Raw genomic sequence first — 106,562 nt, forward strand, 5'->3', positions numbered from 1 at the left:
AAACCAAGGGCTGCAGTACTTACCCTCTTGCAGTTTTTAACTATCAAGATCCAGCCACATTTGTTATACTGTACTCATTCAAACATTTTAAAAACAAAACCTTTAAACAAACCAGCATTTTGTTATAGCAATCTGCCACTAAGCAAGTTTCGTTACACCATCATTGTGACGGCGTATAGGAATTTCCAAATCATTTTTCCAAGTCGTTCACAGGCTTGGCACAAGCTTTCATCCTCATCTAAACAAAAAGATATCCATACAAGACCATGTATGTGCACTGCAAGCTCATGAACAACATGATACTGTTATCATGTAGACACCCAAGGTCCTTAGTAAAGCTATTCGATTGCTCGAACTGTGCAAATCAGTTACGGGTACACGTATTGAAATTAATCAGTGGAACACTTTTATTTCTGGCCACTAGAGAGCACAACAAACTCACTCAATTGGGAATACAATAGATTGCAAATGGTTATGCCTTTGGATTGAAATGCAGTACAATTACCGGTTTCTGTTATACTCAGTCAGGACAGGAACGTTGCTTTCATTTACATTTAGGAAGTAGTACAGCTGGTGCTAAAATAAACCTCAGTATATTCGTCAAAACAAATTACTTTCTACCCTCTTTTGGGAACCTCTGTAATATAATTTAAGACATTAAGAATGGGACCAAGCTAGTTTTGTAGATACTGCATCTTGTACCTGAATTCTCCAGAAGGCCCTTGTGGTTTTTCTCCATCCATTCTAACTTGGCTGTAGTCACTACTGCGCCTTTAGATACTCAAGCATCCCCTCTGCTCAATGCATTGCTTATGTTTCCTAATTCCTTCTGTAATTTGAACCATTGCAGATTTAACATACACCCTTGGGACAGCCCTATGGTTTTGCTTGTGGCATCTCCAAAATGACTAGATCTCTTCAAACTACTGGAAGCAATTACCCTTGATTTGAAATGAGTACTGGTTCAATTTGAAGAGAAGATCAGATTACACAATGCCTTCTTCAAATTGAATAGATTTTCTTTACATTTGTTTTGCTTCATGCTTTTGATTTTATAAAGTGTGTTCAAAACAATGATTTATTGCAGAACATTACCTGTGTGATAGATATTCCATTAGGAGATTTGGTGTCTGATTTCACATCTACTTTATTGAAAGCTCTATACTTCTGCCCTGGTAGTTCATACAATCGATGTGGATTATCAGTCTCAGTATTTATCTCCTGGGCATGCAGTATTATTACTGACACCAAGGGAATGGATACAAAACATCAACATTTGATACTTTATATTACAAACATGGTATTTTTTTTATTTTTTAGTGTTTTATATATTGAAACCAGCTAGTAATGTGTAACTGATTCGTACAGAGGTCCCGGAGGAATGTATAATGGGTTTTGCTTTCAGTTATTTACTACAATGCATGATACATTAAATCCTATTTTAAGTAGTAATTACACATGTTGACGCAGGCTCTACCATTGGCACTCAATGCCTAACTGGTAGGTAGTTTGTTTTTTTTTTTCTTGTAATGGCTGATGGATGCAATGCAAATTCAGACCTAAGGTTATCCTTAACAGTGTTGCTTGTATAGAATGAGGCATTGTGTGTCTTGGTTATTTACTGATTTATCTTCCTATATTTAGAATTGATTAGTTTTAAAATCTATGTACATATCCTTTGACAGCTTGAGTATTATTTCCACAGCTTCCCTTTCACATTCTCCGAACCTTTACCTTTCTTTGTTAAATCTAGAGTCCATAGCTAAAACTCCGGCATTCATATTCACATTTCATTTCTTACCTGTTTAATATGTGTGTTCTCTATGATTCTCTGGTGTTGCTTCTGCTGCCTTTTGATAATTTAAAACCATCATCAGACCAGTACACTGGGCTGGCTGTGGAGGTTTACCTCTTGGGTGTCTTGCTGAAAGGTTGCCAGTTGTTTTTAGAATTGATTTTAACACAGTGCTTTCTCTGGCTTTGGATCTTCCTCCATCCCTGCCCTGCTCCCTGCCTATTCCCTGCTCATATTGTGAGATCTCAGGATGCAGGTCTCCATGAAGTCCCTGTAGATTGTGGCTGGAGCCAAAGCATTTAGTTCTAATTCTTGGAACTCATTTCCTTGGAGTAACAGATTTCAGATTACGAGATTTGTTTTTAAATCTTGGCTTATTTCTTTTGTGACCTGGTTATAAAGATTTTGACCATATATATATATTATATATATATATATATATATATATATATATATATATCTTACTATATATTATATATATACCAAACACTCTGTGAAGCCTACATGACAGGAACTATGAAAATGTCAGATTGTATTGATGTAATAAAACACGTGTATACATGAACATGTATGATGGCACAATATTCAGGGATACCACTGTCATTTCTGTAATTCCTTTCTAAAATGACATTGGAGCCTGCTATTCTAAAGATCTTAGCCGGGTCAGATCTTAACGCACTCTAAAATAAGTTAACCTGCAAACCTCTTTCCATTGTGTTTGTTATTGTATTGGATGAGTTCAATAAATCACCCAGCATCATTAACACAGAGCTAAAAAGCAGAGTTTAGATGTGCCACTGTCAACAGAACTATCAGTCTTTCCAATGGGCTGTTTTCGTAAATCTCCATTACTGATCGTGCAGTATGTCTGGCCGGCATCGATATCTGGGTTTAGTTAAGCAACTTAAAATCTGCATTTACTGTTATTGAATAAATATGGTTTCCGAGATAACCTTGCCTCAAGGCTTCCATAAAATAGCCCATTTATCAGTGAGTTTTATTAGGTACAGGGTTCCAAATTCTAGTTAATGTTTTCTGATCCCCAGCGTCTGAGGGAAGCACCAAAAAACATTCTCTGGAGATGAACTTTGATGTGCGAGATTAGAAATTCATTTAAAACATGCTTACCAAATTACTAGTAAACTGTAAACTACAATGAAATATATGGACTAGATTATCTGAGTAACAACACAAGCCATTGATAATAAATAGTAAGGGGGCAGAAAAACTAAAAGTAACTTAAAGTTTAGTAGATTAAATTAGATATTTAGAACTGCATGATATTTGAACCCACAGTTAAGCAAAAACAGGCGTTACCAGCCAGTAAAGTCTCAAGCGAATTAATAACAGCCGAGGCTAACTCCACCCTGGTAGATAACTTGGTTGAGGCCAGTGAGACAGCACTGTATGTCAGTGCTAATGCAAGGCAAGTTGTGACAGATCAAATCTACAACAGAACTCTTTTAAGCATTATTTAATATTTTGTTTTTTTTTTCTTCTTCATATAATAAACTCTTTACAGTTATGGTCTGTAGTAGTTTTAGTTTAAAGAAAACCACCACATTCTATTTTTTGCTGCGGGCCGGTAAGGCTGTGCATAATGCATGTTAATTTAATTGAAGTGATTTATATAATCTTTAATAAATAAACACCCCTTGTTCTTTATTGAAGCTGTCATTTAATTTAGTCAAGAAGTTATGCACTGGGCCAGTGTAAATAATTTGAAATTGAAAGGCTGTGATTGGCTGAAGATGTCAAACTGGGAGTTTCCTGGGTTTTTATCACCGAAAATGGCCTGAGTTAGTTATAGAATGGACACTAAGAAATGTGTGGAATATTCAGTTCAAATCTTTCATTCCTGTTGCTGCTGTGCTTGGATGGTGATGCAGTGTGTCTATTGTATACTTTGTAATTAGCCAGTTGTTTGTAGGAAATGTCAAATAAGGAAAATTGTACTCTGAAAATAAATCACCTTTGTTTGTGGGGAGTTTAATTTAGTTTTACTACTGAGTTTTTAAAATTCTTTTAATATATATTTTTGTTCTATCATAAACCAGGAATGGGGGTGGCGGGTGTCCTGGCCTGCAAGCCACCATGTCTCCCAAATATTTAGAAATCTTGACCCTGGTCAAAGAAGTTATTTAACTTTCCTTATCCTGCCTCATATCACCAGGGTTTGAGTAAACAAACAACCTAATGTCTGCTGACTAGATAGTTGCAGTATAAACAAACGTGTGTGATTTAACTTGACTACTTTTGACCATCTTTTGTTCAAACGCTTATTGTGTAATGAGTGTTTTTGTTTGTTTCTTAATTTGGAATCTGCAATTTTCTCATTTTCTCCCCAATTTGGAAAACCCATTATATATATATATATATATATATATATATATATATATATATATATATATATATATATATATATATATTTAATATTTTCAATTTTCAAAAAGTCTTTCTCACCGCTGCCACCCCCGCGTTGACTACAGAGACGAAGACAGACACACACGTCCTCTTAAACGTGTCGTCAGCCGTCCACTTTTCACTCTCCTGGCCCGCCATCTGGTTTAAAAAATAAAGTTTTAATTTACCCACTCTGTCTTTGACAAAAACATAATGATTTAACACATTGAATAAAGGTGGTTGTCTGTAATTGCCTTGCAATTTTGCTGTATTTGCATGTCTACTGTAGTAAAACTCCAGGTTAACAGTTACTTGGCCCTTCAATCAATGTTCATATGGGCAACAGTTAGAAAAAAACTTCCTGTTTATGTATAAAAGTGTATAAGTTATAATGATTTGATAAGGTTCTCACTGTAATTAAGTAGGTTTTAGGATTTCATGTTCATGTAATTAAATTATATTTTCTGCACTAATAATGAAGTTATGATTGCGCGCAGTCACATTATAGAACCTGGGAACGCACAGTAGCCCATGAAAGAATTATGCAAGTCCTGAATTTTATATTATATTTCTAAATTTCTTAGCAGAAAAAGAGAAAACAGATTGTAATTGAATTAAAAAGATGACACTTTCTTATTTAGTGAACAGGTTAATTTTCTGATATCTGATCAGGATTTATTTTTCAAAGCAGCGTCAATCAGTTTATTAAAATTGCAATACATAAAATAAAAAGGGCATAATATTATTATGTACTGTATCCACCATTAACACATGGTTTTGTTTTTCCTAAAATTATTTCTATATGTTTTGAGTTTTCAACAGTTTAGTATATCAATGTTTTTGTTAAATGAAATCCCCAAAGGAAGATGAAATGTGGCCTTTATTCAGTTACATTCAGGGAAGACAAATGTGTCGGTTTAGAAATGGGTTATTAAAGAAAAAAAGGGACTTTTGAAACAATTTCAAGAAACTTTTATTTTTTAAAGGTACAGTACTAAAGCAATACAGAGAATCTCTTTTATTAGAACCGCCTGGGCACTTTGGATAAAATAGAGCTTTGCCCATTAGAATTGATTCTGACTGGGCAACCGTTTGCACATTGATGCATTTTCACATTGCAAAACCGTGCTGTTTTATGAATGTCGCCTACTTTAGTAGTAGATTTAGTAGCAGCATCCTTTGCATTTTAAAGCTGGATGCTTTGGCACCGTTCGTCACCCGAGCCTCATTGATCTGTTGAACATCCAAGGGGTGATAACAGTGACAGCAAACATCTGGGTCAGAGACGTACTTAAACAAGCAGTGTAGGTGACAGTAATGTAAACACCGTGACAGAGGAGCAGACAGGACGAATGACAGAACCTGGAGACAGAGTGATAACTTGAAGTGTGAGTTTTCTCAGGCTGTTCTGTGTCTGTCAGAAACTGTAAAAGTAACTGTATTTACAGCCCTGAGCAATACAGTAAACCAGCGTAGTTAGCAAAGTGGACATCCCTCCGACCTTGGCTGCAGTTTTTTGTGGGTTGGCTGTTTAACCACCAGGTGAATTCCTAATTGAAATGGTTTGAACTAATTCAACTGCATATCTGCAGAAATTCAATTATATTCCCCAAAGCTGGTGATCTAATGACTTTTGAAAATCTTTTTGGACAGATCTATTGTGATATCTGTTGTTTTATTGTGTACAGCTATGCTATGTTTTACCCACTCGGTATTTCCTAGCAGTATGCTTATCTGCACAGTCATGTAATCTTTAAACCTTGTCTTTTAAACACTGCCCTGAAGAAAAGTCTGTGATAACAGAAGCTTCTTTTATATTCAATTGTCACACTGATTTTCAGATCAGTTCCGTTCATGTTTCTCAAATAGTTTGTTGTGCATAGTTGAAATGTGCTGTGCAAACTTCCAGTCTGATGTGTGACAGTTCAAACCAAAGTCCATATGAGAATTCTGGTAAAATACAAGTTGGACAAACACTAAAACATATGCTTTTGTGTAAATGAGCTGTCCCTCATATTACTAATGAATTTGTTATGCAGATGTCCTCCCTGATGTGCATTCTGTACTATGTAAAAGCTACATCTCCTTGTTTACATGTCAGTTTCAGCCACAGTGAGCACAATAGAAGATTTGTCAAAAGTAAGTGAAAACTGCAGGCTACAAAAAGATAGCCTTCATGCAAAACAGCAGATCCCTAAAACTAATCAATGTGGTGGTGGGTTTTTTTTTTTAATTGCAGTATAATGCACTGAACCTGTTTTAATACTAGGGTAGTATTTATGTGAAGTTAGTTAAAGCACAGGTATTTATGTAAATACACAGAATACCATGATTGTGGCCTATTCCCTCATCCCTTGTATATATAAAAAAAAAATAAAAAGAATAGCCAACTGTAGCTTGGAGTGGACTTTCCAAAGATACTTTGTATGGGTTTGCATGGCAAGTGACCAGGTAAAGAAGGCTATCTTAATAAAAGGATGCACTCTTCTAATGTCTTTCACTGAACAAAACACTACTCATCTGGCAGGGCTTTTTTTCGACTGTTGCAAAACATAGCTTTTAAACATCAAGCTGAATGAAGTGGGTTTACAAAAAGTTAATGCAGATCCGAGATCCTGCCAATCTAGAACATTTACATCTTGCATGGGCTGGCTGGTTTCTTCCCTTTGACTGGCACAAGCATTAGCAGGTTTTCTGATGACGGAGAAGGTGAATAAAATATAAATTATATATAACGTTGGCGTGTTATTTTAAAGGTGACTTTTTATGTATGTACTTTGAGCAGCTTTTGAATGAAAAATAAATCTGGAAACTCCAGTTATGCTGGACACTTTAAAACGAGAAAAAAAAAAAAGCTTTATCTCAAGATTGCTATCCTGATAAACAACATACAAAGTAATTAAAAAATAAATCTACCTACTTTTCGGAAAACCGGATAAACCTGAACAAGCAAAAGAGTTTCATTCTGGCTTGAATTACAGATTATTATATTTCCTTCTCTTGTTTTGCCGTGGATACGCTTTTATGCCAATACAAAAGTGCTCCACTAGTTCCGTTTCACTGCAACTTCAGTCACGGAATAATAATTATGAACTATGTCATGCGTGACAGGATCATAATGAACGGCAGTCAGAATGACGTACCCAGACTACAAGTCATCCGTGAAGACTCAATGCTGTTTTGTTTTGTTTTTCCAGGTAGCATTGTTGTCTGTCTGTTTTAACACAGATGAGATCACGACCCCCCTGTGTTAAAGGAAATTGTAGTGTGATAAAACAAAAAAAACCTGCTACCCAAGTTCCAATAGAATTTCATAGGAATGATACCTGGATATCTTTGTTCTATTTCTACAACTTTTAAATAATAGCCATAGATTCTTAATACATTCCAATAGACTAGCAGAGTAATGACAGCTATTCTATTTATTATTTCAGAGCTTAACCAGGATTAATACTAAAGAAGGAACTGCAATATAAAAAACATGACTTTGAAATGACTTAATTTAAATGTCATAAAATGTGTTCGGAAACTTCAATATAAGTGATTGTTTATTATTGACTGTATTTAGTTAGTTTGTTTTGAGCAAGGCTCTTGGAGTGTCTTACTCTCCTAACATATAAAAACATAATCATTCTCTTCATTCTCTTACACAGGGTTCAATGTACATCCCCATTAAGACAGACTGGCGGTATGGAATGGTGATAGCGGCTATGAGTGTAATGCCCAGCTTACGTCTTTGGTGGCAGACTACTCCTTACCCCTACCCAAATGAGTAATGACAATCCTCTTTTTTTTTTTCTTCCCTCTTCAGCTGAAATTAAAGTATTCCTGTCCTTCCTTCAGGTTGAGGGAACACAGGCTTTCTTCCAAACCGCCACCTGTCATATCCTATAGGAAGAGAAACGAGACAGGTTTAGGTTTCACATTTAAAAAAGCCTTTTTTTTAGATAATGAATGCACTTTAGGCTATTTCACAGGGGAAAACTTGGCAAGAAGTAGATAGTAATTCATTTTCAGTGTTTTCTGAGCGTGATAGAACTGAATGTGAATCATCTCCTAGAATCTAAATCTGCATCGCATTAGAGGCAGGAGGTGGGAGGGGGTAGATAAGAGGATAGGGGGGTTGTGGACTCCGTGGGATTCTTTATAAAGCCCATAAATCAATCTTCGTCTTTACACGCATATTCCAGAAAGGGGGTTGGGGGGTGGGAAGATCGAGCTTGATGAATTTGTTTCTCCTCAGCCTTTTGATCATTTAACTTTGGAAGACTTTAACAATTAAGCTGTCAGCAAGTTCAGCAGTTTTTAGCGCTTGAGCAATCATTTTGAAACTATCTGGATCTGCAGTTTTTAGCATATGCAGGAGCTCCTGTATTGGTCTCACTAAAAAAAAAAAAAACAACCGTGACTTGGTCATGCCACTAAAGGGCCTGTGTTCCAGTACATTAGATTAGACAGCAATGGGGGAACCATTTGCAGCTACTGATTCAATGTGATAGGGAGGAAACCCTGTTCAAATTGTTCTATAGGCACAAGAGACCATTCATCAATAATTTCTGCTTGTTAATTGTGGTTGAAATCTGCAAGTCTGTATTCCAGAATGGCTTCAAACACTTTTCTTTGTGCAAAATCATTAATTTGTGCCTTCTTGCAGGCAAAAGCTCCCAACAACCTGTTTTGAATATTGCATCAAAGTCAGTCCAATGTGCTGTCTAGCCTATCATGACTTAAACTGGCTTGCAACAGGGACATTAGCAAAACAATCATGTTTTCTGTTTATCATACTTAAATATATATATTTTTTAAAACAACTTTCTTTTCTGCTTAAAAGTCAGTGGTTATACCAAGATGCTAACCCACCTTACTGTTTGGATGTGAATTGCCTATTAAAAAGATAAAACTCCCCTAGGCTGGTTAGTTTTTATAACATTTAATTTGAAATCCTCAGCATTCCTGGGATAATTATTAATTTCTTTTCAGTTATAGTTCATCCTGAAAGATGTCCACAAACAGTAGTCTGCAGGATCTCACCCCAGTATGTTCATTACAGGTGCCGTATGTAACATTTTTGAATCAATATACTGAATTCATGGGAAACACATTTTAGGGGAGGAAATATTTTTTTTAATTCCACTTTTTAAAATAATATGCAACATAAAATGCTGGTATTCAAGGGAAAAAAACAAAAGCTAAAGTTCTTGTCAGTGTGAGAGTGAAAACCAATGATTTTCAGATGTTACTGCATAACTTTATATCTTCAAGCTGTTTATTACCTTTTGAGAGTTTATAGAGCTCATAAATCTAGGGTTCAATCTGTTAGATATCAATTTGAGGAAGGAAGGTAAGATCATATATTTAAACACTGTACCCATCTAAAATGGGGGTCAGAAGGTCACCGTTTAAAAAAAAAAACAAAAAAAAAACAGAAATGAACAAACCAGCACACAATGGAGGGTCATAATGTCAACAATGAGTGGTAACTTCTCTCCTAGTTTAGTCTAGTTTGAGCGTTGCCATGGTACTGTGCTCCACCTCAGTTTCTATCATTCATAATGAAACTAACCTTGCTGTACTTCACCACTACAATATTGTATATTTTCCAAATTTGCTGTACCAGGACTACGGTACAAAAGCCCACAGACAGTTTGAAAGTTCATTGACCACCATTTAATTTGGAACCAGTATTGCAAAATGGTGCTGATATGGTACCATGGTACTGCAATGCAGAGTGTATTGGATCATACCATTCGTATGTCGCATTGTTAAAATGTCATTAGTGTGCTACCATTCGACCAACGTTTCATACGTATGCAGAACCTGTACTTCCATTGCCCCTGCAGTCCAGAACCATTAACTTGCAATTGTAGTGCCACTGCATAGCCATTGAAAATCACTGGATAAAAGAGAAGTTCACCACTACAGTAGAACCCCCATTATTAAAACTGCAGGAGTGTTCTCCCAACATTGTCCACTAGTAGCAACTCTATTTTGTGAAGTCCCATTTACAAGGTATACACTGTCTTCTATGTTCCCGAGGCAATTTGGATAAAAAGCCCTACTGTAATTAGGTGTAATATTTCAGTTGAGTGAGGACGATATAATATGTCATTCCAAACTAATCTTTGTATTATAGGTAATACTATACCATTTTACATCAAAATCCTTTGACAGCTGGTACATGTCTCAAGCATTTTTCCTGCAATTATATTTGTTTGCACTAAAACGATCTTTAACAGAATTCTCCATGGACTTGTGTAACTGAATGTGTCCCAGATAAAATCTAATGAATATTGAAAATCAATCTGCATTTGTACTTCTACTAAACATAGTGCAATGACTAAAATCTAATACCAATTTCAGAATGTTCTTAAGTTGGTGACAAGATCAAATCAGCAATGCAGGTGTAATGTTCTCCTTTAGTCAGCTATGAAACATGATCATGCTTTTCTGAATTCCTTGCACAGCAGATGATTAAAATTAGAAAAGCATAACCTGTGACTCTCAAGGAAATTGCTCAACGTATTGCGTGTAAGTGAAAATGCCAACAGTCCTCGCACAACCATTGATACCCTGTATAGAAAAATGACCTTGCCATTATAGTGCCACTGCTCTACTGCATTGCCATTGAAGATACTTTGGTAATTGAGTAGTTCTTGGATCAAATGTAGAACTCTTCCAAATTTGGCTAAAATGTTGACTTTGCTGTAGGTCCCATGGTCTGATTGCAGCTAGACCATTAAAGTGAGTTGGAACTACCCCACAACACAGGAAGTGATTAGTTACCAGGAAACGGCAGCAGCTTTTCATCTATAACATTGCCTTTGAAATATCTACATATTCCAAAGTGAAGTATACAATACAAATAAAGGCACAAATGATGTTCAACATAATATAAGACCTATGATATTGTTGCTAGAGTTAGCTAACTGGGAAATTGATTTTTAAACTCTTAAATCCCAGATGTACTACACTTTACAAAAACCCTTTGGTCTCAGATCTATGGATTCAGCATGTGTGCTGGGAAGAGTAGAGAGAAGAGAAGAGAATAGCCAGCGGTTGAAAATGATTTGCAGTCCAGGTCCAAGTTGCATTTACCAGAAGGAACAAAGACTCCAAGTGGTCTGTTCTCTTCATGCTGGTTTGTTGCCTTGCATTCCTGAGTCCTATCTGCAAAGAGTCATGTGTCCTCTCAAGCACTGCAGCCAAACATTGTGAAAGTGTAATTATGTCATTAGAACCAATTTGTTTTTTGTGGGACTGCTTGTTCCCCCAAGATGTGGGCAATGAGATTCGGTTTAGGTTCCTGCTACAAGTAAGCTGGAGGAGAGCAGTTCTGGTTCAAATGTTGCTTTCTATCAGTTCACCACAGACCAGTCACCACAGATGACTGAGATCTGGGTTTCCTGTGTAAGTTTGAACTGGTTTCAGATTGTTTCCTGCAGTGGTCTGGGGTTGCAGGTTTTGTGTGTTTGCATTAAAAGGTTGCCTGTGTTAAACCACAAAGGAGAGAGCTGTGGATCTGAATTGAAAAACAACAACAACTACAACAAAAAACCAGGCAAATACTACAGTTTAAAACAAAATGTATCCTGCATGAGTAAAAAGAGTAGTTTACATCTTTGGCATATACTGTACATGGCCTGGGCAAAAACACAGTCGGTGTCTATAAGGGATCTAAACTGTACTGGAGAGATACATGACCATTTCTCAGTGGAAATCTGAAAAGCAGTCCTGTTCTCCAGAAATAGCTGTAGAGTCCTCACGTTCTCAAATGTACGTTGTGAAACATTAGTCAACCAAGCTAGGTGTCAGATCGCTGTGACTTTTGCCTGAAACGGAGTAACACAGTGAGTTGCAGAATACACTGCAGGGAACACATATGCACAACAATTGAATCACCTGTGCTACTATTTGTCTTTGCAACATGCATAGGAAAAAGTAAGCCCCATCTTGAGTCGTGTACTTGCACAATACCTAACAACTTTGCACAGATAATGTATGGCGGTGTGGCTACTTTGAAATGCTTGACTGGAATCTTTGGCTTGGGTCTCGCCTAGAAAGAACATGACACATCTGTGTATGAGTTGGTAAACAAACAAAGTGTAATGTTTGGATTCAAATCTTTACTTCTAGAGCAATACATCGATGACCACACATGCTAGCAGTTAAGTGCATTTCTGCCGTTTTCTAGTCTTTTTCTATTATAATTTGGTGCGATAAATGCAAAATATAACTTTTTAACATGCACAATCATTAACTTTTAGCATACACTAACCTTTGACTCCCTGTAGGTGTAAAATCCTTTTTTTTTTTTTTAAATCTTATTTTCATCGACATTGCAAAAAGTCACAGCCTGTAATAGAATAAAACAGAATTTTACAGGTTCAGATGCTGTATACTGTTAAAAACAACATTATGTTCAATAATGGGTCTAACATGTATAAAGAGGAACATAGAAGCTCTGCTGTAGAGGCTTCATACACTTGTGTCTGCGTGTTTTAAGGGTGCTCCTGAACCACATCCATACCAGGTTACCCTCATTGCTTTTATCACATTGTCCATGACGATTGCATTAAAAAAATGCTATTGCATCAACGATAGAATAACTCCCACTCTTCAACTAACCACTTACTGTACTTAATAAATTAAACAGCCAGGTGTCCTCCTTCCATTGGTCACATTGTTGGGTGCTTACAGTTGCCTTGTACGAATGGCCAGCCAATCGTCCTCAGTCAAGCACAAAAAATATTTGTCTAATATCAAATTATTACCAATAAAAATCAATTCTATCCATAAGTTATGGGGTGTTTTCTTGATCTCCTGCAATTATTTTACCATTGACAACTGTATTTTGGGAGGGCCACACCTATCCACCTGGAAACTAGACTGTCCAGAAATATGATACAAATGGTGAACAAATCTGCGCAGTTCCTTTTTAGAACTGAAAGGCAACTCAGTGTTATGCAATTATTTACTGTGCAATTAACATGCTGATTTCTGTAGGGCAAAAAGCCAAACACTGCTTAAATAATAATCTTATTTTTTTTTTCTCTTTAAACAGTTGCTTGCTACGATAAATATGGTTCTCTCAGCGTCCATGGGTTTACTGAATGATTAGTAACATAAACAAAAAGGCAGTCTTGAGGGGACCATTAGGAGCTCCATTATTATAAAACTACACAGTCTATAAATACAGCTCTCGCTTTTCAATGCTTAAAGCCCAAAGCAATCCAGTGCAAGAGTATAGATTCAGTATAGTGGGGCATTCGACTCTTCTTGTCAGTTGGCAACAGATTGTGTATTCAAACTTTAGTTGACTTTTAGCAACATTTTTAATTGTAATCCAGTACAGTTGCATACAAGTACTGAGGAATAGCCCATGTACAGTCCTGTACGTCAGTCTGGGAAGACAGTTTCATACACTAAAGGCAAGCAAACAGACAGGACTCATTTCTTTAACCTATTGCAGTACCAGGTTGTATTCAGTTTTTTAAATTGCATATTTGCTACCACATGTGTTACTTTCATAATAGCACTTATGAGACCTAGACAGCAAATTATTCCATTAGTTATAACCACTGTAATCCTAACTTGAGTCTTCCTGAGCCAAAGAACAGGCAGTATAACAGAGTAACGGCAAACCCAGCATGAGGCTTGTGTGAGCATGGCACCAGGTACTTAAATATCCAGTTTCTGGAGACTTGCCAACCTAGCCAGAGTTTCCTAGACCTACCTGTCTTATCTGACCAATCATTCCAGCTGCAGTGAGCAGACTGGTTCCAGGCCCCACTATAGGCGGTGTTGCTGATATTACCTGGTCCTATACAAACAATACAAGGAGATTTTGAGCAGCAGTTTTTCAGGAAATATCACTCTACTTTCTCCTCTAAAGGGAAAAAAAGTTACATGTGGTTTTTGAACATCTGTGATTTCAGAAAAAAGGAACTCTTTTCCGCTTGCATGATGCTTTGCCTGCAAGAATGGCAACACACATGAGACATTGCTGGTTCCACAGACCCCAATTAGCACTAAAGTAGGACTATCTAATGTTTCAGGTACAGTAAACCCTTGTTTGTGATTTTCACTGATCTGAATCTGAAATATACTAAAAACAACTAGTGTTTGTTTTATGAGCCTTTAAGTGCTTTACAGTTAGACTAATGATATTGAGACTTGTTCTCAGCATACATTTCATTATGATTGTATGGTTGGTATTGTAGGTCAGTTCAGATTAGCGACAGTCAACTGTACAGTACCCTTATTCGAGCAGTTGGCTTCAGAACGTGACAACGGTACACTGCCTACCATCTTGGATGTCTCTTACCTTTTTCTGATTGGCTGATGACAGGCTCCTGTAGAGCTTCCGTCCCTGTTTCCCAGTATTCCAAATCGTGATGGAAGCCCAGTGGCTCGGGGCCCTCTCTTCAAGGAAGGTGACTCTGTGGTATCAGATGGTGTACTCCTAGAGAGCGGACAGCAGTCAGGTTCCAGGCTAATAACATTATCAGCACAGGAAATCCTGCTGTCAGAAGCAGGACGGGAGCAGGCAGGGAGGCTGGAGTGTTGACTGGCAACACTTCTGCCTGCAGCCGACACACTTTCTCCACGGCGGACTAGACCTATAGTCTTCTCACTTTCATCACATCGAACAGCACTGCAAACACAGCCAGGCCCCGTGCTTTGAGAAGGAATTTCAGTGGAAGCTTGAACATGAACTCATCCATAACTTCACTCAACACTCGGATCATAAATCCAAAAAACACCCCCGGATCAGCAGATAAACGATTCAGATGAGCCAAGTGTGTTCTGATAATAGCTTCATGCTGTATTCCGTGGTTGTGAAAGCATAGTCCATGCATATTAAAGCAGATACAGTACAATCACAGGTAAAGCATGGTAACAAACAAGGTTAACCAATATGACAAAATGACAAAAGCACAGTACATGCACGGTTAACAATAAAGGGTAAAGAACCAATCTGCCACAAAGTTTGTATTGAGTAGTCCTTTTCAGTTTCATTCTAGCATGATAACCCTTCCCTTTTTACAGTATTTTAGTATACTAGAGCCTTGTTACCCGAGTCGAGTGTAATTTCTATATTATGTTTCGGGCTTTAGTCGGGTTAGGGTTACCAGTGAGTGGATTATTCTGTTTTTAATTTTAAGTGATATTTGTTTCCCCTCTGCAAGTGCTTCCTAAAACTAACTTCCTGCATCACGATTTTTGAAAAACCACTCGCCATGCACCATGGGTTCTTTGAGAAATTACCTCTCTAATATCATCTCACAAACCCACTTATTCGTTTTGTGCAGACTGTCAAATGCTGTGTTGCCAGGCTTTACTAAGTAGCCACAGGACATAATTAATTTCCAACGCAACTAACAACCAATAATCATCTCGGCTGATAAACTGACATTTTGTGCAGCCTGTCAAATGCTGCGTGGGCGGTCTTAACGAGTCACTGTTCAGTTGCAAAACACCAACATCACGAAATTAATAATCAGTCTTGTACAAATGAACACAAAAAAACTAAAAAAAAAACCACCAAGTGCAACGCCTAATTGACAGCGCTTATCAGTCGACAACTCATGCCTTTTTTTAGAAACTGTTTTGTTCCACTTTAAAAGTCACAGTTGTGGTGTAATATTTGTTGTTGAACGTTAATTTAGCGGTTTGATGTGATATCATATCCCCAAATAGGTTTCAGTGTAGCCCAGAAAAAATGCCTCCATTAGTTCACCCATTTCTAACTGGATTGTTCAGATAGAAGCTGCGTACTTTTCCCGTGTAACAAGAACACAGAACCGTGATTATGCAACCAGTTAATCAACCAGCACAAGCAATCCTGCAGCAATCCAAATACCCCCACCTTAAACCCAGAGGTCAAGCTCATTAAGAGCTGGCTAGGATCCTAACTTTTACATTTCCTTGTAATTTTGAACAGACAGGAGAAGCTCCGGGGTAACCCCAATTTCATAAAATGTAATCAGGGACTTGTAAATGTGGTTGTATGAAATTGGCACAAATTAGGCTGTTAAACCTTTGGGTATAAATACATGCAAAATTGAATGTTTTGTTACTGTACTTCAAATATTTTTAGGACCAATGTATTTTTCTAAGCCTCTTGAGTGTCCAAACAACATATCATTCCAATGTATTTATTTAGAGGTTAGAGTTTGCTTTCCAATATATTAAAGCTAAACTTTACTCCACATCATCCCCTTTTGAGATCTCTATTATTATTATTATTATTATTATTATTATTATTATTATTGAGCAGTAGTTGGTAAAAACCCTTTTGCATGTGTCTATATTGTGCATTATGTTGTCTATAAACTGTGCTTTTTCTTTCAGCTGGATGTGATCTGTAGATCAGAAGTTCTCATTACCCCGCACTCTCAATTCCTTTAAACGCAGCATGAAGCAAAATAAGCATAACAAGTCTTAAATACTGTACTAGGAAAACAGGATCTGACCTAGCAAGTGGTTTTGAACATCTGGGTTTCAGTTAGGTTTCTGTTCTGTCATGGTCAAAGTGAGGGCTGAATGTTATTGACAATGACAGAACAACTGGACACCTCAATTTTGCTGTATATTTCACCTGTAACTATGAACAGACTTAATAAAGTGTAGGCAAGGTGCCGAAATGTGTGTCTGCATGAACTGACAAGTTTCTTTAATATGCTTAATGAAAACACCACTCAAAAGACTTTTGTCTACATTACAAACACATCCACTGTACATAAATGATGCATCACTTACAGTTTTAAATACAGGAGCATACAAAAAGCATTCTTTCTTTTAGCACCTACAGCAGCTTTTCAGTCACAAAAACACACATTGCAGTGGAAGCTCATATATTATCCATTTACTACCAATGCAGATTGATTGAGGGCTACATTTGCTCTTCTTTTTAATTGGGTTTCTGCAAAGGCAAATGGCAAAACAAGTACCGCATTGATAAAACATCGAAAAACAATGGACAACTCTTTTTTTTCATAGGAGAAAAAAAAGTTAAGGCTACCTCTAACAAATCCAAACTACTATTATTAAAACTGCTGGTCACATAAATAGCAAATGCTGTTTCCCAAGTCAGAAGAGGAGAAATGGTTGACTGCATGATTATAATTCAAAACAGAACATGAATGTGGAAAGCCCCAAATGAGCTGATTTGAAGAAAGAATGATTTCCTTCCACGTTCTCTCTGCGCGAAGTGGCCTACAGCCCTCAGCCCACTCCCTGTCCTCTGCCAGCTGCAGAGTGAAAAGGTCAACTGCTTTTATAATACAGCAAACTGTTTAATACATGACTAGAAAAAGAAACTTTATTGACAAGGGTAGCACAAAAATTACCTCTGAGATATCCCTGTAGTTGAAGAACTCTTGACACTTAGATGGGGATCAGTAAATGGACGCACTGCATTCACACAGCCACAGGAGAAAAATATAATATATAAAAATACAATATAATATACAAGGCAAATAAAACCAAAAGTATCAGTCCAAAAAATATCAACCATGAATCCTGTCAAGCTGTAAAATGAAAGATACAACTCGGTAAAGAGTGTCCCTTTTCTTTCTAGCCTGGCCAGTGAGACTGAGCTGCAACAATGTAAGATATGATAATAACTCAATCACTCAATCATAAACTCGAGAAAAACTAAAGAACTATTCAGAGTGCTTACTACGACCGCACAATGCGTTGTTTTTATACTAGTTTCTGTGCATAGTCTAAATTACTATTATAAATCAAGTATACTAAAACAACCGATCAGTAACGGATTTGTCAAACTACCAGTACATCTCATCCAGTGTGCAGATATTCTACGCAGAATATGCTGTATTCAACAAAAAAACAATTAGGGTTAGGGTTAGTGGGTTCAAAATTGGTGCCCTCTTCCTTTTCAACAGTTAATTAACATTACAGAAATGTCTGAACTGAGGAAACAAAGTACATGATTCAGTCTGAAAGCCTTGTTGCTATGCATGCAAGTAGCAAACCCTGATTGGTCAATAAGACAGATCATACTTGACATAAACAGAATCCTTTTGGAAGGTCTCAACCAATGGAATTGCAGTGCTCGATACGGACAGTCCTTCATAAATAAGTTGACGTACATAAGACGATGCAACCAAGATGTCTTATACAACCGGATCCTAGTGTGCGGTTAGCTTTAGTGTCTATGATCTCCTAAGGTTCCCAAATAATCAAACTAAAAACCAACTCCTTCTGAAGCAGGCAATTGTTTTAAATCCAGTTGCTTATTTTTTTGTTTTCTTATGACACACAGAGCCTCATTATCTCTGACAATTGTGGAAAATGTTGTTTTGTTCAGCAGTTACACCAGGAAATAATAAATCCTTTCACTGTTTAAAGCATTACAAGGTATTTCTTCACAACAACATTACTTTCCATAAAAGTAAGTGTACTCCAGATGTAACAAATTCTGCAGTGGGACTTCAAATACTGTAAGTGGCATTCCTTTGCTAAGGGCCTCTGTGAAAACAAAGCACACATTGATAAAAACAAACACACGAGAGAAGTCTGTACTATAGTTTTGAAGACAGTAAAGTTTTCTTCAAGGTACAATTCGCATGTGTTTAATGTGGTGTGACATCTCTCGCTCTCTCCACTCATTCAACTGTATCCTTCTCATTACAAATGAGACAACTTAAATATTTCATAAAATTGAATATTTTTCCAAATATTAAAGGGATACCTTATCTGTTTTCACAACATTTAATTTCAAAGCTGTTTAACATTTTATTGTGTGTGTGTGTTCTGTATGATTCTATATTGTTATTTCTGCTTATTTGTTATGCCTACTAACTGTCCCAAAATTGCTTTTGAAAAGATAGGGCTGGGAGTGAGGAGAGGAAGAATAAGAGTTGTGCACTAGAGCCCATAGATACAGTATTGTGCACTGAAGCCTGCGCAACACTGATATGCTTCCCCAACATATTTATCCCACAATTAATCTTGAGTATTCTTTCCACAAGCATTTTTTGCTGGAATAGTTTGCATGCCAAATAAAAACATGAGAGCGTAGATGATTAATCGCCTTCGCCAATTTTACACCTACCAACTTCTGTCTAGTTGTCATTTTGAGATAAAATATTCCTTATCAGCCATCCATCCATATGAGTAATTATAGTAATTCAAAGTAATTATCTTTGCGTGTCCATAAATTGATACATGAAATGTACATGAATAACTCGAGGCAGCGGGTACTTGCAAATATGACTTCAATTTGAAATATCACAGAAGTTTAAAGAGCTTAACAAATGTACATATCTTGTTGTTTAGATCCACTTTGTATCATTTTCTGTTTTAATCAACCAGTTGATGTTTTAAAACGTACCCTTGTGGCCACAAAAGAGCTCTCCAATATCTTCTCTCCAAGTACAGCTGTTACACCCCAGGGAATTACAAAAAAAAACATATCACCGCGCATAGGCGCGTAATATTACATAGTATCAACGTTAACAGAGAGGGACAGGGAAAATATTGGATCACAATGAGGGTTGAGGGAGCATCGATCAACTTTGCCAGAAAAAGCAACAACAAATGTTCCATGTTACAAATACATAAGCAAAAGAGAGTTAAATATTTTCTTGGACAGTTATTTGAAGACACCGACATGTTTAGGTCATCGACAGATGACAGTCTTCCTACATAAATGCAATAACAAATACAGCTGATGCTGAGCATAGCAACTCGCTGTATAACCTTGTCCTGTCTGATCTGAGGCGTTCTCTTTCAGAAGACAAACTGAAAGCTGGTGTTCCTTTATTTCAATCTTGGAATTTAGAAAGACTATGTTAAAAAAATAAAATAAAATAATCCATTTGTTTCTACTTGATGCTTTTATTTTATTTTATTTTTTTTTTTAACTTACATGCTAATATTTTGATATCCAGTATGAGAGAAGAACCCAACACAACTGCACAATACTTTTGTTATTTGCACATATTTGTACAGAGATACCGCATCATTTTTCCTGTGCATAATTCCCTGGGGTGTAACTAGTGTAGCCATTAACCAGTCCCCTTGAAACAGAACCACAGTGGATGTACTGTGTACATCTGTAAGAAATGACACAAAACAAATGGCATTTCTTAAATCCACTTCTAGTGTTCCAAAGGGATAGATTATGTTACACTCTGGTGTACATGCTCTACTTAGAGAGAAGACATTTTTGAAACCACAGTGTGTGAAGTCTGAAACAGAAAGGTGTATACCATGCGATTCTAAACAAGAAGAGTACATTTAGTTAAGATTACTGTGACATTTCAGAACTGTGCCAAGTTGCTCTTTAAAGAGACTACAAGTGCCATCAAGTTTCCCTTTAGGCCACTCTGGGACTCTGATATTTAGACGAGAAAACAAACATTCTAGGAGTCTCAGCCATAACCCTTTAAATATAAAACCACTTCATAAACATTTTTTTCATATTTGACTTGGAACTCATTTAAAAGTTAATTTTAGAAAGCAGTGAAGATTCCTCCAGTCCCAATCCATCACAAACAAACATGCAAAGCTCTGCTATAAGTTATGTCTGAGTTGACAGAGCTGGCATTAGACAGTGAAACTGAAGTGGAAATCTGAAGTCATATTCTGTTTTCACTCTGGGAAAACATGAAAAAGAAACATGACCTTGGGTTTTGTTTAAATCAACCAGATCTAATGGTTTTGCATTTTCTACAATTTGAAGCATCGTAAAATAAAATCTGAGTAACAGCAAGGGAATGCTTTTAATAAAGTATTTCTAAGTCTTTTCTGCATCACATCACACTAATAAAATTCCAAAGCTGCGAGAGGGGTTATTGTGACATGCATTTTGTAGACAGTTCAGGAGTACAGCACTAGAGTGATATTATTAAGCACTGTAATTGGTTTCTGGAAGATAATATTTATAGCGGTGGTCATGAATAGAATTTGCATTTATATAGCACATTTTATAAATAAATATTAACTCGAACAAGCCATATTAATATAAACGTGTGTTTCAGCAATGTGCTATTTTTTCTACTGTTTTGCAACTGTGGTAACTTGCAAAAATATTTTTGAACTTTCTGTTAACAATATTTTGTTGCAGTTAAGTGAAGTTTTAAAAAAAACAAAAAAACAAGAGGTCTTGTAGGATTACAGTTCACATTTAGTACACTTTTTAATAACTTTGTAATTGGAACAGCGCATATCACTGTTGCAGACAGAAGCCCCAGACATACAATGGAAACTCCTGCATATATATTTAACTTAAAAAAAGGTCACTTTTATGACTACAGCCCACAAGGAGGTCTTTCTAGACTTTTTCTCAGCAATGTTATCACTGATGTATGTTGTGCAACCTAACCCCTGGAGTGCGACAGCACAGGCGTGGGATGAGTGTGGGTTCATAATTGTATCTGTACGCAATTAGTCCATGAAGGAGCTCAGTCTTTGCTGATATCACTTCATTCGTCTTGAGGATAGCTTTTCTGGACAGTTGCTTGTGACTGACTTAACGTTTGGTTGATTCCATATAAGGCAACAACCAACTTCTTCACTTCTTTATTGATAATATCGTAGCTCAGACAAGCGCAAAAATTCAAAGACAAATAAACAATGTGAATTCGCCATTCCTCCCGAGAGTTCCAGTGATGTCTAGCCAACACCACATGTCTTACAGAGTGTCAAAGGAATTTGGATTGGTGTTAGGAGGATATTTTGCCAAAAGCTTAGTTGACTGATTTAAGCCAGGAAGGGAGAGTTTTGTGAGAAGGTTTAAGTGCTAGTCTACCTTCTACAATAACTTTAAAACAAGTTACCCACATGCATGTCTTCACTTCTACCTTTCTGTAAACTATGAAAACATGCACCCCATCCAGTCATGTACACACTGTTGAAGAATAGGGTCCTTTACACCCTCACACCAAACAAAATGTACACAATTGCCAACCCACACCAGTGCCAGAGGCAAACGTTTCAACAAGTGGCTTTTTACACAACACAGGAATGAAGATAATTTGGTAGCAAACTTTAAGTATAAGTGAATACGATGCAAGTTCCTCACCAGTGTGAGAGGAAGAGTTAATCTGTTGACCAGGTTTTACTTAATGACTGAATTCTTTGTTTTTTTATATGTTAATAGACATGCTTTGGACAGGTTTATTACCTGGTTCAATATCTTTTCATAGACCCTCTTACCTTGGCACTCTACATGAACTGACTGAAACACAAAGGGAAATCGCTGTTAAAAGCCAATGCCATCTGTAATGCCATGTGAGACTTGCTATAATGTGCAAACACTCATGGTTCTGTCTGCTAAAAAGCTTGATCATCTGGTCATTGTTTAAGTCAGTCGGCATGAAACTAGATGGGCTTGCTTAGATCTTTTTTGATGTCTCTCTGTACAAAAGCTGCAGACCTGACTGCACTTGGCAATAGCCAGGCCTGCTGTTGGCTCAGTGGTGATCTCAGAATCCTTGTGACAGTGTTTCCTTCTATAGTGGAGCCAACCTGTCTCTTTGTTCCAAGGACAACACACTCCTAGCTTGGAACTTATCATTCTTGGAATTCCAAGACCCCAGTCCTGCTGTTGAGGTTATGAACCAAACTCATTTCAAAGAAATGACACAGAGATGCAACTTCTGGTCACTATAACCTAGGGTAATCTGCCTTTGTGTGTGTGTATGTATGTATGTATGTATGCATGCATGCATGTATGTGTGTATATATATATATATATATATATATATATATATATATATATATATATATATATATATATATATATATACTTCAAAACAAGTTTTAGGGATATGGAGAAACACTATCAAAATATTTTCAAAATGGAAACTGAAGGGACCATTTTTGTTTCAAAATACGTGTGATGTTTTTGGCCAGGGGAGAGGCCAGGCCTTGATTAGTAGATACAGTGATTAATGTTCACTGCTACAACTGTAGCATAGATCCCTAGAATCCAGCTATATAATAACCATGTGTGTTTAAACGTCCATTAGAACCTGACCTGAGGCTGCAAAGCAGACCCTGCTCTTTCACAATGCACATTGTCTTGTTATCAGTTCCAGGAGAATGAAATTACTATTTCATGAGAATTGTGTTTGCTGCTCCCATTTGGTAGGAAACCTTTTCCAGCAGCTGTCCTGACTCATTAGCATGCCACTGTCTTACATAAACCTTTGTTAGAAATGCTATATAACATTTGGCCTCTGTCTCTGCCATAAAAACATCTATATTAAAAATATATATCATTTGTGAAATAAAGAAAAATAAAACTTGTGCAATATTGGAATATTACTGCACGATCTGTGAAATCAACTTTTGAGTCTCTTCCAAAGACAGAACCAATTATATTTTGGGGTATACCGTATAACAGTTGTTATTAGGAGGTGTTTGCGCTTTAATAAAAGGCTTTTCAAAAACGAGATTTTGTCATGAGCTACACACTGTTCATCAGGATGGGCTTGAAAATAGGGACCCACACTTTGAACTGTGCTATCTCTCTGGAGCTTGTCAAAAAGGCAAATATTATCTCTAATCTCATAACTCAGGATATGTTATTTCCACCACAGCTGCTTAATAGCATTATTTTAAATGGATTGGAAGTTCTCATGATTATTATTATTATTAACAAAATACTACTATTATTTCTAAACTAGTGAGTCGTTGAAGAAACCTAATATCTAAATATCAGTTATTATAAAATATTACAAATTAAGGCTAACTAGAAATCATGCTTACTTAAGTCATCACATTATTTTTCTCTTTCAATATATTCTATTTCAGAAATGTGTAAAGATCAAGTCAAGGAGCTCTAAAGGAAATGGGAAACATTAATCAGTGTTTAATACATGAAACTTTACATGTAAACACTTCACATCTAGCACATGCAAATGCAGATGAGGTGAAAAGTCAGTGATGCAGGGGTCCCATCTGATTCACAGCTGCAATATCAAGTCATGCAATCACTCATAGTTCAGCCCAAGCCTTCCTATGTGTTATGACAACAGCACAAAATAACAATAAGCTTTAATTAGATCGATTACAACTCTGTTTGAATTTTTCAGCATTTGTTTGGCTTAGGGTTATTGATAGTGCCACAAATTTTTAATCCCCACTGCGGATGATGTCAATGTGGAAGAATTAAGGGATTTTAAGATGGATGGAAGGTTTCAAAAGTAAATCGGAATGTGTCACTGTTTATATAGAAGCCCCCTGCCCCCGAATACAAACCAAGCAGAACTGTTAACTTTCCTGAAGGTCAAGAACTATGGTACACATAACAATGGTCCTTGGGAAAGGAGTGGGGCAGTTTGTTTGTCCAGTTGGGATTGCTTTTTTTACCATAATATGAGGGTGTATCTACTGCAACTGTTTGCAGGTCTTGCATATTGTATTTATTCCACAGAAAGGACTTGCATATCTGTTTGTCTGATTCAGAACAGTAATTGCATTTTTAAGATTTTTATGTTAGGTCTATCAGCAAATTCAAATCACATTCTCACACTTTTCTAAGTACAGGCTAAGAGCGCTTTCTTTAAAAAGAAAATGTACTTTCAAAAAAATCAAATACAGTTTTGTCCTCCAATTAAAGCAACCTGATATACTGGTCATGTCCGTCTGTCGGCATTGTGAACATTGCCTTGAATTTGAAGTCTACACTTTCTTTCCAGCTTCTAATAAAATATATCAATATTGTTTCTTCTTTTTCATCCCTAGACCAATACGGCTAACATTTCCATTACAATATTCTCCACATTTTTATTTATTTATTTATTTTTTTAAATCACAAACTCCTACCCCTCCTCTAGATATTTCAGATTGAATTTGGGTATAATTATACAACAAACCGTTGACTTTATACACATTTCACAAATATTTACAATACGGAATTCGGAGGACCATAGTATGTCCGTGCTGCACTTAGCTAATTGGTCAGCCAAAAATAAAAAACAACCAATACCTTCCTCCTTTTGAATTTCATATGACGTCCCACCACCTCCCCATCTCCACCCTTGGGTTACTTACTCTCATAGGGAGTTCCGATAGCCTAGTCTACATGGCCAGGCAATTGTCCTCTGCTAAAGCTAGTTCCATCTAAAATGATTTGCATATTAACATAAGCAAAATTCTATCAGTAAAAATCAATTCAAGTTGTGGGGTGCTTTCCTGATTTCCTGAATGGTATACACTGGATAACCTGAGTGGTTATCCACAGAGGAGAAACTCTGTAAATTAAGACTTGTTTTTCCCCTCACTGATACAATATTTTACATTGTTTTCTATTTGGAACCAAGCCTGTAATTGTGATATACTGTGCTAGAGGTCTACATTATATTTCAGTAAGGCTATCCTGTCTGCAATAAAACCATTTTTATGCAACTTTAGGGAAGGTCAAACAGGCCCTGCCTTAAACAGTGTAGATGTTAAAATAATAAGAAAACAAGATAGAAATAGCTTCTTGGAAAAAAAAAGATGAAGAAACTTGATGTGTGATAACTAACAGGAAATGTTGTGATGTCTGTGTTTGATGTTCCTGTTATGTTAAGTTTATTTTAAACTCATGATCATGCACAAAGCACATTGTGTTTCTCTACAGGCATGCTTTGCCTCAACATTAATCAAATTGAACTCCAAAGACTGCAACTAATTGCCCTAGACAAGTCTTTAGTATCAAATCTGAGCGTACCATGCAACTTTACATTTTCCCTGAATTTGATTACAGATCACGTATTGAACTAAGCTACTTTATTAAATCAACTGCATGTTAATTAACCTGGATGTGTTTTCTTGACTGATGTGCTGATCAATGAATCAGGTTTAACAGACATCCCTATAATATAGGTGCTTTATTTTCAAATGTAATTATGGGGAAAGAAATTTTATCTTTCTGCATCTCTGCTGAGTTCAAGAAGTTTTTTGGTAACAAATGAAATATGAACCCTTTGCAGTCCATTTATTCACCGCTTGTCAGGCGCATCAGGTCCAATTTATTTTCACATGATCTGTTTATTTTACACCCACTGCTTATATATATATATATATATATATATATATATATATATATATATATATATATATATATATACACACACACAGTGCCTTGCAAAAGTATTCAGACCCCTGACCAATTCTCTCATATTACTGAATTACAAATGGTACATTGAAATTTCGTTCCGTTTGATATTTTATTTTTAAACACTGAAACTCAGAATCAATTATTGTAAGGTGACATTGGTTTTATGTTGGGAAATATTTTTAAGAAAAATAAAAAACTGAAATATCTTGCTTGCATAAGTATTCAACCCCTGTGCGGTGGAAGCTCCCAGTTTGCACTGATGAAAGAAATTGCCCTAACGAGGACACAATTACCTTACCATTGGCCTCCACCTGTGAACCATGAAAGTTGCTGTCACATTTTCTGGATAAAAACTCCACTGTTTAAGGATCATTGGTAAGGCTGTGAATCTGAAGGAAAATGAAGACCAAAGAGCATTCTACAGAAGTTAGAGATAAAGTAATACAAATGCATAGATTAGGGAAAGGGTACAAAATAATATCCAAGTGTTTGGATATCCCAGTGAGCACAGTTGGATCAATAATCAGGAAGTGGAAGCTGCATCACACCACCCAGGCACTGCCAAGAAAAGGCCGTCCCTCAAAACTCAGCGCTCAAACAAGAAGGAGACTTGTGAGAGAAGCCACAGAGAGGCCAACAATCACTTTGAAGGAGCTACAGAGTTCAGTGGCTGGGAGTTGAGTAATGGTGCACCAGTCAACCATATCAAGAGCTTTGCATAACACTGGCCTGTATGGGAGGGTGGCAAGAAAGAAGCCGTTACTTAAAAAGTACCATCTGAAAGCACGTCTGGAGTTTGCCAGAAAGCATGAGAGTGACCCAGCTGCGATGTGGGAAAAGGCTTTGTGGTCAGATGAGACCAAGATAGAGCTTTTTGGTGGCAGCATCATGCTGTGTGGATGCTTCTCATCAGCAGGGACTGGGCATCTTGTTACAATTGAAGGAAGAATGGATGGAGCAAAATACAGGAAAATACTGCAAGAGAATCTGCTTCAGTCTGCTAAAAAACTGAAGCTTGGGAGGAAATTAACCTTTCAGCAGGACAATGGTCCCAAGCAAAAGGCCAAAGCAACATTGGAGTGGCTCAAGAACAAAAAGGTGAATGTCCTACAGTGGCCCAGTCAAAGTCCTGATCTCAATCCCATTAAGAATCTGTGGCACTGCGGTCCACAAGCGTCATCCAACCAACCTGAACAACCTGGAGCAAATCTGCCAAAAAGAATGGGCCAAAATCACTCTGACACTGTGTGCAAAGCTGGTACATACTTACCCCAAAAGACTTAAAGCTGTTATTGCAGCGAAAGGTGGCTCTATCAAGTATTAATGTGTGGGGGTTGAATACTTATGCAAGCAAGATATTTCAGTTTTTTATTTTTCTTAAAAATATTTCCCAACATAAAACCAATGTCACCTTACAATAATTGATTTTGAGTTTAAGTGCTTTAAAATAAAATATCGAACAGAACGAAATTTCAATGTACCATTTGTAATTCAGTAATATGAAAGAATTGGTCAGGGGTCTGAATACTTTTGCAAGGCACTGTTATATATATATATATATATATATATATATATATATATATATATATATATATATATATATATATATATATATATATATATTATTTTTCAATAATGCGATCCAAGTCATTATTTTATTGCTATAACATCTCAGAAAGCTCTGCAAATGTCTGTGATATTCTCTGAGCGCTGGATGCAGAAGCAGCTACCTCCTTTGTTTATGTCCATGTTATCTCTGTAGTACATGGGGCTATGAGATACGCCCTTTTTTCAGCTTCATTCAGCTCCTATCGGTCTCATTCGGCCATTAAAAGGTTTTCTCGGCTTTTTCCGGAGAAAAGACGACTAGAGACCTGTGCTTTACGACATCCGACATTGGAATGGAAAGGGAAAATTGTAATGTCGGACCTGGTCCTACATAGTCTGCAAAGAGTTAAGACCCTTATAAAAGATTCCTATAGGAAAAGTGTTTTTTTAACCTCTTTTTTTCCTGGACTTTGAGCAGTGTTCAGGTGCTGCTCTTCTGTTCAAGCAACATGATCATTTAAAGTGTCTTTACAAAAGTAAGAGTTAGCGCCATCTAGAGCACAGCTGTGTACGTCCAGAAATACAAAAAGTATTTGTTCACTAGGTGGCGCTAACTTACTTTTTTCGATCTGACCTGCCGCAATACATGTGTAATTGCAAAAAGTACCATAGAATGATTCAACATTATAAAATAAAAGAAAAGGAGAGTATATAAATAAACTTTGGAAATGTAATTCGAAACTCTTTACTATTAAAGGTGTTGCCGGGTATGTTCTGGTATTTTTGTTATATGACATTGAAATTGTATTAGAAAACTCCTAGCTGAAATTTTCATTAAGTGTTTTTATAATGTATGGGACACCTTTAAAAAATTATAAACAAAAGGATAATAAGATAAATAAAGCACACAGATGCTGTGATTTAAACCCCTGTTTTTCAGCATCCCAGTCCTATTCTAACCACAAGGCTACACTCTCTCCCTGCTGACTGAAGGTTGGAAATGGCGGCTTATTTGAATTGCACCAAGTGCTGTCATAACAGACTGTCACCCCTTGCCTGGACACATTCTTTGTCGCTGTGACTGAGTGATACAGAGGAACAGGGTTATTCCATTGCTCTGACCTCACTGGAATGCCCTGCAGACTCAACTTCTAGAAATCCTTATTCAGTGGCTGCTGGGCCATATCTGTCCTCAGGGTCATAACTTATAATTAAAATATGACAAAAAATAAACAAACAAAAAATTCCATGTGTCTGAGTAGTGGCTGCCGAGACACTTTTTTTTGTCAGCAACTAATATAAATAAGTGAGGGCATGTTAACAAATTCACAGTCAGATTAATGTGTCCATATAAAGAATGCAAAGAAAACCAACACAGTTCATTCCATCAACAACAAAAAAAGAACAAAAAATGTGAGGTTTGGGTTTCAAGCCAGTTTTTTTTTTTATCAAACCAGCATTTCATGACACCATACCCAACTCAAAGAGTCTGCTTCCTATGTATCTATATAACAATGCATCAACTTAACAGAGACGAGCAGAGAGCCAGTGACTTGTAAGAAAATGGATTGGTTGCCACTCCTGTAGGTTATAAAAAAACTGAACTGAATGAATCAGCAGACCGGTGCTATACTGGATTTACAAAACTGTTTTCGGTCACCATCCTTAATTGACTACGTCATCCAGGTTTTTAATGACTCCCCTGCAAATCCATACCTTCTTTGTTACTAGGCATTTGTCAGACTTTCTTCTGTTGTCCCCAGCTGGCAGCAGGCCTCACCCATGCCCACCATTCCTATATCCGTTTACCATTCAACTAGCAGCTTACAGAAGTGGCACAGAGTGGATAAAGCCACAGGCCAAAACATAGGACTATATCTGTTGTTAATATAATCGAGTGCTGAAAACGCACAGGTTTCCTATTTGGTGCAGGCTCCTCCAGAATAGCGATGGAGCATTCGAACCGCAAAGATAAAGAAGGGTTCTTACTCGAGCACAGAGTGGGTGGCTGCCTGGGAGTGATAGCGGTACATCAACGTAGGACACTCACCCTCCCTTGCGAAGGCTCTAGTAGAAGAAGAACAGGTCTCCTGGGACACCCTGCGTGGAGAGCCATGAAATTAGATCCACCCTGTGGGGAGAACCATGAGATTAGATCCACCCTGCAGAGAGAGCCATGGTATTAGATCCACGAGGAACACTGCCTCTCGTGGGGCCCTGTGCTGCACACATCTCCCCAGATATTGAGTCACCCTTTTTATCAATATTTCAAAGGTTTTTATTCATTCAGGGACATAACATACTTCAATGTTTATTATTAAAAGAATGTGAGCTTAAATTATTAGTAAGTACACACGTTTCGATATGAAAGCTGAACATTAACATCAGAAAAGAACAACTAAGTTACACATTTTTTACGAAATAACAATTGTAGCCACTAAAGTAAAATCAGGCTTGTGTGATTGTAAAATGCCACTTTTTTGATATATTTACTACTGCTTAGTCTGTTAAAAATAAAAGATGTTGATGGGAGTAACTTGTTCACGGCCCTGTGGCAACATTACCCTCATTTTTAATTCTAAAACCCAACATTATTTCATTTTAAATACCTGTCTGATACTCTCTCTTCCTTACCTTTTTTCTTTTAATAATGGTCTTATACTCTCTCTTCTTTCAGCTATTTTTGCGAGTAATAAATAAAAAATATCTGCTTATATTTAAGTATTAATATCTTGTGCAGTTGTCTCACTGACCGCCTGCCAAGTTCACATTCACTTAACCGCGTCTTTTCTTACTGTTAGCTAACATTAGCCACGGTGCAGACCTTGGGTAAAACCAGTGTGTTCCTACATGTAGGGAGAATTTATTGTGATTGTTTATAAATGTGGCCCATCCTCTGAATACTTTTCCATTTTATATATTTTATTTTAAAGATTTTAAAGCAAACGAATGCCCAACACAACAAAGTATAAGTCATAAATAATGAATGAAAAAAGTGAGGGGGTGGGGCTAAATATATATAAAGTGTGTGTGGGGGGGGGGGGGGGGGGCATGTGTCCCTTCTGCCCCATGGGTTAGACGCCAGTTGTTCAGACTATGTAAAGGTCTAAATATTTCACAGAAAAAAAGAACTGCACTAAATATTACTCTGTAATCTCCAAAAGTATTGACAGAATATCATAGTACCTTTTCCCAAAGACTGAAAATAATTCTAGAAGTTGTATTAGTAGCAAACATGGTGTCTATGAAAAAATATTGGCCACTTGGTGGTTTTGTGGATTACCAACACACCCCAGAGCAATGAAATCTACAGGTGCAAGCACCAGATGAGAATTAAGACTCAAGGACTACAAGGGCCATCATAAGGAAGGAATCACTTGTTATGACAAACAGCTGCCATAATGAACAGTCAATGTTGAATCTGGTTGTCCATCGTCTGGGGGTTTCACCCATGAGGTAGGTGGCCAGGACTCTTTATACATGAAGACACCGAGACAACAACAGCCATTTCATTACTTTATCACTGGCATCACATCACCAAGGCAGAGGTAATTTACAACACAGAAAAAAGTTCTTACCTTGCCGCCCTCGTTAAACCTGCCAACTTAGTCAAACCAGTCCCTGGCACAGAACCAGCTAGGCATGATGACAGTGGGCCCATGGGAGGTAAAGACCTGGAGGGGAGGGAAGAGCGATACTCATTACAGCTGAGTGATCAGATCAAAGCATTATGGAGCAGTTTGAATAATAAACTCATTACTTGTGGTTACTTCCTTGTGCGGTCTGTGTCATCTTCATTGTCATTATGCTGGAGACGTATATGAACAGATACTGACTTCTCTGATGACCAAACAACCGCATTCAAGATCAATGTCATGCAATAAATAAATAGCAGCTGCATTTCTGCATTTTCTCAAAACAAGTCAATTTGATAGCATTTGACCTAAAGACAGAATTGCACTCTGTAAGAGAATACCCCTGCTTTTGACACTGCATGAGTAGCAATGCTAAAAGAAACTACTGCTAGTAAAATTCTTTGATAATGGAACAACTTCAAGAACGTTAATTGGACCCAGTCAGTGCTGTTGGACATTTTTTTTTATGATGTAATGATATAATGGAATGACTACCTCATATAAAAAGATTCATCTGGCTTTTTCCTACTTCCTTTGTTTGTTTTACATTAGCCAGATGTTCTGGTATTCCAGAAAACTGCAAAATATATATAGCACAAAAACCCTACAATATTATATTTAGGGTTTTTGATTTTCTATTTTTTTTTGCTGACTTTTCTACTCTCCTTTAAAAATTCAATTGATACCCATTAAGCCGTTTGTGTATCTCAAACGTGCTAATTGTAAAAATGATTTCATATACGGGAGTTTTCTGTGAAACAACTAAATGGGCTTTTAAATAGTAAGTCTTACTTTTTCATTTCAAAGCAGAACCCACTCCTCTTTATTAATGTAAATACAGTCAACATTGTAATAAAGTGTGTCCAGCATAAAATACTTTATTTTTCATTACAGCTTTAATAAAGATGAGTCGCTTATTAACATGTTGCAGTCTTGTTTGCATGTTCTAATTGTTAATCAAAAAATAAGGCTTGGCCAATTTAAAAGCCAATTTAGTTGTTACACAGCAAAAAAAAAAACATATTAAATCAATTTTACTATTAACGTGTTTCTTAGTTGTAATTGAGATACATGAATGGCTTAACAGGTATCAACTGAATTCTTAAAGGACAGTAGAAAAGTCGAGGTAAAACCTGTTTCAGTCAGTGAATTTTTTTAGCTAGGCTTTATTACTTATTTAGTGTCATTGGGGTTACTGGCCACTGCAAGGTAAAAATCCACCCAAACCCGTATGCTAAACAATGGCTTAGAGCAAAATGTCATTATCCTGTCACCCAGCAAGTTTTTTTCATACTCAATTACATTAACACCTGTTTAAAAGAAAAAAATGAAGGCAATCCACCATTCCAAGGACACTTTGCATTTTGGTAAAAACAACACTTGGAGAACACAATGCAACCTACATTTCAGCAAGTTGCTGAATTGTTTGCAATTTTTGAATTTTCTGGCAGCTGTGGTTGTTTTTTCAGTCCATATTGTATGTAACAATTCAACTGAAATCATCTTGAGTTACCAACAATTTGCAAGTACAGTAAGTGGCTCTTTCTTGGTACAAGACCTTTGTATCACTTGTCCTGCCATAGACTTCACATGTACATTTTGCTGTAATAAAACTACCTCATAATAGCACTACCGAAAATTGAGTGACACAACCCAGAAAGTCACAGTAAACCCAAACTCAATGGACTTCATCCTGTAAATGCAGCCTATTGTCTATTTAACTCCCATTTTGTCTGCTAAAGCCAGGTGCTTCTCTTCATATAAGCTCTGCTATAAAACACGATCTCCATCAAGACGGGACTTGTATTTGCTAGAGTCATCAAGTATCCGCCTGTCATTGGATTTACCTCCTTTTTATCGTCAGATCAAGCAGTTACAATCTAACATTTAAAGGAGAAACAAGCCCTTAATAACTTGGGAAACACATGTATATTGCATGTCAAGACACGCAGCATTTCACAGAGTTAGAAGGAGTCTGGCAGACACCTACAGTAGATGCAAGTGGTAGTGTTGTAAATTCTATTAACCCAGAACCAATTCCTTATTCGTTACCAACATACATTGTCCCATCAAATACAGTATATATTTGCTGAACATGTTTACTGTCAAAACATATAATGACTGGCAGTGCTGTGTACTTTGATAGGCCTAAATCATAAAAGTGCCTTCCTGCACACATGATTTTGTAACCTGCTATGCTAATGCAAATCTTAATTGTGTTTCTACAGTATCTCTTTATATCACTCTGAAATCCTGGAATTAGAAATTGACATGCAAAACAAGGCATAGTTTATCACTTTCTTAAAGCGTAAGTAGCTGGTTTCCGGAAAAATATAGCGTAGCACATTGCAGTCTACAGAAAAGAAAAACATATGAAATCCATGGATGGACTTTCTAATAAAGCAAATAATTCAGTCAATTCATTCTGATTCTGATTAACGAAATCTCAGACTTATTGGGTAAGTAACGCAACAAGATTCTCCAGAGCTTGAGACAGCTTGTTACAATGACATCTTTGTTTGCTTTGAGGTAATTCCATATCAAAAGGTCTCCTGCCAACTTCTTTTTTTCAGGTGAAACCTATCCAAATGTATTTGAGTCTCACAGTTCAAGGCATTGAAGCAGATTTCATCTGCTACTGAGGAGGTTCGCTGTAGCCTTGGCTAAGCTGGAGTATTTTTTTGGCAAACTTGCAATAAAAATAAAATTAAACAAATAAATCTTAAACTGAGCTTTTAGATGACTTACACCCGTTGGTCTTGTTTAACCAAGAGCAGAATGCTACTTTCAAGATTCAGCGTGGTGTACAGGCACATTCATTCTGTGACAAATGTGGGAGCACAAGGTGGGAACCATTGGATTTGGGGGCTATAAAGATATAATGTTAACTTAAACGTGTTCATCATTATTAATTGGTATTACTTACCATCATTCTTTAACTGTTTTGCAATGGAAATTTGGACCCATACTTGTTTTCAACTGGGGGTTTTGCCCTTGACTGAACGGTACATGGGAATTGGAACATTTCAGGGTTTCTTGAGGAAGCTGGCAATTAACTCTTTCAGAGCTAAATCATTTTACACAAAGATAACTGATTAGACCGTATCACTGACTCTCACTGTCTTATACTATACAAATTGGGCTTTTACATATATTTGCATGCACAAAGTTAGTTTACTGCTGTTTTGAGACAGTGACCTGCGTTAACACCCTGCAGTTTTGAATAGAGTGAACTGCAGTGTTGAAAGACTGAAAGAAACCAATGACAAAGTAAAACCCTATAGCACCGGTCTACAGAAACATCAATGTCAAAGTCATTTTTACTGTAGATAGCAGTCCAATGTTTTACCTCAAGAACCGGCCTCAGTACTGACCACTACTGGAATTTGTAAGATAGCACAAATTACATCATGTACAATACCTACATATTTACAACAATTTTAACCAGACAAAGTTTCATTTGAAAACGTAAATACAAACACAAAATAAAACTGCACAAGGAAGTAACTAAGTAATAGTTCTGGATCGCCCTCATACGATTTAGATAACATAATTTGGCTGTGTTCGAAGTAATACATCCCACGCTATGAAAACAGACTTTTTAAAATGCTTCATCTCTTGATCAACATTATTCATCATCTCTGAAGGAGGTCACACCAGCCTTTTCAAATCCAGATTTGAATTCCTTTGCGGAAACACCTGGTCTTGGTATTACAAACCACGGCCCGTCAATAAAACCATCACTGAGGGATGATGTTTTCTTTTTTCAAGTATTCTTATATCTCTCGCCCACCCCAACCTGATGGATCAGAGAGTCCTGGCCAAAATGATGTAGACCATTTTATGAGTCTGTAGCATGAGTGTCCTGTTAAAAATATGTCTGATTCTAGAATATTTATTCTTCACGAGATCATGTTTAATCTTGTTTCAAATTAGTTAGGGGCCGTTTGATGTGTCACATACTAGAAACAAAAACATAGTGATATATGGACCTGGTATCAGATTGCATGTCTTCATTTTGTACATTCTGTTGTTTCTTCAGAGAATTTGGCAAAACATTTCAAATGAGCCAAGATAAAAAAAAAATTGAAAGATTTCATTGGGTAATATGGTGCAACTTCTGGCAATAATTATTACAGTGGCCTCTGTCATCAAAGGGACTACGTATGATGATGTGTGTAGAGAGATGAACCTGATAAAGATCTACAGACTGTCTCTAAATTGAAAAGGCAGACAGAGAGTGATCTGAACAGAGTGACAATTGTCAGGTAAAATTATCTTGAAGAGGGAGGAAAAAGGAGTTCAACAAGATTCTGCAATCCTAATACATAGAATATGGGGGGGGGAAAATCTTATTGTGCACCATGACCATACAAAATCTGAATAATAGTTTTGCATTTACAGTGTATTCTTTATACAATCTTTGTTTTATAATCAAAATCGCAATGTGTTTTTCTTTTTTTCAGGTTGATTCATCCTTTACATTGTAAACGCATTCATTTAATGCACATTCATGCTAATTTGAATGTTAAAATAATTCATTTATAATTCAATTTAAACACAAAATTGAGATTATTGTACAGCTTTTTTAAACTTGGGTGACATTAAAACCCCTTTAAATGTGGAAAACATAAAAGCCCACAGAACATAAAAAGCATGTAAGTCAGCCTATGTGCAACTGCAAAATGTTTGAAATAATTATTTCTAGTCCTATTTTTTATTGTCTATACACTTGTTTTTTTTTTAGTAAGTGCAGAACGATGGAAATTAATATATATAAAATTTGAATGTTAAAATAACATTCAAATTATGTATATAATTTCTTAATGATTTATTATAATGTGAAATGATCTAGTTATGAGCAGTATTCCTGACAGTTGTCTAAAGGTAAAAATAATATGCTACAGAAATGTTTTGTTCTCTTTCTTTATACAATCTACTTGTCCTGGATTTGTCTGTATTGAGCTTCCGGTTGTTAAATAATAATATAATTGGGAAATAGAAAATTGCTTTCAGTCCCTCCTCTATTGTGAGAGAAAGCAATGGTATGGCTTTGTTATAACACACAAAAAAGAGAAAGAGAAAACAAATTCAAACGTCCTACTTATCGATCAGGAGGACTGAGGATCAACAGGATACGGCACTACCGCTATTAAGCCAAACAAATTTTACAAAACCCTGGTGCTGAAGCCCAGCCAGACAAGCCTCCACCTGGCCCCAATGGCCTATCGCTATGATCGGCAACTCAGTGCATCTGGGATTTAATCCAGCGAGCTCCTAGCTGCATGACCCACTCTACGGTTTGCACAGTAGAGACATTCCTAGGTGGACCACTGGGGAAAACAAGGCACTTTTTTCTGTTGTACCTCCATGCCTGCAGACTTTAAAAGGACTATTGACACTGGCGAGCAACCATGAGAAATCCTTACCAACATAAACTGTCTGTCTTGCTATAGAAGCTATTACTATAGAAGTGTAAAAAGTATATATCCCACCCAATGCTGATGCATACAGAAAAACATACAGCATATATTATATAGAAGCTGCTTCCAGACAAGCAAACAAACTAAAATGATTATAGTTACAGCACCCATGGTATATACACCACTTGATATGTCACTCCCTGATGCGTCTCAGTATCTGGGCAGACTTTGGCATTAGCATATGACGCGAAGACCTTTTTAATTGACCCCAGATCATTCTTGTGAAGCAGGTACAAAGGTTTCTGAGAAAACTTTTGATAAAGCACAATAACCTTGCAAGAAAAGGATAGATGAAGAGGGGTTTCATTGAGCTGCATTTATAGGAAGATTCAATGGGCCAACATCACTTTGTTCCGATGGCAAAAAGAAATACAAAAAAAATTCAAGAAAATTCAGTCCTTGCAGTACTCCATTATTTAAACCTACCCGTTTCAGGAATGCCAAGCTCTTGTAATGTAAAGCAGAGAGAATCGCCCTTCCAACCTTTTCGCAAGCCAAAGGACTATTCAGCAAGAGCACAATGGAGCAGCAGCAAGTCTTTCACTCAGCACAACCCAAGAGCGGTTTCAGAAAGTTTCAGAGGAAGAATCTGCTGTCAGGGAGTAGCTTTACAAAAATGTAACCTTGATTGTGTTGTTGTGTACAGTCCCCATTGTGGGAGTTAAACTTAGGTAAGAATTTAATTATCCCTTCGTTTCCATAAGGTATATGTTGTAGCTTTTAAACACCTTAAAAATAAAAAAATCATTTTTGACAAAAGCCAAGCTTCTCATCGCGTCTAGTGTTAATATCAACCCCCTTTTCACTCTCCAGTTCAATGTTCAATATACAGTGTGCAGACAAGCTCTGACAACAACAAGCAAACAATACAGTATCAGAAAATACTCTTATACAGCGACACCTGAGAGTGAGAGTGAATAAAACTGATCACCCAAAACTTTCCCGAATATTGATGGTCCAAAACACTTGACCTAAAAAATGTGTCAAGATGGGTCTTAGATATAATGAGTCACTGGGGCCAATAATGCCTTTGGAGAATTAAAGGTGCTTACTGGAGGGATCAGTCTAACAAAAAGCCAGAATACCACCTCGTACCTACCAACTGCAGTTCTGAAAACCTCTGGCTACTGCTTATTTATCCTTGACTAATGTAAATGGATTCAGCGGAGCCGTTGCAATCAACACTGTTATTTCTGTGCTGCATGACTACACCAGGCTTTCATACAATAGATTGCCTTTACTCTCCCAATCGTCACAGTACGTTTGTTTTAAAAAGTTGCTAATGCTTTTCATACACGAACTTTGACCTATCAGTTGGAATTCAAACTGGCAAAAGAGTTTGAAAGGAACGATTAGGTTTGGTGAGCTGTCATTGAAGGCGTTTATATAATGCATTGGAGTTATGACGGTTAACGACAGTGCTAGATCTCAAACCGCTCTCTTTAGGTACATACACTGCCCCACTGGTTCTGGCTCTTCTATACTGGCTGTCAATCAGGTAACTAAAGGTCCAGTTGGTGAACACCCTTTATCCAACCTAATATCTTATTACAATAGGTCTCTCAGCATTTTTTCACCTGAAAGGGAAGAAAGGGCTTCTACTGTATTTAAATTTCCTGATAATGACCTTTAGAACCAGGGCTTAAGTCCAATTTTGAACTGGTGGCCCCTTTTCACCTCAACAATGCATAAAGATTGCCAAAGAGCAAACCTCATTCAGGTCAAGGTATTACCTTGGATCAGGTAAAAATGCTCAGTTTCCCACCTTTATAAGTACAGGCGTGTTAATAAAAACAAATTTTCGCTGCTATTTTTGTAGTCAAACTTGCAAACAGACAGGCAAGATGGGGGAACATCTGATTACAGCAGTGATCTTGTTCTTTATGATAAGCAGCACAAGAAATATCTCGATAAAGAATACAAACAGAAATTATGAGAAAATATAAGTTTGGGAATTCCAGGTAAGCACTACGTTTGGTATGTTAAAATAAACACGCTGTTTTAACTGCAGGCTTTTGTTAAATGTCCAGGTGTAGCATCTAGAAAGTACATGCCATGAGATACCACAGCCCATTATTAAATATATTCCATGCACAGTTGAGATACCCATCCTGTAGCTGTATGCTATGGTTGTGTGGTATGCTGCTTGCATCTGATCCACATTGCCTTCAGATTATATCCAGATTTAGCAGGACAGGGTGATGGTTCACTTCTTTTCCCCCACAGCGATTACGCTCAAGTGTGAAAGGTAGTATTCAATTCCACAGGTTTAATTTTTTACCCTAGAAAACACAGCAAATAAACGCTATAGTGTGACTAGCCCTTTAGCTTGTGCTCTTAATGTTACATTGTGTATTAGGAGTCTCTTTGTCACTATATACTTTCTGCTAGCTACATGTACAAGAAAACATGGAAAAACTGACAAAATGGAGGTAAAATAAAATTTAAATAGCAACATTTATCCAAAATATATTTTCAGTGGACATATTCAGTATTCAGGCTTTGGTTTCTATTAGTTTAGATCAGTAGATCAGTTTTAAGTCTGGGCTGATTAATACACAAATAAATTAAGGAATTGATGTCCTTGATTTCTCTGTTGACACACAATCATTTGTCTTTATCACTAAAATGTATATGAGACAAGTTGTCATGATCACATATCATGCTGTGTTAAAGTTAATTAAAATGTTTTTCATTTTAGAAACATGTTGTCACAAAGAGCTATTTGTCAAGGCTAAGCTACGGCACATATTTTTCTCTGCAGGATTTTAATCAAGTCCACCTGCATATTACCATATTTCTAAACCCTAAAGTTCAGGACTCAATTCAATAGCCAAATGCCTTAGTCAGCACATAACACAAAGGCTGTTTTTCAGTGTTTATCTATTCCCTTCTGTTCTTTTTTGCAAGTCTGTGTTTATTGCAGCTTTTATTTTTATACCATTTGAAAACTTTTGGTTTTGATGAGCTGTGGTATCCTGAGGACAATTCAAATAAGACACAGATGGACCACGAACAGGGATACTGTATGTGAACACAAAAAAGGGGTTCTCATGTGTTCTTTCAATGCTTAAAGGATAAACACCAGCTTCATTTTATCAGTTTATCAGTTATAGCCTGGAATCAGAACATTGGAAAAAAAAACCTGAATGGATAAGGTTGAGCAAACAAAGAAATAATAAAGCAATTTTCTGAACTGCAGTAAACGCCAGAACACTGCTGTTGAAATTAATGAGTGTTTATACCCTAAGGGGCAGTTTTTCTGGAACTCTTTACTGCATACCCAATCAAAAATAACAAGGTTACAGAGCTCTGTTCACATTTATCAGCTTTTCAATCATCTCCTAACCAACCATGGCACAGCAAACCAATGGAGAAAACGGATATGATTTCATTTTTCTTTTCTTCTAAAAGGCCACGACTCAGCTATGCATTAGCTATACAAAACTGTTTTAAATTAGAGAGTGGCAAAAGTGTTGGTGCCAGTCCAATTTAGAAGAAAAAAAAAACTTCTGGGTTAAGCTATCTAATTTAAAAGGATAGGCACCGAAAAGAGAAGCTTTCAGAAAGTGCTTCTTTTCTCTCCTCTGTCAGGCAGAAAAATCAAATAGGGAAAGTACCCCAAACCTTTCTGCACACAGAGATAAGGTGATTAAAAATGTAGATTTTTTTTTTTAAATGATACAGGTGTTCAAGCAAATCGGACCTTCAAATGCTTTGTCCCTGCGATAGAACATTCACTTCCACTTTTTGCTGAACTGGATTTTAAAATGACACTAGAAAAAACAAAACAAACGCGGTTTGCACACACCAATCCAACTCTAAGAGAGTGCTCATTTCAAGCACTCAAATTTGCTTTCAAACTAACTGAAATAAACTGTCAAAGAAAGCTGTGAATGGGCCTGTGTCAGGACTAAGGCCCTGAAGTGTGTGTGTGTGTGTGTGTGTGTGTGTGTGTAAAGTATATAGTTGCATTTGTATTTTGCTCGTTTTTCTTTTATTATTGTAAATAGTTATAAAGGAGTAGGACGCCCTGTCTGAGGATTTAACGGTTCCGGTTCCTTGACCGGCTGGCGGGGGTGTCCCGGCCGAGCGTCTCACTTCATAAGGGAGCTGCCGACACGCCCTCGTGGAGCGGAACAGACCGTTTTTTTTTTTTTTTTCCGGTAAACTAAGCAAACTAAATAATTCCAAAATATACTTAACATCTTTTTTCTGCCTTTTTTGTATTTCATTTTCTGTACACCTGTTGTATAGTCGCCCGTGATATATCATTGCTGATAGCCACGTGGATGCGTTTTTGATTTATTATAAATAAACCCTGAGCGAAATCTTCAACATCACTTCCATGTCTATCCATATCTGTCAGCGGATTACCCACAACACCTTATCACAGGGGCCCTAATTCTTGGCACCACTGTATAGCATACGAAATGTTTAAACATATGGATGATGCTTTTAAATGCAAATGGACAGGTTTTTTACTCTGTCCATTTATAGTAGATTTTGGTTTTCTGCAAATAATTCACCAAGCTATTCAAAAAAAATTGTAATAAATACTACTTACAAGTACCTAAATTAAAATTCAGTTGTCCCGGTTCTGTAACTTTATCGCATGTGTCTTTCCTGAAAAAACAAAACTATGCTAATGACGACCTGAAGTAAAAAAATAAAAACACTCCCTGCACTTTAAAATCTGGGTTTTCCAAGAATAGTAATAGGAATAATAATATTTCCCTAATAGACAAAGAGCTCTATTTTTAATCACCCAATAGCTACAGTATTTACATCTACCACTTGTTAGATAAGTGAAATAGACCCCACTTCATATGATGTGTTTGAACAAAGCTGGGTTATAGCTCCTGTGACAAGTACCAGTTTGTTTTGACTGTAAAAAGAGAATGTAGACATAAAAGTATCTAAACAGAAACAGTTGGTATCACTACATTTTCAATAGCAACCAAATCAATGGATTCAGGTCACATCTGGTAACCCCCCCGCAGGGTAGTCTACTTGCCAACAATGAATATGCATGCACACGAAGTCAGTAAATGGAAAATCTCTATGCAGCATCACAGTTTGAGAGGGAACAGAAATTACAGCTGTAACCCTTTGTGGTTGTTTTTTAAACCACCTCAATTGACAAATTCAGCTTTCAGAAGTGGTTGCAAAATTACTTTATTTTTGCTGGGTTAGTTACAATTGTTAATAGCGAAAGAGAATATGAGAACACATATTATAAAAATGTAGATTCTCATTCACGCCCAAGACAATATTTAGCATCAATTTAAATCAGATCTATATCCTAAGCTTATAAAGAAAGGTATAAATTCAAAGACAGTGCCAGCTTCGCTCATTGCATGCAGAATACCACGAGAACACATTCACATTGCAATGGGTTAAGGGAAATATACTGAAGGTACAATCACTTGTACATGGTACCATGATGATTAAACAAAAAATGTACTGAAATAAAATACATTGCACATTGTAAATACACACATCTATTCATGCCAATGATATGTACATTGCAGGTGTCAATCCAAAAACTGGACAAGCTGTTCAGAAGGCGTTTATTTAATCAGCCTACACCCCACTGGGAAAAGCTCCAGCTAAATACTTTAAAGCATTATAAAGAGACAGGGACTCCAACTAGATTGCATCATCTGCTTTTTTAGCAGGGTTAATCACTGCAATTGAATATGCATTTCTCAAGATATCAAAACAAGTATGACAAGTAAAGAAACACAGTCAGGTATAAGAACGCCATTAAGAAACTAGGTTATAATTTCTACGCTATTCTTACAGTACCACCAACAATTCTACAGCTCCCCTCACAAATAAATAGGATTACCATGATATTTTTGGCAACAGCAATTGGGAAAAGAAACTGTTTTTACATTTTGTGAGCATGCACGGTAAGTCAAGCCTTTCTGAATGGAGTGGTATTCAAGGATCTCCAGTTTCCAAATCTATTCTTAAAACTGATAAAGAAAAAAAGCCACTGGCAACCTTCCCGCTGTGCGTTTCAATCCCACAGACACAGGATTCCAAGAAGACCTACAGTACTGTAGCGCAAGTCAGACAACAAGCTTGCCAGCAAGCGCAGCTGACATACCTGCCAACTTCTGAATGCCTCAAAAGTGTTTAAGTAGAATCTTTAGGCACGTCTTACACGCCATTGAAAGACACCGCTTAAAATAGTCCAAGAAGTTTAAGGGGCTTAGGCGAATAGTTTCTCACAGTTAGCAAGTCAGTAGGATTCACAAATACGAGTTTACAGCACAAGTAACTCTATTATCAGGGACTTTGGTGGTGACAAGCTAACAGGACACCTACGTTGCTCACGGGATATCCTAGCCATAAGGGTATTCTGCAAAAACAGGCATCTGAATTCTCAGTCCTTACCCTGCCAGCATTTCTAATGAAAGAAGGCAGCCTCTTCCTTCTGTATATAACATTGCTTGAACAAAGGGCTCAACATTAAAAAAAGCCGTCTGCATAAATATGAATGGGCAACTCTCCATTCAGCGTTTTAGTAGCTTTTTTTTATCCGTGTTGAAAATATTAGCTCTGTAGATGTTGCAAGATGATCTTTTTCATTTTCTATCGAGCTATAAAGGACTTATACATGATAAGTCTCTACCGCTACTTGAAGAATGACAAATGGTAAACTGGTTTTGAGGGGCAAGAAGGTTTCTAATGAAAGTGGTTCCACAGTAGAGTAACGAGGTGGCACCCTTGCTCTTTTAATTATTATTTAAGACAGGAAACTATCTTGATAAGTACAAATGTTAAAGAGCCAAGTCATTAGGGGAGAAAGCAACTGCAGTGATAATTTAAAATTAATTACAGTGGTATGACCTGGAGGGACCTGAAAGGGCAATGTCTCTCAAGCATTTGCAAGTCAAAATAAAATCTACAGTAACTTCAGAACTCAAAAACAGATTGGGACTGCAGATTACTTGTTAACTTGTGTAGTTATGAAAAATAACCCAAATTTTAGTTTTAAGCTTTTAGTTACAGATATGCATTTATGACAACTATTTAACTCTTTCAGCTATTTTGCCATAAATAATAAATTGCCTTAATTGTCATTGCAAGTCTTCATTACATTTGCATGAGTTTAAAAATCAAGAAACATCACATTAAATACTGTTAAAAAAAGCTCCAAATATTTGTTTTATACCTGCCACTGGTGCATAGAGCATTTAATTTGGCATCTTAAAAATTCACAACTAAAAATGCATTTGAATGTAAGCTGGTAGGATAAAGGAGAAAAGGGGTTTGGGTGAAAGGATTCATGTAAATGATTAATTCCCCACCTCACCTACCTCCACAAACGAACGAGAAACTACAAACAAGAACTACAATCCAACTATAAATCTATTTGACAAAAAAGGGAACTGCATTTTCCTCACTCAGTCTCATGAAATGTAAATAAAAAAAGCCATCACCTTATATTTCTGGGAAGTATCAGAAATGATGAGTAATTAGCCTGACTTTTTCATTTGTTTCCTTGTTCACTTTGAAGCCAATTCAGATTGAGACGGGCAACTGTTTGTAACACAACAAAATAGGATTTAATATTAAAGAGCAAGTAGCTTCAAATTACTTTATTTTTATTTATTTATTTATTTTTGGTTATCTTTCTATGGGCTTTTTATGCAGCAAAAGGGACCCTACCGTTGCCACGGCGATTAGCAGAATGATGAAGTTGATAAAAAAAAAAAAAAAAAAAAAAACTATACAACTCAATATTTGGGCAACAGCACTTTACTTATAATGATTGAAAATGTCATAAAAAATGGAAGGGAATGTAAAATCCTTTTCAAATATATATTTGCCCTTAAGCCCTTGTAATGAATAGAAATGATTTCATTTGATTATTGCTGGCAGGCTGCAAGTCGAAATCTAGTCGAAATCTAACACTTGATCAACTGCCATGCAGTCTTTTAATAAGGCAACGTGGAGACTTCTGTTTTATTGATTGGACGGTTTGCAGCAGTTTAATGTAATGTGGAATGATCATCAGGAAAAGTAATATATAAATATAAATATATAAATAAATATAATATAATAATACCTTTATTTTTACATAGCGCCTTTCATAGTGGACCATCATCACAAAGCGCTTTACAGAGCCAGGCTGTGAATTGTGCATTATATGCGGAGTCACTTATAATGGGACACTGATTTAACATCTCATCCGCAGGACAGAGCACAAGGAGGTTAAGTGACTTGCTCATGGTCAGAGGTGGGATTTGAACTGGACACCTTCTGGTTACAAGCCCTGGACTTTAACCACTGGACCTGCCTCCTCTAATAAAGATAAATGTCTTTATCTTTTAATATATGTATGTGTATTGTATGTATGTATGTGTGTGCGTGCATTTTTATTGCTTTTACTTTGGATGTATAATAATTGTTGTATTGTTTATTTTTTAGTATGGTCTACTTAGGTCTCTCTTTGTCTCAGTGAAGCACAATTGAGATGCACCTGAACTGGCCCTGTGGGCACAAAGTGAATAAACTCAAACTAATCTAAAATGTTGGGACATCTTAAAACACATTAAAGAATAAACATTCTTCCCTTGTGCAAAAGATGAATTAGATGAGTCATCTAGAACACAACGACACTGGTATTGCTGTACTCAAGGAAAGATTGTGATAAGCCAGTAGTAAACATTTCCAGGTAAAAAAAAAGTACATATCAAAGCAAATAATGTACTTAAACATGAATATGTTTTAATTTAATGAAATTATTTTATGGTTCACATTAGAAAAATGCCTCAAGCAAACACACCGGTATTAGGAGAAAGAAATTCCCACTGTGTTTATTGATTCCAATGATGTGTTCAGGATTTTGCCTGGCGCGCTCATCTGCTCAGGTGGAAACTGCCCCCAGCTTTGTGGATAACATATTCATTTAATCTTATGGTCTCTCTGGCCTGTTTCAGGTCACTGCACCTGCTGAATGACTGGCCCCTTGGAGAATTTAAACAACCATCTATAAAGCTAAAATGATTCACTGGTAACCTTTCCTATGGCAGAAGTGACCTGCAGTTGATTGTTCTAGGCAAACTGAGGAAGCAGGTGTGTCTTGTCTACTGTTAAATGACAAATGACAAAGTCTTCTCACAACTCTGCAGGCTTGATCCACCACGACCCGCTTGAAACTGGAGTTTTGCTTTCCAGTCATGAATTTAATATATATATATAATATATATAATATATATATATATAAAACATGACGTAATATTATACTACATGATTTGATATATTGATGTTCAATATGAAGTCTTATAATGATGTTCAATAAAACCAAAAATAAAATATACTTCAGAGACAACGTTGTACAACTACGGCAAGATTATAGTTTTTTTTTTTTTCACTTTACGTGTTACCTTCATTGGAACCTGGTTAAAAAACTATGCTGTCTAGAAGTAATCCTTTTTGGTCTTGCGATTAAAACACATTTAATGCCTACCTTCAAAACCCAAGTTGCCAGCAGTAGCAATGCCTATTTAGTTTGATAGAGTAGTTTAGCACAAATCAAAATGCACACTTACATTATTTTGTTCCTTTCAGGCTGGATTGTTACAACTACGCCCACACATCTGTTCCTGTGCTGGCAGCGTACAGTAATCGAGATTCTGTATGCAGCCAACTAAAGTTAAGTAAAACAAGATGTTCACCATCAATCTGCTTGGCTACATCTTGATTTGGCCCACGTGTTAATGGGAATTATATGGCAATAGCCTGAAAACTTACAATCTGATCAAAAACAGGGCTTAGTAAGCCCTTATCCCATCCCACCACTACTTGATGCCATGTCTTCTCAAAAACTAAATACTTTTGATTACTTTGTCAATACAATGGAGGCAGAACTCCAAGCAAGTGTTGTTTAAACTCAACTCTTAAATGCAGTTAAAAAAAAAAAAAAAACAATCAATAAAAAAGGCAGCCACAAGGATTACCAAATACCAAAAAATACAGAAAAAAAAAAAATACATTCACTAAAAAATCATTAAAAAAAAGGTTTCCTACTGCTTGAGCTGGCAGGACTCATGGTTACCTGACCTAGATCACGCATTGATTACATGTTCTATTTTAATGATATCCACAGCAGCGGATCGGAATACTGCTACCCTTAAATGTATAAGCCTGATCTTTCTCTGGTCGCTTTACTATATATTTCATTTAGTGATCAATAAAACTGGGGAGGAGGGTAACATTAAAAGGACAAATACTTTAGGTTAAATACGTGTTTGATGTTCCGGACAGGCTATGATGGAGTTAAACAGGTTCTTGCTTGAAGGAATTTGATTCATTGGTACATTAAACCCATATAAGCTACTGAAAGATGTGTAGCTATGAACCACTGTCCACCCTTGACCAGAGGTAGGCTGCACATACACTTTAATTTTAGGTTTTTATGCCTACCCTGTTCACAATTATGGCATTTGATCAACTGAACCACTGAACAGCCTTTAATCATACCGATTAAACCTGAAATGGAAAGACACAGTCGCTGGCCACCCCTTCCCTGGTCTGCACATGGATTTACCCAAACCTGACTATCCTATAAAACTCTGTTTCAGTAAGTGTGTTTGCCTGGCTGGAACTGAGCATATCTTCATTTTGTTTGATTGAAACCTGCAACTGTTTGCAGTGCAGAAGGAGAGCAGAACAGGCAGACCCTCACGAAGCAGTAAACAGAAGGAATCCACATTCTGCCCCAGCTGGCAGCAATCTTGTTGCACGCCAGCTCACTGCTTTTCATTTACTTTCCTTTTCTGTGTTTATGTGAATGCGCAGCACTTCCGGAACACATCTGCTTATAGGTGACTAGCAGGCATGGAGCCCTGCACGCTGTGGATGGAGCCAGACCGCGGTCCTCAGTTTGAAAAGGTGGCTTTCTCTCACTGATTTTGCTTACATTTAAGAAGAATATTTCTTTCTTATTTATACTGGAGGAGTTGCCAAGTTCTGCCTTTCCTTTATAACAAAAAATCCCCTAGAGAAAGGGTTCACTTAAGGTCAAAGTGGCAGAGGTGCTCTGGAAAGCAACCTCTTGATTCAAACTGTTTTTGTTGGCATCTTTCAATCTGATTAGATAGAGCTTTCACTAAACTTTTAAAAATGTTTTATCTATACATGCCATGGAGTGTGACACACCACTCACAGTTATAAGTGTAGTTGCTACTAACACAGTAACAAGCTGGTCTTTCCTGGCAAAAGGGATTTCTGTTCTCTTTTTATTTGCTTCAAATGAAGCCTAACATACTTTGTTGTTTAGATTCGCCTAATGTTACTCAAAGAGTCTGTTAGTGATAGAGCAAGTGTGGTATTTCCTACACCTACAAGGGACAGTGTTGCAGGGACAGTGTTGCAAGGGCCAGGTTAATAGTTACACTCTGAGTTGCAGGGGCCAGGTTAATAGTTACACTCTGGTACACCTGCTGTAGAGTTTATTGACGATTCTGTAAACTGAGGATACTGGGATACTTTCGAATTTTAAAAAGTCACCAGGATGTGACGACTGAAACAGTTCAAATGACACAACGTGAATCTGGACAACACGAAGAATACAATAGATACCTCTTATTTCATACCCATTAAAATAGTTTTACGATAGTTTTAACGTACTTATGAAGACAGCTTTAAATTGTGTTCTCGGCTATCCCGGAGTTGCAAGGTGTATATTTATAACTGCATGCTGCATACTGAAATTTCATTTTTTTGGCGGACAGAGTAATGAAGAAGTGTGTAGGGTTCAAGGGAACAGCAAGTGTCTTCCGCTACAGTTAAGCTACTTTTGGTTGGAGTAACGTAAAGTACAGCTATAGCTAATGGTTTTCCATCACCTATAATTTTAGGATTGAGACATCATTAAAAAAACAAACAAAAAAAAAACTATATGAACATAATTTCGATATTTTATTATGTTATTTAACATCATGTAATCAAAGAAACTACACAGTAATATTACAAAAGTCTACCAAATTCATAATAGTGGAAGATTATAATTTCGAAATGTCAGAGTTTTCCATTTTTGTCAGTATATGGAAAACAACACAGCGATATATATATATATATATATATATATATATATATATATATATATATATATATATATATATATATATATATATTTCGAAAGTAGTTTATTCTATAAAATAGTTCATTTTATATAAAATCTTTGCCCAGAGCTGTTGATCGTCAACGAGTAGAAAGAACAGAACTATTGAAAAACTATGAAAGAATGCACTAAACAGACAACAAATGATCTTTTACAGTAAAAATGAACATGAAATTGTAAATAATGATTGCAGTTGAAAACCTTTACGGAGACCATTATCCAATGGTCCTCACAAACAAACGTGTTATTAACTTTTGTGTTTTCAAATGACTAATTTCTTTCTTTTTAGCTTAAAAAAAAAACAAAAAAAACAAGCATAGCAATAAAATTGCTTGTAACCTTACACCAGTGTTTATATGGTGTGCCCAAACCTAAATAAAATATCAGACTCCTGCCTCCGGGCTGTGAACAATGCTTTGAATATGCAAAGTTTCTTACTCTTGAATTTGCATTGGACATGTTATTTAGAGAAGCTCAGCCACAAAATCTGCACTGTAAAGTTTTCTGAGGTTTTGTGATTGTGGAAACAGGCGTGTTTCAACATCACCACCCGGACAAGTTTGCAATCATTGTCTTACTCATATGAAGTCATGTTTGCATAGTCTTAGGTGACACTATGCAGCTTTGTGTTTTATAATGAATGACACACCGAGTCTTTGGTTTTTAAATTCTTTATTTATATTGCAACGCGAGGATTTACGCACATCTCCCTGCCTGCCCTATCCCTACTTCAAACTCTCTGACAGAAAGAAGCCACGGAACCCTCAGGCGTCTGCAGGACAATGGTGGCGAAAACAAGGTCCCAGTTACCTTCAATACAGAACAAGTCCTGTTAATGCACAGAGCTGGAGGCGGTGTACCTGGGTTTCAGCATCACTCTATGGGATATATATATATATATATATATATATATATATATATATATATATATATATATATATATATATATATATATATAACTCAATTTACCGAACATGGATATACTGCTGTGTAATATGTAAAACTAACAAATAAAAACAATCCAATTTTCAGGTATGTGTGGCCTCTTGTGTGGTCAGGAAACTTGATAGGTCCTTTCAGAGTTTAGCTAGTCAAGGGCAGTTCACATATTCTTTGTGGTACAAATCTGAAAAAAAAATAAACCTACTGCATCAAAGTAGATCAACACAATTGAGCAGTTTGCAGGATGAATTCCTTCATTGCTTAAAGATGTAGAACTTCCTGAAATACTGATGCGAAACTTGGATAACCTTCAAATGATGTCAACATAAGCCCACCTGAAACTCTATACCAGCCATAACAAGAGGAGAACTCAATTTCCTGAAGAAACTAACATTCCTTAAGAGCTGTTTTGAGATTAGACTGAAATAGATTAGAGATAACTGTAGCCAGATATCTGCAAATAATGTATCCTGGTTGGGAGGTAGAGGGGTGGGTGGCTTGTCAGCCAAACGATTTGACTGCTAACATGATTCTTTGTGAGGGGGTCTGGTGTAAAGTTGAGGGCAGAAGATCAAGATCCAGGAGGTCTCAGCCCAGTATCCATTGTCAGACACAGACTAATTGTTTAACCTCAGAGACACCACTTCTCCCAGCTGTCAAACCTGGCTGATGCTGGACCCCGCAGAAAGGGAAATGTCGTAAGATGGAAAAAAGTTATCTTACCCTGAGATTAGATTTTATTCATGGCAACGCAATCCTTTGCAGCATTTTTTCAAAACACCAAACAACAAAAACAAATGAAAACTTTAATAAAAGGTATCGGATGTTTTTTGGCCATTTCATGCAGCCAGCAATCATCACAGTTTTTGTTATTTGGTATTTTGTAAATACCATTTAATCCCTATGTCAGCTCCATTTCAGCTTACTGAAACTGTGTTTTCTTTCTTGGTAACAGTTTGTTATTATACATAAAACAAAATCTCTTCCAAAGGCTTTGAGACAAGTATGTGAATAGCACTTCATTCAGCATTACTGTATGTTCTTCTTCCAACTTTTCCTAAAGACAATCTAGTGTCTTATATTGAAAGAAGTAATACACAAATGATATATACCACATCCTTAAACTAGTAAACCAGTCTTTTGCACGAACAGTTAAACAGCAAATTTAGCCATAATATCCCTACATATTTCATTCCTACTAATCACAACCATTCAATGTGGTTCTCAATAATCCCTCACTGGGGAATATTAAACAGAAAATCTCTGTCAGCGAATACTGGTTTCACAGCCTGATTAGCACTAGCCTTGAAATACCTAGTCTAATACCAGATTAGCTTGCTTTGGTACAGCTGCAGTTCAAATCCTTGTTATGTATAGAGGGCAAACGTCTGTTTTTTATATACATTTCCGACAGAAGTTTACTTTCAAAACGTTATCAGCCTGTCCTGGCAGTTTAAGTTTAAACTCAAATACCTAGTTTCACAAACCCAATTGGGACTACCTAATGCTACCTTAAGCACAGTAAGGTAGCACAAGATTAGTGGTAATCAGTATCTGTGACCAGCCGTAGGTTTTAATTGTGTTTTGTACAATTTTGTTCCACAGCACCCACTTACAGAAATTATTTTTAGGAATAAAATACAGCACAGTGGTTGGCAAATGACGACAACATAATTTATTAATGAAATTAAGGGCGGCGTTTTATTTACGAGGCACCCAGCTCGTCACCTTTTGCAACCAGCTCGGACAGACAATACCCCAAAGTTATGCCTGAGGAATTCAAAGTAACATATTTCATTACCTGAGTCAAAACAGTCACCGTTTCTCTCATCCTGCACATCTGGAACTGATAACAACACAGTAAAGAAAATCCAGGCATGAGAGATGTTTTAAAGGTGTTCTCTCCTAGGCCAATTTAAGGATCAGTGTGAGCAGCCCCTCTCTTATAAAAAGCACCGTTCCCAAACATGATTGGCATTAATATTACCCAGCAGTAAAGTAAAACGATATTTTTGGAACAGCGCACCGAATGGAACATATGACCTGACTTCATACTTACCCTTTGAAAGCAATAAAAACAGCACTCACTTAGTATTAAAAGGATTCTGCAGCCTTTTTCAGCATCTATTTCTGTATATGTTTATTGCCAAAATAGGTCAGCTAAAATTACATCTAGTTTTTACACTAGGGTCTTGTTTAGCATTAATTTTGTAACCAGGCGGGAATTAGACAGTCACTGTATTCTGAAGCTTGGAACTTATTCTTGGTTTCTGGCCCTCAGATTATCCACTAAGATCATGCTTTCCTCAATTCTCTTGGAATGGCTGTAGTGATGAACGGGAGATTTAAGTCAGTCAGGATACCTCTCTGCTCTCGGTTTACTACATTCTTCCAAATGAAGCAGAGTTCAAAGAAGTCGTTAGGACTGCACCAGCCATGGTTGGCAACCTAGTTTGTTTACATTACCTTTGGTTGTTCTGCGGGCATGCAAGCTTTGTCTTTCCTTGAAGCTTGCTGATCACTCACACTGAACTTAAATGGCTCTCATTTTATACCAGTCGGAAAATGACAAATGCCATATTGACTGCAGTATGGCAACTGAGGAGAGAACAATTTGACAAACAAATTACAGATCATCCCACAAGATCTGCTTTCCATGGTAACCAATTGTTTTGGAGCATAGATGTAGATTTTGGCAGCAGCTCCACTAACAAGGTTTTTAAACAATCTGTAGTTCAGCGCTGAGACAATTAAACAGAGAAACGAGTGGGAAAAAAAATCTTAACTTGCAGTACAACTGAAAAACAGACCTACGAAGTGATGTAGCCATTTCAGACTAACTGAACTGGAATATTCTGACTTTCTCTATCTGCTGTACGAGGGGGGGAGGGTCTTGATAGTAGCCCGAAGAAAGAAAGAAGAAAAAAAAAGCGCTGCATTAGAGTTCAGGTCTATTATTATTATTTATAATGCAAATGGGAGGCAGAAGTAAGAAAATCAACCAGGGAAACATTTCTGTTTTCCGGGTTTTTTTTTTCTTCAAATCAACGTGGTGAAAATCGGCATCATAAGTGTACCGTCGTCTGCAGGCAAAATTCCCACCTTTTCCAAATGTTCTGCATCTTTGTTCTACGGATATATAAAACTTTTTTTCAGGGTTGTAGGTTACTGAGCAAACTTGGATACTCGCTCTCAACCTGCTATATAACCCCCAACCCCCTTAATAAACCATGCGCTTTAATTTGGACAGCTAGCTGGAAACAAAGAAGACCCTATTGGTGAAGCACAGTCCAATTCTTCCTGCTTGTACTCATTAGTGCTGTATCTCTATAGGGCAATGACATGTCCTGTCTGCAAATCGAGATCCAGGGACAAATTAGGATTACTCCACATAATTAACAATGCTTAATTTGCACAATTATTGCTTGTTAGGAAGGAGTCACTTTGCAGCCTCTGTCATCAGAATGCAATGTTCTCGTTCTATGGAAGATCAGGGTTTTCTTTGTGAAACAGCACTCTGTGATTGCAAGCTGTTCCTGCATAACAAGTCATGTTAACACCAGTTCATTTCATATTACAGTGCAGCTAGACAGAGCTGTTGAGGGTATCAGTGTAACTGATTCTGTTTTGCCATACAGTGATTGTTAACAAGTGGCACATAGCCTACATTCTGTCAATCTTTTTTTTTTTCTTTTTCTTGGCATTCTGCAGCTTCAGTGTAATTTCTGTGGATTGCACACGGCCCTTGGTAGGTGGGTTCTGTGTATTGGTAAACGACTGAAGGAAATAAAAGCATGTTTTCCACTACTAAAACGTACAACATTATTTTGCAATACCACCTTAAATAAGTCATAGTGTAAAGGTCCTAACAGTTAACTTCTTGATTACAGAAGATAGCACAATCTAGGTGTTACAAATAAAGATCACCATTTTATTGTAACTCCAAACAAAGTCAAAAAAAATAAATATGCCTCTTCATAAGCTTTCGCCTTATGGGATTCTTCAGTAGAAAGTACTATCCTCCCTCTACACTCTAGTAAAAAAGATTGTGTTTTATCGCTAAAACTCACATCGCAACACAGTGTGCAATGTAGGACAATTGATTTCCTATTAAATATTTCGTCATAGTATTTTCCATATACAGTTAAATGCAGTCATTTTACTGGCCTCTTCTTTCCTATGGGCAAATTGCAGGCAATGCATCACATGGGCAACGCAGGGATACAAATGTGTTGCAATTTGTATCAATGTTTGAAGTTTCTGGTTCATAACATTTTTTTTTCAAATTTCATAATCCTATTCACGGTTTAATGCATTCCTGTCATGCAAAGCAGACAAAACATGGTCTGCTTGCTTTAACCAGAGTTCGCAAATTGAACAGAAGCAGAAAAGTAAAAGGCTCTGATCAGGCTCCATGTTTCTTGATGTTTTGAGTAATGGAAGTGATTCAGGTTATTGCACAAATCAGGACACTTCCTGTACCATAGAACTGTTAAATTACTGATATTAACCAGTGTCAACTTGCTTCTGTACAGAAAACAGGGCAGGCACTGTATGACAAAGACAAATGTTTGTAATAACATATATTTCTTTGTTGACACATTGAGTCGCTCAAAGTGATGTTTTCCATGCCTCCTTTTTCAGATTCTGTTGATCTAAGTAATTCTGCATAACCTGACACATGGGACCATATCAGATTGCTTTTTTAAAAATACTAGAATAAATATAAGCTAGTTTCCCTTCAATTATACCCACGTCTGCCTAGAAAGAGATGTGTGATTGATCAGGATATGAATAAACAATGGGTGATTGTTACTGTGTTAACTTTAAGACCAAGTATTGAGTCACTGAGCCCCTGACAATGTTTAAATATGTTACTGTGACAGAGATCGAATGATGTGGACACTGTGTAAAGGGACTAGTTGGCCCGACAATTCATTCCCAGGGAGTCAGCCATCTAGAAAGGGGGTGGGGCTACAGTACACTAAACCATTGACCTGTAAGGTTAACGCCGTGGCATCCGTGGATTGGAGGAGCGGATGTGCTCGTTAACCAAAGTGTCATGGTTGATGGTATAAAAAGGAGACGTAGTGAGGTGATCTGTTCCTTGTAATGGTTATGCTATGACCAAAAGGAGAAATTAACAGAGAGTGTTTTTGTTTGTCTTGTCTGTCTGTCTAAAGTCTACTGTTTGTCTTATTTGTCAGACTAGACGGCTAACACGATCTGGAGCTGTCGCTCACAGCCAGCTCAAAACCCAGACAACAGAGCACTAAATGTTCACAGATAAATTGTACTTTCACCACCCACAGTGCAGCACTCACTGGGAAAGGTGACCGTCTTTGTGTTTGGACTTTGTTATTGTTTACAGGGCTGCAACCCTTCATAAATCCCTATGCAATACACATCACTGTCTATTGCCAGCTCTCCTATTTGTTTTCTGTTTGGTCATCAGACCCCTGGAATAAAATAAACAGAACTAATTTTCACCTGTACTTTGTTGTCTGCCTCTTCATTGTTGGATTACTACACTGCACCTGCATGTACCACTTACCACTTTGCCACAGTTACATACCATATTTTGATTATAATATAGTACTAGCGAGTAATATTTTCCTGTTTATATCCTGCAAACTGTGCAAATTTAATTTTAGGGTTTGATATTGTTCCATTTGTGCATAGATTCACCTGCTGACAAACAATATACAAAATGTATCAGCTGTGGTTCTAAAGCGTAGACAATCTTTGACATAGTTTATGCACAGCTTCCCTTTGCTACCATAACCATGGATTCACACCAGGCAATAATCAGTGAGTAAATGCAATAGTACATGCTAAATATTAAAGCAGAACACTGTGCCAGATTCTTAAAGCCATTTCCTTTAAACTGTCATTAGTGCTACTTCTTTTTTAAAGGAAAAACACCAGTTGCAATTCTAAAATGAGAAAGGGAAATGAAGACTATTTCCAGGCCCCCAAATTAAATGTTTATTTCTGGGTTGGTAACTTTATTGGGTGCATTTTTCCTTTATGGGAAAAAAAAAATCTTGCAAATGATAATCTGAAGGAAAAAGCTTTGAGAATCTAGTGCATTGTACTTATTTTATATTATACTCAATCTGCATACTTGAACTATCTTTGTAGTTAATTAAAACTGTGCTGAGTTGATATTACTGTGATGAAGTTCTGTTAGTAAAGCAAACATTAACCATTCAATTATTTTAAATGGTGTTGGTATTTAGGTCTGGCACCATTTAAATCAACTGAACAGCCAACAGTGTGAGTTCACACAGGAATTATAAACCTTTATAAAGCACTGCTGCTCATCTAAAATGGACATGAGGAAATTGATCTGTGATAGACAAACATCAGATTTAGACACAAATCTTCAAGCATACAATATCTTGGTTTAATTAGCAGAGCAATCGGTTAATTCTTGTAAACATTAACACAACACATTTAATTAACAGCTTTAAGTCATCTTTACTAGCTGTGACCTGAAGTAGCAGCCCATTCTTTTCTTACTGCTAAGGTGTTAACTTTTGTGCTTGGAACAGATTAGCTGTACAGCTGTAAGAGCCATTGGGAAGAGAACAGGGGACCAGACTTCAGCCAATGCCAGGGTTGCACAAAAATGTTTCCACTGTGTAAAAAAAAAAAAAAAAAAAAGCCAAAAAACAGCCAAACTCTTTCTAATTATAGTATTCTGCATCTTATATGAGAAACATTTGTTTGCAATAAATGGGAAATGGGTGCTTGAATTCCTTTTTATTTGCGAGTGAAGCATACAGCGCTCAAAGAGTGGAACGTAACAGCAGTGTAAGATAATGGTGCGAATTAAAGCATTCTTTTTATATTTATGTGATTGTCATTTTTTTTTTTACAGAACATTCTCATGCCTTGAGCTGAAAAGATCCACCCCCTCATCCACCCCCATAATAACGATACCTGTGAAAGCCAAGGCCTACAGCTAACCCCAGGTCAAACCACAAATTGTTCCATGGTTACTCTAATGAAACCCACATTTCTCCTCAGTCCTTGGATTTGAGCAACGCTCAAAAGCTGGCTGAATCAAGACAGCTCACAGCTGTTGAAACAGCCTAGGCTTTCCATAAGACAGATTCACAGCCTGACAATTATCCAAAATCTGCTGGCAATAAGACAGAACCTGCTGTCCGTGCCATATATACTCCTACCTGAAGTGACAGTTTTATATGCCATGCAGGGCCTTCACATCTAGGTCTAATTGAATTCCGCAGATATTGCTGGAGTTCTCATCTTTAAAGCTTTAGTTCTTCAATAATCATGCTCAATTTCACTGAAATACAGTTTCCTGGGTCAGTGTTTACTACATTCTTCCCTTCTATAGCCTTTCATGCACTGAGCTCAATGAGAAACCAGGCATTATTGGCTTACCAGTTTGTAATGCAGTTTTAGCTGCATGGCCCACAAGCTACCTTTCTTGAAGCTTTCTGCCCACTCGGTCCTAACTCCGTCCTCATGCTTCTACCTGCATTAAACAAATACTATAATTATGAATCAATGTGCCATTGCATACATAACACCAAACGGCTGTTCTGATTGGCCATTCTGTAATCTATATTAATAGTTCCAAGAAAATCGCCTCAAACTGACTAATGAAAGTCCAAGAGAAATTTCGTGTTTAATAACCTGAACATTTGTATCTTTTTTTTTTTTTTTTTTAAATGAGAAAACAAGATTCACATTCCACAAGAGAGATTGGGTCCAATAACATTGTTAAATGCCACTCCTAACACGGATAGTTTATGCTTTTCTTAACTGCCATTGTTTTTAATGGAGACAACAGTCACCAGTTTCACATCCTGTTTCCAGTTCTGCAGCAATCAATCAATCTTTCACGGCAACACAGTGTGCACATATTAATGTTTTGTCACTGGGATTGTGGTTTGTGTTGATCAGACAACAAAGGAATCTAATAATCTACAATAATTTAGTTCCAGTTATTGGGAGCATCAAAATCTGGAGAATAAGTCAAACATTTTTACATGGTTATACACAGGGTAAAGATACTGCTTCATTGTTAATATATGAGTTCAACTACAACTGTTTTGATTCATAACAAACCTGCATTCTCGTTTTCATTAAAGAGGCAAAAGGTTGATGAAGACAATACTGTAAAGTGGCTGAGATAGTGTTTTGATGCCTCTGTTTTGAACCCACTTTGTAGTTGAGGGGAGCCGAGGTATGTTTCTTTCAAGCAGGTGACCTGGTCAGCCGTACCGCTATAGAGAATAAAGTACAGTAGGAGCACAATCTTCTTCAACTGATGTCCTGAATGGGGTTTTGTTTGTGATCTCAAGGATCCTCAGTGGTTCGTAATATTGGTAAGTAAAATACTGTTAAACTGACAAGAGAGAGAAATGCTCTGAAGTGTGACGTTGACAGGAAAGCATTATTGTTATATATTATAATTATTATGTAATAATTACTTTCAATGGATTTTCACTGTTACTTGAAATAATTTCTGAAAAACTATCATACTATCACATAACTAATTAAAAAACAATGTGTCTTTGTAAATATTTAAAATTATGTGATAATCATTATTATCATAATCATTTACATAAAAAAAAATATTATCTTACAATACAGGTATGATACAGACCTTCACAGACTCCATACCCATATTTCTTCAGGCAATAAATGTAACTAAAAGGGCCAACCCAGTACTAACCTAGGCATTTCTAGTCCTGTGTGAATAGAGAAAATGGAGGCAAGCTACTACAGATGTCTTTAAAATCATGGACAACATTCAATATTTTTGTTATTCTTTCATTATTCATTTTTCTTATGCTGTTTTTTTTTATTCCTGCATCCCTCTGCTTCAACAAACAGCCAACCAGCACTGAGCAAACCCAAGTTTTGTTTATCTTGTAAGTCAATGTTTATCCAAGTGGATTCTTGCCCATGAAAATATTTGTAAGTCCTATTGTTCTAACTATCATAACTATCACACACCTTCTTGTACAACATTGCTTGATTACAGAAGGCGCCCCTGCGTGACTATTGTAGAGCAGCACGGCTTTTCCTCTGTGGACTCTGGCTTTGCAAAGCACTCACAAAACAAGCACTGTTACAAGGACAACAAGGTTAAAAGGGGATTCAAAACAGTAGCAACGTTGAGTTTTATGAAAAACGTTTCATTTTTTGGCAACGTACAGTTCAACCGCATGGTATCTGTGCTAGGGAGCAGCATGTTTAATGTATGACATGAGCATAAAGCACTTCTTTTTAAAATTATGTTTAATGTGCTAACAAGCCAACATTTATGAGTCACTCAGCATTGTCGTTGGTTCTTCAGAGCATCTGAAGTATAAGCACCGGTAGCTGTCATTTTGAAACAGTATTATTAACGACTTTCTAGGCTGTTTTTCTTTTCCTTCTTTTGCTGTGTTTAACTGGCTTCCATCTTTCTTGCAGGCATGTGTTTGTCTTGTTTCTGATTCTTGAGAAATTCAGCCTTGAAGGGTTTTTTTTGTTTGTTTTTATAGAATTGTGATGATGTAATTAATGAATGGTTTGTAGCATATGAATAACAGCTTGTCAAGTTTCAAGGATGAGGGACGGGGGACATTTATAAACCCCAGACGAATATTCCAGCACCGGACAGATCTAGTGGTTTTCTGGTTTTCAACTGCTCGTGCTGGTTCAGGAGTCTAAATAGTACCATTAAAATCCCTTTACTGTAAAGTTCTAAAATAGACTGTTTGTTGTTTCTTGCTAAGTGGCCAGTAAGAGGACAATAAATACTGTATTTGTTCCAATTCCCAACTCTTGGATGGTCTCCAGCACACCAGAATTTGCTGGAATCGGGGACAAAAAAAAAAATCTATTTCTACACAGTTTGAAAAAATACATACTAATACCAACGAAATATGCAGCAAAGCCACTGGAAAGACAACAACCACAAAAATGGAGCAAAATACCACTTTATTAACATTTAAAAACAACTAGCATACATCACAATTGAAGGACAACCTCCTTGATCAACTTTGCTACCAAACAAGCTGCATGGCAAAATAATACAATCTTCCAGGGCTAAAACGCATTGTTCCACAATTATAGCCCCTACTAAACTACCAGAATAAATACAGTCCACAAGCAAAAAAAAAAAAAAAAGGTCTGGTACATCATTGCATTGCAGGTTTCTGTGCTGAAGATCCCTTTAACACAAAACCGCCTCAAACTGGCTCGCATCAACTCGTCGTGTATGACTGTGCTTCTTCAACTCAGCTCTAACCTCCTTCCTTCCTGTCACCATCCCACCACAACCACAGCGGGCTCATGAGCCAGGTCCTCTGCAGGTCACCATACCATGCGATTCACAGTGCCACAAATACACACGCTATGTAACTAAAAAGAAAACGTGGGTTAGTCAACACATTACCCTTTTGATATTGCAAATAATTTTAGATACCTACTCACTGGACTAATCGACCAACACAACAGGTCTCCACACACTCTACTCAAGACCCCACTTGGGTTTTATTGACTGACCCGTAGCAGGTATGGCTAACGGCTGTAATTGAACATGTGCTCATTCACTACAGAAAGTCTAATTATAATTGCCTGGTGTGGCGCTGGTAGAAAATAAGTGGAGCATTATGCTTCTGACTCAAATAAGCTAGCCCATTATCAGATCTATTAAGGTGTCAGGGTGCATTATAGTCATATACTGTACTATTTTAGGCAGTGCATATTCTAAATTGTTTTTGCAGTACTGCAGGTGTGACTTCCTAACAACACCTCCAGTGTCCTCACTATCTCTGTCACAGCGCATCAACGACATGACTGTTTCCAACACCACAAAAACTAAATACTTTGTTAATGCAACATGCTGAATCAAAGTGTTGCTAAACTTTTGGTTAAGCATATAAATGGAACATGATAAAGAGTGATTTCAGTGGTTCAAATTTAATCTGAAAAAAATATTTATTGTACTTCAGATTGTATTGAATTCCTTAGATTTTACTTCTAGCTAGTTATGAGATCCATACAAGGCTGACCATGGTGATTTCAAGGAATTTTGAATGTCTTTAAGTGGTTGGTTTTGAGATCAGAAAGCTGTGGGTTTGGCCCCATTGCTTTTTACTAAAGCCCCCCCACCCCCTCTAAACCAGAACCCAGAGACGCAGTGAATCTGCCAAGTCCCAGCCACACAGTTGGCTGGGAAATCCCCTGCCACCGTGGGTATCAAGACAGAAGGAGTGGGTCGGTCCACAGCCCTTGCAGAGCACAGGGATAGTGGAGAATTAAGAAATATGAAGAATTACACAGTAAGGTGACTGGCGTACCGTTAAAGCACTATATTGCATCAACAGGAAAAAGCAGGCACATTCAAAGGTAAGAAACAGGTTTAACGGAATGGGGGCTTTTTTAAAAAAAAAAAAAAACTGTAAATATAATGCAACTGTATATAAATATGATTTTCATTGATTCATGTCCCAATAAACTGATATCAACACAGTATTTTATTTTTATTGTCCCCTCTTTCTACATATTTACACTATCTGTTGGTCTTTTGAACTATCTAGATACCACCCGGCCACAATAAACCACTGTGTTAATCTCGCACACTCCAGGCAAACAGGAAATGGCTACTTTTATCTACCCACGTGTGAAGAAGCAGGCCAGGAGAACACACAGCTGTGTCACTGGGCTCTAAAACAAATTGGCATCGATTCAGTGGCACTGTGAAAAAACAAAACTAAATACATGACATATGACAGAAGGCGAAGAAAAATGTCTTTCTTTCTGGAGGTCTCAAAAAATCCATTGATCTACCACCACTGCCTCAGAAAGACCTTCATTGTACTTAAGGAGCGGCCCAACTCAAGGCGAGATCTGGGGGCGATCCGGTTTTTTCCAGTCCCAAAGAAAATAGAGGGGGACATTTTATGATCTGGAAGAAGGCAGACAGTGGGCGTAAGAGATTTTCATTTTGTCGTGCAGCCCGGGTTGTTTGAACAGCAGAAATCAACGGATACATAAATAGCAGCATAAAGAGCTGATTTGATACTCCAAGGAAAAAGAAAGCAGCTGTGTTGAAGCCATAGCTTTGGCCAGTGAGCGTGAGCAGACTCAGGAAAAGTTCAGCTTGCAAAGTTCATATGCATAGAGAACAGCTGTCGCACCAATGGAAAAACAAACTTTAGCTAGTTTCCTTAAGTAGTTTGTAGAGTCATTCCAAGATGAGACTGAGTTGTAGGTTGTGTTGACACAATGTTAAGATAAGTCATTTTTTGTATAAACATATTATTTGTGAATGATTATTTTCAAGGTAGCTAATGCTTTTTTAAGCAGTCTTTCTTATGGGAATATGTGTATTTGTATTGGGTTTTTCAGGTTGTAAGCATCGCAGCTACTGAAAAGAACAAAAAACAGCTATACAGGAAAGAGTTATTTTTTTTAATTGAATTAGTTTAGATTAGATAGTTAAACCCCAGTCCTATTAATATATGTCATGTAATTTTTCACTGACTGCATCAGTGCAACTATAATTGTGCATGTCCCTCAGATGGATGGCACAAACAAGAGCAGAGTACAAACCCAGTACAAATCTTTAAATAGACTGTTCGGTTCAAGTCACTGCAGTGCATCACATATGCCTCATGCATCCTGCCCCCATTTCCTGAGTCTATTCGTGGTGTTTAGCTACGTGAAAACATTATTCGCAAAATGACGACAATTTACTTCAGTAAACATCATGGATATTGTGTCATCACTGGCTGGCTTGTTGGGTCCTTATCTCACAGTGTAGTTTTTGTTGCGGATTTACGTTTAACATCCAGGTTTGCCATCCATTATTTCTTAGTTTAATGTCGCTATAACAATACTACAATCTAGAATCTAGCTGTCTGTTTAGTCTATCAGAGATGATGATTCTAGATAGCTGGAGTGGTGGTGGACATCAAAGCAACAACTAACTGAGCCATGACAAGCACAGCTACTTTATATATATATCGATATGATATATATATATAGTGATATATATATATATATATATAATATATAAAACTGGTAAACTCACCAAGATGGAAAGTCATGCATAAACATTCTGTCAAGGCCGGCAACAACGGTACATGCATTTACCAAACAAAAACACACCACGCGCCATGCTTAAATGGAATGGAATGGTACCGAAATTGAAGTTTTGGCATCAGGAGTCTGTTTGCCTTAGGTCAGCCACAGTTTACCCATGATGAAGTTAAATAAAATAAATAAGAACATTTAATTTGTACAATGTTTGGAGAATTCAGAAATTATTCTAACTACAATACAAATGCACACAAACTCTCCGTGCACACAAACTCTGTGGAAGCCAGTTTGCCTGATTATTAGCTTGTCAGTCATCATGAAAAAGAAACAATGTTGCAATAAAACTGTGGACAACTTGCGTGGGGTTAAATCCGCCCACATCCAAAAAAACCTGTGTGCATGTGGCACATGACCAAATGCTACATCAGTCAACCAGATGCGGGATACTTCCTTCCTGGTGGAGTGCGGCCACCTGGCGAGCTGTGACTGTGTAAGCTCTGTTTCCTGTTCTAGAGGTGGCTGTTCACTGTTCACTGCCAATCGCAGTGGGCATCCACCCGGTTCCAGGTGACGAGAGAACCGCACAGATATGGAATGGAACTTGCATTTATAATGCACTTACTCTCCAACTGAGGGGGCTATTGCTTCTGAGCATGGCCACCATTTTGTCCCTGCAAATTGTACAATGACTTGGAATAACCAAATCACAGAGGTGAAAACTCTGCATATTTTAAGCTACTTGCTGTAAGCACTGATGGCTTAAATAGTAAGCATCTGCAGATTATTTTGTTGTATAGCAAACTATACAATATTTGCAGAAAGCAGTGTAGGTGGAAGGTATACAATCTTCATGCAATCTCATTGTTGAGAGGACAGTTTCAAATAGTCACACTAGTGCTCTGATGGTCAGCCAAGGCATTTTGAGGTAGAAGAAACTGTTCTTAGTGTTGAGCAGGGAATGGTCCATTTACTCTATAGGAAATATAGGCAAAGGGAAGACTCATGGATCATTTGCATACATGTACAGAACTGTTATAGCCATCATTAAATGCAAACAATGCAGAAACTACATGTATTTAAGTTTTAACCAAGTTGAGAATACTGCATTAGTTGTAATATTTCATTCATATACATCTACAATCTATCTACAAAATGCCCCGAGGCTGCACTGACATAAATTCACTGATACTGACTTGACTGATTGAACATTGGCATGTGAACTGCAATCTGTATCGTTTTCAGCAAGTATGTTAATGCAAGACCATGAATCATTGAGAACAAGTGACTTTAATGACTAGTCACCTGTTGTCAATGATTCATGGTCTTGCATTAACTAGTACACGTACACTCCATTTCAAAGTCGTGAGTGCCTTACTAACAGAAAACAGGTAAGCCTTACATATTTCTATAAAAAAATAGCAACCCAAAAATATAATTTTTAGTCGGAAATGAACAACATTTCAAAACATTTTGTCTTAGTATTCAAATATTCACCATAGTGAGTCATTCCTGGCCTCTGTCAATTCAATTCCTTTTCTGCCAGCTGAGCTGTGTTCTCGCTAATCAGGGTTTGTTTTTGCCAGAGTTGCTGCTTCAGTTTGAAACTGTGGCTGACCTAAGACAAACAGACTCCCGATGCCAAAACTTCAATTTCGGTACCATTCCACTAAGGAAAAACAAAGCCAATTATGGCATTATACAATATGGAAAACTAAACAAGGTCACAGCAGACACACACAGGTGTTGAAACCTTTGCTTTCAGGCAATATTTATTTGTATTTGTATTTTGCTGTTGCATGCCCCATACAGTAAGCTGGTTACTAACTCTGTTTAGGTGTAGTTGTAGTGAAGTCAGAAACTGATGGTTGAAGGTGGTTACTATTAAAGAATATCCACAACTATCAATTTACAGCCATAAAGTATACCAGTGAATAGAATACTTTGTGACCGAGCAACATAAGGCGCATTTCAAACAATGCACTACTAGTCAAGCACTAGAGCTGCATAAACCAGTTATTCGATTATTTGGCAAAGCTCACCACAGATGAGGGTCACTGGTATTGATCAGGCTAATTTACCATTCCAAGTGAAACAACTGAAAAACCTCCTCCTTGGAGTTGTGATTTCTGTAGTCCACAATAAGAAAAGCAACAATCACCACAAATCCAAGCAGCTGTTTCTTCACTTGTTTCTTTTTGAATGGTAAATTAGCCCAGTCGACAACAATGACCCTCACCTGATTCTCAGCTCTGCAGCACTACCAAGCAATGCCTCAACCATGATAAAATATCAGCTTTCTCAGAACCTTGAGGTGAGTTCCATATAAAAGGGGCACAAGTGCTAAATGCAAGTAGTTCTTTGGGAGGGGAGGACCAAACCATATGCAACTTTATAAGTGAGGAGTGAATCACAGCAAAAGGAGTGTTATACTATCTCTGTGTATCAGTTTGCAAAGCAAGAAGGACTAACAGCAAGGGACAGACATGATGGATTTCCTCTTTCAGGAAATACCAGAGAAAATTATTATTTGTTTTGCTCACTCCACATACATTCCGGAAGAATAGATATTTATAAAATTTTTTCAGGTTTTCTATTACTTTTTATTGCTGATTTATATAACATCCCCATAAACAGATTTTATTTTCTTAGATGATCCGCCTTCTCCATAAATATTTATAAATCCCTAAAACACCTCTGGGATTATCCATACAATCTATACTTTTTGGGTTGTACCAGACAAACAGACTAGTGTAATTTATTGGCAAGGAAGCTTGTGTGTTGCAATGCATTCTTTATCAGTCTCATCAATTCACCAAAGTGGTGACACAATGAAATGGTGCCTTACCTGCGTCAGTGATTGAGTCAGTCTATTCATCAGGTGTAATGCTCAGTGGATCCGTCATGCTCCCTCCTGACATGGCAACCAATAATCTACAAAACACAAATTAAAACTCTTGTAAACAATGTATTTGTTTAAATTTAGTGTGCCCAATTTAGAATGCCCAATTTTTTTTTTCCCTCACTGCAGCAATTCCCCATACAGGTCAGGAGAACCAAAGGTTCAGTGGGCATCCTCTGATCCCAAAAGCAAGCCAGTTTCTTCTCCCAAAATTGAAAGGGTTACACACCCACTTTGAAAGCCAGGGACGTGAAAATCGGTCCCACTGGAGCGTAGGACCGCCATGAGCGGTACTCTAGGCTCATCAAAGACGACGTTTCAAAAGAAAATCCTAAATGTCACGTCTCTGTTAACGACAGCTAGACATAAACAAAGATTAATAATATATTTATAAATATTATTATTATTATTATTATTATTATTATTATTATTAATTATTAATGACATATATATCCAAAAGCTAGAAACTTGTCTTATTCCTACCTATACTTCCAAATTTGTTACTTACTTACTTTTTTGTAAACTATTTGACTGTAATTCTTAAGAACATAAGAACATAAGAAAGTTTACAAACGAGAGGAGGCCATTCGGCCCATCTTGCTCATTTGGTTGTTAGTAGCTTATTGATCCCAAAATCTCATCAAGCAGCTTCTTGAAGGATCCCAGGGTGTCAGCTTCAACAACATTACTGGAGAGTTGATTCCAGACCCTCACAATTCTCTGTGTAAAAAAGTGCCTCCTATTTTCTGTTCTGAATGCCCCTTTGTCTAATCTCCATTTGTGACCCCTCGTCCTTGTTTCTTTTTTCAGGCTGAGAAAGTCCCTTGGGTCGACACTGTCAATACCTTTTAGAATTCTGAATGCTTGAATTAGGTCGCCACGTAGTCTTCTTTGTTCAAGACTGAACAGATTCAATTCTTTTAGCCTGTCTGCATATGACATGCCTTTTAAGCCCGGAATAATTCTGGTCGCTCTTCTTTGCACTCTTTCTAGAGCAGCAATATCTTTTTTATAGCGAGGTGACCAGAACTGCACACAATATTTAAGATGAGGTCTTACTAGTGCATTGTACAGTTTTAACATTACTTCCCTTGATTTAAATTCAACACTTTTCACAATGTCTTAGGGAATGGGTGCTGCATAACAAACAGTGACATCACATAAGTACTATTTTATGTCATGCATTACAAATTTCACAGCACAAGGCCTACTTTTAAAAAAAAGTGTACTATTTTAAAATGTAAACCAACCAAACCAACCAGACTTGGCAAAAATAGTTTTTACTACCGTACAGCAAACTGCCAGGGGTCCTCATCTTTCCAGTTTTTATGTATAATTCGTCCAGATATGTTTTTTTATTAAAAATAATTTCCTTATCCTATTTCCATGTTTTTTTGTGTAAAGATTTCAAAAGGAATCATGCTTTTATTTATTTATCTGCCCCAGCTAATACAGACTAATGCAAGTTTAATCAAAATATTCCACTTCTAGCTGCCAAGAGGCTCCCTGGCTTTGAAAGCAGACATCAAATAACAGGCAGTCTCCTCAACACTCCTGTGTTACCTGGCACCCTGACACAGACAGCTCCTCCTGTTCCAGGACACCGCAAAACACAAGTTCACTGGGTCAATAGGAAAGCAGGGTCATAATGAAGCCTTCGCAAAATAAACCTATAAATCAAGATATAAAATTATCTTTATAGTTAATGTCAACCCTGAAGTGTATTTACTAATTTAGTGAAACCATGGGGATTCAGTTTACAAACATTTTTAATTGTTGCTTGCTGTGTTTTTATAGAAATGTAGAAATAAAATAGAAATAAAGGAAATTTCCTTACCGCAGTTTCAGTATGATTGCCATGCCCACTTTTTTTACCTTGACTAATCCACGGTTTTCTTTTTAACTGTTGCACAAATTAATAAAAGCGCTCTAACTAATAAAACCACCTCTAACACAGTCAATGTTTGTCATTTCATTTTATTTTTAGTATTACTACACAAATAATGTTTTTTTTCCAACTTCAACTCCATACTGGATAATTCATGAGCATCTGTGTACAGTACATTTGAACAGCCTCAGTTTGATTTACTACCCTGAAATTAAATAGCCCACGTTGTTACCACACGTCTTGCGACTTTATTAGAGTAGCCACATGACGTGTCACATGATTGACTGTGCGGTATATAAGTCCTGGGGCTGTTAGAAAGAAAGATGCGTCAGGTTCTGAAGGGAAGTCCGAGCATCTTTATCTGAGGCTGCAGCAGGGAATATAAGGACCACTGTATCACACAAAGAATGGCAAACATCTACAAAGCAACTACTGATCCATCAGGGAAGAAATCAATCAGCCCACACAATGTTAACGTAACATTATTTAGCAGGTTTCATTCCACTTTATGCAGCAAAATTAGTTATATAGGGTGATGCAAAACGTTCGGCCAGAACTGTACTGTAACTGGGACTTTGAACAAGCAGCAACATGTTTTAATTCAGTCTAACCTTTCATTAGCACAAAGGAAATCAACCCGCTTCAGGATGTCACCTGTCATCTGCTACTTCTTTTATAGATGATCCTCACGTGGTAGCCGCACAGATGTTGGTGGCTTTACTTGTCTTGCTAATATGAACTTCTCTGCATGACTGTATCTATTTATAGGTTCCTTTAAAAAATACAAAGATGGAAGGCATTGCAAAATTTTTCACACAGTATAATATGCCTGTCTGCTTGACTACTCTAAATCAGATGACTCTGCAAAAGATTCATATTGGGTCATTCTGCGCAAGTGTATTTGGAAACAACAATATTTGCATTGCCAACTTGTTTAGCAAGCCACTAGAAATGTATTACCATATATGCAAAGCTAAAAAAAAAAAAAATTGTACTGTACTCCAATGTACATTACCACAGCAAGGTTTGTAATAGTAGCCCTTCATTTAAAACATTGGAAAGTGTGTCACTGTAGAAGGGGTAAATACTGCGGACATTGTATTTTATGGTTTATTCCCCCTTTACTCTAAGTACAGCTCTGGCAATGTCATGTATTACAATCCTAGCAATCTAAATCACTGCAAGCATGGACTATGCCTAGGCAGGGCTTACTTGCAGCCCCGCTTGTGTCATCTCCTCTCTGCAGGTACAGACTACAGTCTCTAATCCAGCACCAGAGTCAGAGACAGTCCAGGTGGTTACAGGCTGGCTGGCAAGTGTGGGAAAAATGCACAATGAAAACCTGACGCCAAGTCACTACAACTTCAGCAACCCTCGAAATCGACCAGAACAAATATTGGACGGGGCAGATAATAGGACACTCTGCTCTGGAATTTTAGCACCTACAATGTTATGTGCCAATGGACAACATAGTCAGACAGCAAGTTTCGAAAGCAAGAGAAGGATGGTGTGAAGTCTGTTCAATTGGGTTCTGTTCAGCAATGCAGCAACCCTTAGTCTGGACAAGGGTGCATATGTACAGGTCACCAAAACCAACATCTGATGTATGTAGCATCTCATTACAAATTCCTATAGTTATATGTTCCATATAGTCATCAAATATGGACAAACAGTTGCCAAGATATAGCCTTCAGTAGCTCAGTCAGTTTGATGTTAATGTACCTTGGTATACATTTACATTAAGAGCAATGATGTCTTGTAAAAAATTACCCTGCAGGACCAGGATTCTAATTAAGGCTGTAGGTTCCTAAAACAACATTGTTTTCTACTAAACCTTTAACCTAAAAAGCTATTTTTGTTATGTGATGTTTTACCCACTTTTGAAATGCTGCTCCCTTTTGCACAGAAAGAGTTACAGCTCAGGACTAGCATGTTTATCAAAGCAAATGTTTAATGAGCTTCTTGAAAAATGATGCTTTATCCCATCCAACTGAAAAAATATAACCAAAGTTGTACATTCACTGACCTTCAGTCATGTTTCCTCAAGTGAAAAAATCAAAAAGTTAAATCAACAGAAGGTAGATTAACCATTTTATCTCTATTAAGAGCTGTCTTTATTAAACATTAAGAACTACATCTCGTCGCGGTTCACTGCCAAAACTACCAAATGCATGTGCACAACCATGTCATGTCTGTACAAAACCAATATTTAGCTTCCTGTTAGAATACTGTAGCAAATGCTTCACAAAACATCACACAGCAGCAGAAGGAAAGGCTTTGGGTTAAGCAGCAGTTCAATCCCCCGTAGGAGGTGAAGTCAACAAGTTCATATATAGAAAAATACCGATTTATCACCGGATTTATATTTTGTTCCGCAGGAAAATGAGGTGTTGATTTAACAGAAGGGGAGTGTGTGGTCCCCTTTAACCTTTGTGCCAACATGTAATGCATGCTTGTTGTCCACTTGTTGAGTCAGTGTGGTCCCCTTTTCACTTGCCTTTCTCCGTTAACAGTCCCTTCAGAGAACAATACACTGGGTACGAACACTGAATCTGTTCTCTCTCGACAGGTTCTGCAAATAGGTTTCCAGCAAAAACAAAATACTTGCCTTTAACTTTTACTTCGCTCAACTTCAAACTGAAAACTACAAGAAACAAAAGTATTGGCTAATGCCGCCTTCACTTCTAGTGGATATATGAGTTGGTTCTGCCACTACTGAGATTACAATTAAGCCCTGTGTGTCTGAATAATTCTTGATTTTCCTTTTTTTATTCCCATTTGGGAAGTTCTGGGCTGGTGTTGGCAACTGAATAAAATGATCCTCTGAAAGGCGAAACCACATTTTTGTCTTGGTTTGATTTTAAGCAATTCATCATGCATCAAAGCTTAAGTATAAATCGCAAGACTGAATTTGTCAAAAATGTGTCTTATTTTATACAGCTCCCTCGTGTCCAGCCACATTGAAATCATATGTTATTTTATTTATTTTTATTTTTTTTTACTTAACTCCCAAAACAAAAGTGTGTATTTATGTTTTGCATCAGTGAAAATCAAACAGCTACAATGGGCTAGATTCTCAAAGCTTTTTAATCCAAACGCCAATTATAATAATTCTAAAATGAATACAAAAAAAAAAACAACAACATAGGACTACTTACTTGGAACCCTTAGTCTGGGTTGTTTATATCTGGTTTGTTAACTTTACTGTGTGCATTTTGCCTTTCTGGAAGAACCACACTAATGATGACTTGGAGAAAACAGCTTTCAGAATCTAACCCAGACAATCCTTAAAACAAGGACTAAATCTGCATGAAACAATTAGAACCATAAGCTGCTGAGGACCCCCTATCCAACATACTGTATGCTAAGCAGGGTCTATGTAACTGTGCACTTTTCTTATGTAGTAATGGTACGAAAATCACATACATCCAAGTAATATCAATTTATAATATAAATTATAAATAGTGTCTTCGACTTCTCTTTAGAGAACAAAAATTAAAATGAAACTGACTGGAATGTGTGGTTAACTACAGCGTTAGGTGACTACAAATTGCTATTACTTTACTTGAACTGGTAATGAAAGCTTCAGCTGAACAGAAGCTGGAAGCAGTATCAAATTTGCAAAGAGAACACAAGGAGAATAAAATAGAAGCACCCGTTGATCCAGACACTGCGAGAGCATGCTAGTCCTGTATGACAGGTTTCCAGTAACCTGCTCAGGGAGCCGTTGCTTGAAGTGCTTCAGCTTTCTTAACCCTAACGGTATGGTTTTGCCTGAAGCGCAGGTGAATGAAGCGTATCTAAAAAGTTTCCGATTGAAGACCAGTTTGAACAAAACAAATATGGTTCAGTGTATTTTGATTATTTTCTTAACATTTGCGTAGTTTGAATTTTGAATCTCATGGAAGACGTTGGGTGACCTGGACACACATTTCTGTATGGAGCACCCCAGTACTTCTTGGGGATATGAGAGCAGTAACCATGCCCAACCTTGGCATCTCTTTTTGACCTGCAATATTGCCCTGCCTGCATCAACTGTGCCAAACAGAGTGGTGATTTTAATACACAAACTACTGCTCACTGGTGGCTGTGATAGTTGGAACACCTGCTTCTAGAAGTGAAAGGCTAGTGCATTGACCCACTGGATCTTAGTAATTTTAGTATAGATTGTTTTGCATCAGTGTGCAATGCCAGCAGCTTCATGGACTATGGACTAAGAACCACAAACCACACTCTGCCCAAACCTGGACCTCCCAAAGACTGCTTTGACCTAGCATTGCTATCTTTAAACAGCTGCTGCTGCTGTTGTTGTTGTTGCCTCATGGTTTTGATCATTTGTAATCACCACAGGATTGCAGTTTTGCTGTGCGAGGCATCTTTGCATAAGAGCACATTTTGTCCTTTTTTCTTCCAAGAGTCTGTGATCTCTACTTGAAACTGCTACCTAAAAAAAGCTCTGTGGTTTTCACAAAGAGCAAAACATCTGCCACCATAAGACACACCTGCTCTTAAAACACCAGTCGCAACTTGCAGCTAAAGTGATTTCTGGAGCACTAAAAGCAGTGCAATTGATCCATATAGTAATGGAAACAGACAGGAGATAGAAAGTCACTGTTAAAAGTCTTAGGTGTATTCATTCACATCTGATGGAAGAGGTCGGCAAGGAGAAGACAAAGACTGTAATAGAAATCAACTTTAGGAAATACTGGACTCATTGACTGCCATTGGCACTGACTAGGTCACACACAGCCTGAACAAAAAAAAAATCTTACCGTGCATGGATTTTTAAGAGTAGCTTCAACTGCTTTTTAATGATGATTGCAATCATTTCGGAGGAGCACATAGCATAGTGTATAGTATAGTATAGTTTGAAATGAGGAAATTAAACACTAGGAAGGTCAGAGGTCCAGAGCCAGCCAGTTAATTTAGCTAAATGCTAGATCTAAATAATAACCCTTTAATAATTCAGCGCCATTCAGAATGACAGCTAACATTGTATATGAGGCAGCTGCTACTTCTAGAATAATCTCTTTCATTGCAACAAGTTTCTTCTGATAATTTTCCCTCAAAAGATGATTTTTTTTTTTTTACGTTGCCATGAAACGCAGAGAAAAGTAAAAAATAAATAAATAAATAAATAAATAAAAAACCTAGATCAAATAATAGGTCAAATAATACTCAAGACAAGGTGTAAAGAAAGATTTTAACCCTTTCATGCATGGCAGCCTCATATGGGGAGGGCTAGTCTTTCTATAGGGACATACGGAAGACACAAATGCATGATGACCATTTATGAGGATGTAATTTTCCCCCCCTACAAAGCAATAGAGAAATACATATTTATTTTGTGTCCAAAACTACTTTTTTCAGCTATTTTTTAATGTCATGCATGACAGCATTAAGCACACCTCTGATTTTGTAATATGTGCTGCCTCTACATAAAATGATGTACAAACTCACTTTAAATAAAAAGTGGATTCGAACAATGCAGCTGCAGAATGTAAACAAGGCACCCACAGCTATGACATGTTCAGAAATGCCCATAGGTCAAGGAATTAGCCCACATGGCCTACAGCATATGAAGCAATAAGTAACAGGAAGCAGCACTTTTATTTATTTATTTTTACCTGGCACTGTGTTATGGAAATGGATCGTAAAGCCTCAGTTATCACAATCTTCTTCAATTTAACTGCTGAAGACCAATGAATGCATTTTGGATACAGGCGCATGTCCAATTCCCAAATACACTTTCCTTCCTGTATCTGTTTACTAGATCTTTGCTTTCTTAACTGACCTCTTCTCGATGTCAATATTTTGTTATCAGGGGCACACTACCAAGTAGCCGACGCACACACTTGCGAGAACGCTTTGAAGGCTTGCCACTTCTAAAGCCATTTAAAAAAAACACTGGGGTGTATTAATTAACCTTCTACTCCCTCCTTAACCTTCCCCCTCTTCCTTCTTCTCCTCCAAAATTACAGACATCTGCAAACTCTTCACTACCTTACCTCCTTCTCCACCCACCCCGTTCTCTGCTCACTCACTCCCCATCACCGTCTGCAACTCCTACTATTCTACCCTCCTTCTCGCCCCTCTTGGGCCACGATCTCTGCTCCCTGCTCCACAGCCATAAACCCACCCAGTCTGCTCTGGAACCCCTTCCCACTCACCTCTTCCAGGCTGCTGCCCCCCCCCCCCCTACTCAACTCCCTTTAATCTCATCTCTTCTCAACACCTCTCTACTCTCTGGCTATTTCCCCTCTGGCTTCAAACAGGCCCACATCACCCCCATCTTAAAAAAAAAAAAACATCCCTGGATCCCTCATCCCTCCAGAACTACTGTCCTGTCTCTTCTCCCGTTCCTCTCAAAAACCCTTGAGCAAGCGGTACACTGCTAGCTCTCTGCTTTCCTCTCAACACATTCTCTGCTCAACCCTCTGGTTTTCACCTGGCACACTCCACTGAAACTGCTCTTCTCTCTGTCACTAACTCTGTACTCTCGGCCCGTGCCGCCTCCCTCTCCTCTGTCCTAATTCTCCTCGGCCTCTCTGCAGCCTTTGACACGGTTGACCACTCTATTCTCCTGTCCTCCCTCGCTGACCTGGGACTCTCCAGCACTGCTCTTGCCTTGATCTCCTCCTACCTCAAAACTGGGTGTCCTGGCATGGCTCACCCTCTGTCTCTAGCTCTCTTTCGACAGGAGTCCCCCAAGGCTGAGTCCAGGGACCCTGTCCTGTTTCCTCTCTACACCCACTCCCTGGGTCCTTGTATCTCCTCCCATGGCTTCTCGTATCATCTCTATTCTGATGATGATGCCCAGATCTTCCTCCCCTTTCTCCCCTCTGACCCCGACATTTCCTTCCATATCTCGAACTGCCTCTCGGCCATCTCCTCCTGGATGCACTCAGATCACCTCAAACCTCTCCAAGTCAGACCTCCTTTTCTTCCCCCACAACACTGATCTCTCTATCTCTATTCCTCTTGAATCCACAACCCTCTCTCCGTCCTCATCCACCAAGAACCTCTGTGTCAAACTCGATCTCTCCCTCTCTTACTCTTAGCACATCTCTATTTTGTTATGCTCCTGTCGCTTCTTCCTCAGCAAAATACGCTTAATTCGCCCCACCTCACCGACTACTCCACACAGCTCCTAGCTCAGACTTTGGTACTGTCCCGATTTGACTACTGCAACTCCCTCCTGGCTGGCTTCCCTGCCTATGCCATCCACCCACTCCAGCTCACCTTGTCTTTTTTCTTCCTCGTTTCTCCCATGCTACACCGCTGATCTTTGTACTGGCTCCCTACTACTAGCATCCACTTTAGAACTCTTGTACTCGCCTAACGCGATCTTGACCTTTCTGCTCCCTCCTATCTCAAGACTATCATTTCTCCCTACACCCCCTCTTGCCCCCTCTGCTCCTCCAGCACTGGCAGATTAGCTGTACCCACCCCTGCTTCCAGAGCCCACTCCTTCTCCACCCTTGCTCTTCAGTGGTGGAACGACCTACACATGGATATCATGACTGCTCAGTCCCTGACCACCTTCTGGTGCCTCCTCAAGACACACCTGTTCAGACAGCATCTGTAAACCTCACAACTCTCGACTATACTGGATTGCAGTACCAGTATTGCATCAGCTTGTACTTGCACTGAACTGCTCCATACCTTGCAATATTCTACAACTGCTCTTAATTATAACTACTTCCTGTATCTTGTATTTGACTTTACTCTTACAGGTATCCGTATTCATGTTACTTGTAATTGCTCTTACTTGAAATCATTCTCATCCATTCCTCATACTTACTACGTGCTCATACTGGACTTCACTCCATATAAGCAAATGTTTTTCATATAAGTTAACTGCTCTTAATTATTTATCGTAGTCTCTATTTTTTGCTCTTATTTGAATTTGATCTTTTGCCATGATTTTATTGTACTTTACAACTGCTCTTATCTGTAATGTGATATTTTACAATGCGATACTTTGTACTGTGATAGTTTGTAACAGTTGTAAGTTGCCCTGGATAAGGGCATCGGCTAATAAATAAATAAATAATAGATACCAAACACAGACACAACTATTTTATGAGGAGATAGCTAATTAAAAGTATCAAAGCTGAAGCAGTTCCTCTAACATCTCCAGATGCTGCGACCTTGTTTGCCTTGACCTATGGCTGCACTGTGCTTGTGCACAAGACCAGCTTGACTTAGTTAACACTGTTTGGATGAATGACAACCTGACAGAATCATGCTTAATTTAGTTAGTTGTTCCCCTGAAGGGTCCCTTTGTACTTTAATAAATAGCACAATAATCCCAGTGTTGCAAAATTCAGATCTTAAGGTCATTAACTCTTTGTAGGTTAAGATGTTTTATATCATGTAAAACACTTATTTAATAAAGACAATATATTCTATATATATATATATATATATATATAATATATATATATATATATATATATATTATATATATATATATATATATATATATATTATATATATATATATATATATTATATATATATATACACATACTAGAAACTAGCCACAGGGACGGTGTTAGAACGCTGGCCAAAACTGAGTAGTTTAACTACAAAACATCTGCTAACCTTTCACAGTCATAAAATAAAATTGGCGCAATTCTATACACACACACACTTAAAAAACACATTCTTTCAACGATAAAAAAAATCCCTAACACAGATAATGTGTTTACCCTACCAAGTTTCTGCTTTGTTTACACATGTTTTCAAGTGCCAAATTAATCTCCTACTTTTTTTGTATTAGGAACATAACATTATCAATTAGGCGTTTAAAATCAAACTACTGCATTTGCTTCCATTAAGAAATCCCAGAGTGAATGTAAACAATGCAATTCATCAAGGCTTTGTATCAGTATAACACACTGTCAAGGAAAAAGCTGCAATATGGTTTGAATTGTAATCAGTTCAATACTCCCCCCCCCCCCCCCCCCCACAACAGCACACACTTACTAGTTCTGTTTAGCTTTTTTGCTGCTTTTGTCATAATATTTACAGCATGCCTGTGCCCAATATTCTTGCTATTAAAGACAGTAGATATGTTGACTAGGGCATTGTAAAAGGTTTAAACACAAATTAGCAATGCATTCTTAGTGCAGAATGGTATGGGGAGTCTATTTTTATATGTGCAAGGAATACAACAAAAAACAGTAATTAACTCTCACAGAATGGATATCAGCTTGTACCTATCGTAATTCTTATATTATGCATATATTGAGCTTTCTCCATTCACATAAAAAACATGCCATACATGCTGTCAGCAATCATATAATTCTTAAACATTCATTCTCACACACTGATGTGATGCCACTATTACAATCCAGTACAAAGCCTACAAATAGTAGGTGTGTCTTAAAGCTGTTGGGATTGACTAAGGAGCTCTCAGAGGGTTCATTTAAAGTCGATTGCCTGTGGCTTTACAGCAGTCTTACTTAATATTTTTATTAGATTCACACCAAAATAAAGGCCATGTGTGGTTCTGAAAGCTAGTTTATCATAAACTTCTTTATAACCGTATAATGGGTTTCACTGTCTATTTAGTTTTCTACTGTAATTCTGGATAAACCTGCATAAGCTTTAATGTGTAACCCATTTGAAGATCAGGACACTCCATTTTGTAGGCCTCAAATCAATTTGTTATTAGCTCTAAAGGTTTTCTGAGAATGGATCACTTGGGATCCTTATATTCTCATTTGTTCATTTATTCAAAATGGTAGGAAAACTTCACAACTTCACATCCTCTGCATTGGGCTCTGTGAGTTTTCCACTATTTGGGTTTTACAAATTTCTGGGCCCCTTCCCTAAACAGTGTCATTTTTAAGAGGTTTTGCTAAGAAGTGTAATAAAAGTTTTAAAACAATAAGAGTCAGTTTTTATTTATTTTTATTTAACAATCGTCATGCTTAATAGCTAAAAAGAAGCACTAGGTCTAGAAGAATAAAGTTTATGAAATTCAGCTGCTTCTGTATCAACACTTTGGCAGACTGAAACAAAGACGTTTGACTGGAATCAGAGTACACAGTACGAACCCTTTAAGAGAGCAGGATTTCTATTCCGGTGTCCAGGAAATTACTTAAAGAAAAAAAAATACTACAGTAACCTCACACAGTATTGCCACTCAGTATTTTTTTAAAGGAATAAAAACATATGTTAATTTTAACACTCTGAACCGCCAAAAAAAAATGATAATAACAACAACAACAACTAAGGTCTCTTAAGTATTCTCATGTCGTCTGCTTCTACGTTTTATAACATGAATGTATTCTGTGTAATTATCTAAGAACACTAGGAAATGACATTGGCTGTTCTGGGGGTATAGTAACAGGTGGCAAAGATGTTTTTTTTTATTATTTAGTTTTGTTTCTTCTCAATTCTCATTCAAGCAATAACACCACCATTGCAGGTGTTCTCTGCGTGTCATAGCACATCACTGGGCTTTGTTGTTTTCACCTGTGTCCATCTCACACCTGTTTCTGCTGCCTCTGATTAAGGATTGCCACCTATTCATCTTCCCTACTGGTGTGTGCGGCAGCATGAGCAGCAATCGTAATGACATCAGGAAAGGACACGAGCCGGTAGGAGGCTGTTCTGGGGTGTTTCTGGGTTGTTATGTGTTCTGTTATTTCATTAGTTAGCTAGTTGTGTATTGTACATGTTTACAATTCTTCATTTGCCTTTATATGTCTGCTGTGTCTTCACCTGCCATTTCTGTCCGTATCCTTATTTTTCTTTTTCCTTCTATAAGAAACATTTTACATTTTTTTATTTTCACATATTTTTTATATATGTTTCATTTCTGTAAGTTGCTTTGGATAAAAGTGCCTGCTAAATTTCTGCTTATTATATATTATATATATATATATATATATATATATATATATATAATATATATATATATATATATATATATATATATAACTCTCGGTTGCTCAAAGGTTGTAACCCCATACATTTCGGTATATAAACATATATTTGTCAAGGGAAAGTTTGGTTGGAAAAAAAAAAAAAAAAATTGAGATATTTATAGGCTTTTGAAGGCATGGAAACCGCATATTTATTTCTCTGTAAATTCACTATATAGTTAATGATGTAACAATCTACTGTTCCTTTTTATACATTTAAACCTTCAGGCATATAATACATTCTCTACGTATTTAACCACCAGGATTCATTTAACTGAAATCCTAAACACCACCTGTTGCTTAGCATGCTCTTGTTTTGCAATACCCTTTCAAGAAAAAATAGTCCCCATGTCTATAAAAGGTGTACTCTGCAATTACAATACAAAACAATAGCCATGCTGTCTGCCTAGGTAGGGTTTCAAATGATTAGACAGACATTTGGTACTTGGAGTACCACCAATTACACCGAAATAGTCCTACAGGAACTAACCTTCAAGCTGAAGGTTTATAAACATTGCCCAAAAGAGAAGCCACGTTGTTCTAAATGGCTTTTGGAATGCCTCCAAGATGTGCTCCATTAGTGTCCTAAGGTTTAATTTGAGGAAGTATAGATGCTTGGAAATGTATAAATTGCCCTCTGAGAAGCTTTTAAACAGCCCAGGAGCAGGGGGGCTTCACACGACTCTGGTGTGCAATGCAATTTGGTGCTGTGTGACACCCATAGTTAAAACTAATATTAATCCTTGCAAAGAGCAAACTGAGAAATAGATGATTATTGAGGGCAGCACAGGAAAGAAAAGCGGGAGTGAATGTAAATCTCCCTTACAGCTGCTTCTTTTGGGAATTTCTAAATCTGCAGTTCTGGTTTGATAAGACTAAGGGAGTACTTTGGTTTGTCTCCCTGTAAAAAAATAAAATCCTTCCTGAGAAGCAGCATCTTTAGCTGGGCCTGGCAGCAACCAGCACCAATGGAAAACTCAATGGAAGCTCCCAAAGTTAGCAGTGGGTTTGAATAATTTCTTCACAAAACTAGCTGCAACAGAGAGGATGAGATTCACAGGTCATTCTTTAAACCCACCACACACACACACACTGAGCGATAGCTAATGATCTTTATATTTTTATCAATGTCAACTTACTTTTGTAATATGGGTTTTAGAGCCATTGGTCCAGTCAAAGAGAATTTGTTGTTGATATGCATGATCTACAAATATTTAGCACTATTCCAAATGCTTCATGTAGACTGTGAGGCGGAGAGGGTACCCCTTAAAAAAAATAAAAAAAAAAAACATTTGATGGGGTCACAGAAAGGTTTACCCGGTATAGGAACAAAGTCAGAGTGGGATTGAGTTCTGACTGTCCAAAGTTGTGATCTTCCAGGGTATTACAAAGAGAGCAATGGAGTAGCTCTGGCATAACCTAATGGGAAATGGCATCATCAAATCTGAGCAGATGTGAATTTGGTGTGAATATGGGCCCCCTTGTAAATCAATGTGCTTTTAAAAATAATGTACCTCGCAGTTTCTTTCTAGTTTTACATTTTACAACTATTCTCTAAAATGTTTACTTTGCTCTCACAATAGGGCCGTATACCACAGCTTTAAAATAAAAACAATGCATGTATGGCAACAGTGCCATATAAATGACTCATCTAATATGTAAAATCAATCTGGAGTTGAAATATATACTTACACAAGTTGGGCGTTTTAGAGAAGCTTTGGACTGCAGCCTCACCCTCTGTGGCATCATCACATCATCCTGCTCAAACAGAAAATCATTTTACATTTTTACACTTTCAGACTTTCCATGTGCAGCAGATATGAAGACACCACCTTAATTCTGATAGCAGCACAGAAAGAAAGTGTGTGAGGCTTAGGAACACAATAAATTAACTTCCTGTGTAGCCCTCCTCAAAACTGCAGCACAGGAAGTTGATTTTATTATGTGGTGGAAGGACAAATTGAAAAACAATATTATTTGTTTATTTAGCAGACACCTTTATCCAAGGCAACTTACAACATCATGCATTATGCATCAGCTGCAGAGTCACTTACAACAACATGTCATCCGAAAGACAGAGCACAAGGAGGTTTAGTGACTTGCTCAGGGTCACACAGTGAGTGAGCTGGGCTTTGAACTAGGAACCTCCTGGTTACAAGCCCTTTTCTTTAACCACTTGACCACACAGCCTCCAATTATGACAACATGTTTCAAGTAAAAAAATAAATAAATAAAAGTTTGTTTAACAGACTACAGCTTTATGTTTTCTATGGAACACCAAAAAGAAACACAGACTACAGGCAGCCAACGAGAAGCCTGAGTTTCAGCAGGCAAGGATGTGAGCGCACGGGGGAGTATGTCTGGGATTACAGCAGGGCCTCGGCACCCAAGGCCTACTCCACACTTTATCAGTGGAACCAAAACAAAGAGACTCTTGAAATTGAGTCTAACTCCTTAATGATTACTGGTTCCAAAGTTAAAGATAAAAAAAGGGTATCAAGAAATAATGAGTGCTCTCTTTATTCTTGAGAACCAGAAGCTTCTCAAGGTCATATCTGTATGGAAATAGGAAGCTAAGAGTCTACAATGAACTGCTGGTTCACCAGATGATAAGAAAGTGTACTAACTAAAGCTTGGGCCTGCTCCAGAATGACAGGATTTGGAACATTAACAATGGATTCAGTGCATATTTACTCCTCCTTCTGAAAGACTTGTGCCCCTTCCAATTTAAATTGAAATGTTGTAAATAATACACATGCATTGTAACTGGGAAATTCTGATGGGTCAAATCTTTAAAAACTATATTCAAACATTTACAGACCTTCTCGTTCCATAATTCCATTCAGTTTTTGCACTTTTTATACATTACAGAAATGTCACCTTGCTCAGGCTTTCTCAAAGACCGCCCAACATGTTGTAGATTATTAAATATGCCCAATAATAAACAGATATAAAATGTTATAGCATACCAAGACCTTTAATGATGGTAAACTAGCAGTTCTCTGGTAGATGGGCTTCCCATTATGTCATTCTTGCTTAGTTATGTTATGTTAAATATTATGTTGTTACAGTTTTAAACGGGCCCTAACATCTCCATGAAAGCTGGGACACACTCAATTAGTCTTCCATTAATATGTAAAATCAATTAAAACAAAATATCTACATTAAAAGAACTAATTTACACCGTTATGGCTATCTCCAGTTTTGTTCACCTGCAGTATACCAATGTTAACAATCTTTTTGTTCGTGACTCGGTTGTTTGTACAGAGAAGACTCTAATAGATCCACAGGGCAGTGCTCGAATATCTCTTTCCTTCCAATAAACCCCTCTGATTACTCTGACCCACAGCCTTGCAGTTGTGTCACACAGCGGTTTGTTATGAATGGCAGTCTTTATAGCACACAATGCCAAGATCAATTAGCCAACGCTTCAGCTATGATTGCACTACATTTTTTTTTAATCAAATTACTATAATTCAAGAAACCAGCATAGCAATTGTGCAGAAAAATGGCAATTCTAACTGTCGATTAGGCTATTTTACATAAACAACTTATTTCTAAAAAAAGACAATGTGAGCAGTGGTGATTACACCAATTACAGTATAGCATTTATATTCATATTACACCACATGTATGTAGGTATTTGCATTAACATACTGTCAGTAATTGTTAAGTACACACCCATTTATTATAAAGCACATTTCCTTTATTAGATTCAACACTGTTTTTTCTGCTCTTTGTTATCATTGTGTAGTTTAACATATTTTCTGTAGATCAGCCCTATAGATCTATTTATCTTGTTATTTAGATTTCTTCATGTCATTTTCTGTTTTAATAACTCGGAAGTATAAAAGCACCCCTGTGGCCTCAGTAGAGCTCTCAGAATTATGTCTAGTCCCAAACTCTGACATGGTATTCACACTGCAGTTTTGTAACTGTAAAATATGTCACCAGCATCAATTGTACACTAGCTGTAACATCTTAAAAACTGGCAATCCCTAATGCACAAATAGTAGTTATAGATGTGCATTGGAACAGATTATTTGGCTTTTGACTTTGAATTCCAGTTTCAGTCTAACAAAAAAACACATCTGTTCTTGTGTTTAATTTTAAGTCCCAGTGTATTTCCAGTTCATTATCAATGTCTACCGCTGTCTAAAAATGTCTTGTAGCAACAATAATCATTGACAACCAGCTGGTGAACCCACAAGCTCCTGACAAGCCTTTTTTCACAGTAACCTGATGTCACTTATCTTTGTTTATTGTTTTAAACACTTTTTAATTGAACGAAACACCCACAACGTATGACCTTAATTTTTAACACAAAATAAAACCAAAAACGTTTGCCGTCTCCTGGCTTTAAAACAAAAGGCTCCTGTTTTCACCTAAGGTGCTTATCCTCTGAAACCTCGACCTCACCAAAAGAGAGATCAAATTATACTGCGGTGAGGAGGGGGGGGAGGACACGACAAATGATAAAAATATGCAGGTATCTGCTAATTAGAAGCCATGTTTTCCATTAGGCGGCACACAGCCCTGCCAATTAACAGCACAACGTTTACTGGAAGATGTTGGAAAGAAAGAGGCCCTGTTGTATTCAGAGAGGCTTTCCGACCCCCTCCACCCTCTCCCTAAGCAGGGCCAGATGATTCCTGTCAGTAGTAGGCCTGTGAACTGCATCACCTTCCCAACAGGCAGGCAGTCGGCCTGCACGTGGACTTGTAAACGATCCCCGCTGCTGGAGGCAGGCAGGCAGGCAGGCAGGCAGGCAGGCAGGCGGGCAGGCCCAAAGGGGGCTCAGTTTATGATAATTAATGGTTATTGCTGGATGGACTGCCTAGGAGGCAAAGAAACCATTAGTCTCCTGCTGAGTTCACTAGTTGAGGATTTTAAAAGTAACACACTGCAATGCCTCTAAAGCTTGTTAACGTGCCTATCCTAAAGCAAACAATCTCAATAATTTCCTTAATCTTTCCCCTTTTTGTTCTTTACTTACAGAATTCTCCTACCACCTTTTAAATCTTGGTGAGTTTTTGGGGTTTTTTTTATATCGCGTTTAACTTTAAACATACAACAATGAATTCTGGGGTAAAGCCACAAGCATCAAAGTCGAGTACACAAACATTTTGGTTAACACTTTATTGAGTGATGTTTGCCTGTGAAGTATTTGTGCTCATTAAACTATATATCCATTTTGGGCTACATATGGTATGTACTGTACTTTATTGTTGTTTTATTATTTCACATTCACAGAAGATACTACACATTTTCATTATGAAAAAAAAAAAAAGTAACATGATCTAAACCTAAGCCTGCCAAACAGGACATCCTTTATTGCAGCATATAAATGAGCAAATAAAACAAATCCTACATAACACAGAACTACAAAACAAGTAGAACAAACCTGATGCATGCCTTTATGTGGTCTGAACATACATTGCAGTGATAAAACAACCCACTCTCTCAGGTAAAATTCTGTGCAATATGAACAGGAAGCTGAGTGACAGTTGTGAACCTTATTAGTTCAGAGACAGCACTAAAAGTAGTGGTGGTGCAAATCAGCACTATACACAACTACACAGATCACAGGTGGTCTCAGGATCTTGGAAATAGAAACAAAAAATGAAGATACTATTAAAGACATTTAAGGCAACATTAAAGAGTAAGTCAGTCAATCACTTTTTGTATTTTCTATATTAAAGTGCTGTGCATTTTATTTTTTCCTGCCAAACTGAAAATAAGAGAGAAAGAAACTGACAGCCAAAGAAAAGAGCAAAGAGAATGAATGTGATGTACGATGACACTTTGCATGCGTGTATGATGAAACACAGTTCTGATTAAAAAAATTAAAAATAAAACATTATTGGTAGATGTAAAAGAAATGCAGAGGTCAGGAGAAGCATATCTTCTTGTTTAGGATACAATGACTAAATAAATGCAGCAGTCTCTCAGAATGCAATGCACATGATCTGTTGAATAGGGTGTCTTCCTATCGGTCAAAGACTGCTACATGAAAGGGGCTTCAAATAAATATTTGGACTTGTTCTGTTGTTTATGATACCCCAGGAGGAGTAACAGACACACTTGAAAACTGTCCGCCAATGTCATGGCATTCCTCAGCTATTCTTCAAGGGATCCTTCATTTATAAGAACTAGACCTTCAGGACCACCACCAGCTGATTGCAAGCTCTTAAAAAGTTCACACTTAGCTGGTTTAGCAGGGCCAGTGTGTGTGATCCCTCGAACAGGAGGAGAGGAGGGTCACTGTCCTGTAAACAACAGCAAGCGCAAGCATAAACAGTGCAAACAAACAAGCACTGCACACTGCAAAACAATTCATGCATTTTTCAGATGAGGGACCATCAAGAAAAGATTTAAAACAGCAAATGCTGAATCCTCCAACCGCCCCTGTCCAACATTACCCTTAAAGAGTTAATATCTTCAAATGTCTTTATTTTTTTATATTTCCCTGTGTTATTGTATGGTGCTTGTGATAAAACTGAGTGGGTCTGTTGGTCTCATATTAAGTTATTACCATTTTACACCGCGGTTCTGGAGAACCCTAAGTTCTGGGACTGAAGTCATGTGTCCATGTCCTTTTAATAGGGATTCGAGCTGCTTCTGTGTTCAATATAATACTGTTGGATTTGTTTCTGTTTTCCTCTTTTAATCAAAGCTACTTCAACAGGGGATATTCCACTTCAACTGGAAACAAAACATGTGCTCAAAGCTCCATCACAAAATCAGCCACAAGGCAGCTCCGATTTCAGTCACGAAGGGTTAATTCACAGCACATGTGAGTAGAACATGCGATACTGAAATAACAGATTTGAAATGGTTAAATTTTAATAGCATACCAACAAGAATACAGAGAGAAAGCAGGCCAGTCTGGCCTTTTCATTTCTGAAGCTAATCAATTCTAAGAGGTCGTATTTTATCTTTAATAGGCGCCTTTCTTTTACTGGTTGGTAGTTAATGTGGATCCAGCCTGCCAAGAATAACAAGTTATGGAGGTTACACAAACAACGCAAAAACAGTACTGTGTGCCTAATTGGAAAAAAGGTAGAGTAACGGTTGGGAACTTGCAAATCACAAAGCTTTTAAAAAGGTACCTGAAGCCTTGCTGAATCACTGACCCGTGTTATTTGAGAAAACAAGCCAGCACGTTGTCTTTTTTCTGTTCTAACTTTATAGGGAAATAGTGTATCTGTTTCATGAAGTAAGTAAAGTGAACTATATTACCAGATTAAAATTAAAAAAGAATGCCATGTCATCAGTGGCACCGGATCTCTCCAGAACAGTGTCTCTTACAGGCACCTTTGTGACGTTTACCTTGGCAATGCAATATTAAATCAGAACCAAAACTCTCCATTTCTACTTATCCAGGTTATAACCTAAGCAGGAAATAATAGATACAAAATGTCAATTAAAATGGCCAGTGCTTGATTATGTGATCACACATTCTGCTGCTCTAAGATTCTGTATTACCACAGAGATCTACAAGTACACAATATATAAGTACTTCTGAGGAGTTTTTAAATGATCATTAACCACTGTGGTTCATTTTTATGAACATCTGATAACAAGCACTTATGCCCCTTATCATCAATACTGGACAAGATGCTGAAGATTAATACAGAAGCTTTCAAAAGCCAAACCAGTCTGAGATCAGAACTCACCATGGCTTAGGTTAATATAAATAACATATTATTCTACCATAGTGACAACTTTGTATTGCATTGTTTACACAAACTCTCGTGAAGCATTAACGCAAGACTTGTATGGTCAAGGCAATGGACTAGATACAGTTTAATTGGGGACGTGCTTGTAGTTTTATTTAAACCACAAGCACATATCATACTTTATTATGATTTTTAGGCCAAAATGAAATTTGCTGCATTTTAAATGAAAGGAAACATATGAATGTTAAGAAAATTAATAGTTTAGAGGGGCTTACATTGAAAGCCATATGACAGACCTTTATAAATGTCACCATTACTGCCTAAATATTTTTCTTTATGAAGTAAACTTATCTTAAAATGCACTTTAAATATACTGCATTTGATGTGACATGACTTGTGTTTTTTACCTCTCAAAAAAAAAAACGTCTTTAGATATTATACCAAATTACTTCAGGCACTCCAAACTAACTACAGTGCATCTTTCTGCTTTTTTTAAAAAAAAAAAAAAAAAAAAAAAAAAAACAGAGTACTGTTAAACTTAGGAGAAGCATCTTAAATTGCTTGAAAAACTAAATGACCTTAACTCATACTCCTAATGCTCATGAAGTAATGGGATGGCAGAACTCTGATGAGGTTACGGGCCAATGACTCATTAATCCACCAAGATACTCTACCCCTCCCTTCCCCCTGGGATAGTGTAAGAAATTCAATGTGTAACTCAATCATTACATTAATGTTATGATGGGAATATGGGTTTGGTTATGAAAATAAACCTTAAGCAATCATCACAAGGTCATCAAATTTCCTACAAAAAGACCTTCAGTGCCAAAGGCACTATTCTCCTTGTGGCACAGCACAGCACTGCATGTTTAATCTCTCTGAAATCTGCAATCTCACATGACTGTGCTATTCAATGCAAGCTTTCTTGTATAAAACGAATGTCCAGGTTTGTGGGTGTGGGAAGTGGAGGTGCAAACAGTGGAGGCACTTAAAGGCTTTTGATGCCATAGTAACTACACTCATTTATTCTTATTTAAATCTCGTAATGTGCTTATAATGTCATTTACTACATAGTTAATGATATAACAACCTATTTTTCCTTTCTATTTAAACCATCAGGCATTATGGTATTGAGTCTATTTATCCATGTATTTCCCTTTATCCTTCTATATTAACCACAAATCAAGAAAACTTAAAAACTTACTGGGCTTATAATAACAATGCATTGACATAGATATATAGCCAGTATCTTCATTAAAATACATTCTTAGTAGAGAAGGGTTGGTTCTCCCCTGGGAACAACTGATTTATTCTGTTCCCCTATTATTGCAATATAGGCGCCCTATAAACTAAAGATGTTGATGTTGTTCTGAAATGGAGAGAACGTACTGTATTGCCACTACGTACCGCGGCTTGGCAGACTAACATGTCAGACTTCTGTCTCCCTTAACTTACACGTTTAACAGCCATGCGCAGCACAACTGATCTAAAACCAAGCTGATTATGCCCAGCCAAAACACTAACAATATCTCAAGACAATGTCTCTGAGTTTAGTAGTCGACTTGCCTACTGGCACTTAAAACATGACAGTGTGGTGTCAGCTGTGATATCCCAAAATATCTTGCTAATTCTTTTCATCCAGAAATATAAAACACTAAATGGTTAACTAGGTCGTAATGGTAGAAGAGGTTGAGAAAGAACTCTAGTTGAAATGTTGGTCACAGTTTTTGTATACGTTTCTTAAACATAGATGACTATTTGTTAATTGCTTTGTATTTTACCCACAAACAACAACAATAACAAACATTTAAGTTAATTTTGCTCAACTGTATCATATATGTCCAAGAACTACATGAAAAAAAACACTACTTGATAGTTCTGTCAAAAATGGACCCCTCTAAATAATGTTAAAGTACTATTATGTAGTATTTGATATGTTTTTTTGTTTTGTTTTGTTTTAATTCGGGTCAATGAGAGAGTTAAGTCAAGTACAGTATGAAATACATACTTTTTAATATAGCTTCTGCTCCTCAAAAAGGAATGATGCTTGTAAGGCAACAGCATTCTTAAACATGTCTCTTACCGCTACCATTACATATTTAAATGTCAAACAAATGAAAAGGTACTGCATCAAACACAATATCGGTCCATTTCAACTCAAGCAGCTTTGATAAGTGTGTTGTCTTCAAAGAGAGCAGCCGTCAAAAGCTGTGAAGTTGCATTCAGAATATTTAGCAAGTCTCTTCACAGATGCCACTTGTAGTGCACAAACAGTCGTATCTGTTGAGTATCTGTGACATTTGACAAAAACCCTCTGGGACTTTGCACACTTTGAAACATGGGCCCTTAACATTTTTTATGCCTCCCCATTGTGTCGGTGAAATTTACTCCAAAGACACACAAGCATGATAAGAAAGAAACAGACTGGCTGACAAAATCACCAAACTACAGGCCCCAGAGAGATTCAACTTAAAATTGTCAAGTCTACTATCATATCTGTAACAGGTACAGATACAGCTTTTACAATATACAGAATAAATGTCACTTTTTGTCAATCAGCATTCTTGGGACTGGCTGTGTTCATTAAAATAAGTCTTATTTAGGCATATTTTTTTTTTTGGAGGGGAGGGGGGAGGGGGGGGGTGGGGGTCGATCAATGCCTTTCACCCAGCTAGTTACGTAAACTTCCAAAGCCAATACCAAATTTTGTTTGTAAAGTTATATCTGGTTAAATAAATCTGTTTCCATTCCTTACTTTCAGGTAGTCTTGCACTTCCTTTATCCTTTTACCTGGTGGTGAAAATTATTCCCAACACGTAAATTTTCTTTCTTTTTTTACTTTTAAGTACATCATAACACATACAATTTAAGTGATGACCTTGACTGCTTTGGAGGTAACAGATGACCTTAAAATGAACTAAAACAAAGGTAGCTCCCTTTTTTTACCCATATTTAAAGTTTAAAAACATCACCAACTACTTACAGCATCCATGAAGCAAAAGTACTTTCCTCTGCTTTGTGACAGGCTGGTTCTTTGCATAACTATCTAAATCTAGAACAATTACAGCGGCTGTCGTCTACAACGAACAAGTGCTTTTGCACCTATCATGTGTGCAGCAGACCACTGTCAAAGCATCTAATGGTTCGAAGCTGGCTTGAAGTGGGAGTTTTCTATTGCTGCTCTGGCTGGTTGTACATTAAACACACACAGGTATAAGTAATACGTTCAGGTACCTACTACCTAGGGGCAGATTACCTAGGCTCAGGAAGCTTTGCTGAAGATTTTGGTTTTTTAATACACCCGGTACAAGGGTGTATTAAAAGTGATTATTTTATTAAAATACAACAGGCAGCACTAGAAGCAACAGGCTTGTGGTATTTGAGCAATTTTAATAAGGTGTTTCACAAAGTTTCCATTTCAGTAAGGTTGCAATTTTGTCGCTCCGAAAAGTTACTTTTGGTAAAGCAGTTTCCATTAAATTCTTGTTACAATTTCTTTTTGCAGCTGCGTATTGCTCTTATGCAACTGGATGCAGGTTTTCACCAGAAGGTTATGTATACTTAGCCACTGTTAGCTATATGTTATTAAAATGGACGTTCACATAATCTTTATATGAAGTGAAATAAAAATCACCATGGATGAAATTTAATCTGTAACATGGTTCCCATAACAAGTAGAATATTAACACGGCAAAAGAAATCAGACTTAAACTTTTTCTCATTTGCTGAGCCAGATTTTCTTTTTGTATTGCAAAAAGCCTTCTTTGTGAAAAGTGCACATTGTCATGGCTACCAAGTGCAAATTCTAAGCCTTGATAAGTTATTAACATTCTTTCACTATATGAGCACTGTAGCATGGGTAGCTTTCCGTAGTTTTATTTGCTGACTTGTCTTTCAAAACAAAGCCAAAAGGGATTTTAAAAGGGACCATTTTTTTAAAAAGGGGTTACAGCAAATTCAGGATTTGTCTTTGTCAAATGGTTTATACAGCAGTTCTCTAATTAAAGGGTTAAAGAACGTTGTAAGCTGCATGTTCTTTATTAATTTCAGTCAAGATAGACAAGACATTAAATATGACTGATTTTGACAGAGAGACAATATTAGGAGTCTTATAAGTAATTACTAAAAGGAAACTATTGCAAAACAGACTGTTCTGTTGATGTCCACCAACAAATGCCTTCCGAAACATCTTGCAGGCTTGTCATTTAGAATCATGGATCTGGCTGCCCATGCTGGCCCTACACCTTAGTGACAGTGCTATGGCAGGTGTCTAACCCTGTAAATGTATATGATGTGGTTCTGTACACTGAAAAACACTGAGTACTGGTGCAAACATAAAATAAAATTGGTCCATTTATCATACAATTGTGTTTTTTTTCCTGTCCTTGGTGATCTACTCAGTGTATCACTTTTTTCCTCAAAAGAAAAAGATTTTCTTCTGTAAAATGTGCATGCTAGTTTGTGTGCAGTACAAGAATCCTAAGATCATTCAAAGTTCCTCCATGAAAAACAAAATAATGCTGAGCTGACATAAGTTACAAATAACAGCTGTTTATTATTGCATAACAGTCACGAACACTGCTTAGACTGCTTTGTATAAGGCTTCAGAAGCTAACTTGCAGTTAGTTTTGTAAATTGATCAAACACAGTCTTGCAAAAATGTACAAAGCCTGGAATGTAACAAAACTTCCAGACGTAGGAGGACATGCCCTCACCACCCCCTTAAACATTCTAATATATCCCTAAAACCCTGCACATCCTGACTGAATTTCACCACAGAACAGTAAAGCGTTTTCATTGAATGCACCTCAAAGTCAACTGTTAGTATTCTAATGTGTTTATTTGGCATTGCTGTGACCTGTGAAGGCTTCTTTTTTCCAGAATGCAGTTAGGGTAATAGAAGATGAAACTGGAGAGGCACTAACTGCCTTTTGGTTGAATAGAATTGTGGCCACTGTGTTACTATGGCGATTCCTCGGTTTTTGAGTCTGGGTGTCCATTATTCAATAATAGAACCAGAATCATCCTGAGGTAAAAACAACTACCTCTGCGAGATCGACTGTAATTATTGGGTTAACCCATTCCATAACCCTGCAGTTCATTACTAGAAAATGCCCACTTCACATTGTGTTATCAATTAAAGTCACAGAACAAAGAATACTGCAGATAAAGGTAAGTATAAACAAATAGTCATCACAACACAGAATACAGTACTTTTCTTCCAAGGTTAGCATAACTAACAATTAGTTAGTTCAATACACAGAACATTAAGAACTGCTATCGTGCGTATATTATGTGGAAAGCAGGCACAGATAAACTTTTTTTAAAAAATCAAAACTTAAGAGCATTCTTGACCTTAAAAAGCTTAGCAAAGACTGCAAATAACTAAAGTAGTTAAGAGCTATTCCTCTTTCTCAGAAAGCTAAGCAGGTTGGCACTTGGCCAGTAGTGGGTACAACGACTTTGATGAGACATTAAGCTACTCTGGGTACACTAACGATCCTATTGTAACTTTCAATATGGGACATCCCAAAATAATAATATTCTACCTGTGACAAATCACATGGTCTCTAATGCTACCTTTAGAAGTGTTATACTTCATTAACCCCCAGTAAAGCGCTTTAAAATTACTTTGGCTGTAAATCATGCTAGGCCTGTTTTGTAGTAGGCAGCTACAGTGGAGCAGTGGCAATGTTGTAGGTCACTGCATGTTCTTGTACTGAAGTACCAGTCTGTGATGTAACACGGGTTCAAAACATCTTACTTCTGTGTGAAATATTTAAGGAGCATGAGATTTCTTTGACATCTGTAAAAATGCCTTTGATTTCACTCTATAAACACTAAACAATTTTTAAGAAAAATTAAATGTAGCGTTATATAACGAATATGTGGTTTATATGCATGCATTACACAAAAAAACGCAAAAAGGAATATGGACATACCTTACTAGCAACATTGAAAATGGCCAGTTCCATGTTCCCGTGGAAATCTTGTTTAAGAACTGAATGGAGACCAACCAACTGGAAGCATTGTGGACTAGCAGTATAATGGACTGTGGAAAAGAAGGTCACAATAGCTCAGAGGATGCCCTGCCATGCCATCTTTAAACTGTATTAACAATGTCTTTCCAGTGTCTCTTTAAAATTGACTGGTCAGATCATTACCCCTTAGGTACTACAGCAGCACATTAGCAAGAAGAAACCGTCAGTCTTTAAATGGCTTGTTTGTTGGCTGTCAAAAGAAAGCCTTTTGGTTGCTATGGCGGCATCTCAAAAAAGGAGCAAGCAACAGAGGTTTCTTTTAGTTTCAAAAGGGCTGGAAAGCATTTGAAATGACCTGAAACTGTTCTGTGTGATGACAATGTTATATGATTACATATAAAAATACAAAATTGCAATTCTCCCATATTCCCTTTTGGTCTGCAAAAAATGTATTACAAGGCCTTCCCCCATGCAAAGGAACTAAATATCTGACTTCAGAAATGCATGCATTTATTTAACTTGACTAACTAGGGGGAAAACTCATGCTACCTCACATCTGCCACATAGGTGTAAAAAGCTGAATTAAAAAGAAAATGGCAGTAAACTGCTGGTGTAAGATGCATTATATAATTAACTAAAAACCAAGGTTTCATGACCAGTACATTTTGAAGGACACTAATTATAAGATTAGATATGGAAACTGTACAGAACACTTAAAGATTAACTGCTTCTGTAAAGCATATTGCAATCTATTATGCAGTATTAACGAGTATTACCTAACGGATTTATACCGTTGTAAGCAAAATTGTAATGACACAGACAACGGTTCTGCCACGTTCAAGTGCTTCTGGTATTTGGTTTTAAACCGTCTTTAAATTCGGTTTCTTTACAAAGGTAATGTCGGCATCCTTCATAGATTATTAATACATCTGCAATTTACGGACAGTTTTTTTGTTTTGTTTGTTTGTTTTCTATTGCGAAACCTACCCTGTAGCTACACAAATATCCTACATTAATGTTCAAAATAAGTGTGTGTGTGTGTGTGTGTGTGTGTGTGTGTGTGTGTGTGTGTGTGTGTGTGTGTGTGTGTGTGTGTGTGTGAAACGCACCACGTCAATTTTACAACCTCCTTCCCGACTACATAGCGCTGTCCGGGGTTTCACAGTGCTATTTCAGCTGGAGAATGCTGCTCGTCTCTTATCAGGAAGAGTTGTCTGTTGCTGCACCATAGTTCCGGTGGATTCTACTTTTTTCTTGTTAATAATAATAATAATAATATAATAAATAAATAATAATAATAATAACTGAGATTCAATATACATTTTTCAAAAAGCACGTTTTTAATGCCACTTTTGTAAGAGACAAATTACGATGCACCAGGCTTCCGCAACTCGTGCCCTGTAGACCCTAAGTCCAGCCCGTGTGAGAAAATTATTTGTTTCTCTCCACTTGAGAGGGAGAATGTATTGTCAATCAGGTCGTCATGATGAAATTGTGTACAGCTGCTAAATGCACCTTGAGTGGGCATGAGTTTACTGAAACCTCATAGCAAAGAAATAAATTGCACTGTTTTCGTGATAAAGCTTAGGCGCCTGACAACATTTTAGAACACACGCACCACTTATTGTAGGTCTATTAAAGATGCAGTTTAAAATACATTTCCCGGATAACTTATCTTTCTGAGTATAAACCAAAAAGGTTTCTTCCTGCTAATACAGGTGTAGTGTTAGAAATTGATATACATCGTCAGAATATGGTACGCGTACTAAAACTTGGCCTCTGTAATGTCGGTGAGATACGTTGTCACTTGAAAGTGGTACGTTGTCAGATTTTGGTACCGGCACAGTCAGTTGTGATGTGATGGGTGTTTTCCTATTGTTAAACAGTGTTGCGTTTACCATTAACTTTAATTGACAGCGATGTAAACGACTGGAAAATATAATCAATTACATTTACAAACAGGTAAAAGACCGACACAAAACGTAGCTACTATCTGAGCAGAAGTTGTTTCGGCATGCACGAGCAAGACCACTTTTGTACCTGAAAATAATACTACACCGGCTACAGCTGCCAGAGGCCAATTACTTGTGCAAAATTGTGTTTTGTTTCACAATAACATTTTTTTAATGTCTAACAAATATTTCGATATTTGATCACGCCAACTTTAATACTGATTTTTTTTTTTTTTAAATGAAAGACTAGCTAGCTCTTCGGGTTTTAAAAGATGCATTGTAAAAATATATATACATATTTATAGTTTCGATGGTAGTATCGCAATTCTCCACCAAGCTCTGCTGCCTAGAGCCTAGCAATGCATCTCGTCAGAGCTGAGGCGTGGTTTGCGACAACAAGTTGTTACAGTCAGCTGGACTGCAAAGCCATGACGTGGAGTCAAACTCGAGTAAAACTTCCCTTACAACTTAGTACCGCTTCACTTTGACTGAATGCGACCCTGAGAAAGGGGGGAATGGATTACTGCTAGAGCAACAGCCACGGGTCCGATCTCTTTGGGGCTTACTTGTTCCCGCATTGAAAATAATTGCAAACTTTAATTTACAATGTAGCGGTGAATTAAAACAAACAAACAAAAAAACTGCAGAATTGTTGCTTGGAGAATCTTAAATACAGATCGGCGTTGAAAGTCAGCAAGTGGAAGATAACATGCTAACTCCATTTCTAACAGATTTGATGGCAGTTTTGCTGTTTTGCCGAGTTGCGGCTTCGCAGTACTCGAGCGATCAATGCAGCTGGAGAGGAAGGTAATGATGTTAATGTTATTATATATTTAATAATGGTGCGCTCAGTTCTCAGTCGATCCTGTGTAATGTAAACGTTGTTTTCAATTAAAAGCAATTTTAGTCATATTTACGTGTCGGTAAATATCCTAGTTATAGGATAGGGACTGTAATTGTGTATAAAGTGTTAAAATGTATCTCTTATTTTATGTCATATGATTAATATTTGTAGTTCTATAGTTAAACTCGAACCTTTAAACACTCCATTTGTCAGTATTAATTCAGTTTTATTTAGGCCCTATGTTACACACTTCATAAATAATTAAGAGTTATAAAAAATGCCCTCAAGTGTCTAAATGTGATAACAAAAGCGGGCGATGAGTGCTGGAATTATAGTCTACTACATGTTTTAAATAGATTCCTACCAGGGCACATGGATGAGATTAGCAAATTGTCTGCGCATTAAAATACAGTGCTAGTCCGGGCGTTTGAAGTCAACTGTTGGTATGGGAAGGTGTGTAAGGTTGGTATGGGAAGGTTTTAGTAAATTGTGGAGGTAGAGGTTCCTTTACGCATCCCGATTCACTGCCGCATTTAAACACCTGCAAATCAACCGCATTGTAACTGCTTGTTTTTTCATATTCTTAGGGAATAGTCTCTTAAATTTACGCGCAGTTTACACTAGCTTTAATAGAGTTGAAGGCAGTAGGTTGTGGTAACACTGCGTTTGTGTAGTGTTTTTAAATCTCCTCTAACTTTTACAATGTTAAATTCAGTACGGTTATGCTGCTTGTTGCTTGGATGTCTTTCGCTAAAAGAACGCAGTAATGCAATGCGTATTCCAGAACAAAAACTACCTCGTGATTTCCCTGAAACGCTGCTGCTAAATTTCTGAAATAGACATTCTGAATGGTGTTCTGTATTTGGGTCATTGTAAAAGGCTGGCCGTTGAGTCATCATATTTTAATTTCCACGTCCCGCTGCCAAATGCAGAAAGGGCAGCCGCACCGCTTAAAACGAGCTTCACCGGGGCAGCGCCTGCTTGATGTAATCACCATCTAGCGGGATAAAGGGGTAATTCAATTTCCATGTTTACTTACTTAAGAACCTATTATCCTTAAAGGCGTCTAAGCAATTTAATTACTTCCAGTTTATTAAATGCACGTAGCCGAAAATAATTAGCTCCCACCCAACCATCACATCACAATAATTTACAGTAGTAAGGTTTGGGCTGAACTAAAGATGTCATTAAAGTTAAAACGGCAGGTGTACAACTTTGAATTTTGAAGTAAAACCATAAAATTGTTTTCCATTAGCAATTTTTCATGCTGCCCCCCAAGTATTGTTTATAAATCATATTGTAAAGACCCAATTAAGAAACACATAACGTATTTGAGTGGATCGGGTATACAATGTGGTCAGTTCACCTAATGGTTGGGGCATTTAAGTGTCAGATCTGTTACTCTAAATGCCTGGGTGAGCTTTGCTGTTTCGGTGATGCTTTGAAATCCCTGTACATTTGTGTACAACCCGACCGCAATACGCCTGGAAATTTAGCGTCAAAAATAAGATTAATTAGATTCTTTGGTGTATTATTGATTTAATTGTACTGTCTATTTGAAACAATCAAGCATAAAAGTACAACCCACTTAACTCAAAAAACACTGACATATAGCTTACGAAAACCGAAACAGTCCTGTTTTAAATATAATCCAAACATTTATTCTGAATTCAAATTAAATCCTGTCATTCAACCGATTAGCATCCTGCCCGCAATTACACGAAAACGGAGGGGAAATTATTTTCACCGAGTGGAGCAGAAGAGTTTCCATTGATGTCTTTCTCATTTCTTTGAAATCACGCGTTTTCTATAAGATTGTTATCGTTATCCAATCAAGCAGGAAATAACATTGGTACAGTCATCGTGTGCCTGTTACTCATTTGTATACTAGCACCGCAGGTCCAGGGAACAGTTAATTGTCTAAATATGTGTGTTGAAAACCTCCTGCAAGGAATATGAGAAGTTTGATGTATTGACAAGCGTGGTTGAGAATGTAAACAAACTGGACTGTCAACAATGAAGTAAACCCGTTATATATATATATATATATATATATATATATATAGAGAGAGAGAGAGAGAGAGAGAGAGAGAGAGAGAGAGAGAGAGAGAGAGAGAGAGAGAGAGAGAGATAATTATGTATGTATGAGACAGTAAAACTGACTGCCCCACTTACCTCTGTCAAATTTCCAAAATAAATAATGTCTTGGCTCAAGCAAAGTGTTGATCACATTTTGGTTGAAGCAAGGCTTTATTTACCAGTAATGTAATAGCTGCTTGTCTCAAGATTATCTTGGCTGTATTCATGTGATGCAGTCATGTCATGAGTGAGAGAGGGTACCTTATATGAGACATTAGCTTCATAAACTCTATTCTTTTTTGACAAGCTTAATAAAGTGAAACTCAAGCTGCTCATTAACCTGAAGCTACATTACAACAACAACAAAAAAAAAAAGCATTTGGTTTGGGATTGGCAATGATGTACTATTTCAGTAACTGAAGTGCATTTTAAAAGGGTGATAATGCAGGGAATTATAATAACTGAGTTCAGGTCACTGTAGTTGTCAGCAAGCATGTAGCAAACAGATTGTCTCCTGGCTGAAAATCACAGTTCCTAACAGAACACTATGCACTAGCTGTAACAGCTATAGGAATGCTTATATAATAAAGTGTTTTACTTTGAGCAACCAGTAATTCTGGTATTTAACTACCATTTCTCATTTGTACGTGTGTGTGTTTAACATCAGGGTCTAAAAAGAAAATGCAGAGGAATGCTTAACGCCACCTGTAGTGTCCACTTGGTGGTGCTTTTACTGTCTGTATAATGATGCAGGTAGCCTACCACTGCCAGGACTGATTCTGAACCGAAGACCTCTGTGATATATAAAATAAAAAAAAAATGTATATATTTTATATATTTAAAAGTAGGATTCTGCATTAGTGAGACTAAATTGTCATTGTTATTTTAAAACCATAAGCTGCATGTGGGAGTCTGGTACTTTCTTGATAATCCTCATGCTATACCTGTTTACTACCAATGTTCCTGTTATTTCTTTCAGTGGGCTGACACACGAATCACACACGAGGGATGTGGAGCAAGTCTACCTCCGCTGTTCAGAAGGGAACTTGGAGTGGCTGTACCCAACGGGAGCCTTAATCGTCAACCTGAGACCCAACACCCTCACAGCGGCCTACAAGTACTTGACTGTGTGCATCAAACCATTGAAGGACTCCAAAGGAGCTAATATTTATTTAGAAAAATCTGGGGACCTGAAATTATTAATCCAGGAGCAGGACAATAGCCCTAACCAGGTTTATTGCTTTGGGATGGAGGAGGGCTCCCTTTTTATAGAGGCAACCCTACAGCAAGACATTAGCAGGAAGATTACTGCCTTTCAGTATGAACTAGTGAACCAGAGGCCTGGCTCTGATTTGCACACTCTTTCTGGTACGTAGCTGATTTTATTAATGGTCTTGAATTACCTGCCTACTGTCTATTCAGGTGCAGTGAGGGTCTGAGCGACAGTCTTTCAACAAAGACAGGAAGTTGGTAAAGAAGTTGTCAGGGGTAGCTCAGAAGCTATTTTGGTGATTTAATTCTTGTTATAAATTGCTTGATTGCACTGCTGAAAAAATAAAAAAGCAGTTTGGGTAAAAAAATAAAATAAATACTCAATTGCAATTTCAGGAGCGTACATGTGTGTGTTTTGGATTTTTGTGTTGGGTAAATGCAGAGGTTATTTTCAAAGCTGGTGAAAAAGGGTGAATCACATTTTCTGCACCCTATTGTGAATCATGAGTGTTCTAGTGACACTGTTCCCTTACAAAGCATCCAGTCCTAACTGTCTCCCTTTGTGAAGCTGTCACTTAATTGAATGTTTTCAAAACTTATTCCATTGGACCTTGCAATGTCTATAATGCACTTCAGCACCCCATTGTAATTTGACCGCAGCAGTAGTTTTATGTGTTTTCTGGGATGTACATACAATACAGACTACTACTTCTAACATGTCTATAAACTGAAATCTTTGTATCCCTTTTTACAAGTTCTGTAACTGCAGACCAATTACCAGGTTGATGTAAAAGAGTGACAAGTGAGTACCTTTCCAAAAGCATAGGAAAGTCGCTCTTGTGGTAAACGGTTTCATTTTCCTGTTTTGGTACCCCAGTGCATTTGTTTTTGCTAAGGCAAACGGGGGATAAAAGAATTAACTAAGCTGATGTATGCAGGCTTCAATTAAAGGTACAGTAATACATCAACAAGAAATCATGTTTTATCTGATTGCTTCTTCAGATAGTGCTTTTAAACGTATTAAACCCTAAGGGAAGTTACTAGTCCATTTTTTTTTTTTTTTTTTTTTTTTTTTTTTACTGATAAGACACATTTAGAACATAGTGGAGCTTTGTTGAATATGTTTTCTAGATAAACTCCAAGACTTTGTCTTTGAAAAGCAACAGTTCAGTGAATGTGTCCTTCACAGTGGTAACTCTGAGTCGCACAGCAGTTTGTATTCAGTGTCTACATGTTCCATTCCTATCTGACGTTGTCCCAGCTGTTGGTGCGAAGTGCCTGCCTGCCGAGGGGATAGAGGGAGACACAGGTGACTCTTTTGAGATGCAGTTTTTGCCGCTTTAGAGGTTTTCATTCTTCTGTCTGATTTCTTAATTGTTTTCCATCAGGCTTGTATGAAAATTAATGCAATGCACATGCATTGGAACAAATCCAAGGAATTAGTATTTTGAATAAGGATATATTTTGCATAGCTTTGTAGGTCTTATCTTGCATCTGTGTGCCACTTAGACGTGTGCTACCTAAATTACTACCACTCATGTTGCTGTGGCTTAATAAAATTAGACTAGAAAATGGGCTTTAAATCCTTTTTTTTTTTTTATTTTGCTTTGTGCCTAGTCCAAATACCTGGGTGCTACTTACAAACTAGCTATTGTGCACTATTTAAGGTATGCTTTGTGACAGATACAGCTACAAAGACCAGCTAGTTTTCTAACTTTGTTCCTGTCTCAGGTCTCTCCTCTAGACAGAGGTGTTCTAAAATCCATCCCTCATTTTCAGTGGCCTTTTAACTAGTGTCTCATTCCCTCCTTGTCTCTTGTCCAAACTGGTCCTAGCTTAGCCCCAGGCTCACAACTGTGTGTCTAAGCCCCCTTTGATGTCCACGTCTTTTGTTCTCCCCTTGCTCTTCTCAAACGGCCGAGGTGGAAATGGAGTCGTAGTCGTAAAGAAACGACGACAGAAGAGAGGTCTCTGGCATAATTTTATTTTTTAACTGAGCTAATCCTGAATGTGCTGATCTAGTTTTCGTCCCAGCGGGCCGTCGAAACTAATAAACCATAAGGGGTGGCCCCCACCTTCGGCTCTGAGCTGATCTTGTTGCTCTGCTGAGGGTAACTTTTTTTTTCTTTGTGCTCCAATTAGGGCGTCTGTGCAGCAACTTCTGCTTTGCAAGACATAACCTCCTGTTATTGATGTATTTCCCTCAAATGGTTGCCTTTTCTGACAACAGTTTTTATACTAGACTGAGCTGAGTTTGGCAACTCATCATCATGGTTCGGGCAAAGACTGACCAAAACGGTAACCATTGAACCAAGCCATTACAGTCAATTGTACTTTCAATGGCAACTGCCATTTACTTACCAAGGGGTCATTCCACAACAGTGTAAAAATGTTGCAGACAAAAGAATACCATGGAATGACACTACTTAATGTCATTGCAGTTTGATTTTCTATATTATATTAGCCCTTTGTAATGACATGTGTTGGCTAATTTTGTTTCAGAGTCCCCCTATGTGATTTGTACAACATGTAAAAGCCAATGGTAGTGCTGACTGACAGTTCTCTATTTGTAGTGTTACATTTTAGACCATGAATTCTAATGTATTTAAAAGCGATTTAACAAACCAATACATGAGTATGCCCAGCTGGCCTCCTTCCATATACTGCTAGCTAACATCAGTTGAAATATGAGTGGAAAGCAGTGCTGCATGCTGAATACCACTTTGCTGTAGGTGTGAATGGGGTTGCCAGAGTAAAGGAAGCTGCATAATATATGCATAGCTGGTGATAACAGCTTAGAAGTGACAGTACAGTTGTGTCCCTTTCAGAGGATTATCAAGTGTGCTGTAAGGCAGCCCTTTGATCCCTCAGCGTGGGGATCAGGGGATGCTTGAGGTGCCTGAGTCATCAATCTTTATTTTATAAGGCGCCTTTCATAGTGGACCACCATCACAAAGCGCAGCAACAAAAAAATCCATAATATTTTAAATACAGAGAAATGCATAAATATGAAAAATAGAAAGTTCTGCTGTTTTTAAATACCATCCTTTTAGTGTTTCTGAAATTATTATTTGTTTTTCTCCAGTGCAGAGCTTGATTTGGCCTCCTGTTTTAAATTTTTTGGCACCCATTTTTTTGAAAGAGTTAAATAACAATTAGGTTTTTTTTTTTAATTTTGTTCTAGTTTAGGAGCATTTGAATGATCCTTTCAGATAAAAGTGGTTCTTGCTTCAAAGTGGTTGGTTTGCGTGTTGGTGTTGCGACGTTTTGAGATCAACAAAGTAATTTACTGGCCCCCTTCATTTTAACTAGAATAAAGACTGTGTGTGCATAGGGCCACAGGATGCTTGGAGCAATTGTGTGTCTTGCTCACTAGGCTGATTCTCGTAGGGCTAATTGAATTTGGCACAGCAGGGATTTAGATGACTTGTGTATGGTAAGTAAACACACATAAAGACATCCTTTTACTTACTGAAGGCATTTGTTTTTGAGTCGGGCACCATGAAGGGAGATTCCTCGTCTCGAATGCCTGCTTCCTGTCGCACTGTGTGGCTGAAATGTGCCACATCCCCCAAATCACATAGAAAACCCCATCCACAGAACTGACAAGCAATGGAATAATGCAAACTGCCACACAGGCGCTGAATGAGAGTGTTGGAAAGGGGCTGGAAAGAGATCACCACTCTGTCCGCCACTCTCCTGGAATGCTGGCACCAAGCAGTCCTCCCTTAACATCCTTATACAGTCTGTAAACAGGTTGTCTGCTGACAAGTGTGGCCTGTGAGTGTCGTCGTCCTCTTGTTAGTAACGCTGAGTTCAGAGGGCAAATAGCTCAAAGCAGCTGGAACATGTCTGCTGCTGCTGTCCCACGGGGAATGATGTAATTGCATCCTTGTGTGGAGAGAGCAAAGGTGTTGAACAGGGCCAGCTTTCTGAACCACTGCTCACTGTGCACAGTCAGCTGCTTCAGGTTACCTCCGGGTACTGCCGGCCCAGGTCTGTGGCGAGGAATTCCTGAATAGCCAGGCAGCAGACTCAGACAATGGAGGCTTTGTCTGGGCCGCACTCTAGAGGGGGTCCCCCCGGGAGACTAATGCCTGCAGGTTACCACTGTCTGTTAGTCCTTAGGGCAGTAATAAACACACTGCAGACTGACAGGGCAGTGGAGAGTGAAGTACACAGACAGATTTGCCTGTGTTGGGGCTCAAGAAGCTTATGTAGCCAGTGCTTTGTCTGAGATTCCTCCCGAATTCATTCCAGTTACTGAGGGCCTACTCTGGATGAGCTGGCTGCTTGGGCTCCTGTACTGTGCGCTGAATAGCTAAGCAGAGATCTTTCCAATTTCGCAATATCAAAATATTTTAAAAGACACAGTAAAACAAATGGAGGTGTGCTACCTTAAGCAAACTGTAGTTTTGTCAACTCAATACACCCATAAACTGCCTTGTTTTGTTTCGACAGAACAGGTGAATTTCCTTTCTGGTATTTTCTTGTCTTCACACCAACTCTCGCAATCAGACACCTGTACGCTGGGGCCATCAGCTATAGTTTTCAGACGCAGGTTGATGTGTGATGTACATTGGTTTAAATGCGAGTTAGAGGTGAAGAAGGAAGGAATTGCAGCCTTCACTTACATTTGTAAGATACAGCTAAATTATTAATTGTTCCCAAACTAAAGGATTAATTAATCATTTTCCAGTTTGCATTATGCACTTTTCTGGAATTAAACAAAAAAAAAAAGGTCCTGTCAAAAATCAAGTTTTCCTTTTGAAATGATTCAATAAAAATATTGATTTTTATTTATTTTTTTTCCCCTTACCAGCTCCTTGTCGCCCATGCAGTGATACAGAGATCCTCTTGGCTGTCTGCACTAGTGACTTTGGTAAGAGACTTTCTATATTTTATATTATGTGGTCCCTGAAATGTGCAAGAAAACACGATGGTGGACCCCTCAAGTTTTACCATTTCACTGCTGTAATTCCTATACTGTTAATAAAGTATGTTTGGGAATATATTAAAAAAAAAAAATGCTTTTGCATCACCTTGGAACAAAGGGATGGTGAATTTAAAAATTTAACAAATAAAAAAAAAATCCACGAGAACTGTGAAAAGGTAAACCGTGCTTGCTCATTAAAATGGAAACCATATATAAAACTGTAGGTATTTGTTTTATTTTGAAGAAAGCCATTTAGAAGGGTCTACAACTTTTTAAGCTGTCTAGTCTTAAGCTCACTTCTAATGTGGCTGTCCTGAAGTGTAAAAGTAAGTAAATGTCTTGTGGCTCTCATTGTTAAGGTCAGGTTACCCATTCCACTCCAGTTTAGGTAGAAAAGCTAGTCGGCAGTAAACAGGAAATTTACCCAAGCCACTGAAAAAAAAGCAGCATGCAGCAGCATCAACCGTCACACCAATTAAATGGGGGGACAAAATGAATGGGGGCAGACCTTCCGAGATCGTAATTAGTTCATTTTTCACCACCTAGGGAGAATGGACTTAGCAACAGGGATAACAGGAACAGGAGTTCAAAGTTTTCCCATGGCAAATGACGTGCTATTTTCCCCTTGATGTCTTAAGTAGACAGCTAGCAAAAGGGACAGAGGGACAGTTTTCAGTAGGCTCTTCATATAAAGAGAAGGTTTAAGAATCATTAATGGTCTGGACCTACATCGGCTCATGTGGAAAACTCTGTTGCAAAGCCTTATTGAATTTTCAGAGCTGTTGTGTTTTTTTTTTTTCTTAATTCAGCTATTTCAGTACAGTGGCTTTGGGTCTGTGGTTTTGTTTTTTGTTGCTGGCTTACAATAAAGAAAAAGCCACAAAACCACTGAAGTATGTACTAGTAGCAGTCTTGAAATTAGTGCAAATGTGAATCCATTGACAATTTGGATCCTCGTTTGTTAAGTGTTTTTTGTCTCCTTGTTGTTTCTGTATTGATAATTAAGAGTGCTGCAGTAGTATGAACACAGCCTAGTTTGGCATTGCTTCACATAGATTCCGTCAGACCCATCAAACCTTTGAATCTGGTCAGTTCACAGCCCTTGACGTACTGTGTTACATTCATACGAGTGAACAACCACCAATCAGCTTGAGTTTTGGAACCTGAAACGCACAGTACATGGACACATACTTGCACGTTAAATGCATTCTAGGCCTCAAAAAATTGTAAATGCAAGGAGTCGTGCTGAGTTTTTTTTTTTTTCTTTTAAATAGATTTACAAGTAAATAAGTGAATACGACTAGGCTTTTATTTTTTATTTATTTTTTTGACAATTGCTTAATTTCTTTCTTTTTTAGTGGCAAGAGGCACCATCAGAGGCGTGACGCACGACTCCGAGCTGCAGGAGTCGACGATAGGGGTGTCTGTGAGCAAGCTGTACAGACAGAAGAGCAAAATCTTCCGTGCCACAGGGAAGAGCCGGCGCTGGCTGGGTCAGATCAGAACGCCACTAGAGTGCGGGGTAAACCCCGGAAACGGGGACTTCCTCTTCACGGGGAGCATGCACTTTGGGGAGGCCAGACTAGGCTGCGCCCCTCGTTACAAAGACTTCCAAAGAATATACAAAGAGGCGAGGGACAAAGGACAAAATCCTTGTGAGATCGAAATAGACTGAAGAAAAGCGTGGCGCGTGGCATTGGAAGCTGTGTGGTGCTTTTGGCTAAACTGAACCGGTTTCTGATTGGCCGTTACTGGAATAGGGGGCTGAAGACATGCATCCGGTGGACAGAGCTGACTGGAAGCTGGAGAAAAACTGATGAACAAAATGGCTGCTCTGTCAGAATGCCCTCACCCATTGCATAGCACACTGTTACACTTATCAAGAAATGGCGGTACTAGCTCTTAAATGTTGCTAAGCAACAGGTTTGGACTGTTTTTAAACCCAACTAAGTTTTAAAACTTGGACCTCTTAAACTCTAATGTCTTAAGACTTTTTTTTTTAAATTACTAATGATGGATTTGTGAGGTCTTAATGAAATACGAATGTAGCATTTCCTTGTGTATATTGTGTAAATTGAGGTTAATGTGAAAGAACATTGTAGGAGAAGTCCCATGTGCTTTGTAAAAAGCTTGATGTACAGTTTGAAGTTGTTTCTTTTGACAGAAATGTATGAAGCTTAACCTGTTTTTGTTTTTTGTTTTTGTTTTTTTAAGGAATGTGCAATTTCAGCCTGTAATTTCTTCAGGCTGTTTAATTGTAAAGGGTTTTTCCAGAGAAATAAAACTCCCTGGGTTGCACCCATCCATGTTCTGTGCCTTTGGTTTGTTTGTTTCAGATTGCTTTTGGCTATAAACTCTGAATTTCCAAATATTGAACCTATCTGGTACTGTGCGATTATGGGAACCGTCTGCATGTGCGTGCACTGGTTTAATATGACAATCCTCTCTTGCCTCGTTTGAAAACTCTCTCTGAACAAAGCTGCCTTGAAAAATCTGCCTTATAAATGTATTATTTTCAATAAATAAAAAAAAAAAAAAAATTCTATTTAATTCTGCATAGGTCCCGAATATATTACTGAATTTCTTTTTACCTCAAATACAAAGGTGCACGTGGCTAAAAAACACGAGTTATTCAATTAGGGTGACCACCTTTTCAAAATGCAAAAACGGGACAGCTGCCATTTGTTATGCTGGGGTATATTTTTAGTTTTTTTATTATTTATTGGGACAGGGAGTGTTATGGTTTGACTGTGGTGCTAAACTGTACGATTGCACTGTGTCTAGGAATTTGGGACACATGAAGCCCAAGACTAGGACATGATCTTTGCATTTCAGGACAGTCACGTGGACACCCTATATTCAATATGTTTTGAACTGCCTCTAAAGACCTCAAAGGAGAGTAATACCTAGACTCCCCCTACCAGCTTGAACCTGTATTAAGTCTGGAAGACTAACCACATTCTTCTCACGAGTGAAACTCCCTGTAGGGTTGTGGCACCAAACTACAATGCATTCAACCACCAAATCTGAGC

At 37.5% G+C, this 106,562-nt stretch overlaps 1 protein-coding gene and 1 pseudogene across 2 annotated transcripts; one reads left to right on the forward strand and one right to left on the reverse strand.

Moving 5' to 3' along the window:
* Positions 1-7,853: 7,853 nt before the first annotated feature.
* Positions 7,854-92,501, reverse strand: LOC121295927 (annotated as a pseudogene).
* A 2,425-nt stretch (positions 92,502-94,926) lies between these two features.
* Positions 94,927-106,085, forward strand: LOC121295582 (meteorin-like protein). 2 transcript variants are annotated; one of them, XM_041220400.1, is made up of 4 exons: positions 94,927-95,266; positions 98,362-98,750; positions 103,417-103,476; positions 104,889-106,085. In XM_041220400.1, the coding sequence occupies exons 1-4, from the start codon at positions 95,169-95,171 to the stop codon at positions 105,203-105,205; spliced, it is 864 nt and encodes a 287-aa protein (XP_041076334.1). In that variant the 5' UTR covers positions 94,927-95,168; the 3' UTR covers positions 105,206-106,085. The 2 variants fall into 2 exon arrangements, with proteins under 2 accessions (XP_041076334.1, XP_041076335.1); XM_041220401.1 differs by having other exon boundaries at positions 98,365-98,750.
* Positions 106,086-106,562: the final 477 nt, after the last annotated feature.

Source organism: Polyodon spathula, chromosome 20 (genome assembly GCF_017654505.1).
Source record: "Polyodon spathula isolate WHYD16114869_AA chromosome 20, ASM1765450v1, whole genome shotgun sequence".
Classification (NCBI taxonomy): domain Eukaryota; kingdom Metazoa; phylum Chordata; class Actinopteri; order Acipenseriformes; family Polyodontidae; genus Polyodon; species Polyodon spathula.

Bases quoted from the DNA above. Each gene is read 5' to 3' on its own strand.
- LOC121295582 (XM_041220400.1), top strand. From the start codon at position 95,169: ATGCTAACTCCATTTCTAACAGATTTGATGGCAGTTTTGCTGTTTTGC. The intron at 95,267-98,361 runs GTAATGATGTTA...TATTTCTTTCAG, and splicing joins CAATGCAGCTGGAGAGGAAG to TGGGCTGACACACGAATCAC. The intron at 103,477-104,888 runs GTAAGAGACTTT...TTTCTTTTTTAG, and splicing joins TGTCTGCACTAGTGACTTTG to TGGCAAGAGGCACCATCAGA.